This window comes from Microcaecilia unicolor, chromosome 2 (genome assembly GCF_901765095.1).
Source record: "Microcaecilia unicolor chromosome 2, aMicUni1.1, whole genome shotgun sequence".
In the NCBI taxonomy this organism is placed as follows: domain Eukaryota; kingdom Metazoa; phylum Chordata; class Amphibia; order Gymnophiona; family Siphonopidae; genus Microcaecilia; species Microcaecilia unicolor.
The window spans coordinates 370175478-370319656 of record NC_044032.1 but is presented as its reverse complement, the minus strand read 5'-3'; positions in this window follow the sequence as shown (position 1 = coordinate 370319656).

Below are 144179 nucleotides of genomic sequence, written 5' to 3'. Positions count from 1 at the left end.
GTGTGAGGGGAAAATCCCGGTCAAGGTAAGGGGTCTTTTGACCCGAAATTTTAATTTATTTATTTTTAAAATGTGTAAATTCGGATTTTTATTTTTAAAAAATCAGGGATTTGTTTAATTTAAATTCTGTTTTTGGTTTTGGGGTTAGGGAATTTTTTTGGATTTTTGTAGTACTTTAGTTTTTTAATTTTTGTTTTTTAAATAGGAGTTTTTGACAGGAGTAGGTTTTATAGGGTTAGGAAAGGGTTAATTTTTTTAATTCGACAGGGTAGGTCCGGGAGGGGAGTTGGAAAGTTTTGGGATAGTTTTTAATTGGATCTGGGAATTTTAGAGGGGTCTAGGATAGTTTGTTTGAAGGCGGACGTCAGAATTTGGGATTTTTAAAATTGGAAAACAGGGATGGATAGGGAATGGGGAGTTTAATTTTTGGGTCAAGTTTGAAGTGATTTGAGAAACTTTTAAGGTGATTTTGGTTAATTAGTATGATTTTCCATTAAAGTCTATAGGGTTTTATTTTTTTAAAATGGAGCTGTAGCAGCGCTGGCCAACATTCCGCAGGTCAGCTCAGCCAGCTTGGAATGTTTAAAAGGGATAGTGATTGGCTGAGCTGGTCTCGGAATGGCAAGCCAGCGCTGGTCTCCCTGGAAACGGTGGTTGAGGCAGTTGGTGAGAAGGTGTTGGTCAGTCAAGGAGAGAGGTGTGTGGTGTGTGAGGGGAGAGAGTGGAAGGTGTTTGAAGGGTAAAAGTGGAGGAATTTGAGAAATTTTGAAGGAAAGAATAATTAGAGAATAGTGTATTATTGAGGGGGTTATAGTGGTTTAGTGGGGAAGTTTGGTTAAAATTTATTAAGTTTAGGAAATAGGATTAATAGTAATTGGGTTTGTAAGGGGTGCGGGGTGTGAGTTATATAAGGGGGTATTAGTAGGGGTGCAATAGTTGATGAATTTTGGAATTTAAAATAGTTTTTTTTAGGAGTTAAGTGTTAAATTACTAAAGTGGCTAGAAAACAGTATAGAAGTATGAATGGAATGTAAAGTGGTATAAAGTACTGTGAATGAGTAGCGAAAGTGCCTAAGACCGGCCAACACTATTACACTAGTGTTAGTTAGGGAAAGAAAAAATAGTTAGAAAAGGAGAAGACTTGAGAGAAAGGGACAAACTATACTTATTTTAATTTTAATAATCAGAGGAACCACAGTGTAAAATCTTCCTAGCAGGCAGAATTTCTGCCGTTACCCAGAGCAGACAGGGTTTTCCCTCCATTTACTTTGTTTTTGAGGGGAGGTTTAGGAGGAAGAAGCCAGCCATGCATTTCAGAAAAACTACAAGGGCCCCGGCGCAAGAAAGATTTCACCGGCACGCTTGGAACCAAAGGAATTGATACACCGACAGCTAAGTGACTGAGATACTGGGACTGAGTATCAAGGGGAAAGTGGGTGCTACTTACCTTAAAGGGGAAAAAGGGGAAAAGAGAGAAGAGAAAAAAATCCAAATCAAATACTTACCTGTTCCTGAAGGGGGGGGTGGGGGGAGAAAAGAAGACGTTTCCTGCAAAACATAAAGGGGAACACAAAGTATCAAATTCCGGAGAAACATCTTTTGGGAGAGTACAAAGAATTGTTAACAGGGGAAAGGTTTAGTGAAAACAAAAACATTATACTTATCTGATTTCTGTTCTGATTCTGTGGTAAGAATACCTGAAAAGAGAAAAGAAGCACGTTTATATTTCCTTTTAGAAGAAACGGGTTATTTATGTACATAAATTGTGGGATCATTGTATAATTTTGTAAGTTGTCTTTAATTTACTTTGAGATTGAATTTAAAGAATTTAAAATAAATACCAATTTATTGCATTGAAACGAACCCTGTGGCTGATTGAGTTGTGTGGGAGCCCAATAGGGAGAATCCTAAATTTAGTTTCATTTTCCTCTTCCATTCTTAGAGAGTGGAAGACGAGGATAGTGATTCTAACAGATTTCTGGTAACTTATAGTGTGCTCGCATTCAGGCCCGACTACAAACACCTGACTTTGGGTGAGCACACAGTTACAACTGAGGTACCCATGCATGAAGGAAATCACATGCAAATGAGCTGCTCGTTGTTAGCTCATTTGCACACGATTTCCTTCCTAAGGAGGGGAAGCCAGTGCAGAGCAGCCAGGCAGAAAATCATTCCTTGTTCCCTTTGTAAAAGTAGTCTCCTATAATCACCTCCCCTTCAAAACTATGCTGACCACCAGAGGGAGATTCAGTTTCTTAGTTACAATGGAACTCTGATGTTCTGTCAAATGAACATGTAATGCCCTTGATGTTTTCCCAACATATAGTTTATTCTAGTGATGGATGTTCTGCCTGGAAACCATAGAACCAAAAGGGTTAAATTCACGATTGGAGTGGAGTCATTTTTTGTGATAGGCTGAGACACTTCGAGGCGTCCGACGTCATCACTAGAGAAGATTTATAAACGCCATCTTTGAAAACAATCAGTGTTGCCAGTTAACCGGGCTTGAGACGCCTATTGTTCATGTAAGAAGTGTGAATGGTTCCTAATGCAGTTTCGATGAATTGTGTGATTGCAGTTATATTTTTGATTTTTCCACAGCTATGCCATCTGTCTTCCCAAGTGGACCCTGAAGCAGCTAGAGCTTGCAGTCAGCAAAGCGAAACGCTGGCCAACGTCGGTCGAAGAAGAGGAAGCTGTGGCAACTATTAGGATGAAAGATCATTCAAGAAGCTAAGTACATTACTGAATATTGTTTCTGTGAATTGTGTATTAGTTGATAGACATGGAGCAGCAACCTATACCACGATACAGACATTAATGATTGAGGTTAAAGAGTTAGGACACATAAGAGAGGTTCATAGTACTTTACCTCTTGGTTTCTCCATTTTTTTAAAATTTTCACTTGAACCTTTGGGGTGTTTTTTTTTTGCCTATGATGAGGAATGGATCCTCTTAAGAACGAGTGATTGGTCACCAGGATCGATTGTTGCTTGTGAGGTCATTTTGATCCAGGCACCTTGAGTCTTTTTTCCCCCCCATAAATTTTCAACGCTTCCAATGTGGTTGCGTAGCCAACAACCATTCCGCTTTTTTACAAATAGCAGTGGGAGTTGATGAGTTGGCTATATGTTATTTTGCAGTAATATAATGCATGTTAAAGGACAAATAATGTGCATTATTGCTGCAACACACCTCAATAATTATCCTTCTAAATTAGTAGGACTTTTTAAAAATAAATGAATTATTTGGGCAAAGAGTAAAGTAGTTTATCAGCAGTTTAGTGTGAAACGGGTGACAAAAGAAAGAGTGGGTTCATGTATTATGACCTGGGGATGCAAGGCAGTTAGGTATGTGAACAGGCAAAATATTATTGATTCAGATTTGGAATTCTTAGAAATTTTCTCTGTTTTTTTTTTTTAATAATTTGGGTTCATTTAACTTATTCAATTTAATACAAATGTTATAATTCACATTAGAACTTTTTAACATGCAGAAGTGGACCAAATTGTGTTAATTCAAAGGTTAACATAAGTTAAATCAATTTTACATGCAACATTTTTTTACAGTGTGCTAACTAACAAGGGGTATTTTTACCAAGCTACAGTAAATAAACTCCTGTGGAGGCAACCGTGCCGCGGCCCCCTTTTACCACAGTGGATAAAAGACTTTTTTTAAGGAAATGGTCATGCAGTAAGTGAACCACTTGCATTTGTGGCCATTTCCTGGGAGAACCCTTTCCACCACCTATTTAGGATGCAATAAGGGCTCCCTCTCTAATCTGGTGCTTCCCGATTACCACTGAGTAAGTCCCAGGCGCTAACTACCCCCCCAAAAAAATTCTGATGTTCTTTAGTAAAAGGGCCCACATATGTGCTCTAATGATTGCATATCCCACAAGTATTCTAGATCTTAAAACATGGCTTTTCTCTTCAGTGTATTCTCCATGTACTCATCCTTTTCCTCTGCCTATGCTATGAGTCCTTTTGCCCTTCACTTGTGTGGCTAGGCACCTAGCTATGTCCCCCCCTTTCTGTAGTGTTGGGAAGAGCCTGTCCTCCATGCTATTCCAAGAGTGTGTTGTTGTCTCACAGAATCATTTTGCTACTATACCTGTGATAGTATACACATCACATAGAAATGCACATACACAAATTTGTGCACAAATAAGGGTAAATTATCCAAAGGTTGCCAAAAATTTGGTCCCAGAATGAATGTGGACTAAGTGAAATTCTATAGCAGCAATTCAGCATGGAATTGCCATTATAGAGTACTTTCATAAGTTCTGCGACTAACTTTAGGCGTGAGCACTTAGACCAGCCACATAGCCAATGTAAATACCCATGCCTAATTGTAGGCAGTTAGGTGTGTAACTGGTATTATTCTATAACCCATGCAAGTAAATCCTAGGCATGTCCATGACATGCTTATGCCCCTCCCAGATCCATGCCTTCTTCCAGTTGCATGCTATTGAAATTGTATGCCTAATTTATAGGTAATTAACTAAGGTCAGTTATGGGTCTAACTGCCATTGCCTGCCGCATTGAGCCTGCCATGAGTGGGAAAGAGCGGGGTACAAATGTAACAAAAATAAAATAAAAAATAAAATTAGCACCAATTAACATCAATAACTGGCAAAGCCAATTAGCATCTACATAAATAATTGTTAGTTGCATAAGAAGGGAGGAAAGAGCTAAGATGGCTGCTGAGGCTTGACGCATTGCGGGCTGCTTCTGCTCACCTCGAAGTATTTCTTTATTTTCTTATCTTTGTGAGATCGTAATAGCGAAACAGAGGGAGAAAGAGAAGAGAAGCTTTCCAACTCCCCTTTTGGTGAACTAGAAATCAATAACAAACTCACGCTGTTTCCCATCCATGAGGAAGTGAAACAGGAGATTTCCTTGCTGGACAGGGAGGAGGAGATCTCTCTGCTCTTGAGGAGGTTATATGTCTCAGCCCACCTTTCTGTACTCCACCACAGCTGGCAGCGATGAGCTCACCAGTGCTGGGTGGTGTTTCAGTCCAGGTAGAAGGGGCAAATAGGGACGCTGCAAGAGCAATTACCTGAGACACCCAGCAGGAGTCTTTGTTGACAAATGCAGCTCAGACACTACAGGGAGCTCTGGTTGCTAAAGGTTTATTGTAGATGAGCCAGGCTAGCACTGAAAGTAATTCACAGACCGACTTTCTTGGCATAGGCGCATTAAATCTACATCTCCACTGACACTGGAAATGATTTGTCAAGCGATTCTCCAATTGGATGTGAATGTGAGTAGGAATTTGAGACAAGTGGAGTCTAATCTGATCTTGTTGGTCACTAAAGTGTACACATTGGAAAAAGACATGTAACTGAAGTACGAAGAATTGATAGTGCTGAGAAAAACTTGAAAGCTATGCAGGAGGTGCAAAACAAGATAATTCAAGATTGTTTCTTGTTACATCAAAGATTTAAACAGATGGATAATAATATAAGGAAATTTAATTTATGATTTTTGAACTTCCCTAAGATGGTAGTGAAGCACCTAGACAGCCACTTAAAAAGTATATGATGGAAGTTCTGAAAATACCTGCAGAGATTTTTCCACCAGTTAGTAAAGTTTATTATCTACCATCTAAAGGGTGGGTTCCTGGTAGTCAGCATTTAGTAGTTTAATAGTTTAAAATACTTGATATTTCACCTTTCCTATGTAATCAAAGTAGTGTACTATAAAATAACAATACATATGGAAAGGAACACCATCAATAAAAAAGAAAGACATACTCATTCTAGAGCAATCACGTTCCATACATGCAACATCCATAGGGTAAAAATGCTAATACCTACTACTGCAAAACTCCAAGCTGTCCTCAAGTCAACCTAAAAGCTTTTTAAAAAGAAAATACATTTGTAATCCTACCCTAAATAATTTAGGTGAGGCCTCCATCCTTAACTCTATAGGGAGTTGATTCAATAAAATAGGGGCCTTCCAGAAAAAAGCACACTCACTTGCGACCATTAGATGTGCCTGTTTATTGCTTGGAACCCTGAGTAACTGCCCTGAACTCAATCTCAACTTCTTACTAAGAACATAAGATTAAACTATAGGCGTCAAATAAGAAGGAACACCTTCATATTAGTACCTTATGTATTATTGTCAAAACTTTATAATCTATCCATTATATTACTGGTAATAGGAGAGTCACATGGAGGGGCATTTTCAACACAACATCTAAATCAGAATTTGGACGTTTTACAAAACTTTCTGGGCATAACGCTGATGGCAGTCAGCAAAACACTGAGTGCTGCTGGCTCAATATCGACCCCTTCATTTCTAGACACACAGTCTTTGATGGCTAAAAATGTGCTTGCCTGGATATGTCTGACCTAGGCAAGTTAACTTAGGTCAATATTCAGCTGCAACATTAAGTGCATTTTAATTTCTGATCATGGTGGCATCTGGACTGCAGCTGGCACTGCATAACCATGCAGTGTGGTGAGCACCACTGCTATCTGGATAGCTAACTGGATAATGTTGGGACAGCGATTATTTTGACCTAACTTTGTCCCTTTAGTTAAACAAATATTGCTCTGAATATCACTGTGGCTCCGCCGTGACTCCTCCTGGCTCTGTCCGGATAGTGAAGAGGTGGCCTGGAAAGATTTGCAGCACAACCCTCTGGATAGTGCTGCTGAACATTCATGGCCAGCGCTATTTGTATAACTGTGACAGTTATCTGGATATTTCCTTCTGGAGTGGAGGAGAGGCCTAGTAGTTAGTTCAGTGGGCTTTGACCTGGGCACAATGGGTTTGATTCCCACTGCAGCTCCTCATGAGTCTGGGCAACTCACAAACCCAAGAAGACAGGAGGAGCCTCCACAGAAAGTCACATGGTGTTTGCTGATCAGTTAGCTGTTCTGTTGTTCTCTCTGTGGATTAACTTGCCAACATAAAGGAATTATTCAAGCCTATCAGCTTCTTCTCAGAGAAAGTTGATTGTGACCCCTGAGGCAGGTGCTTTGGCGCCGAAACATGGACCGTGTCGGGTCCTTGATATGAATATTCTGAATAAACTGGTTTTTGATATTATCTCCCTATTGGTTTGCGCATTTGTCAGCCTCTACTTTTGCTCTTTTGCTTCAACTCACAAACCCTCCATTAATCCAGTTACAAGATAAGTACCTGTATATAATATGTAAACAGCTTTGACTGTAACAACAGAAAGGTGGTGTATTAAGTCCCACCCCTTTCCCTTTCAATACTGATTTATCTGTTTTTATCCATGTGAATTGCATGTCAGCCTCTAAAAAAAAATCCGCTGCAATTTGTTCAGCACCCAGTCCTTTTAATTCAAGTCATTCATTTTTACCAATTTTATTTGACTGAATTTATTGTGACAGGATCAGTATTTGAATCATAGAAACTACCTGTGGTTTTCTTTTAGTCTCTGTGTGCTCTTGATTAATTGTTCACACTTCATGTGACATTAAAGCTTAATGAATGTCTCAGAAGTGCAATGACTGCTTTATTATTAAACACTATGGAGCTTATTTTCAAAGCATATGGACGTCTTGAAATGCCCAAATATATAAGCCACCAGCAAGAGTTAAAGTGGGATTTGCCCATGGTTTAAAGTCCACTGCACTAACCACTAGGCTGACTCTCTGCAGGGATATTTTTTGTGCGCCCATTCTTCTAAGAATACTGCTAGACAGATGTCCTTGTCCCTGCTTTTTGCCGTTCATATGTTGGACATTCCAGTTTGTAAAATTGGTGTTCATGCTGGACATCTTTAGCACACAGACGACCATCTGAAGTATTGTCAAACAGGAAATCCTGACTTATTTCCTGTTGGAAAATACATGTGAGATACAAACAGACATAGTTAGATTTCTATGTAATTATGCTTCAAGGGACACTGGCATAAATGCTTTTAATGCACACTAATTGTGTAATTCCCAGATACTGTGCTGGTTTCTTTTCATTTGTAATCCACTTGGAACTGTGAAGGTATTAGCGGAATATAAATATTGATGTTATGCTTATGCTATGGTAGATTACTAAACACAATGGCTTATTGAACTTACTAAATGAAAACCTTCAATCAAACTGAATTCAAATTACTCTACAACTCCTAGTCAACTTATTTATGTCCAATTTTTAAGTTTTTAATTAGTTAATTTATTTTTATAACTAGGAGGAAAAGACTTCAGAAGCTCAGCATATCTGGTTTCACTTCAAAATAACAAGACTGCTGTCTGAGCGGGCTTCCCGTGAGTCTAAAAAGTCTCCTTTCATTTTATATGTTGCTTCTGTTGCATGCGATTATAGGCAATTCAATTTCAAATTATTTCATTCCAAAACATTGAAAATGAAAGTTCAGTTGGAAAAGGCCACTTGCTTGTACTTCCAAATTGGTTCACTCAATAGAGCACTGACTGTTTCACTGCTGCTTCCTCAGGAGCAGCACCAGTAGGCTTCAATTGTTGTGCCCTTCCAATCTGTTTCTGCACTGTTCAAGTAAGCAGAAACAGATTGGAAGGGCACAACAACAGAAGGAACAGATAAAATAAAACGAGGTTTTTTAGACTCGTGGGGAAGCCTGCTCAGACAGTAGTCTGTTAGAGGAGTAAAATTGGCCCTGCTGCAGATAACTTGAGCTAAGCTTTACTATGTTTACTATGGTGCGCTATGGGCGCGTTAGCATTTTTAACGCATGTAAATGGTTTACGCACGTTAAAACGCTAACACGCCCATAGAAATGTATAGGTGCATTAGCATTTAACGTGCCTTAAATTTAAAGGTGTGTTAGAAATGCTAATGCACCTTAGTAAACATACCCCTTAGTTTGAAATGAAACCAGACATGCTGAGTTTCTGAAGTCTTTTCCTTATAATTTTTATAAAACATTAAAAATGAAAATTGGATATAAATAAGTCAACTAGGAGTTACAGAATAACTTGAATTCAGTTTGACTGAAAGTTTATGTTATGTCCATTTTGGATGTTATGAGCTGGATGCTTCTATTCTGATGTGGATGTCCTTTCTAAAATGCATATTATTTATTGAATGAGTAGATAAGTACATAAGTACATAAGTAGTGCCATACTGGGAAAGACCAAAGGTCCATCTAGCCCAGCATCCTGTCACCGACAGTGGCCAATCCAGGTCAAGGGCACCTGGCACGCTCCCCAAACGTAAAAACATTCCAGACAAGTTATACCTAAATAACAACTCTGGATTCCTCCTTGACAGACAAAAAAAAAAAAAATCTATGAACTGCTTTCTAATCAAACAATGAAACTGCTTACTCCCCGAAAGGAAAAAGCACCTAGAAAGAAATTTTAACATGAAATTTGCTAGTGGGGCCTGGATCCGTGATCTCAACACAAAGAAGTAACTGTGCTTCTTTTTTTCTTTACTGTTTCAAGAAATATCTGAACCTTACATCCCAGAAAAAGCTCATTCACATTCCCAAATTAAAGCTTCAACAGTGTTCCAATCAGGCTCCAGGGCAAATCCCATAACCATAGTGGATCTTTTCATTATCATCTACAGGGAGTTTTCAAGAAACCCTGTAAGGTCCAGTCTCTGACCGAGTCCCCACGGAATCTACACCAGTCAAGTCAAATGTCAGACATTGAACCAGTGCTGGAGGAGCTAAACCTTCAGCTAATATTATAAGCACCTCCTGAAAGTACTTTGTGATCGTGTCCACTAGCGTAATGAGAGGATGTAGAAAAATTAAGGGATCGATATTCATAGTGATTTAACTGTGCAGGAAAGGCTCCTGTCAAGTTAAATTGTGCTAGGCAGTCCAGGAGCCAATATTCAGCAGCATTTAACTGGAAAGTGCTGCTAAATATCAATTCTGTCCTACTCAGCAGTTACTGGCAGGGAAGTCAAGGGGAAGTCAGGGAGTATTCTTTAAAATTTCATCTCCCTTCTTCTGTTTATGCAATCTAAGTGCACCAATCCCTGCCTTCTAAGCCTTTGCAACATCATCTTTCCAGTGTCCTATAGCAAAAAGGCTGATGTCTGGAGTACTGAAATGCAAGAACTCATCCCAAGTGATTTCAGATTCTCAAGAGACAAATAAAAAGCAACTTTGCATTCTTAAGCAAAGCTCTATTCATGGATCTCTGCCTGAGAGCATCAGACATGGCATAATCCAAAAGTAGAGTAGTACCAATATTGCTTTGACGCATACTTGAACAGAGAGTATTTGGCAGGCTACTACCTCACTAAAAAACATCAAGGCAACAGACCATCTTCTAGTAGAACTATTTAAAGCACTTAACAAAACAAATAGGGCCTGTGCTGGGATCTGTCTTTAATGATATCATTGAATAACATGCATAATCAAACTCTTTTTATAAGGAGAAAAGTATGGTTATGGTTCATGGTTTATTAAACCTGAGATACCACAATTTGTGTTGCAAATAGCAAAATGGTTCAAATTACATTCAGAAAAGAAAACAATACAACTGGATAATAGGAAAGGAGATTTTCCCCCCGATATTCAAAACCATTTAACTGGCCAAGAACGGAACCTGGCCAGTTAAATGGTAGCCAGTTATCCAGTGATATAATCAGCAGGAGATAGTTGGCTGTCTCCACTGAATATCGCCAGTTAGGGGCTAGCCAAATATATAGCGCAAAGGGCCAGATTCTATATATATGGCGCCTACAAAATCGGTGCAGTAAACATTTCTGCCTAAGCTTATTCTATAAGCGGCATCTAGATTTAGGCGTAAAATATAGGATACGCTTAGTTGATATTCCAGCCCCTAAAACTATATGTGTCCTTTTACAACAATGAAAATGGCATAAATTCCTGCGTGTAGATTTACATGCACTGGGCCATATTCTATAATTACGTGCATAAATTTTGGAATGCCCTTGAAATGTCCATTTCCCTGCCCATAGCCACACCTTTTTTGACTGCACGCATTAGAATTTAGGAACAGTATGTTACAGAATATGTTCAGGGATTTGGGCATGAAAATTCTAATTATTCCCAATTAGTGCTCATTAATATTTGTTAAATTCTCTTAACAATGCTGATTAGCTTGATATACTAATTAAGTTACACACGTAGCTATGGAATGCGCTTGGATTTTGGCACAGATCTTTAGGCACGCTATATAGAATCTGGGGGAATATAACCAGCTATCTACCAATTTTCAGTGCATGTTTAGTGGCCAAATGTGACTGTGTACATAGCTAGTATATCTTTGACTGGTTCCAACTTAACCGGCAAATACTGAATATCAGCTCAGCCAGTTAAATTGGAACACTGAAAAATAACCAGGATATTCAATGCCAGTCACTAGAAACTGCCTGGCACTGACTAAAATGTATCTCCACCAACTGTGAGAGCTGAATATCAGCCTTTTTGAAAAGTAGAAACAAAGAAATAGACTGGCCTATCATCCCATGATATGCTGTCCACCATCCGCTGTGGAAGCTAAATTTCAGGAAAGAATAAAATTGTTTTAGGGGTCTTAAACTTTGAGAAACTGAATAAATTCATTGTTTCAGTCTTTACAGAAGAAGATGTAAGAAATATACCTATACCAGAAATGGGTTTCAAGGGTGTGATGTGGAGGAACTGAAAGAAATCTCGGTGAACCTGGAAGACGTATTGAGCCAAATCGACCAATTAAAGAGTAACTCACCTGGACCAGATGGCATGCATCCAAGGGTACTAAAAGAACTCAAACATGAAATTGCTGATATGCTGTTAGTAATCTGTAACCTGTCGTTAAAGTTGCCCATAGTACCTGAAGATTAGAAGGTGGCCAATGTGACACCGAATATTTTAAAAGGGTTCCAGGGGTGATCCGGTAAATCACAGACCAGTATGTCTGATGTTAATGCTGGGTAAACTAGTGGAAGCTGTTATAAAGAATAAAATTTTGAAACAAATAGAGAAACATGGTTTAATGGGATAGAGTCAGCATGGGTTAAGCTAAGGGAAAACGTGTCTCACCAATTTACTTCATTTCTTTGAAGGCGTGAATAAAAATGGATAAAGGTGAGCCCATTAAGGTAGTGTATCTAGATTTTTAGAAAGCTTTTAATAAAGTTCCTCATGAGAGACTCCTGAGAAAATTAAAGAGTCATGGGTTAGGAGGCAGTGTTCTGGTGTGGATTAGAATTGGTTATTGGACAGAAAACAGAGGGTAGGGTTAAATAGCCATTTCTCTTAATGAAGGAGAGTGAACAGTGGTGTTCTGCAGGGACCAGTACTGGGACTGGTGCCATTTAGCATATTTATAAATGATATGGAAATCGGAAGGGTGAGTGAGGTGATTAAATTTGCAGATGACACAAAACTATTCAAGATTGTTAAAACACGTGTTTTAACAATCTGGTCTGGTCTGGTATTCCAATAACCTTACGAAATTGGAAGACTGGGCATCCAAATGGAAGATGAAATTTAATGTGACAAATGCAAGGTGATGCACATTGGAAAGAATAAACCGAATCATAGTTACCTGATGCTAGGGTCCACCTTGGAAGTCAGCACTCAAGAAAAAGATCTAGGTGGTGTTGTAGATAATACACTGAACTCTTCTGCTCAGTGTGTGGCGTAAGCCAAAAAAGCAAACAAGATGCTAGGAATTATTAGGAAAGGGATGGTGAATAAGTATGAAAATGCTATAATGCCTCTGAATCGCTCAATGGTGTGACTGCAGCTTGAGTATTGTTTTCAGTTCTGGTCGCCATATCTCAAAAGAGATATAGCAGAATTAGAAAAGGTTCAAAGAAGAGTGATCAAAATGATAAAGGGGGTGGAACTCCTCTCATATGAGGAAAGGCTAAAGAGATTAGGGCTCTTTAGTTTGGAAAAGAGACAGCTGAGGGGAGATATAATTGAGGTCTACAAAATCCTGAGTGGTATAGAACCAGTAGAAGTAAATCAATATTTTACTCGTTCCAAAAATACAAATACTAGGGGACACTCGAAGAAGTTACGTGGAAATACTATTGGTATGAGCCAGCATGGCTACTCTTACGTTGTTATGTTTATCTTCAAAGATACACACTCAATGAACGCAGTTTCAATATACACAACTGCCAGAAAGCACAAAGAGTTTTAATGCCACTATTTACCACTGCCATTTTCATATATGGGTAATGATTAGCAGCGCTATAGTGACAAAATATTTTTCCCTCTGATGAAGCCTCGGTGAAACATATGCCTGTTGGGATTCTGTTAAGATATGTGTCACCGGTTATTTTAATGTGGTATTGCTGCTTTCAGATGAATCATGGCATGCAATAGACCTGTGCAATTAGTTGTTTCTAAGCAAGTTGTCTAAGTTTATTTTTTAAGAAAAAAATATGTAAAGACACTAAAGAGACAACGAAGTAAAACAGATCTTGTGCAATATCAGTTTTTTAAGGAGAGATCAGCGGCAAGTTGCTTAAAAAATAAAAAACAATCAAGACAGAAGAGTGTAACCAGCAGGAAATTAAATAAGCTGGTAGGAAGTTTCTTTCCTCCTGATATGCAGACAGTTGTGTATATTGAAACTGCATTCATTGAGTGTGTAACTTTCTCCACAATTTGAGTTTCAATTTGTGATATGGATTTTTTTATTGATATTTTTCTGCCCCATTTTTTTGTGAAGTGACCTTATGTTTAACTTCATAAACAAGAAATAATCTTTCCTTTGATCAGAGGCAAGCATTAGGGCAAATGTGTAATCAACAAAGTAACATTAGCTCCATGGCTGATGATGGTGTGGTAGTAGTTCAAACTAATGCTCAATAGGGTCCTTTTAGTAAGGTGTGCTGAAAAATGGCCTGCGGTAGTGTAGGCACGGGTTTTGGGCGTGTGCAGAATCATTTTTCAGCGCACCTGTAAAAAAGGGCCTTTTTAAAATTCTTGGTGCTGTGTTTATGGGAAAAAAAAACCCTAAATCCTTATGTGAAGAAGAGTCCCTATCCAAATGTAAGCTTTTTATTTTAATTAACTTTTTTGTTTGGTATTTGTGGAATGCGACTTGAGGACTAGATAATTGTTATATTTATTGTATTTATTTATTATGACATTTCTTCCCCGCATTTTCCCAAGAAAGTTCAGGTTCAATGTGGCTTACAAGAAGCATTACAAGACAATTAATATTAATACAAGAATAATTATATAAGAATTAATATGTACCTGATGCTTTATCTCCTTTAACCTTTTCTTAGTATGATTCTGCGTCTTTCCTATCAAGTATTGATTTTACCTTGTTTTTATTTATTTGTAAACCGCTTTGGTCTGTAATGCAATTAACCTATCCTAATGTTCAACATTTTTTGCAAGCGGGATTTGGAGTGGAAAATTGTACAAAGCCTCCATAATTTTTACTAATTTGCATATTTCAGAGTACTACATGTTCATGAAGAAATAAGCTTTTATAAGTTAATATATTAACCTCAAACTCATTTACAAAGCCTTTGGTTAATCAGTATCAGGCTTCTGGCTGACTATTTCCCTTGAACAATGAATGTTGCTTCATTGTAATTGATTCAAAACAAAAATAAAGCAGCAAAAATCTACCTCCCCTAGCTCTAACATATATTCCCTTTATTCTCACGACCGACTGGGGGGGAGGGACAGTAATCAACTTGGGCTACTGTTAACCTGGATTATTAGTAACTAGGGGCCCATGTTTACTAAGCCGTATTATAGGCGCGTTAACGTCTTTAATGTGCGTTGACCATGTACACGTGTTAACTGTGTACATGCTTACAATATTCCTATAGGCACCTTCACGGTTAGCGCGTGCGCTAAATGTAGGCACGTTAAAAACGCTAATGCTCCTTAGTAAACAGGGCCCTAGGTCTCTTTGCATAAAATGGGACTTGTACTAAAATAGCAAAAGAATGAATAGCATTAAATACGTTGAGTTATGGCAATAATAGATGTGACCTGTCAATTTAACATACTAATTGGCAATAACTTATGTTATTTGTCAATAGCACAGCTTTGAAACATACATTGGATAACAAGCTATGAAGCATGCAAATGCATACAAAATAACTAATTATTATGCAAAATGATTAATACAGCTTGCATTGAATCTTAGAAGCTACCTTTTTAGTAGAAAGTTAACAATGCTTCAAGTGGTATTGTTAACTTTCTTTCCTGGAAGCATCAGGACACTAAGGTCAGAACAACAGAAAGAAGTGCCTAATAGTGGTATATCAAGTTTTAAATAAATTGTAAACTGTAAATGATTAAAAAAAAGAAATATGTGGGCTGCCAATGTGAACCACAAATGCAGACAAAAAGATTTACTCCCCCCTCCCTCAAAAAAAAAAAAAATCTGGCCCCTGGGAAGCTGGAATTCAAAAAGGACTTGAAAAATAGATTTTCTTAAGTATAGACTATCCCTGTAAAAATCAAGTCAATATGTCATAATGACCACTCTATACAGAGCTTAAAAGCAAATTAGAACTAAGCAATTCTGAACCTGACAGGAAAACAGGCTAACAGCGTAAAAAGCATTTGAAATTTTGAAAACAGGAAGGGTTTAGCTTATGTAAAATAGTTTATCCTAATGTGCTACAAAGCTGTCAAAATGTGACTCATGAAAGCTGGCCACTGCTGTGCCTGAATAGCTATGCAGTGAAGTCAAAAGTGTCTAGATCACCAGTCCCTTAAATGGTTCTGCAGATATGAAGAAGTGCATTGCAGGTGACAGTGTGATCTGAACAGATCCTGCCTTGTAAAAATACTTTCAATCTTGCTTGTACTCTGCATTTAGAGGGTAATTTTGTACCAAGCTGTCTATGTTAATTGGGCAAAGACATCTATTTTTAGCATGTGGTATACAGACACATGTATCAATGTGTCTTTATAAAATACTATCAGAAAATTCTGCCAAAATTGTGCTTACATTGTAGGCATATACAGTGGAACCCCGATATAATGCGCCCTGGGATTGGTAGCATGGAATGTTGCTACTATTTGGGTTTCTGCCAGGTGCTTGTGGCCTGGATTGGCCATTGTTGGAAGCAGAATACTAGGCTAGAAGAACCATTAGTCTGACCCAGTATGGCTATTCTTATCCTGTTATGTTAACATGAATCCGCATATAATGCAATCATGTCTTTACAGTTCCTTTGTTGGCAGTGTCTAGCTACACTGGTGGGCCCACCCCCATGCCTGCATGAAAAACACTCCAGCTAATGTCTAGTTATGCCGGGTGGGCCAGGGACCACTCCTGGTATAAAAACAACTTCAGGTGAGCTCTGTCTACACGACTGAAGGCTCTTCACAGTGCTGGTGTAAAAACAACTTCAGGTGAGCTCTGTCTACACGACTGAAGGCTCTTCACAGTGCTGGTGTAAAAACAACTTCAGGTGAGCTCTGTCTACACAGATGAAAGCCGCTCCCATGGAGAAACCATCTCGAAAGCAGAAGTTTTTCACTACTCAAGAAAAGTTATCTGCACTCAATCAACTGAACTCTGTTTGTCCACTCCCAGTCTGTCACTGTGCCCTGTGCTGCTGCTGCTGCTGCTGCTGTGTGTTACAACTGTTTAATTTTGTTCAGAGTATGAGTGGTTTGTGCTTCTATTTGTGTCTTGAATGTTTGGTGCTGGAGATATATGTCTCTGCATTGTTTGTCGGTGGTGGGAGAGTGATGCTTTGGGAAGCTGGTGTGTTCATCCTATGCCTTTTTGAATTCCATCATCATTTGTGTCTCTACCACCTTCTTAATGGAAGATTTTCTGCATCTGTTCTGTTAAAGCAAGGGAGAGGAGGCGAAGACAGCACTCAAAGAACTTGGTACTCGACAGGTGGAAGGCTGGCACAGGTGCAGCTTACATTTCCATGGGAAGCCCACAGAAATTGTTTATATTCCCACGGGAACCCCGCAGAACTGCTTCCATCCCTGCGGGAACCCTTGGTTTTTGCAGGACCCGGCTGCAGGACAAGATAGAGTACAGGCACTGGTCAGCAGGAACACAAGGGACAGCAGTGGACCATGATACAAACTACTTTAATGCTATTTAAGTATTTATTATTTTTTAAAATGAAGCTATGGGAGTGTGGGCATATGTGCAGCTCAAAATATCCTAGAGACCACTGTTGCCTATAATCTGAGCAGTAGTCATCCAACAGAATCGCTGCCAGTGGAGGCTGGTGCTTCAATCATATGTTTTCAATCGCTAAGGACAGTCAGGTTCCCTGGAGTCCTGCTGAGCTTGCCTGTCCCTCATATTTTCTCCTTATCCCTATCCTGCCCATCTTGTTCAATAGGGCCAGAGCTGGGACCCCTCACACTTTACAAGACCATCTCCACATTGTACAGGGGGGGGGAGGGGTGGAGGCTCCTGCACTAATAGCTGACGCCATTTTCTCTATTGACCAATGTTCATGATAAATGGCAAGCCTCTCACTGATGTTGGCCACACAACTCCCCTGTCCTCTGGCCTGCTGAACACAGAGTAAAGTCTGGTCCCTCCTATGTCCAAGCTCACCTGCTGGTTAGTACTTGACTGGTTGCAATCGGGAGACAACAGACATGTGTATAACAGTTCCTTTCCCTCTCATGTATATATCCCCCATAGTTGTATAGAGTTGCTTGCCCTTCCCTGTCCTCCAGTGACTGCCATCACTGTAAATAAATATATAAATTTGTATACAGGAAGCAGCTGTTTGTGGGTCACTCATACACACTAAATCTCAGGATGACCATAACTGAGAAGTCTTCAGGTATATTCCTGGTGCATACAAGTTGTAGAGTACAGGAGTAGTCTAATGTTTAGTGCAGTGAACTTTGATCCTGGGGACCTGGGTTCAATTCCCACTGCAGCTCCTCGTGATCTTGGACAAGTCACTTAACCATCCATTGCCCCAGGTACAAAAACTTAGATTGTGAGCCCTCTAGGGACATAGAAAGTACCTGCATATAATGTGTACAGCACTGCATACATCTTGTAGCACTATAGAAATGATTAGATGTAGTAGTAGCAGCTTTTGATGAACAGGGTCACATGAAAGAACTAGGTGCTCTGTGGCTGCCTACTGTTGTGTTGGAGGTGCTTGGGCCTATCTTTGCTGAGGCAAAGCACTCGAAAATAAGGGATCTTGGAACTATTGAAGATTAAAGATCTCTGGAGAAAGAGGGAGTGATTATAGGAAGGATAGAGATAATGGCCAATGTGAGCAGATTCTCAAGAAGAAAGAAAGGGAGAAACATTTGGAGGTACAACCTACGTCTTCTTGACTCCCTCACCACCATTGCTGAGTCACTGGCTACCTATTGCTTATATATGTATGTTCCAGATTATGCAAACTATAAGTACAAAGGGAGCCACCTAAGAAGCCGATTTAGCTTTTTGAGGTGGTTTTTAAGACTTACATGTGTATGCCATTTACACATGTAAACTAGCTTTTTACACATCTAAATGGTACCTAAAATGACCTCCTTAGTGTAAGTTTTCCTTCTGAAAATGAGTGCAACTTACATATGTCTCACACAAGTCAAATGGCCAATATCTAAAATTCAACTGCAAAGTTTCTATTAGTGGGATGGCAACATACCACAGCAATTGCAAAGGTATCTGTAATTATAATTGAGGTCTGACTAACTTACGTAGTCACTGACATAAGGCATAATAGTGTTCAATATTATTTGCACTGTTTGATGTCTTTAGAATGAAGATTCTCAGTAGTATCACAGATTGTTATGTCTGTAATGATAAAATTGAAGCAATGCCTCTTTTTATTACCTTATAGAATTAAAGGTTTTTCAAATATGGCTGTTGTCGTGGTATATGTCTGACAGGTATGTAAAATTCAAGTGCTTTAGTGGAAGAATAGCCTAGTGGTTAGTGCAGTGGACTTTGATCCTGGGGAACTGAGTTCAATTTCCACTGCAGCTCCTTGTGACTCTAGGCAAGTCACTTAACTCTCCATTGCCCCTGGTACAAAATAAGTACCTGAATATATGTAAACCGCTTTGAATGTAGTTGCAAAAACCTCAGAAAGGCAGTATATCAAGTCCCATTTCCCTTTCCCTATTTGAGATTCTACATGGAATGTTGCTATTCCACTAGCAACATTCCATGTAAAAGCCTGCCCTTGCAGATCAGCAACGTGGCTGCGCAGGCTTCTGTTTCTGTGAGTCTGACGTCCTAAACGTACGTGCAGGATGACAGACTTACAGAAACAGAAGCCTGAGCGGCCGCATTGCTGATCTGCAAGGGCAGGCTTCTACATAGAATGTTGCTAGTGGAGGAGTAGCCTAGTGGTTAGTGCAGTGGACTTTGATCCTGGGGAACTGAGTTTGATTCCCACTGCAGCTCCTTGTGACTCTGGGCAAGTCACTTAACCCTCCGTTGCCCCTGGTACAAAATAAGTACCTGAATATATGTAAACCACTTTGAATCTAGTTGCAAAAACCTCAGTAAGGCAGTATATCAAGTCCTATTTCCCTTTCTTCTACAGCCAGTTGTGCACATGTCAGCAGAAGTCAGCTTTTGAATCACTAGCAGCATAACAGTAGAGTTCAATTACATTTCACAATTTCCATTTTTTTTCAGAGAGCAGATTCTCATATCAGATGTCCTCAAAATATTGCTGTATTTGTCATAAGAGTGCTGCAAGGCATCACTACAGCAAGGTGATAATGTCTCTTTGTCTAAAGATACTGTTGTTACTTCATTTGTGCTGTTGCTGAAGAGGTTATAGTGTCTTCCTCAGCTTCAGGATTTAGGCGCTAATAGAATGAGTTCTGCTGGAGGATTCAATTTCCTTCTACTAAATCAGTGCTTACCAAACGTTTTGTGGCTGTGACCCCATTATCAAGGGCCTAGAAAGCATGTAACCCCTCTGGAGGCCTACCTTGTCCTCCATGCTGCAGTTTCTGGCCTCCTGCAGCATCGCAGCCAATGATTCTATCAACCCCTGCTTTCCATGGAGCACACACAGGCATAATTATAGAGCAGGCTCGACAGGAAGTGTGAAGAGGAAATAAGGTTTTTGTGACCCCCATATTGGGTCACAGTCCACAGTTTAGGAAGCCCTGTACAAAATGCAATGGTAGCATCATTTGTTTAACGTAACCTTAAATGACACAGCAAGACTATACTGTGCACTGACTTGCGCTGTACAAAATGAGAATGGTTTCTGAACTAAAAATTGCTAATGCAAGACAAATGCTTAAAATTCAACCTATCATCTAATAAGATAAAGTAGCCCCAATTGGACTTGGAACAAAAATATTTCCACATGACGTTCAGGCTTATTTTCGAAAGAGAAGGGCGCCCATCGGGACACAAATCGGGAGATGGGCATCCTTCTCTCAGGATCGGCCAAATTAGCATAATCGAAAGCCAATTTTGGGCGTCACCAACTGCTTCCTATCACGGGGACAACCAAAGTTCCCGGGGGCGTGTCAGATGCATAGCGAAGGTGGGACTGGGGCTTGCCTAACAGATGGGCTCCCTCGAGCGATAATGGAAAAAAGAAGGGCGTCCCTGACGAGCACTTGACTGACTTTACTTGGTCCATTTTTTCTTACAACCAAGCCTCAAAAAGGTGCCCGAACTGACCAGATGACCACCTGACCACCGGAGGGAATCGGGGTTGACCTCCCCTGACTCCCTCAGTGGTGACATCTTTTTTTTCGATAATACGGTTTAGCCCGGCCAAATGCCAGAGTTCGCCGGGTTTGAGATTGCCGGTTTTGTTTTTCAGCGATAATGGAAAAAAATTCCGGCCATCTCAAACCCGGCGAAATCCAAGGCATTTGGTCATGGGAGGAGCCAGCATTTGTAGTGCACTGGTCCCCCTGACATGCCAGGACACCAACCGGGCACCCTAGGGGGCACTTCTAAATTTTTTTTTTTTAATACAGAAATAGCTCCCAGGTGCATAGTTCCCTTACTTTGGGTGCTGAGCCCCCCAAATCCCCCCCCCCCCAAACTCACTCCCCACAACTCTACACCATTACCATAGCCCTCATGGATGAAGGGGGCACCTACATGTGGGTAAAGTGGGTTTTGGGGGGGGTTGGATGGCTCAACACTTAGCACCACAAGTGTAACAGGTAGGGGGGGGGGGTGGACCTGGGTCTGCCTGCCTGAAGTGCACTGCACCCATTAAAAACTGCTCCAGGGACTTGCATACTGCTGTCAGGAAGCTGGGTATGACATTTGAGGCTGGCATACAGGCTGGTAAAAAAAGGTTTTCATTTTTATTTTTTTAGTGTGGGAGGGGGATGGTGACCACTGGGGGAGTATGGGGAGGGCATCCCCCATTCCCTCTGGTGGTCATCTGGTGAGTTGGGGCACCTTTTTGAAGCTTGGTCATGAAAATAAAAGGACCAAGTAAACCCGGTGAAATACTGATTAACGCCACTTTTTTTTCCATTATCCGCGAAAGCCGAACATTTGGTAGCCACGCCCATGCCCGCCCATGTCCCGCCTTCGCTACGCCGCCAATACGCCCCCTTGAACTTTCACTGGCGAGGCGACAGGAAAGCGGCGATGGTGTCAAAAAAGCCATTTTCGATTATACTGATTTTGCTGCTTTTGAGAGATCGCCGGCCATCTCCCGATTTATGTCAAAAGATCGCCGGCGATCACTTTCGAAAATAAGCCTGATAATGTCCATCTACAGTGGCAGCAGATGTGGGCAATCAGAGTGCAGCATCTTATCTCTCTCTCTACCCCCCCCCCCCCCACACTTCAACCTGCTTCTTTCACCACCACCACCACAGCCACACTCCCTCTGCAGGTGTCAGAAAGGCAATAAGATTCAACACCAACATGGAGCCTTAAAGTACAGACCCATTGTCAAGTGCTTCAATGTTCCATTCCATTCCATTCGGGGCTATTTTGTTGAGAGCCATTTTGTCTGGACTATTTTGACCAGATACCGTTGCCAATACTTGTAACATCTTATGAACCTCCGTGTTAGCAATAATTTTGAGAGATTGAGATCATACTCTACAAAGCCTGGCTTAGGATTGAGGTTCATTCCTGTCATGCCATGCACAAAATTAATCCATTTAGAGCAATTGACCCAAGTTAGCCTGAATATTTAGCTAATTTACTTGTTCCTTATTGTCCATGATGAACATTAAGATCATAATAAAACTGTTTAGTTCTTTCACCTCTTTTGTTTACAAGATAGAGTGGAGGAGCAGCCTAATAGTTAATGTAGTGGCCTGTGAACCAGGAGAATTGGGTTCAATTCCCACTGTAGCCCCTTGTGACTCTGGACAAGTCACTTAACCCTCCATTGCCCCAAGTACAAAATAAGGACCTGTATATAATATATAAACCATTTTGATTATAACCACATAAAGGCAGTATATCAAATCCCATCAACTTTCCAAGATTAAATTCTATTTATTAGGATTTATTTACCGCCATTTTGATGGAATTCACTCAACGCGGTGTACAGTAAGTACTTGTGGTTCTACATTTTATTATCTTGCATAAGCCTTATGGAACTCTATCCCATTATACCTTTGTTTAGAACCCAACCAACTGGCCTTTAAAAAAGGTTTAATAAACTTATTTCACTCTTGCTTCTCCAGGATCGGACAGCTTAGGCTATGTTGGTGTTATCTTTGTTGTTATTATGGACCAAAGGATCCAAGTGAAAAAGTGATCCAAGTATAATCAAGCCCATCAATCCTAGCTCAAGGATCCTGATTGATCCGTTCTCCTCTCATGGGAATCATGGGAGTGGAGTGGAGTGCAATCATGGGAGTGGAAAAGTGGCCTAGTGGTTAGGGTGGTGGACTTTGGCCTCGAGGAACTGAGTTCAATTCCCACTTCAAGCACAGGCAGCTCCTTGTGGCTCTGGGCAAGTCACTTAACCCTCCATTGCCCCAGGTACAAATAAGTACCTGAATACAATATGTAAGCCAAATTGAGCCTGCCATGAGTGAGAAAGCACAGGGTACAAATGTAACAAAAAAAACCCCACAAATATATATATATATATATCTCAGATGTCAGTTTAGTATCAGAAAAAAGAACAGGAATTAAATGATGCACTGGCTCAGCATGGTCTTTGTTTAGGCTACTGCTCTCCAAACTGGCTCTCAAAACTAGCACCTACTTTTAAGAGAAAATGCTTAAGGATTCAGGAATCATAGTTGTGCTGCATGTTATGGGGGTAGCATGTTTGTTGAGCTACCTGAATACCTTCTCTTTCCTTTCCCCCTGAGTACGAGGAGAAAAATATCAATGAATTGATATAGACTCATGGACCTGCTTCTGCTCTTGCTGTCATGTTAGCCACTTCTCTCAGGAACCTTTTAGCATGTAGACGTAACTACAGTGTACTCCTTTGAAGTTTCAGAAGGTTCAACAGGTCACCTGGAGGCAGAATCTACATAGTGACCTCCTCCTAGTATCAGATCTAACAGGTTTGTGCAGTTCTTCCCAGAATCAATAGCTCAGGCCTGGATAGGCCAAATTAGGCCAGCCGATAAACCACTATTAAAAAGAGGCTAAGAGAGAAGCTAAAAACAATTGCTTAAATTTCAGTCAAGAGACTGTCTCATTTGAATTTGACAAAACACACATTGCATTGGATTCAATGAAAATCTAGTTCTCCTTGTTGCTTTAGACCCTACTAATGCCCAGGAGAACTGTACAAAACTCTTGCAGAAAAATAGAAACTAATTAGACAAAAGAAAACATCTGTAAAAAAATATTTTGTATTTGATAATTGGTCCCAAAGTCATGGAAATAGTTTGTAATTCCCTCAAAGGCTAATTAATAAGGTAATGATAAATACAAAGTACAAACATTGTTATACCAGACTTTACTTTTCCTAAATTTTATGTTAAATATGTTTATCAATATTGGAGGTATTTTAACAGTCCACTTCATTGGAAAGCCTATGGTCACTCTTTACAAGCAAACCATGTGCTGACTTCATTGAGAAAGTTTACATACTTTTACTTTGAAAATTGTGTATGGCCTTTCGCATTTGCATAGTGTGGGTAGCAGTGAAAATAACATGCCTTAAGTCTGACACGTCAGTGAACACATGCTATTCTCTTATTCCAACAACTACTCAAATTGAACTCTCAATGAACACACACAATAGTTTTGCTCTTAACCAATTTAACGTTATTCTTATTCCATAAAGGGACCATTAGTTTGATGTAAAGAAACTTCCATGCAACACACAATCGCTATTTCCAGCAGTCTACCCTATGCACATTTGATCCCTAAAAAGGTTTTGAACACAAGTTTGAAAAAACAAGCACAGTCCTCACACTCAAAACATTTTAAAGTGCACACTCACTATCCAATTAAGAGCAAAGGTTTTGTTTCACTGATGGCTGTTTTCATGACAAAGGTACCTATGATGGTCATTTTAGAACTGCTATTTGTTGAACACCCATATTGTAGAATAGGGGTATTGGGAATATCTATGCTCCATCAACATCAACGTAAGAACATCCATGAAAGAAGCATGGCCAGGGTGTGATCAGGGTAGTGCCATGGGATGGATGTTAAAATGTGTTTGTGTTTAACCAGGGCTTTTTTTGAGGGGGTATTTGGGGGTACTGAGTACCGGCACCTTTTCCATTGTGTGCTGAAATTGGCCCATGGTCCCCAAGTTTTAATGAAAGAGCTCGGGTTCTACACACCAATTCTTTCTTGTCATAGATTCTGTGACTGGTTGCAGGGGTCCTGGCTATTGTGGGGTGAGTCCCTCAGTGATCACCTCATCCCTGACATTTGAGTACCGGCACCTTTTTTGCTAGAAGAAACACACTGTGTTTAACATGGTAGCATCCAGACCAAGAAATATAGACATTGGTGTCTACAGTAGACCTACTATAAAGAATGTCCAAAAACTGATGCAACCTGTCTTTTGGGAGTGTGCATGGTTGCTGACTTGAGGAAAGCAGAAATCAAGCTTGTGTCTGATTGTCATTATTGTCAGTCACATCACAAGCTTTTTTTGTCCTGCCCTCAGAAACCCATATCCCAGACCCAGTTAGCACCCACTCCATACCAATGTTCAGTCATCCACCAAATGCTTCCTTCCCACCCCTAATTCCCAAGTATAGGGCCACCATACCCCAGTATATGCCTATCCATTAGTCCTCCCATCCCATAGCTCCCCACTTACCCCTGCTCTCCGTCTCTCAGTATCCTTGTGTTCTTTGACTGTCTGTCCAACTGGCTGTGTTGCAGTGATACTGTGTGAGTGATGTTAGTGTTTTGGTTTCTCTGTTGTGGCCATATGTCAGGTGCATCTCCTGTATTTGTAGACTTTCATATACTTGGTGTGTTTTATACCAGTTCATGCAAAGAATGGTAACATTGGCAAATTTATTATCTGTCATGAGATCCTCTAAAAGAAATGTGTCGATGTAGTCAATGATTATGCTTATTAACCCTAGTGATGATGATAGGTTCAGAGTGGATTCACAATTACCATATAAAAACAGCACCATCTATATCTAACATTAATAATTATAAAATAAAAAGTGACAATAATCTCATCACAAAAATTTTGAAAATAAATGTGATTTCAGCTGTTTACGAAAGAAAGCATAGGATAAACATGATCTCACTTCTACTAGAAGTGCATTCCAAGGCTTTACCATTTGATGTTTAGTAGTTTTCTCCTGGAAATGTTTTAATTTAACACCTCTAAAAGTGGGAAATTGTAATAACAAATAGGTAAATGTTCCCTGATCACTAACATCTTCCAATAAAGTAATTGTGCCAAATCAAATGGACAACAGCCTTCTAAAATTTGGGGACATATGATCAAATTTAGCTTTGGGAAACATAATCCTAGCCACCGTATTCTGAAGCAACTATAATCTCTGCATTTGCTTTTGAGTAATTCCAGTATACAGAGAATTACAATAGTCCAATTGTGCTATGATATATCCTTTCTTTCCGAGCACTCTACCAAAACCCTCATCCACACCCTTGTCACCTCTCGTTTAGACTACTGCAATCTGCTTCTTGCTGGCCTCCCACTTAGTCACCTCTCCCCTCTCCAGTCGGTTCAAAACTCTGCTGCCCGTCTCATCTTCCGCCAGGGTCACTTTACTCATACTACCCCTCTCCTCAAGACCCTTCACTGGCTCCCTATCCGTTTTCGCATCCTGTTCAAACTTCTTCTACTAACCTATAAATGTATTCACTCTGCTGCTCCCCAGTATCTCTCCACACTCGTCCTTCCCTACACCCCTTCCCTTGCACTCCGCTCCATGGATAAATCCTTCTTATCTGTTCCCTTCTCCACTACTGCCAACTCCAGACTTCGCGCCTTCTGTCTCGCTGCACCCTACGACTGGAATAAACTTCCTGAGCCCCTATGTCTTGCCCCATCCTTGGCCACCTTTAAATCTAGACTGAAAGCCCACCTCTTTAACATTGCTTTTGACTCGTAACCACTTGTAACCACTCGCCTCCACCTACCCTCCTCTCTTCCTTCCCGTTCACATTAATTGATTTGATTTGCTTACTTTATTTATTTTTTGTCTATTAGATTGTAAGCTCTTTGAGCAGGGACTGTCTTTCTTCTATGTTTGTGCAGCGCCGCGTATGCCTTGTAGCGCTATAGAAATGCTAAATAGTAGTAGTAGTAGTAGTAGTAAAGCCATGCTGAGAATCATGGAGTAAATCTGAATTTTGCATATACTCTGATAATTGAGAACTTATCACAAATTCTACCAATTTGCAATTATAGTGTTCTATTATGTATTGTGTTGACATTGCTAGTATACCATGCCATACTTTGTATTGTTTTTGAATATTGTTACTGCTGTAATTGCCTATTGCTCATGTTTGATCTATTGTTACTCTAGACCGCCTTGAGTGAACTCCTTCAAAAAGGCGGTAAATAAATCATAATAAATAAATAAATTAATTAATTAAGAGCACAACTCTTTTGTGAGTTTGATGCACTGGAGCTTCATCCTGTTGAAAAATCACTCGGAAAAGTCTCGAATTTCAGAAGTTTTTGCTGCAGTAGGACATTTTTGGGTTATTCTTTCTGAATATATATATATATATATATATATATATATATATTCACAAGAGTTTGCTCAGTAATACAGCATAAATCTAGCACTCAAATATACTTGGTTTCTTTTAAGGATGCTACACTTGAGCTGCTGTTAAGTAGTTCCTTTGGGCAGCCATCAGTTACATTGGCTACATTTCCTGCAGTATTCTGTTCCCTTCACTTATTTTCTTCAATGTATGTACCTATCACTCATTTTAAATTAATGCATGACACAGCGACTACAGCATCAGTCATAAGTCTCAGTAGCAGTGATTCCTTGCTCTAGTTGTCAAAGATTTAACCACTTATCCTTTAGTAGTAGAAATGAGGTTTTAACCAATTAAAGTGGGTTTCCACTCTTAAATTTTATTTTATGGTGGCTTTGCTGTGCTTTTGAATTTTCATTAATTAATAACACTGATCTTTTAAACTCCAGATCCCCACTTTACCAGCCACCATTTCCATAGTAATCTTAGCCATCTTTTTATGCAAGTTATAGTATCCACATAGGGTTGCTTGAGTAAATAAGAAAATTACCTGAAGTAATATGACACTTTTTGGATGTTATAAGGCTTGGTTCATTAACAATCTATAATTGTACTAAATAGTTAAATTAAATGATTAATTGCCATCAAGTTGAGGCTGACTCCTGGTGACCATATAGCTTGATTTTCTACAGAACATCCTGTCTTTTATTTGTGTGTGAAGGTTTTTTAATGGGTAATTCATTGTTACTATGATTGTGTAAATCTATCTTACTACTACCACTACTACTTATCATTTCTATAGCAGTATGCAGCGTTGTACACTAAGTAAGTAAGAGACAGTCCCTGCTCAACAGAGCTGACAATCTAATCAAGATTCACAAGCAGGATAAATAAGGGATAAGGGAATTACTTAAGGTGGGAACAATAACTTCAATGCCTTCTTTTTCCTTTAAGCTTTCCTAGCATAATTGCTTTTCTAGGGACTCTGGCCATTATAAAATATGTTAATCCTAATAGGGGATATATATATATATATATATATATATATATATATATATATATATATATATATAATTGGAGGTACCTAAAACATTAACTACAAACAGTACTCCTATAAATTACAAAATCTTTATTAGTGAAAACAAACCAGTGCACTTTTAATGCACTGGTATGCTTTTAATGTACTGGTTTGTTTTCACTAATAAAGATTTTGTAATTTATAGAACAGGAGTACTGTTTGTAGTTAACATTATATAATATGGCCAAAATATTAGTCTAGTCTGTGTTTCAGTCTAGTCTGTGATCTTCTAGAGAGAATTCAGGTTTTACTTGGACAAGGACACAACTGTACAAATTCTTTACTGATCTCCAGCACAGCTCAAATGCCTCAATGCTCTTTTTGTCTTATATTTTTTCATGACATGCAGGACGTCAGACTCACAGAAACAGAAGCCTGCGCAGCCGCGTTGCTGATCTGCAAGGGCAGGCTTCTACATGGAATGTTGCTAGTGGAATAGCAACATTCCATGTAGAATCTCCAATAGTAGCAACATTCCATCTAGAATCTCCAATAGTAGCAACATTCCATGTAGATGAATGGGACTTGATATACTGCCTTTCTGAGGTTTTTGCAACTACATTCAAAGCAGTTTACATATATTCAGGTACTTATTTTGTACCAGGGGCAATGGAGGGTTAAGTGACTTGCCTAGAGTCAAAAGGAGCTGCAGTGGGAATCAAACTCAGTTCCTCAGGATCAAAGTCCACTGCACTAACCACTAGGCTACTCCTTCACTCTGGTAAAATGGCCCCCAAAATAAGTAAATTAAAAACAAAAGCATACTTGGTATTGCTAATAAGTCTCTGAGATGTATCAAAATAATTTTCATTCATAAATGGTATATTCCAAAGCAGAATTAGAATGTATTTTTTGTTTCTTGTAGACTTTGGGAAAAATGCCTAACAAAGCAAGCCTTTTAAGTGAAAATTGAACCAACCAAGCAATACTTAAAAGCAATGCTGTCAACTTTGAAAGTAACCCTGCATAGTTTAATAAATGGAAAGGTTTTTTTTTTTTTTTTTTAAATCAATGGAAAAAAAGAACACCCAGTAGGTGACCTTGATATGGTATAAAGTGTATCATTAGCAGCTTTAGAAATTGTATGCCGAGTACAGAGTCTTAAAACCAAATTGCTCTAGAGACAGTGACATATGATTCACCAGATACATAGCAATCTAGCTATGGATCAATGTCTTCTGCACTTTATAATTACAGACAATATGGGTAAAGTGAATAATAATTTTCACTGTTAGCACATTTAAGATGATTGCAATAGGGAAGGCTCTTTTTGTGATGAGAAGATGAACAGAAGTACAGTACAAGATAAGGTACTGTACTGTAATAAGCGTTCTCCCCATAACACAAATGCAAAACACCCTTTCAAAATTCCGGCTCATAGGGTTCATTTATTTCCACCTGGAAAGAAAATATTGTAACAAAACAATTTACTATTTATATCTGTTATAAATATGTACGCACTTTATTCAGTTTAAAAACAGCAATGTCTTCCTTAACTCAAGGTGAAAGAATACTTTGACGATCCTATGATATTTGCATTTTAAAGATTTCCACACATTGCATATCACTATTTGCACTGTTTCCATACATAGGCATCAGCAGTGAAAATTATTGGGGGTGCTAAATACAATAGAGATTACCCCATCCTGAACAGAAATAAAGGTGCTTACTCAATATTGAGTGGCATTTGTAATTCATAATTCTATCCATTGAAATCAGTGGTGAGGATCCCATAATGTGTCAGGATGAGGTTATCAGAAATCCATGAGCAGTTTACAATTTGCCTGCTATAACTAGGTAACTTGGTAGTGTTGGAGAAATTGTTACGTTACGTGGCATTTACAGAAATAAACTCTTCATTGATATGTTTATCTCAAGTGTGAGAAAACACAATGGCCTCAACTTTAATAGTGGCCCAGATACACCGAGGAGTTTATTTTCAAGCATGTCTCAAAATGCCCAAATGGATGCTCATGTGCTTGAAACATCCAAATCCTGATTTTGCTAAGGCAGAAAAAAGGGACATCCAACACTCCAGTATGTCCAAATAGTAAAGGGGGTGTATTGCAGGTGAGTTTTAGGTGGGACTAGGCAAGGCCTAAAATCAGGACATCCAACAGCAATTGCTAAACTGGAAGAAACATCCAAGCCTAAAAAGAAGGCTGTCCTAAGTTAGACCTCAGTTTCCTCCAGGGTAAAAAAGCTGCTCTGATGGAGCAGTTGATCACTGGAGGGATTAAGGCATGACACCTTCTAATCCCACAGTGGTTGCTGTTCCTCTCCCTCACCCCTGAAAGTGAAACTGAAAGGGGAGACCAGGCAATGTGACAGCTTCAGGTAATATGAGCATTCTTAAGAAAGCAACAAATAAGTCTGAGGAATAGCTTAGTGGTTAGTGTTTTTTTATTATGAGCCCTCCAGAAACAGAAAAATACCTACTTTCAGATCCACAGAGAGACACAGCTGGGCCCAGGGCAAGACTGCCCCCCACCAGGGCCACCATGGCACCGCCCCTCCCACTTGCCCCTTACACTCACCCCCCCCCCCCCCACACACACACACACATTCAGGCCACCAGCTCCCTTACCTTCTGCGTCTGAATGCTCCTGCCTAACGGCAGAAACAAGACGTTGTGTCGAGCCTTTACACCTCAATAAACATCTTTATTTTTATATATCCTTTCAGTCTTTGGAATCCTTGGTCGTCCTCCCACTTTTATTTTATTTCATTAGTAGATCAGCAATTTCAAGTTTGAGTTCTTCCAGTTTTCTGGGGTGTATACCATCTGGTCCTGGTGAGTTATCACTCTTTAACTTGTCAATTTGGCTCAGTATATCTTCCAGGTTCACTAAGATTTGTTTCAGTTGCTCCATATTGTCACTCTTGAAAATCAATTTTGGTACAGGATGATTTTGTACATCTTCTGTAAATATCAAAGTAAAGAATTCATTCAGTCTCTCCACTATGACCTTGTACTCCATCTGTGCCCCTTTTACTCCTTGATTATCTGTCAAGGTTCTGCTTCTGATATACCTGAAAAAGTTATTACTGTGCATTTTTGCCTCTGCAGTAAGCTTCCTTATTAATGTTTTGCATCGAACTTGCCAGTGCTTATGCTGCTTTTTATTTTTTTCATTTGGATCCTTTTTCCTTTTTTTGAAAGATGTTATTTTGGTTTTAATAGCCTCTTTCACCTCACCCTTTAACCATGAAGGTTGTCATTTGCTTTTCTTTCCACCTTTATTAATATGTGAAATGCATCTGTCTGGGCTTTCAAGATGGTATTTTAAACAACTTTTATGTCTGATTTGAAGCCCTAACCTTTGCGTCTACTCCTTTCAGCTTTTTTCAAAAAATCATTTTACTCATTTTATCACAGTTTATTTCCTTCGGGGCCCTCTTACAAAGCTACAGCAAAAAGTACGTCTTTCCATGCGCTAAGGTCACTTTTTGCCATGGAGATGGAGCCAAGGATCAGAGGAAGCAAATTTTACTGGACCTGACACGGCTCGTGTTTCGGCAAATGTCTTCATCAGGGGTTACATCAAAGCCAAGCTTTCTTTTTTAGTTTCACAAAAACAGTATTATAATATCAGTTTGAACAGGTTTGTATTCTCTGTTGCCTCTGTGGAAGCAATCATATTCTAGAATGCTGCGTAGAACTCTTATAGCGTGTAATTTCAAGGCGGCATGGACAGGGGCATTTCAGAGGGCATTCCAGGGGCATCCCCAGAATTTTTGAACATTGTTACAGAATAGACTTGATCGACAAGCGCAATTGCCAGTGCCTAAAGTTAGTTGTCGTCTATGCAGTTAGCGCTAGCTATATAGGAAGTGGATCCTTTATAGAATAGCGCTCAATGCTTAATTTTTTTTTAGATTTAATTCTTTATTAATTATTACTTTATAACATTCACAAAATGAACATAATAATCAGAAATCTCTGAAACTTGCTAATCAGGAAACTAAATACAAAAGAAACTGTATAATAAATTTAGACCACAACATTTGATCCAAGATCAGGAAAAAAGAAGAATACAAATAGAATTGTCTAAATAACAAAAATTATCCTAGAACAGAGGTTATACCAGCGATACAATCAGACAGGAGCGTTATTCTGGTCAGCTATCTCAATGGGGTTTCTCATACTTTCCTTAGAAATTACAAATTCTTGAAGTTTCTTGGGGTCCGTGAAAAGGTGATTATTATTTTCATAAGATATCAAGCATTTGCAAGGAAACTTAATGAAGAAAGTAGCCCCTAGGGCTATGACTCTTGGCTTAAATGCCAAGAGTTCTTTTGTCCTTGATTGAGTTTCCTTTGACAAATCTGGAAAAACATTTATCTTTGCCCCCATGAAATCTTCATTCATATGACGGAAATATAAACGCAAAAGGTTTATTTTGTCCAGTTCAAAGGCGAAGGAAACAAGTAAAGTAGCACGTTTTGATTCCACAGATGTCTCTAGAATATCAGTTACATTTAACAGTTCACTAGGTTCAGATGTTTTCAGTTTTCCTTTTATATAGTAAGTTTTTGCTACTGGTGGAAAATTTTCATTTGTGAAACCCAAAACCTCTACACAGTATTTCTTCAGCAGCTCCAATGGATAAATAAATGTTGATACTGGAAAATTCAAGAATCTTACATTATTTCTCCTAAGTTGGTTCTCAAGAGTTTCCATTTTTCTAGCAGTCACATTTTTCTCCTTAATTAAAGCTGTCATAACTTCTTTAGAAGATTTCATTTCAATCTCAATTTTTTCTATATCAGTCTTATGTCCTTCTACTTTGTTGGATAGTTGTTGAAAGTTATTTTTAAGCTCTAGAGTCTCTCCTCGAAGAGACTCCGATATTTTTAACAAAGATGAGTTGACCCCTTGTATCGCATCCCAGGGATTGTCCATAGTAACTTTAACAGGTCTTACCGGGCCGCAAACACTTCCGGAGACACTTCCTCTGAGTTGTGTAGGTGTCGAAGAAAACTTTGAATCTCCAGTAGATATCTCTCAAGGGAAGAATTCAGTGAAGGAGCCCCCTCCAATCGCCTGGCTGACTAAGCCCACTTCGGACGTCTCCAGACGATCGCCGACTACCACTCCACTGCTTCCGGGTTGCGGCGGGGTCATACCTTCGGAGGGAGAACTCAAAGTTACACCCTCTGCGCTGCTGTTCGCGGTTGCCCGCTCGATGGTCCCTGAGGTATTCGCTGGGATTCCCGACGTCCGGATTCCATATGCCTCCAAAGTGAGTTGGCGTGTGGTGGGGTTCCCAACCAGTCTCGAGGAGGCTGGAGCACTGGTTTTCCCCTCTCTCTTCCCCATGCTGTATGGGGACGCGCCAAACTACCAAATATCTCACTCGAGGTTCGGGAACTCTCTAGGCGTGCTTCTGTTCTACAGCGCCATCTTGGATCCCTCAATGCTTAATTTTTTTCAGTACCAGTTTTTCAGTGCTATTTATCGAATCTAGTCTCATATGTGCAAGGACACAAACATTGACCATAGGGTATGATGTTTTCCAAATATTGGCATTCTTTGCACTGATATTTAACCAACTGTTTTGAAATTTTGATATTAAACAGATCTGCTTCATGATTCATCAGCACCAGTGGCATAGCTACGTGGGGCCACGGGGGCCTGGGCCACCATAGATTTAGACCTGGACCCCCCTGCCGATGACCCTCTCGACCCCCCCCTCCCGCCGATGACCATCTCGACCCCCCTCCCGCCACTGACCCTCCCCCACCGCCGCCGTCATTGCCATGGGCTACCTTTGCTGGCGGGGGACCCCAATCCCTGCCAGCTGAGGTCTAGTGCCAAATATTTTTTTTCCTCTTTTGGTAATCTTTAGTATTTAATGTGATTCTAGTTGGTAACATTTTAACTTTAGTTGCTGAATTCTTTGAGAAATAGTAAATTTTGTATATGATATATTAAGGACTGGTATATTCATTTCATTGACTGGAGAACTATTGAAACTCATTTCTCTAGTCCTGTCAGGCTTGTTAACCTTGACTTGTTAAGTGAAGGGTTAAATCATTTCCAAGCAATGTTTGCATGCCCTTTGCTTAACAAAGCAAATCAAATGGAAAACAAAATCAACCATCCAGAACTATTCTCAAATGCATTTTATTTTGCAAATTAATGGAAAAGTACGCTCACATTTTCACTTTTAATAACTGTGCATGCAGAAAATAAATGTATTTATTTCTTTCAAGATATTCAGAGGTAGGTGGCTACTCACTGGGGTAGCAGGAGACGAGGCTCATTTTCAAAACACATAGACTTACACATTTGCATGGGTTATTCTGTAACTTTGTAAGTCTATGTACTTTGAAAATGAACACCTAATTGTCTAAGTTAAACTTTTAAATCAGATCACAGATGGTGATCCATTAAAATGAGCCTGATAAGGATTCTGGGCAATCTTTTGCATGGTGATTGAAGACTGCCATTTTATCTCTCAACATTAGACTTTAGGGGTAATATTTAAGAACAAAAACAGCAACAGCCTGGAGGTAAATCTGTTTGTATAATCTAAGGCAGTGCACCTCAACCCAGTCCTTGAAGCACACCTAGGCCCCAACACTCAAGAGTTGCTGATAAATACTGTGTGTGTTTCTGAACAGTGACCGATGTTCAAAGGAAATCGCATGCAAATGAGATGCACAGAAATTCTGCAATCAGCTCGGTAGGGAAAGTCGCCTAGCAAATGCACAGAACAGTAAGAGGCATATTTTCAAAGCACTTTGGGAGGCTAAGTTCCATAGGTTTCTATGGAACTTTGGGAGGCTAAGTGCTTTGAAAATGAGCCTGTTAGTCCATGTTCTGTGCATGTTCAAGAATCATTTTGTCCCGCTTCTGCACTCTCTCTTTTCCCCTACAGTGCTTTGATACTGGTTCCACCTTCCGCCTGCAGCTTACTTGCTTTCACTCAGGCTGCCCCCGATTGACTTTGCCAGCGCGCTTGGGAATCTCATCCTTGCTAAAGCCCCCCAGCTGACACCATTGCGGCCTTCCCCAGCCGATTGGCTGTCTGCTTTTGTTTCTCCGCTGCTCTCTGCTCTCAGACACTGTTTTGCTACTCCTGTTCCTATTCCAATGCTATTAAAAAATGCAAGCAGACTGCTTCTCCCAGAAGTCGCCCTCATGCAACGACAGCTCTAGACCTGCCAGAAAAGTTTGCACGTTAAAGGTAAGCGTGCCTTTCTGTGCAGTACTCAGAAATGTCTATGCATCGCATGGAATGTTCATTTTAGTACTAATAAGCTCATAGTACATTTGTATAGGATTATCAATAGCTACTGCGGTGAACGGTAAAAGCCATACAGAACCCCTTTGTGAATTAGATGCTGAATAACACGCATGCTAGACTGGCTACAACCAGTCTAACTCAAACGTTGCTAGCATGGTAAGCTTTGAGCACTGGGGCCCTAGTCCCATTAGGTTGTCAGGATATCCACAATGAATATGCATGAGATGCACTTCCTCCTTGGTATGTAAATCTATCTCATGCACATTCATACTGGATATCTTGAAAGAATGATTGGTCTAGGTGTGCCTCAGAGATTGGGTTGAGAAACACCGACCTAAGGGGACAATGATATCAGGGAAAACAAAAAAAAAACATAATAAATAAGCAAACCCTTATGTACTAACCTGTGAAAATGTTTGCAGATTAGTATTCATTTTTACAAAATTTTGTTAGAGGATGCAAATGGATTCTTGACTCATTTGTTTCCTGTAGCCATATTTCTCAAGACATTTTTAGTACCTTTTCATAACCAGGAACTTCACATAAACTCAGCATCATCAACATAAAACTGTGAACAGCAGAGGTTACAGTTTAAAAGGACCTCATGACCAGTGGCCCATGCTACTGCAAAGCTGCCAAGTTACCCAGTTCCAGGTGACTTTTCGGTCACTCCTGGTTTTGAACTCACATCCCAAAGCAGTATGGGATTTGTAGTGCCTGATCCTGCCTATTGAAATCAGTGTTGCAAGTTCCCTAATGCAGCAGGATAGAGTAGTCAGAAATACAGGACTGTCTTAAAAATCTCTAGCCTGGAACTGGGTAACTTGGCATTTCTGCTACTGCCCCTCCCCAGCTTCATCACAGTGTTTAAAATGAATTAAAAGATTCATCCTTAATCCATGAGAGGACCACCAAGCTCTGCTGATCTAGTTTCCTAACTCACTGTTTCCCTCCACCTCCCCCCTCCAGCCTCAACCCATAGTTAAAATGTTGGATGGAGGGGAGGGGAGGGGAGAGGAGGGTTGCTGGACATGGATGGATGGAGGGGAGGGCAGGGGAGAGGAGAGTTGCTGGACATAGGTGGATGGAGGGGAGAGGAGAGTTGCTGGACATGGGTGGATGAAGGGGAGGGGAGAGAAGGGTTGCTGGACATGGGTGGATGGAGGGGAGAGAGGAGGGTTGCTGGACATGGAAAACAAAAATGAGGATGTTATAATGCCTTTTTATCGCTCCATGGTGCGACTGCACCTCGAAAATTGTGTTCAATTCTGGTCGCCGCATCTCCAAAAAGATATAGTGGAATTAGAAATGGTGCAGAGAAAGACGACGAAAATGATAAAGGGGATGGGATGACTTCCCTATGAGGAAAGACTAAAGCGGCTAGGGCTCTTCAGCTTGGAGAAAAGGCGGCTGAGGGGAGATATGATAGAGGTCTACAAAATAATGAGTGGAGTTGAATGGGTAGATGTGAAGCGTCTGTTCACGCTTTCCAAAAATACTAGGACTAGGGGGCATGCAATGAAGCTACAATTTAGTAAATTTAAAACAAATCGGAGAAAATATTTCTTCATTCAATGTGTAATTAAACTCTGGAATTCGTTGCCGGAGAATGTGGTAAAGGCGGTTAGCTTAGCAGAGTTTTAAAAAGGTTTGAATGGCTTCCTAAAGGAAAAGTCCATAGGCCGTTATTAAATGGACTTGGGGAAAATCCACTATTTCTGGGATAAGCAGTATAAAATGTTTTGTACATTTTTGGGATCTTGCCGGGTATTTGTGACCTGAATTGGCAATTGTTGGAAACAGGATGCTGGGCTCGATGGACCTTTGGTCTTTTACAGTATGGCAATACTTATGCACTTATGTACAATCAAATGTTTGACAGGGCCATGGGGAAAGTACAGGTTCTTAGCAATGAAGTCAATCAGAGTACCAAACATGCAGATGTTGTTGAAGAGGTGACTGGTCTTTAATTCCTCAATCCAACCTTCATAAGGTGGGTTTCATATTATTTACCCATCAGTCAACTGGTTACAATTGGAATGGAGAAGACAAGAATGTCAACAAAAAATAGGCCTAGAACTGATGACTGATACTGAGATTGTGTTCCTGAGGAATTACGTCAGCATCATGAAGCCATTGTTAGCCATAATTAATATTCTGCAAGCTGAAAATGACATGTAATCCCCACGATAATTGGAATTCAGTCAAAATTACTGGGATTGGCTGATGATGTCAATATGGATATGACAATGAGGCCACTATCATAACTCTGACAAAAGGAATTGCTTCAAGGTTTGGTCAAATATTTCAAGATGATGACTACTATATTGCAACAATGCTTGTTCCAAAGTTCAAGTTGAGATATCTACCAGAACAAAAACGCTAGGAAAAGCTGCTCATTCATGCTGTAGCTGCAACAGAGACTGAAGTCAGAGCTAATGGCATGGTTGCACTTTCATTTGTGCAGGAGTTCCAGTCAGCCTTCAAGGCAATGATTGCTACTGTAAGTGTAGACTTCTTTGATTTTCTGTCCACTGCAAAGAACAACATTCCGGTGGCTGAATCTAGAACAGAGGAAGAGGTTGAGCATTACCTGCAATGCTCAGACACTTCCATAACAGTTTGTTTGCATTTGCAAAAGCGGCAAAAACTTTTATCAAGTTCATTGCTGCACTTCCCAACAGTGCAGTAGTAGAATGGTCATTGAGTTGCTCAGGACAAATGTTAGTGCCACCACAATGTTCTCTTAGTGATGATAACTTTGAGAAACTTTTTTTCTGTGGAATAAACTGAAGTGAAATATTGAGAATTCTGATAGACTTTAAACATAAAGCAGACTAATCAGGAAGTATTTAGTATTAGTTAGTAAGGAAGTGATTTGCTGAGAATTTATCAACTCTGTTTTTAAATATTAAACACATTTCTTCCTAAGTGTAATAGTTGTACAATTGATTTTAAGGCAAATTAAAATGCCATTTAAGTAATTAACTACTAGTTAAATACTTTTGCAGTAGTTGTCTCCTGTAGTTAAACTAGTATATGAGAAATGTAGTTAACCAGGTGGTTAAATTACTTTTTAGTAGAATAACTAAAGTTAAACTACTTTTTAAGTAGTTGGTGCCCAGCACTGCCTACATATCAGCATGCTACATGAAATTTGTCATAGATTTTGACAACACAGTACTGCTATGACATGCCCCTGTACTACCCCCTGCATTCATCTAGCCATTTTCAATGGGATATCCATGTTTAAAATATCAATAGTGTTTCTAAAATAACCTGCCTATTTGTAAAGCCTGTATTCATTTTATGTTTATAAATGAAGACTTTTTTGTTGAAATTTGTACTCAGCTGGCCTTTTGTTTATGAAGGTTTTACCACAGGCCCAAAAATCCTGGTGGCATGCAACACGCACACTTTTGCAAAGTCATTTTACAGTTTAGTACATACAGTCCCTTATGTAAAAATTACTGTGAGACTTTTACTTTAATGTACTAAAATGAAGAATTTTATATTAATGTTATGATTCTGCTAAACAGACAGAAGAATGACTGGAAGCCGCTCTGCTAACAGGCAGGGGAAATGCTGGAACTCGCTTCTCATTGGCCTGTCAGGGGTTGAGCTGACATCTGTAGCTGCAGACGTCAGAAGCCAAGATCTATTTAACCTCACCTCTCCCTACAACCTTTGCTTTAGCGTTTGATTCCTGTCATCTGAAGCCTGCTCCCCGTTCTCTCAGTCTGTGCTGTAGCACACTGTGTGTTTGTTGGAGTTTGCCTACTCTTCTTGTAGCTTATAGGTTCTGTGTTTGCTGGGTGTTCTCAGCGTGAGCTTGATTGTTTCACTCCCCTGCACCTGAGTTTGTTCCCTGCTTCGCTGGTGTAGTGTTGTCTATGGTAAGCGTGTCCATTGTATCATTCCAGTCTGGTTGTTTACGTTTCCCTTTCCTCTGTGTAACCCTTTATGTGCTGGGCTTAGTATTTGCCTGCTGTTGTCCTGCCTCTGTTGGCAGCCTCCTTGTCCTTGTATTGCTTCTGTTTGTTTGTTTAAGTCTTCCTTTGTTTGCCTTACCTTTGTCTGCCGTGTAAGCCTGCAGTTTGGTGTCTCAGTAGCAGCCTTTCCCTTTAGCTTGTTTTTTTCCCCTTTGTCTGCTGAGCCTGTCTCCTGATTATGGTGAGCATTGCTCCTTATCTGTTCTGTGTATGTTAAGGCAACTTTCTCTGTTAGCTTCCCTTTACCCTTGTGTATTGTGGGGCCAGCCTTGTGTATTCCTGTGTATGGATTCCCTCTACCCTTGAGCGCTGTGGCACAGCCTTGTGTATTCCTTTAAGCAGCTTCCTTTTACCCTTGTGTGTTGTGGGGCCAGCCTTGTGCATTCTTGTGTGTGGATTCCCTTTACCCTTGTGCGCTGTGTGGCACAGCCTTGTGTATTCCTATCAGTGGCTTTCCCTTACTTTCGAGTGCTGTACAGTACAGCATAGAGTATTCCTTTGAGGGGCTTCACATCCTTGTCTGCCATGTGGCACAGCCTTGTGTATTCCTATAGCAGTTTCTGTTGCCCTTTCCCTTGTGTCTCTATCTAGCTCTGTGTGCGTTGCTTGTGCTCCAGTCCCTTGGGGGACCCCTCATTGTTCTTTCTCCCTTCCCAGTGTATGACTTGGTTCCTGTTCGGCCATGAGGCCCACACGCTTGGACTCTGTACGAGTGAGTTTCCATTCGGCCGTGAGGCCCTCCTGAGTGGTCTATCTCCCTTTTTATGGTGGTGCTAGTTGTTTGTCCTGTGTGTGGGAGGCTTGGTGGCTGGAGTTGTGCATAGCACCTGTTTGGTCTACCCTAGGATTTGGCCAAGATCCTTCTTAGGCCTCGGTCTGGGCTCAAGGGCTCACGGACAGATTAACAATTAATAAAAGAAAACCACAATTCCATCTTAATTCATACCTTTTGCTGACAACTATGTCTTAACCTGCAAAAACAGTCATGATGCTTCACGTATCATTAACTTTTGGAAAGGAAAGGGGATGGTACTTTATGCACTGCCTTTCTGTAGTTACAATCAAAGTGGTACTTATTTATCTAGTTAAAACATTTCTAAACTGCCCTATCAATTGTCCTAGGTAGTGTACATCTGGAATGTACACAGTGAAAGACACAAAAACATAGCGGAATACACACCTACAACAAAGAATCAGTAAATAAACACATCTTCACCAAGAGTAATATTTTACGGCAATAAGTAAACGTCTCATTTAGACTGAAAAGCCTGAGCAAAAAGAAATGACTTTCTGTTTCCTAAACTGAAGGATTGAAGTTATCACATGTAAGCTCACAGACAAAGTATTTCAAATAACTGCACTCGCAATCTAAAACTTTGCTGAATGGTTAGCTTCAAGCCTAACTCACTTAAAGGATGGAATTTCCAATAAAGGTTTATTCAAAGCACATAGACTTTGAGATGACTGATATAATCTTAAAGATGAAGATGAAGCCAGGGGTGCATCATTGTTCAAGGCCTTAAAAATCAAGGTCAATACCTTGAACCTAATTCTCCAAAATACAGGAAGCAAGTGCAATTCCTTCAAAGCCAAACTAATGTAATCAAATTTCGACAATTCTGTGACAAGCCTAGCAGTAGCATTTTGCAGAAGCTGAAGAGATTTAATTATTGATTTAGAAAGGCCCAAGTACAATGAATGACAATAATCTAGCATCAGTAATACCAAAGCTTGCAAAACTGTCTGGAAATTCACCTCAGATAAGAATTTGCTTGAACGCCTTAATAATCTCAACCTGAAGAAGGCCTTCACTCCTAATTTGCAATTTGGAAGTTAAATTAGAGTCTAATAGAACCACAAGATACCTACACTGTGAAGTGAAAACTATCTAGCTATCTGTAAAGCTTACTGCATATGGCCATTGCCCAAGTTTTGATTGATTCGACAAAAACAATACCCGCATTTCCCCTAATTCAACCTCAGCCTATTGGTTCTAAACCAGGATCCTAACGTCTGCAAGCACATCATCAAAAAAGACAGAGTATCAGGGACAGAACATTCTACAGGGAAAAAAAAGTGAATATCATCAGCATAAAGTAAATATTGAACACCCAGACTAGAGAGAACATGACAGATGAGGACCAAATAGATATGAAATAGTATAGCTGAGAGAATGGACCCTTGCAACATACCCGTAATAGGAATCTAAGCTGAGTTGTCCCGCCTAAACAGATATGAAACTAATGGAACCACTCTAAAAACATACCCTGAATCCCCAATGAATATAACCTACTTAGTAAAATTTCATTGTGAATGGTATCAAAGGCTGTGGGAATATCCAAGAAAATCATAAAATATTCCTCACCTCGATCAAATCCAACATGTATCAAATCAAATACAGACACCAACAAAGTTTCAGTTGAATATTTAGATCTACAACCATATTGACATACATCAAACAAATCGTTCAGTTGAAGGAAATCATGCAATTGATCCAAAACAAGTTTTTCCAAAATTTTTGCCAAGAGCTTCAGCATTGAGATAGGACGATAATTCACAACTTGTTTTGGTCACGTGCACCACTCTTTAGCGAAGGACAAACAGAAGCCTTTTTCAAAGTCCTAGGGACAATCCCCTCAGACAGAGACCAGTAGTTAAAGGGAACAACAAGTCGGTACTGAAAGATTTAATAATTGCTGGGGAATAATTATCCAGGGAACAGCGTGAAGGATTGAACATACTCATCACAGACTTTACCTGCTCCTTAGAAATTGTAGAGAAGTCCAACCACTTATTCATCATGCTGCCAGACTGCTCAGAAAGCAAAATTAAATTATTCAAATAATTTAAAATATCCTCAACTTTCTTCTGAAAGAAATCAGCAGACTCCTGACATGAAATATCACACAAAGGTAACACAGAAGATACAGTAGTTATGTTCTTTCCTATCCTATATAATAATTTGTCCATCTGCGTCCCTGGCTGGCTGGCAGGCTGGGTTCGTAACCTTATGCAAATCAGCTTACGTCTGCTCGCCTCCAGCCTTCCCTTCCCTCTCAGTGTCCCGCTCTCACAGAAAGACAAAATGACATCAGAAGAGGGCGGGACACTGAGAGGGAAGGAAAGGGAAGGCTGGAGGTGATGCGAGCCGAGCATGCAGCTTTCACTGCCGCCGCTGCAATCTGAGGTAAAATGAAAGTTTTAAAGGCAGGGCGGCATGAAGGAAAAGAATGCTGTTGTGGGAGACGAGGGCGGGCAGGTGAGGGCTGCGGTTGAACTTGACCTTGGGTGCTTAAAAGGGGGGCAGGTGGGGATTGGGGCGAGTCACTGGACATGGATGGGATGGGAGGGGAGGGCAAAGGAGAATCCCTAGACATGGATGGGAGGGGAGGAAGGGGAGGGAGGAGAAATCGCTTAGACAAGAGTCACTGGACATGGAGGAGAGGGGAGGGCAGAGGAGAATCACTGGACATGGATTGGATGGGAGGGGAGGGAAGGGGAGGGTAGAGGAGAATCACTGGACATGGATTGGATGGGATGGGAGGGGAGAATCGCTGGACATAGAGGGGAGGGCAGGGGAGAGAGGAGAAATCACTTAGACAATAGCCTTCCTAGGGCCCATTTCATTTTTCGCGAAACAGGCTTTTTTGCTTGTTCTAAATAATTATTGAGAGGAAGATGATGCCCTAACAATAGCTTCTTCAAAGAAATGCATTTTTATCTTCAGCATCTCCTGCTGATAGGTAACCAAATGTATTTGATACTCTCTCAAATGGACAGAGCCTGGATATTTTCACCACTCGTGTCCTTTTCTTCAAAGCATTTGCTTTAAAGACCTCAACTTAACTATAAACCAAGAAACACTACATTTTTATACACATTTAATTTCATTTCATTTATTAACATTTATATACCACCCTTGTCCGAGAAGTGTACAAATTAAACATCCTATATAATAAAACTCACCCTCAACGTTCTGAGGACAGTGACGTCACTGTCACTTCCTTCCAGAACGGTTGGTAAGACCATGGTGGTGAAGCCACCGAAATCGCCCAGGCTAGGGGCCCTGCCCTCGCGTCAAGCGTCATGATGTCGAGGGCGGAGCAATGGCGTTCGGTGCGTCCAAGAGGCAGGTGCGGAATGCGGAGCAATGCCGTCAGAAAGACGAAGGAGTCCGTAGGTAGGTAGGTAGGGAGGGAGAAGGGAGCGACGAAGGGGTTGGTAGGGAGGGAGGGAGAAGGGGGGGTTGGGGAGGAAAACCTTGCTAGCGCCCATTTCATTTGCTCCTGAAACGGGCCTGTTTTCCTAGTACATAATAAAAATATTACATAACAAGACTCATCACTGTGCTGGATCCATCATCTGCCAAAGTCACTATTTAGCCTGCAGCAACAAATGTTGTCTCAGCAGTTTCTTTTCTTTTTTTCTTTTTTTTTGTATGAAGTCTTAATTAACCATCAAAACATAACAAAAGGCTCATTGAGCAAAGCTTACAGTGCATAGTTACTTTGAATATACATAAGTACATAAGCACTGCCACGCTGGGAAAAGACCAAAGGTCCATCAAGCCCAGCACTCTGTCTCCGACAGTGGCCAATCCAGGCCCCAAGAACCTGGCAAAAACCCCAAATTTAATAACGATCAATGGACTTTTCCTTCAGGAATCTGTCCAGACCCCCTTTAAACTCAGCAAGGCCAGCTGCCGTCACTACCTTCTCCGGCAATAAGTTCCAGAGTCTAACCACGCACTGAGTAAAGAAAAACTTTCTCTGATTTGTTTTAAACCTACCACATTCTAATTTCATCTTTGTTAGAAAGCGTAAACAAACGCTTCACATCTGTCCGCTCTACCCCACTCATTATTTTGTAGACCTCTATCATATCACCCCTCAGTCGCTTTTTCTCCAGGCTAAAGAGTCCTAGCCTTCTTAACCTCTCCTCATAAGGTAGTCGTCCCATCCCTTTTATCATTTTTGTCGCCCTTCTCTGCACCTTCTCCAATTCCTTTATATCTTTTTTGAGATGAGGCGACCAGAACTGAACACAATACTCCAGGTGCGGTCGCACCATGGAGCGATATAACGGTATTATAACATCCTCATGCTTGTTTTCCATCCCTTTTCTAATAATACTCAACATTCTGTTCGCCTTCTTAGCCGCCGCAGCACATTGAGCTAAAGATTTCAACGTCCTATCCACAAACAAGCAAAAGCACTTAATGCACCATTATCCCACAGTTTTAACATCCATGTAGTATCATCAATTAACTTCAAAACTTGTTTAAATTTTTACTGATTTATCCCCATCATCATAGCCTCCCCCCCCCCCCCCCCACAACCCTCCAATGTCTCAGCAGTTTCTTAAACAATCCCGAGTTCTTCTGAGCCCAAAGGGCTTTATGGAGTTTATTCCACTCTGTTGGACCTGCTACAGAAAAAAAAATTGCCTCCTAGACTTAAAGGGAGCAACTTGATCCAGACACTCTGTTTCCGATTAATGCTAACAACTGACAACATCAGAAGCAAAGTATCTAAATCATCTAACCTTGGTATCTAACTCTCTATGCACCTGGGCATTGGAGGGTTAGGTTACTTACTCAGATATGCAAAGAGCTACAGGGGGAATCAAATCCATTTCCCCTGGTTTTCAGGCTGCTACACTAACATTAGGCTACTCCTCTGGGACATCTGAAAACTGGCATTTAGGCATTCATATTGCAAAGATATCCAAATCCCAATTTTATAAAGTTGGGAAACAGACATCTAAAACTGCAATATGTCCTTATGGCAAGGGAACATAGTTTGAGCACGTTTGGGTTAGGACTAATGGGGGCCAAAATATAGATATCCAACTCTGATTTCAGACATGAAAAAAATATCTATGTCTAAAAAGGTAGACATCTGTATTTAGACCTTTTTCCTGGCATGTCCAGGTTACTACGAATAGTACTACTAATAATAATTTCTATAGCTTTACTAGATGTATGCAGTGCATCTACACTGAACATGTAGGAGACAGTCCCTGCTCCACAGAGCTTACAATCTAATCAAGACAGACAAACAGGATATATAATGGATAAAGGAATTCCTTAAGGTGGGAATGATAAAACAGACATGGGTACTGAACAAGTGACTAGGAGTTAGAAGTTAAAAGTAGCATAAAAATGTAGACTTTTAGCCTAGATTTCAATACGGCCATAGATGGTGCTTGACATACTGACTCAAGAAGTCTATTCCAGGCATATAATGCAACAAGATAAAAGGATCAGAGTCTGGAGTTGGCAGTGGAGGAGAAGGGTACAGATAAGAGAGATTAACCCGATGAGTGCAGTTCCTGGGGAGGACTGTAGGGAGAGATAAGAGTGGAGAGGTATTGAGGAACTGCAGAGTGAATGCATTTGAAAGACAATAAGAGGAATTTGAACTGTATGAGGAAAAGGATAGAGAGCCAATTAAGTGACTTGAGGAGAGGGCTAACATGAGCATAGACAGGTACTCAGCTTGAGCAGCTCTCTACTAGAAGGATTAAAGGAAGTCAACCTACTAATCCCCCAGTGGTTGATGCCTTCTACTGCCCAATGTTAAACTAGCAAGGGTTATCAGGCTATATGATAGCTTCAGGAACTTCTGGCATTCATAGTACTAAATGTTTTTTTTTATTTTTATCTTAATTTCTGCAAGCCTGAAGGCTATTGAAGTGAAATGCAATCAGGTATTGTAGGCATTTTCTATCCTATCATTAACAGCTGCAGCAAGATTTACATCAGGATCATTGGGTTATCAGTGCAGTGTTCTAGACATGCCTCTGTTTACAGAAAATTCTCATGTAAAGAAAATGTGTCCATCCAAGCATAGAGTACAAACTCAATTTCCACAGACCTCAGTTACAAATTTATTTCTCCTCCTTAAATAATTGGTTTGCCTAATTTCTCCCTTGCCGTCATAGAACTCATGAGTTGAAACTATCTTCCTTACCATGAATACAAATATCATCTGCAAGAAAATCTCAATAAAATGAGAAGAATCTCTAGTATAGAATGGCATTTCTGTAACCAAAAGTTTTAAAAATCAATCAAATGTAGAAAGGAATTCCAATACTTAATAATTATATCTGCTCACACCTTTTTTAGTTTCCTGTTCCTGGAAGGCTCACAATCTAAGTTGTGACCTGCTCAAAATGACAAGGAGCAGCAGTGGGATTAGAACAGGGCACCCCTACATATTTAAACCCATGGCTGGAGCCACTAGGCTACATCTCACGAACTCTTGTCAAGGTGTATGGTATAGGCACTCTTTTTAGAGCCAGTTTTCAAAAGGATGTATATGTTTGCCAGTGGCCAGTAAATATCTAAGTCCACTATCCATGGGTATTCATCCTCTCTATGGATAGTGGCAGGATGAAAATCTGTCTGAAAGCTCACCACTTTCCATAAATGGCAGAATGAGGGGGGCAAGCCAAAATTATCCATTTTCTGGTGATATTCAGCTGCTGTATGAATACTATGTATGTTATTTTAGGTCTTTTGAAAGGCAAGCCTAAACTAAATGGACAATGATGGCAGAAAAAAGAGATCAGGCCTGAAGTGGGAGCTGGGGTTGGTGGGTGGGACTTAAACTCTAAATACAGGCTTGCTTTAGCTGCTAGCTGGGCTCTAACCCAGTGGTTCTCGTGTTTGTCCTCGGGGACAACCAGATAGTTGGGTTTTCAGGATATCCCTAATGAATATGTATGAGACAGATTTGTATGCCTGCCACTTCCATTATATGCAAATTTCGCTCATACATATTCATTACAGATATCCTAAAAACCTGACAGACTGTTGGTCCCTCAGGACAGGTTTGAGAATTACTGTTCTAAACTGTTGTCATGGTAAACCCTAAAATGGCAACTTTAAATGGTAAAGTATAATCTAAAACAGTTTTTATGTCAAGCTCTATCAGAATTTAAATGCTAAAATATTCTTCGAACTGCCTTTGGTAAATTCGCAAAGCAACTCAAACCAAAGAAACTGGAAATAAATTCAGTATTTTTAAAAAATTTTATGACAGAGAGAGAGAATGTAATCTGATCAAGAATCTCAATATCATTATTTTTGTAAATTAGAATATCATAACTCTTCAATATGCAAATGGTGGAAATATGTGTTAAAACTTAAATAATGATAATTTAAAGGATTATTTGTTGAGAACCTGCTGATTGATATTTTAAACTATAAAGGGTTTGAATTTGCAGGAAAAGAAGTCAGATATGAGCATGAGACTCATTTACATTCTCCTTTCTCAATGTTAAGCATCACAGCTGTTCATGATTAAAGATGTACAAAAAATATCATGTCTAAAAATGAAAAGTCCACATTTTGTAATGTTCTGGAAATTTATTCTTGGCAAATATTACATTTCCTCCATTGAAGTTATCTCAGACTCATAAATGCAATATAGGCAGTGTAATTTCTTTAGAATCCATGACAATTTGCTACCATTCTCAGTATGCTCTATCTTTTTAAATGAGCATTTAAATTCAGTAACATAAGGCAATCAGAACTGAAATATTAAGTGCAGCATTTTAGAAAGGACATACTAATTAGAATTGAGACATCCGGGTCGGGACATCTCAAGTTCTGTTGGTATTTTAGTGCAGGATCTGCTGAATTAGTGGCCCTTTTACTAAGCTGCAGTAAAAAGTGGTCTAGGTTAGGGTGGATGCATGCTATTGGTGCATGCTGGGCCATTTTTTACCAAGGCTGGGAAAAAAAAGTTCTTTCAATGGTGCTGTAAATGGCCGTGTGCTAAAATTAAAAGTAGTGCATGGCTGTTTACTGTCTGAGCCCCTACCGCCACCCATTGACCTAGCAATAAGGGCTCACATGCTACTCGCAGCGCATGCCAATGCGGCCATAGCCGCCGAGGGGGGGCAGGGGGGACAAAATTCCCCAGGCCTGGGCCTCCAAGGGGGGCCCAGTGCCGCAGTCCCACCCGCCCTCCGTCGTCGACCGTCTGCCCCTGCATTGAAATTGCAGTCTCAACTCCATGAAAGCAACGCTGCAGGAAGCAGAACACCTCCCTTCGGGCCTCCTTCCCTCCCTGTGTCCCGCCCTCGTCTGACGTAACTTCCGCAAGGGCGGGACACAACGAGGGAAGGAGGGAAGAAGTGAGGCGTTCTGCTGCCTGCAGCGCTGCTTTCACAGAGGTGAAACTGCGATTTCAGTGCAGGGGGCCCGGCCCGGTGGTGGACGGAGGGGGAAGCGGCAGCAGTGACCTCAGGGGTTGGAGGGGGAGCAGTGGCTGTGGCGTCCTCAGGGGGGTGGGGGTGGGGGGTTGGAGGGGGCGGTGGTGACCTTGGGGGGGTGGAGGGGGAGCAGCAACGGCGGCGTCCTCGGGGATGGGTACCCAATGGCTGCATGGGCAGGGCCCCGGCCCAGTCTCTCGGAAGCCCTGAATGCGGCTGTGCTGATGACTACCTCCAGGAATGCCCCCACAATAGAAAATATTTAATTATTTTCTACCACGGAAACCAGCGTGTGACAACTTTGGAATTACCACAGGCAGTGGCGTACCAAGGGGGGGGGGCCTTGGTCACTAGAGGGCAAACTTTTCCTCTAGAAGAAATCGGAGAGTGAGATTCATTACATCTAAAGGGAAAACTTCTCCCTTGTCCTGGTTTTGGCACTACCGGACTGGGTCTCTTTCCCAACCCCTCACAAAGGTTTAATGCACAGACAAAGGTAAACTGCTGCAAAACCCGTTATAAAGTTCATGCAGTAGCCTGTTGCTCAGTGCTAATCATGCGTTACCTGTGTAATGAACTTCAGTAAAAAAAAGCCCCAGAGGGGTTAAAAAAGGCAAGATACTTTTATCCTGCAAACTATGGAAAACTGAGGTTGACAAAGAAGTTTTGCAAGCCCAAAATGTGTCACTTTGACTTCAATATGTTGGTTCGATAGAGATGTGCTTAGGGCCCTGTTTTTATTCCCTTGCATCTTGCTGTGTGACACATTCATTGACCTTATTGACACTGGTATTAACAAGAGCTCAAAATTCTGCTGCAAAACTGTATAATGACACTAAAATTGAGATATTGCCAACTGAACAGATGTACTTTGTTTCTTTAAAAATAAAACCTTTTTTTCTGTTCATATAGAATCACAAAGTGGGGCAGATGTGACAAACATAAAAGTACTGAAGATCTAAAAGGATTGCTAACACTGTAGCTTTTTGTTCTAAGTGTAAATGTATTATGGAAGACTCTAGAATCAGACCTACAATAGTTCAATATCGTCACTAGTTCTGAAAAGAATCATCTAGAACTTATTTTGACATGCATAGTTTTTTGTATAGAAAGGGATGTTTATTAATTTAAACAACAGATTTCCCAAGTTGAAAGTATATACATTTTTGTCAAAAGAAAATATAATCTAGTAAGTATAATTGCATAATATGCCCAGTAAACTTGCAGCTAAATGGGACATAAATCAATAAATAACTGAAAGTCTGCAGCCTCATACTTTATTGATTTGTGAGTTGTTTATCTCTGCTCCCTTCTGTATAACCTACAACAAAACAAAAAAAATTATTGTTTAATTATTTCTTTCAGTATGTGCAAAAGCTTATTTTAGATGTCAGGTTAAATCAAACATAAGTTCACATATCATAAGGACTGATTCACTATTGTCTTAGAAAATGTTATTTCCAGACCTTGGGTAAATGTTTAAGGGGTCCTTTTATTAAACCATGTAGGTGCCTACGCACGCCCAATGTGTGTCAATTTGGAGTTATCGCCCGTCCACTGCATGGCCCTTGCGGTAATTTCATTTTTAATGCATGTCCGTTATGCGCTCCAGAAAATAATTTTTATTTTCTGGCACGCAGCAAAAACTGGGTGGTAATCGTTATCCTACGCACGTTGACAATTACCAAATGGTTACCGCATGAGACCTTACTGCTAAGTCAATGGCTGGTGCTAAGGTCTCAGACCCAAAATGGATTAGCGTCAATTTTTATTTTGCCGTACGTCCATTTTTGGCAAAACTTTTTAAAATGTCTTTTTTTTACAGTTGCACTGAAAAAATGGATCTGCGCGTGCCCAAAACATGCGCCTACAGTAGCGCAGCCCATTTTTCGGCTCACCTTAGTAAAAGGGCTCCTTTGTGTTTAAGTTTATTATCACTTACTGGTAGTATGCCACCATTATTGCCAGGCAAATCAAAGCAATGCACAATACTATTGAGAAGAAACAGAAAAGGACAGAAGGGAAAAGGTCAACAATCAGTACCAGTGGCGTAGCCAGACCTGAGATTTTGGGTGGGCCCAGTGCTAATATGGGTGGGCATTATATATATATATAAATTTATTGTTGGGGAATTTTTGGGTGGGGATGGTCTCCTCATTGTCTTAGGCACCGGCACGTTTACCCCCCCCCCCCCCCCCATCCAGAAGCCCACTACCAGACCACAGCCATCATTTTGATTACAAAAAAGAATAATCAAAATGCTGGCAGGTCATGGTGGTGGGCTTCGGGGTGGGCTCTTCACTGCAGGGCAAAAGATTATGATGAAAAAATAAAGCATTTACAATTTTATGACCTGTCCTGCTGGCTGCTGCTGGGCTGGGCTGCTGGCAGCTGCTGCTGCTGCTTACCTTGGCAGTAAAGTTATGGATTGGAGAGTGGAGACACTGCTGGAGCCTGGAACTTGATTCTGGAATGATCTCTCCTCAAACTTCCTTCCCAAGCCAATTCCCATGTCCAGGTAGGGCCAGGCTGAGGCTCGCCTCGCACCTGCATGCGTGCACGTGCGCACGTCGTCCAGTCATTATGGAATGGATGATGGGAAACTACGCTGCGCTGCCTGCGCGGCCCTGTAAGCCAAGTGCATTCCCAAAGCCGAAGGTAGGCGCTGGCCCGGCGGACTGATGTCGGAGGCGGAGCCTGCCCTGGAGACCTGAGCGGGTGGCCGGCTGCCCGTGACAACGTGGTATGCTAGCGCTAGGCTGCCGCTGCTGCAAACTGCAGCAGTGTGCGCTTGGGTGGTGGTGGGACGGGGGCGGGCCTGAGTGAGCGAAATTGGGCTGGATTCTGGCCCGTCGGAGCCTGATCAGCTGAGCCACAGCGGGTGCGTGCGGGTGCCGTCCCCATCGTAGTGCCGTGCTGCTGCTGCTGTTGCAATTTGGGTGGGCGGGCCTGGGCCGAAATTGGGCGGGTCTGGGCCCACCCAGGCCCACCCGTAGCTACGCCCCTGATCAGTACAGAGAATAACAGAAGATACTGCAATAAGGAAAGGTATACAAGCAGTAGAGTTCTTCAAGAATCAGATTTCTATATGCAGTGATTCCAAGAATAGAACCACCTACATGCCTAAGCTAATATAGTAAGATGCGTTTTTAGAATTCTGAATCTAATGTAGGAAACTTCCAATTTTATTTCAATTATATATAACACATTCCACAATATTGCTGCTGTGATGGAAAAGGTGCTATCCCTAGTAGAATTCAGGTGTACCTGAAAGACAGATCGAATCTCTGGTCTGTGACCCTAAGAAGAGCACAACTATAAGGGATTTAGGGCTCCTTTCACTACCCAGGGGTGTAGCCAGACAGCAGATTTTGGGTGGACCTAGGCAAGAAGTGGGTGGGGACCAAGTGTTCTCCCTCCCCCACACACACCAAAAAAAATATCTCAGCTGGCGTGAAAATGCTTCCCTCCACCTTAGCAGTCTGCAGCAGGCATGCACTGAAAACGGAGCAAATGCAGGTGCCAATATTGTGGAGAGCAGCGTTTTTGTTACCATCGGGGAAGTCTTCAGCTTGCGGAGCTTGGGATCCCCAACAGCTACCACTAAACATGTGCTACTGTTGGGTGGGCCTGAGCCGTAACTAGGTGGGCCTCGGCCCACCCAGGCCCACCTGTGGCTACGCCACTGCGCTATACAGCAGCCTGGCAGTACTTCCAAACCCTAATGCACCATCATTTCCTGTGCAATAAAAATGTATTTATTTTGTAGGGCCAGAGTGTACCTGGCAGTAATGGGTGGCGGTAAGGGCTCCCCACGAAATGGCTGTGCAACAAGTGCCTTTCTTGCCACTCGGCCATTTCCTATAGGAAAGCGAGACTTCACTTTTACCCGCTGCGGTAAAAGGAGGTCTCGGTGCATGTGTAAAGCACGCATTGATGCCGGTGCCGACCACCTTTTGCCACAGCTTGGTAAAAGGGACCCTTAAGGAGTAAAAAGAGAGGCAATGTAGAATGGGTTGCCAGTGCATAAGGCCTTATGGGTTAAAGTCAAGATTTTGAACTGAATCCTGTATTGGGCCAGTAGCCAGTGGTGCTGAAGAAGAAGAAGGGAAGTGACATGATTGAATTTATGGTCAAGGCCGAGAAGCCACATAGCTGTGTTATGGATCATTTGGGGGCATTTGAGTAAGGTGCAGGTAACTCCTGGAAAGATAACATCATAATAGTCAAGATTCAATAAGAGCATATAGCATTGAAACTTTAGCAGCTTTGTCCACATAAGAGAGCCCAGAAACCATGTTTCACTGACTCAGCAACCTGTAAATCAAAGGAAAGCTGATAGTCAATAATCACTCTGAGGTATTTGAAAGAGTCAACCAGCATGATAGGGTTTCCATACAACAGAGGATCGACAGAGGGTCGCAGAGGTCTGCTGGTGGTCCATGAAGCAATAGTTTTTGATTGACTAAGGACCAGATGGTGGTCACAAAAGCAATCGGTCGCAGATTAGAGGCTGACATTATGCTGAGTTAGATCTAAATGGTTAGGATTCAGAGGAGTCAGTAATAGAATATGTTATTATGTCTATTGCTATCTCTAAATAACAGAAATAGAAGTGAATCAATGTTTTACTCATTCCAAAAGTACAAAGACCAGGGGACACTCAAGGAAGTTACATAGAAATACTTTTAAAACAAATAGGAGGAAATATTTTTTTCACTCAATGAATAGTTAAGCTGTGGAACTTTTTGCCAGAGGATGTAATAACAGCAGTTAGCATATCTGGGTTTTAAAACAGTTTACATAAGTTCCTGGAGGAAAAGTCCATAGTCTACTATTGAGACAGACATAGGGAAGCTGCTGCTTCCTCTGGGATAGGTAGCATGGAATGTTGCCACTATTTGGGTTTCTGCCAGGTACTTGTGACCTGGCTTGGCCACTGTTGGAAACAGAACACTGGGCTAGATGGACCAGTGGTGTGACCCAGTATGGCTATTCTTATGTTCTTACTAGTAAAAAAGGCCCGTTTCTGACACAAATGAAACGGGCGCTAGCAAGGTTTTCCTCAGAGTGTGTATGTTTGAGAGAGTGTATGTGAGAGTGACTGTGTGTGTGAGAGAGAGAGAGAGAGTGAATGTGTGTGTGTGTGTGTGTGTGTGTGTGTGTGTGTGTGTGAGAAAGAGAGAGAGAGAGTCTGGGTGCGACTGTGTTTGTGAGAGAGAGAGTGTGTGTGTGTGAGAATGAGAGTGTGTGCAAGTGCGTATGTGAGACACAGTGTGAGAGAGAGAGAGAGTGTGTTTCACACAGATACAGTGTGTGCGAGAGAGAGAGTGTGTGTGAGACACAGACTCTCTGTGAGACTGAGTGTATGAGACCAAGAGAGTGTGTGAGTGACTGTGTGACACATAGAGAGTGAATGTGATACAGTGTGAGACATAGAGTGTGTGAGAGACAGTGTATGAGAGTGAGAGAGAGAAAGTCATTGACTGTGAGAGAGAGAGTGTGTGTATGACAGAGATACCTCCCCCTCCTCTGGTGTCAGGCTCCCCTCCCTCCCTCTCTCTGGTGTCAGCCCCCCCCCCCCTCTCTCTCTGGTGTCTGAGCGTTACTGTGCAGGACGCTGAGCTCTGGCTGTGCTTCAAGGAACTGACCAATCCTATTTAATAGAATGCACCTCCAACATTCTGAAGCCAAGAAACCTCTTGTGGTTGGTCACTTCTGCTTGTGACGAACCCGGAAGTACGTGATGTCAATTCAGGAGATGGATACGGAGAGCAGGAATGCCTCAGCCATGCAGTCAGCTTCAGAATGTTGGAGGTGCGTTTTATTATATAGGATGTCAGATATCATCTCTCCAAAAATCATTGAGTAAGCTGGTTGGCATGCAGTTTAAATTCTTCATCAGTAGAACAAATATTTTAAATTATGAAACACTGACTCACAGGTAAACATTGTTTTAAATGGTATGGGTGGTGATTGATAAACCTCAAATAGTTGTTATGATCAGTCTCTTTGTGATACAAAGATGTGATTACTTTTCCATGTTCCTTTTTAATAATCAAATCTAAAAAAAAGAAATGGAAGATTGAATACAAGTCATGGTACATTTTAAGTTCTACTTCAACTTGTTCAACTTCTTCATCAAAATCTTGAATCTTATTGTGAGCCATGTATGTTGCTAGATCTTCTCTCTCTGAAGTCTCTAGTGTTCTGGCATTTGGTATCTGCAGTTGACTGTTGGCCGGAGTTTGACTGGAATTAGGGGTGAAGTGTGGCTGGTCAAGTGACTCTTGCGTAATCACAGTGTGTTTTGCTGGGCATAAATGCTCAACCTTTATAGCTCCAGAGTCTGTGTCTGAAATAAAGCATTTCCCTTGGTGTGCTTTTCTGGAGCAAGTGGAGTGGTAGTGCATCCATATACATACATAGGTGTGGATCATTGTGATGGCAGCTTGCCTTCATGGCATGCTTTGCCTTGGGTGTGCTTCTTTTGGGTGAAGTAGACTCTGGTGTAAAGGCATGTGCTTGCTCAGAATCTGATGACTCCTCTGAGTCAGACTATGAATATTTACTTTTGTGAGTCAGTATCTGAGTCTTCATATATTCTGCTGTTCACAGGGCAAACTCTTCTGCACTAATGTGACTGAGCTGATTCTCCCCACCATCCTGCTCGATGACTTGTGCAAGTACCCTAACTTGGGCCTCAAATACAGTTCCCTCTTTCTGTTGCTGGAGCAGTTTCAAAGTAATATCTAACTCTGCCCTTTTGCGTTCTGAGGTGGCAGCATTCTGCTCTTAATCTGAGTTTTTCCATTTCTACAGCTGCTTCTTGCTTGCTAAAAAGCATTCTGGATCTGGCAGCTTCTGATTCTAATTGCACTTTGAGAGCAATGGATCCTTTAGAGGACCTACTGGAATGACTTCTAGCACTGTATCTAGTACAGTAGGAGAATTCTGATTTATTATCTCCTGAAATGGCTGTGTTTGCCTCTGTACCCTTTCATTGTTTGTGAAACCATAGTCTAGCATGTTAGATCTAGGGCTTGCTGCCTGTCTGTTTGTTCCAAACTATCTGATGTATTTTTTCTACTTAGGAATTGACAGTATTCAAGTGATTTCTGTTGGTGCTGGTTATAGGCTGCTTGCAACTGGTCAGTATATAGTCCTTCAGTCCTGGTCATCTGCTCTGCTATTTTCAGCCAGAGTCTCTGTAAGAGAAGAAGGTAATTATGTGCTTCTGCCTGATAATTCTCCTTTGCTTTGTATGTAAGCATATGTGTCATAGAGTTTACAGACTCTATATCACTTTCCCTTATATGGGATCTCTTGGCCTCTGCATCCCCTTCACTGGTAAGACTGGCTTCTGGTGTGTGCCTAGTGTAACCTTTCACAATTACTTCACTCTCACACATAACAGACTGACATGTTTTTACTAGGAAAATAACACTTGTCTCTTTCCTTTGTCTAGAACACCTCTTTTTTTTCTTTGTAAACCTTGGCCTTTCCACTATATTATTTTAACCAGAAGCATCAGAAAAATGGGCAGGGTAGACAAGTGTAGCTTAATCTTTGCACACTGCACTGTCCTGGAGGGCACAGTCTGCAGTTAAAGTATCTTTTTGCAGGACAAGATGGGGGAAAGGAAAAACTGTCAAATCTGGTCTTCAGTATCTGCACAAATATTTTCCATACTTTGAATAACAGATCTATATTTCTTCTTTTAGTAATTCAAACACAGTCTCTAATGTACCATGTCAGGCAGTTTTACTCTAAAGAGGGTGTCAGCACATGTTATCTCTCAGATTGACACCACAAATATTTCAGTTGGTGGAATTTATGTCAGCAACTGTCCCTTGATCTGCTATAGAAAAAGTTGAGTCTTTGTAGAATTATTTCACCTGTTGTGTATTTGCAAGCCTTAGAAGGGCATAATCGAACGCAAACGCCTATCTCCATGGGCGTTTATCTCCGAGAATGGGTCCATGAAGGGGCGGGCCGAACTGTATTTTTGAAAAAATGGACGTTTTTGAGCTGGGCGTTTGTTTTTTTTAGCGATAATGGAAACTAAAAACGCCCAGCTCAAAAACGTCCTAATCCGAGCCATTTGATCGTTGGAGGGGCCACGATTCGTAGTATACTTGCCCCCCTGACATGCCAGGACACCAACTGGACACCCTAGAGGTCAGTGCGGTGGACTTCAGACAACGCTCCCACATGCATAGCTCCCTTACCACGGGTGCTGAGCACCCAACCTCCCTCCCCCAAAACCCACTACCCACAAATGTACAACACTACCATAGCTCTTAGGGGTGAAGGGGGCACCTACATGTGGGTACAGTGGGTTTTGGAGGCCTCCCATTTACCAGTACAAGTGTTACAGGTAGGGGGGATGGGCCTGGGTCCGCCTGCCTGAAGTGCACTGTGGTACCCACTAAAAGTGCTCCAGGGACCTGCATACAAGCAGGCCTCTAGGACTTGTTGCTGCTGTATAACATTGGCACACCAGTTGACACCTGAAGACTAATCTCTCCGAAAACGTCCTTTATTGGAATAACCGCGTTTACTCACAGTTAACTGCAGATCAGAGGTTGTGCCCCACTGGCAATGATTCTCCCTGGTACTGAGATTAGCAGTAGGTCAGAGCTGGCAGAATGCTGTACAATGCCTTCTTTCAGCCACATTCAAGGTAAGAACTAAGTTCTCTAACATGGCTAACACAGGAAAGGGAACTAAAACTGGCTTACAAAAATGGCCACTACCACATGGACTACAACAGGAAACACAACAGAGCACACTCTGGCTCAGTAGGCAGGGGGAAAAGCACCATGGGAGAAGAGCCTACCAACTACCAACATTGTGAGACTATAAAACAAGCTAATGAAATCACGGAGCCCAATACCCTACACCCACCACAATGCAATGCTGATGTGACCCTGTACTGCACCCGAGAGCCACATCTGACCCAGAGAAAGACTGTGACAGGATCGAACACATTCTGCTGTCATGGAGGTGGGTACGGCATTTGAGGCTGGCATACAGGCTGGAAAAAAAGTTTTTAAAGTGGGGTTTTTTTTGGTGGGAGGGGGTTAGTGACCACTGGGGGAGTCCGGGGAGGTCATCCCCGATTTCCTCCAGTGGTCATCTGGGCAGTTGGGGCACTTTTTTGGGACTTGTTCGTGAGAAAAAAGGGTCCAAAAAAGTGACCCAAAATCGTGGTTAAAACGCTTTTTTTTTTTTTTCGATTATCAGCTAAAGACGCCCATCTCTCCTCAGCTGATAACCACGCCCCAGTCCCGCCTCCACCACGCCTCCGACATGCCCCCATCAACTTTATTAGTTTCCGCGACGGAGTGCAGTTGGAAACGCCCAAAATCAGCTTTCGATTATACCGATTTGGGCGCCTTTGCGAGAAAAACGCTCATCTCCCAATTTGGGTCGAAATATAGGCGTTTTTCTTTTTCGATTATAAGTTGGTTAGTCACCAAAATCTTTTCAGTAGAATCTGCTGAGATACTACAAGATTTTTTACTGACCCTGAGATAAGCACTGTATTAAACAAAGCTTTTTACTGACTTCTTGTCAGTAAAATCCGCTGAATTATGCCAATGAATTTTACTGTTACTGTCCAGGTCAGTGTCCAGTGCTACTGTCCAGTCCAAACACTGGCCAGTGCTACTGACCATTTTGACCTCACAGTCAGTTAAATCTCCTCATCTTCCCCGAGTTGAAAACTTTACCATAGACTCTCAATTCTTCGTTATTGTAATTCTCCCAATATACAAAGAGAATCCAATCTACAATTCAACTGCCTATAAGAACTGTGCCTATTTGTCATGCCTCATCATGATTGGACTCCAGTGTCTTCTTCAAGAAAAAAGCAGATTAGCAAGCAATGGGTTCTTCACCTCACCAACTACTGTTCCCCAGGGGTTGAACTCCCAGGTGTGGGTAGCCGGGAGGACTGCATCTCCACAGAGGGCAGCTAGCTGTAAGTGATGGAGCAGTACAGTCATCCATCAATCTGGAACATAGCTGAAAACAAGGGTTCGGTATGGCAACAATCAGTTGTGATGGTTGGGTACAAGCAGGGTTCAGGTCCAGCAGCAATCCTCAAGAGTGGTCAGGTTCAAGCAGGGATCAGGGATGGAAGAAATCCTCAGTATGGTCAGGTTCAAGCAGGGTTCAGGTCCAGAAATCAGGCCAAAGTAATCCAGGGCGAAAGACTAGAAGGTGCAGGTCAGGGAAATCCATTGCCAAAGCAACCTTACAGTCTGAACAGAGATTTAAATGATGTAGGCATCTGGCATCACCTGAGCATGCTGGGCTGCCCCGCCAGAAGAGGTTGCTGCAGATGCGCATCCTTGAGATGCAGGGAAAGTGCTGGGTTAGATAGAACATGCCACAGGAGGTCCAGCTGCAACCCAGAAGTGGAGAGAGAGATACACAAATAACCCTAGATACAGAGACACAAGGTGTTCTGCTGCCCCGCGCCTGACAGACCCCCATGGTTGAAGGCAAGTTTATCGCGGACCACGGCTCAGAAGCAGAAATGCGCCAGCATGGTAGGGTAGCAACGTGACACTATTACAACATAGAATCCATAGCCAGCCACCTCAGATATAGGGAGAGGTCAGATCTCAGCTCTGCTGAGAGGCAAAACTGTAAACTCAAGCAGGTAGAACAAAGGGGAAATGCCTTTTACAGCAACCTAAGGAAAAAAAACCTTGAGGGAACCACAATGGAACCAAGAAAGGTCATCTCTCAGAAAAGCTGCTAACATATGGCATGCAAGGCCTCTCACACCCCCGGCACTAGAAAAATTTAAAAAATTTCCTAGCACCAGAAACAGTGTATGCCATAAGCCAGATCTATTGCCAGGCTCCTGAGCGAGCCTTTCTGGTAGGACCGATTTCCTGCGTGCAAACCTGGCAGTAGCCATACCACCAGGTAGTAAAAGAGCCACTTAATTTTCAAAAAATGAGTAACTTATCTGAATCCAGGTGAATTGTTCTTCCAACAATATGAAGGTGCTTGCTAAATGACTCCATGCTCTGTCTCAGGACAGTGTGATATTTCCATTAATTTCTTAAAGAATGTTTTTATTGATATATATTGGAAACCCAAGCTAACTTCCTATAAAATTCAGATCAAAGAGGCAGAGAAAAATTATTATTCTTATCTGGTTGGAGTTGCCTACCTGGATTTGAAGAAGCTATGTTAAACAATAAAACATTTTACTACTCTTTCTCCTGCTAGATCACCTAGTCAGGGAGCTCAAATGTCAGATGATGAACTTGTTTTTTTATTTCTAAAATAAGTATGAGGTGATTCATCAATCTTTTGATTTAGTACGTAATTTAAGGTATTGATTGGAAGGATGTAATATAATAACAGTGGACAGAGAATGGTCAACTTTAAGTTTAGTCTCTGACGATGATATACAGCTGTTTGTGAGAAAAAATACATACTGCCTTTTCATCTACATACTGCTCATCCTTTTTATTTCTTGATCTTCCTCAAAAAATATGAGTTGGATGGTTAATTTCATAAATTTAACGTTGGGCCTTTGACGATTTTCTTCCTCTGTGGCTGACATTGTATTAACTCCTATCCCTAAAGCAGATGGATTTTATTTGACACAAGCTGCCAGTTTTAGACTGATTGCTGATATACCTTTTCTCACAAAACTGATTGAATTTTTGGTTGGAGGTCAACTCTTCTGACCTCAACTCAGTGTTATGTACTGGGTCTATTCCAAGAATTAAACCTAGGGATGCTATTGCCAAGAAGAGACTCCAATCCTTAATCCAATTCTTCATAAAGGGGGTCCTTTACAAAGCTGTGCTAGCATTTTTAGCTCATGGCAAAAATCAGCTGGTGGTAAATGTTGAGATGCCCGTTATATTCCTATGAGTGTCTCAGCATTTATCACAAGCTGATTTTTACTGCGAGCTAAAAATGTGAGCGTGGCTTTGTAAGACCCCTTTAAGTCAGTTGATGACAAGGTAAAACAAATCAATCGTACAATTTTGTTGAGCCAGATTAAGGATCTCTACATAGAGTGAGTTCATGTCTATGATTAGCCCTCTTCTGGAACTCTTGGTGGCTGGAAAATATGAAATATTGAAACACAGCACACTAAACGTGATTGCAGCAACAGCTGCAACAGGTAAGAAAATCACTATGAATTACCATATTGAGAGGAAAAATCAAGCAGCAGTTCACTGTATCAGCATGGAGAGATCAATCCCACTACACGGTAGATCTGTGACCTAGTGTCAGGCTTTCAAGGCAGAAACTAGGTTCATGAGCCCTTGGGTTACTGCCGTGGAGCAGCAGTGGCAGGCAAAACCACCCCACACCAGAGACAAGGCAGAACTCTGACAGAAACAGCTAGACTTCACCTGCGCTTGACCGCCCTTCCCCAGGACTTGAGCCCCTGGGTGCAGGCGGCTGGCAGGACTTACTGGACAGGGCAGGCACTGGATACCAACTAGGCTGAACAGGGACTGAGGGTCAGAGGGGAAAGAAATATACATGGGCAGCAAGGCAGGAAACTGGGCTAGGACTCACAGACAGACAATACTACACAAAGCAGAAAATGGACAAGCTAAAGGACAGGAACTGAAGGCTGCCACGCAGCCACTGAAACAGGGTACAAATACTGACAGACAAGAGACAGGACTGAAAGCTGCAGAGCAGCCACTAAGCAAGACACACAGACAAACAGAAACTAGTCAAGGAATACAGACCAAAAACAAGACTAGGGAAATAAGCAAATAAACCTAAGCTAAACTACACACAGACTAACTTGAATCAGACAAGGAACTATAAAAGAAACCAGACTAGGCAGAAGTGCAACAAAGCACCAACAAGCTAGGGACCTTAGACGATGCAAAGGCAAACTCAGAAGGTTCCAGGTGGTTAATAAACCCATCAGCCCCTGAAGCTCAGCTGCAGGAATCATGAGGCAACTACGGGTGAGGCTAGCTGCCAAACTTCAAACCAAGTCTGGATGGCTGGAATATCTGGACCGGACCAGAAAGAAAGTCTTTAAAGTCTATGGCAGCCACTGGTTCTGGCCACCAGAGAGCGAGAGGAACACAAACCAAGACACAGGCAGAAAGCATACTGAAGCAGAGAGAGGCTTAACAGACACAGGTGCAGTGTAGTGGAGTAATTAGAGCCATGCTGGAAGCAGCCAGCACACAGAGACAGAACTAACTCATGAAGAACAGACAAAAGCCAGCTCAGAAGCTGACCGCCGGAAATAAGGTGAGTCTGAGAGGGGTCACGACCACAATCGTGACACCTAGGTACAGTTACCATCTCTCTCAGGGGCCCTTTTACTAAGCTGCAAGAAAAAGGGCCCAGCACTGATGGCGGGGGGGCATTTTTCCTGCACGCCAAGGCCCTTTTTAATGCAGCGGGTAAAAAGACCCCAGGTACACATGGCCATGCAGTAAGAGAACTCTTAACGCATGGCCATGTGACAGGGAGCCCTTACTGCCACCCACTGAGGTGGCGATAAGGGCTCCTGCGCTAACCCGGTAGTAACTGAGCAGTGAGCAGTGATGCCTGATGCATGGTTACCGCCATGCAAGCTATTTCCGGGGTTTTTCTGTTTGTTGGGCTGACTGTAGTCCCGAAAGAGTGAGCGGTAAGCCTGAGTTGGGCTTACTGCCAGTCTGTAAAAGGGCCCCTCAATTAGCTCAAGATAGAGGGGGAATTCAGCCCCTCCTAGTATGCCCAGAGGCAAAGTTCCAGGGCCCGATATAGAAAGGTTACTGAGCTTTAAACATTTGCTTTAGACTAGTAGTAGCCGGTCTAAAACAAAGGTTATTTAGTGAGTAATGCACAAAAGGGTTTTCTGTGGCTCTAATGTGTTCCATTAGCAGCTACTGAAAACCCTATGCAAATGCATTGCAAGGAGCTCATTGGTATTAAAATAAACATTCTGAACAATGAGTGGAGGAGTACTCTAAGAGGCAGATGCACTAAAGCTAAATGAGCCTTTAATGACTCTCCAACGAGGAAAATTTGATCCGTTGCATGCATCAAAGGGCTTTTACCGAGGAAGCCAGCAGCTAACGAAAACGGAATGGAGATGAGCAATTAGTGTGAAAACCCCATTGAAACGACATGCACTAACCTTTTCCGATTGCCTTTACGCAGGAAAAAGGCAGGAAAACTAACGAGAGGTCTGGACCACTCGTTAGGTCAGCTCTGTGGCAGGAAAAATCATTAAGAGAAAAAATAAACAAACTTTGAGCCAATCCCAGCGCATTAGCAGAGCTAAAAGCGCTGTGATTGGTCCAAAGGACGTCAGAAAAACAAAAATAAATAAAAATAAAAAAAGGATCGGGAGGGGGCAAGGGCGCTCATCAGGAGCGTCCTGTACGGACGGCCTTGCCCCCCCCCCCCCGCTGCTCGCCACTTTCCGCCGCTCCCCCCACCAGGAAAAAGCAAAATTCGAGCAGCCCCTGCCCCCCTCCCTTCCTCACTACTCTCTCACCTCAGCTCCGCCTCCCGACATCCTCCGTCCTGTGCCCCGCCCCCTTTTGGGGTCGTCGCCGCCATTCCCCTCTTCCATCGGGCCCCCCTCCCTCTTACCGGGCCCGTGCAGCGCCTCTCTCCTCTGTCCGAAGGCGCTGCACGGGCAAGAAGACAGCTGATGCCTGCCTTCGCCCAGCTTCGATGGCGCGTCTTTCTCCTGCTTTCTCCTGCTGGGCCCGCCCCTGTCTGACGTCAGTAACCTATGTAGGTTACTGACGTCAGACAGGGGCGGGCCCAGCAGGAGAAAGACGCGCCATCGAAGCTGGGCGAAGGCAGGCATCAGCTGTCTTCTTGCCCGTGCAGCGCCTTCGGACAGAGGAGAGAGGCGCTGCACGGGCCCGGTAAGAGGGAGGGGGGCCCGATGGAAGAGGGGAATGGCGGCGACGACCCCAAAAGGGGGCGGGGCACAGGACGGAGGATGTCGGGAGGCGGAGCTGAGGTGAGAGAGTAGTGAGGAAGGGAGGGGGACCGGGGCAGCTAGCATTTTGCTTTTTTCGGGGTGGGGGGAGCGGCGGAAAGTGGCGAGCAGCGGGGGGGGGGGGGCAAGGCCGTCCGTACAGGACACTCCTGATGAGCGCCCTTGCCCCCTCCCGACCCTTTTTTTTTATTTTTGTTTTGATTTGATTTGGGAGCCATGTGCTTGTGATTTGACTGTGTTTTGACTGTTTGTGGCATGCGCAGAGCAGCTAACATAACGCTTGGCTGCTCTGCGCATGATTTGGGGGCCGATTAACGATGTGTATTGTGATTCTTTGGTACATTGTACGTTTCAATACCGATCTCAGCATGTGTGACTTTTTTTTTTGGTGCATTTTTCGTTATTTTAAAATCGTTAGGGACTTTAACGATTTAGATTTTTTTACGTTTGGTTGCTGCATCTGCCTCTAAAGGTTAGTGCAGCGGGCTTTGAGCCTGGCAACCTGGTTTCAATTCTCACTGCAGTTCCTTATGAACTTGGGCAAGTCACTTAACCCTCCATTGCCCCAGGTACAAAAACTTAGATTGTGAGCCCCCTAGGGACAGAGAAAGTACCTGCATTTGATGTGTACAGCCCTGTATACATCTAGTAGCGCTACAGAAATGATTAGTAGTAGTAATGCACAGACCTGAATACCTAGCTTTATCATTCAAAACTTTTATGGCAGATCTGGACCTGTGGTTATGGGGAGCAGCCCGGGAAAGATCAGGCTGATGTCAGATACTAGTTAATTTTTAAAAATTACTAAAAACACACTTATTCCGTTTAGCATTTTATAACAGAGAATTATGGGTACATATTTTTAGCAGTTTCTGGAGGTTAATTTATTTTTTTGAAAATGGAATGTTTTTTTTTTTTTTATTTTGTTTGGGATTGCGTATTTTCCCGTTATTTGCATAGTTATATGTGAAATATTAATGATGAATAAACTAAAGTTTGAGCAGGGACTGTCTTTCTTCTATGTTTGTGCAGCGCTGCGTATGCCTTGTAGCGCTATAGAAATGCTAAATAGTAGTAGTAGTAGTAAAAGAAATTTAAACTAAAGAAATAAACAAAGCAATGTCTGCCCAGTTTTGTAAAAGCAATGATCCCATATTTACAGAACTACTAGGTAAAATGTGGTATGATATAAAAAAATGATGATATGAAAAAATTCAGAGGAAGCTTACCTCTTAGTTTTGGTTTTTTTTGTTACATTTTTACCCTGTGCTTTCCCACTCATGGCAGGCTCAATGCGGCTTACATAATGTATACAGGTGCTTATTTGTACCTGGGGCAATGGAGGGTTAAGTGACTTGCCCAGAGTCACAAGGAGCTGCCTGTGTCTGAAGTGGGAATTGAACTCCGTTCCTTAGGACCAAAGTCCACCACCCTAACCACTAGACCACTCCTCCACATATTACCTCTACTACTACTACTGAAATATTAGACATATGCAGTACTGTACAATGAACATGTAAGAGACAGTCCCTGCTCAATAGAGCTTAAGTCAGACAAACAGGATAAATAAGGGATAAGGGAATTACTTAAGGTGGGAATAATAAGACACGGGTACTGAACAAGTGACAAGGATTCAATATATTAAGACGTATGAACATATAATTATTTATTCATTATATTATTGATCCTATCTTCATACATCTTAATAAAGCCCCTTGTTTAATATATTTTTTAACAAAAATTTAAGAAATACTCAAATATGGCTTCTGGGCAGCATCTTTCCTGTCTAACATACATTAAAGTAAAAAAAAAAAACCAAAAAAACCAGTTAATGGAATTGAGTAATAATTTAGTGCTGCTTGATTAGAATTACCACTGCATTCATATTTGTATGTTTCTCTGCTTTTTTAAGGTTTTTAATAAATGCATTTTGTAGAGCCAAAACATGTTTGAAAACCACAACTGAGCATACGAGGCATTTTTTTCAGAGTGCTTCTTTGATGTGAAAGGTGGCAATATGCTGCTAAGAGGTAAACCTCCTTTGGATTTTTTCATATCATCACTTTTATTATCAAACCGCATTTCACCTAGTAGTTGTGTATATATTGCATTATTGCTTTTACAAAACTGGGTAGACATTGCTTTGTTTATTTCTTCGATTCAAATGTATTTCTCGCACATATCCCATTTTTTTCTTGATTTTCAAACCTGCTCCTAAAGGTCTCTTTTATACATCTAATAAAATGTGCTCTTTAGCCCAAACTCAATTTTTCAGAAAAACTGTACTTTCTTTTTTATTAACTAAGGGGATTGATATTCAAAGTGACTTAACCAGCCAAAAATGGTTCCTGGCCGGTTAAATCATCTGTTCGGGGCTATCCACTAATTTTCAGTGGCACTTAACTAGTTATCAACACTAAAAATTTGTGGTTAGCACCTAAGTGAAAAAAAAGTCAGTCCTATCTTTATGTGGAAATCCATAGCTGGTTAAGTTCTAAATATTGGACTTAACCAGCTACTGTATGTATTAGCCGGTTCCTCAAACCCAGATATTCAATGTCTAAGCCCGGATAGAATACTAGCATAGTAGGTAAAATGCGCACATATCATTTAGGTACAACCACTAACACCAGCCACAGAGGTGGTGTAAATGCTCATACCTAGATTACTAAAGAAAAAAAGCATGTAAATTATAGTATTGTATAATTTCTGTGCATAACTGTGCACCCATGCTTCATCTAGGCTCCATGTAAGATTAGTACCGCAGATTTAATGGGGTACTGCTTAATATGGTGAAGCCAGCACTGATAGTTATTAGGGAAAGGGTAGGAAGGGGTTATAAATAAGGGAAAAGTGAGGGTGAGAGTGAGGGGTAGGAAAATGTGGAGGGGCATTTTCGAATAGGGCCGGCCATCTCTAAGGGCACCCATCTCCGAGGACGACGCCGCGAAGGGGTGGGGCCAACCGTATTTTCGAATGAGATGGTCAGCCATCTTTCGTTTTGATTATATGGTTGGGGCTGGCCAAAAGTCAGAGATGGCCAGGTTTGAGATGGCCGGCCTCGGTTTTTGCCGATAATGGAAACTGAGGCTGGCCATCTCAAACCTGGCCAAATTCAAGGGAGGAGCCAGCATTTGTAGTGCACTGGTCCCTCTGACATGCCAGGACACCAACCGGGCACCCTAGGGGGCACTTCTAAAAATTAAATAAAAACATTAAAATAGTTCCCAGGTGCATAGTTCCCTTACCTTTGGTGCTGAGACCCCCAAATCCCCCCCAAAACCCACTCCCCACAACTCTACACCATAGCCCTTATGGGTGAAGGGAGGCACCTACATGTGGGTACAGTGGGGTTTTTTTTTGGGGGGGGGGGTTGGAAGGCTCCCATTTACCACCACAAGTGTAACAGGTAGGGGGGATGGGCCTGGGTCCACCTGCCTGAAGTGCACTGCACCCACTAAAAACTGCTCCAGGACCTGCATACTGCTGTCAGGGAGTTGGGTATGACATTTGAGGCTGGCAAAAAAGTTTTTAAAGTTGTTTTTTTTGAGGGTGGGAGGGGGTTAGTGACCAGGGGGGAGTCAGGGGAGGTCATCCCCAATTCCCTCCGGTGGTCACCTGGTCAGTTCGGGCACTTTTTTGGGACTTGGACCTGAAAAAAAAGTGACCAAGTAAAGTTGGCCAAATGCTCGTCAGGGCCAGCTTTCTTTTTTCCATTATCGGGCGAAGCCGGCCATCTCATACCATGCCCATGTCCTGCCCCCGTCCCACTTTCTGAACCCTGCTGACACACCCCCTTGAAGCTTGGCCGGCTCCTCGACGGACTGCAGTTGAGGCCTGCCAAAATCAGCTTTCAATTATGCCGATTTCACCGGCCTTGAGAGATGGCCGGCCATCTCCCGATTTGTGTCGGAAGATGGACGGCCTTCTCTTTCGAAAATAAGCTGGTTAGTGGGTAGTGGTGCAGGGAAAGGGTTGGGTGAAGTGAGGGAAGTAGAAGAACAATGCAGCCAATCATAATCGTTAAATGCTAGCTCTTGTGAGCAGGAATTTCTGTGGAGAAAAATTATTTTGGGTTAAGTGGTTAGGAAGAAGGGACAGTTTTCTCTTCCACCTACTTGTATTTAGTGATGGTTGTTGGGGATTAGTACTTGAGTAGTGGTGGTGGGGGTCGTTAATTTTCTTTCAGCTGGAGTAGTTCAGAACACATTCCCCCATTGAGGTTGACTGGAAGTTGGGGAAGATATTTCAGTAATTGCATTTGTGTTGGTGATGAATTGGGGCCCCTGTGCATCACCGTCATGGGCATAAGGGTGTAAATTATGCCCGGTCTGGCAGTACAATCCCAAAATAAGAAAGACATATCAGAAACCTAGAGAATTACACAATCCTGTAAAACCTGGAGGATCAATGGAAGATCCGTAGTCAATGCAGCACTGGAGTCCCTGATGAAGAATTTTGAAATAGGGATTTCTGTTGGATGTCTGGAATAGTTAGGGAAATAGTGACGAAATATGAGCTAAGATAAGTTCACTCCTTTCTGCTCTTGAATATTCTAGTGCTTCTTTGTTTAAGGTATGGACATTATTTATATTTTTTTGATCAGTGTTTTTCAGTCAACAGATTTTAGGGGTTTTTGTTTATACGGTTTCCTATTGAATTTTTCATAATCCTGGTTCAAAATAATAAAATTTAATATGTAAGATGAGCATTTGATATATAAAAAAAAAATAAATTAAGGGGTACAAAATTGGGAGTGTTAATGTTGTATAGAGTTTTTGGCTAAACTCACTGAAATTAATTTCAACTGTGGTTACAGCCTATACTGAATTATCCTTTGTTCCCTTGTTAAAAAGGTTTTACAGGATTGTGTAATTCTCTAGGTATCTGACATATATCTTTTTTATTTTAGGATTAACTGTTGTTGATTTTTGATTATTTCATTTGTCTGTCCCTTGGGGATTTTTTGTTGTTGGTCTGGCAGTACATCATTCCAGGTGGGGTGATCATATCCACATGGGGAAAATAGTCTCCACCATCTTGGTTAGTGCATCACCGTTTAACCAGATGACTTTTGGATTGGGTTTTGGGTTTGCATATATTCAAGTTTGTTAAGGATCTGAATTATGCAGTTATGTTATGCCATTTTTGTGGATGTATGAGCTTAAAATGTTAATAATTTGATTAAAGCTGTGGATTGTTATACCACACAGATAAGTGTTTAGAGTGTTCTTTTTAGTATAAATGAGAGGATGATATGCAAGTGCTTATGTTATGTATATGCACACTTTCAAACTGTGTGACATTGAATTTAAGCACAATTTTATAGAATAGTGTGTAGCTGTGATATCATTTACACAGGTATGTGCAATCATATGCGCAAATATTCCAGTATTCTGATCATTTGCATATGTTTCCAGTGCCTAAATATTGGTTCTTTTTCTATAGAATTAACAGCATACATATAAGGCACCCATACATTTAGCATGACACAATATCAGCCTTATTTTCGAAAGTGGGCGCCTAAATTGATATAATCGAAAGCCGATTTTGGGCGTCTTCAACTGCAATCTGTCGCGGGAACGAACAAAGTTGATGGGGGCGTGTCGGATGCATGGTGAAGGCGGGACTGGGGCGTGTTTATCGGCCGAGCAGAGATGAGTGCCCTTGGCCGATAATGGAAAAAAGAAAAGCGTTTTTAGCGAGAAGTTGGGTCACGTTTTCTGGACCCTTTTTTCTCAGGAACAAGCCCCCCAAAAGTGCCCCAACTGCCCAGATGACCACCGGAGAGAATCGGGGATGACCTCCCCTGACTCCCCCAGTGGTCACTAACCCCCTCCCACCAAAAAGAAAACTTTAAAAACTTTTTTTGCCAGCCTGTATGCCAGCCTCAAATGTCATACCCAGCTCCATCACAGCAGTATGCAGGTCCATAGAGCAGTTGTTAGTGGGTGCAGTGGACTTCACCCAGGTGGATCTAGGCCCATCCCCCCTACCTGTTACACTTGTGGTGGTAAATGGGAGCCCTCCAAACCGCCCCCAAAACCCACTGTACCCACATCTAGGTGCCCCCCTTCAGCCATAAGGGCTATGATAATGGTGTAGATTTGTGGGCAGTGGGTTTTGGGGGGGGGGGGATTTGAGGGGCTCAGCACCCAAAGGAAGGGAGCTATGGACTTGGGAGGTATTTTACTTTTTATTTTAAATTGTTACAAGTGCCCCTGTCCTGGCATGTGAGGGGGTCCAGTGCACTATGAATCCTGGCCCCTCCCACAACCCAATGCCTTGGACTTGTTCGTTTTTGAGCTGGGCGCCTTCGGTTTCCATTATCACTGAAAAACGAAACCACCCAGCTCAAATCCACACACATCCGATGCATTTGCCCGGCATAAACCGTATTATCAAAAAAAAGATGGGCGCCCATTTTTTTTCGAAAATACGGTCTGTCCTGCCCCTTTGTGTACCCGTTCTCGGACTTAGACGCCCATGGAGATGGGCGTTTGCGTTCGATTATGCCCCTGCACATAACTCCTGTTTCAATATTGAGCTCTAAGGTGTATGTTTACTAAGGTGTGTTAGCATTTTTTACGCATCTGTAAACTTAAGGCATGTTAAACGCTAACACGCCTATACATTTCTATGGGTGCGTTAGCGTGTAAACCATTTACACTCATTAAAAACGCTAACATACCCATAGCGCCGCTTAGTAAACATAAGTGTAAGTGTTTTGTTGAAATTATTTTACAATCCCTATTATAAAATTAGTTTCAATGCATATGTAATCATTCTGCTTAAATCTGCATTTTGCAAAACACTTAAATATAGCATCCAAGTATTTTTCTCTGTGATCTTGGAGTGCTCATTTAGTAAATTTATCTTCTAATATTATTTTGTGGTTACTGGCTGTACATTTGATATCTGCAAATACAGAAGGACTTTCTTGGCCTTGGAATCACTTATATCCGCTGACAAATCTATTTGCCCTAGAGAAGCAGGTGTGCTAGTTTAAAACGAAAATCCAAATGTACTAAATATATTACCTTTTTAAGCATTACTGGAGATTAATATCATATCAATGACCGACTCTCATTGTGCCTAAAGGTAGAATATTTCCTTAATCTCTTTTTTGCCTTATCAAGCAAAATGTGTCAAGAGCTATCATTAGTCTCTTGACAACCTACATTCTGCTGCTTTGAAATTAAATGTCAGACTAAAAGGAGTATATGCCTTTTTTTTCAGTGTTATATTGTTTGCTAGAAAGGAATTAATTTTCCTCTACCTCTCTGAAGAGAAATTCTACCAGTTTCTGGAATTACAAGGTTAATTTGACCAAAGTATAGTTTGCCAAGATTGGCAAGAAAAAGTTTCATATCAATGTTAAATACCTTAAATGCTTTTAATATCTCCATTAAATTAAATGAAACCTCTGCATTTTTTAATTACAAAAATGGTGTCTCATATTTGCTTGTCAAGTTTCCAGAACTGTTCTCCAGATGCTTCTGACATGTAAAATTACACAGAACCCTACACATGTCCGTGCTGTGTTGTCACCTCATTAGGGGCCTTTTTAATAAGCTGTACCAATGTGTTGACATGTGATAAATGATGAGTTTGATTTGTAATGATACAGGTAATCTTTACTTAAGTGTTACCAATATTGCTAATGTTTTGGCTCAAATGTGTAAGCAAAACCCACAGAGTAGGGATTAGACAATTGTCACCCAAAAAAAGAAGAAAAGTCCCAGCGAAATGTAGCAATTTCTGGATTTATTGAAGAGGAGTTCAGAAAAAAACTCAACATGGAGCCGTGTTTCGGCATATTATTGCCTGCCTCAGGAGTTATATAATCAGTAACTCCAATCTGCAGATGCTTCAGAATGGCAGAGCCTTCTTATATTAAGGTCAAAGAGAACTGTTATTGTAGCAAACCAAGGAACAAAGTTAATGAGAGCTTACTAAGTTCAGTTGCAAAAACTCATATCAGCATCTTGCAGAGCCAGTCAGGTCAAATGTGTGACATATTTTAATGAGCTGAATCACTGTTCATCATTTATCATGTATTTAAAATTTGATATACTTCAATTTTCTGGTGGGCTAGTCAAAGCAGCTTGCAATATTAAAATTGTCCAAATCATATAAAAGAAAATTAGAATCACATTTTAAAAAGAGGAAAGACACAAACAAACACAGTAAGAAATTAATATTCATTCCAGTTTCAAACCAGGAGTGTTAGTGTCTGTCTGTAATGCTTGAGTCAGCTCCCCAAAAGTCATCTGAAAAAGAGAGTGTTTAAAGCATTAGAAAACTTAGCACAGGACAATTCCAAGCATTAGCAAAGGCAAATTGTTCAAGAGAACAGGGGTCAAACAAAAAATGCAGAGTTATGGGTCAACTCCAAATGGGCTTGAGATGGAGATGGAAAAATCAGTGGTCATTCAGAGAATGAAGGGGCATGGCAGGAACATAAGGCATTGTCAAGGAAGCAAGATTTAAGAAAATGAGCACAAAATACAGAGATAACTGCTTGTTTCTACCAGCTTCCCATATCTAGTTTTAAATATCATGAAATAAAAATTGAACATCACTAAAAGCTGTTTTAGTGATGTTCAATTTTTATTTCTTTTTTTTTTTTATTGAATTTCTTTATTAAGTTTTCAAAATTTACAAGATAATACTTATAAATCGGAAATACAGCAAAGTAATTAGAGAAGTAGCATCATTCATCCATATCCAAAAAGGAAAAATGTTAATCTCCACAACTATTTTGCTTTCTCTAAAAAATAGGCAAAATAAACAAAAAAAAGAAAAGATAAATCGCTTTCTTAGACCACAATTATATAGGGAGAGGGGGACTTCTAGTTAAAGGAGAGACATAATAGTAATACATTAAAGTAAATGGCCTGGCTCGTATACCCCCAGCTTTTATATACTATTTCTTAATATTCATCAATCACTATCTGGACAGTTTCTTACTATCTATAAACGTTTTAAGCTGACCTGGTTCAAAAAAGATGTACTTATTTCCCAGGTATTTAATACAACATTTGCATGGATAAGCCAATACAAAGGAAGCTCCCAATGCTTTAACCTCCTCTCTGTAGACAAGAAATGCTTTTCTACGATCTTGTGTGGATCTAACCACATCTGGAAAGATCCAGATTTTATGACCACAAAATTCTTTATTTGAGTTCTTAAAGTAAAGTCTTAATAAGGCATTCATATCCTGCTCAAAAACGAATGATACCAAAAGAGTCCTTCACATTGATACTTCTGATATAGATTCCTCTAGTAATGCTGATAAATCTTGTAAATTCAGTTCAGGTGTCTGTATCTTTTCTGTTGGATTCGCCTTAGATTGTTTAGATTCAGGTAAATAATAAATGTTATTTATCGGCGGAATTGCAGCTTGAGGATAAGCCAAAACTTCCATCAAATATTTTTTCAAGAAATCAATCGGGGCGATTCCAGGTAAAACAGGAAAATTTAAAATCCGTAGATTCAGACGTCTATTATAGTTTTCAAGAGTTTCTAATTTTAAGGAAACCTTAATTTTATCTTTTATCAGAGTATCTGTTACTGCTTTCAGAGATGATATTTCAGATTTTTGATTAGACAAGTCTATTTTAACATCCTCATGAGCTAACGTTAAAGCATCTATTTTATTTACCAGCAAAGTCATATCCTGAGAAGTTTTTGTAGCCAGAGTCGTCAGTTGTTGAATGGCTGACCAAATGGATTGTAGAGTTACTGCTTGTGGAACCGCTTGTTCCATGGTTGTAACGTCTGCTTCCTGGGGCAGAGTACCTCCGTCTGAGGGCCTTCGGTTCCCGACTTCCGGTTCCTTCGGGTCCTCAATACTCGACCGCTGGATTGCAGGGCAAAGCGGTGGGTTAAAGTCCGGTGGGGATAGCGATGTCTCTACCCCTAATGGAGATGTCGCTCCTTCCACAAATCCAAATGCGGGGTCCCTCTCACCGGTTCTCGCTGGGGTGCTGGAGACATAACGCAGAAGCGTTTGCTGACCGGGGGCAGGTAATCGGGCTGACGGTGGTAAACCCTTTACCACCCCCTTCCTCTTAGTATGCGGCATATAGAGAGACGAAATAAGGTTGAACAAACAGAGTTTCAGCTCATGCTAACCGCGGAGCCTCCAGCTCGAGCCGCCATCTTGACTCCTCCCCCTACCTCCTTAGCCAGGAAGCTCTCTTCAATTTTTATTTCATGGTATTTAAATCTAGATATGGGAAGCTTTCAAATAAATTAAAAAGCTGTCAAATAAGTAAAATAGAAAATCTTTTGTCCTCCACCTTTGAAGGCACTTCCTAATGCTTATTGAACTGGCGTAGCTTTAAACTTTTTACAGTAGGACCACACATTTATTTTAATAATCTTTTGCTACTGCTTTAGCATACACACAGCACGCGCCGTGGAACGGTCCCTGGACCCTTCCTACCTTACCCCCTACAGCCAAGCCAGCCATTAAAGAAGAAAGAAGAACAGCTCATAGCTCACATCCATCAGCCTCACATAGCCAAGGCCAAGCGCCACCGACGAGGACCATGCACTGAAGAGGATCCTGGCCTGGGCCCCGTGCGCCCCCACATTGCTGCCTGCCTGCCTGCACTGCTTGAAGCCAGGAGCAGGAGGAGAAGAACGTTGTTGAGCCAGCTCACAACTGTGCTGCAGCTTCGGCTGAGCAGGACTTTCTCCTTCTCCTGGCTTCAAGCACTTCTGCAGGCAGCATAGTGTGGGGACGGGAGACGGGGAGTGTGCGGACACTGGCTCACAGCAGCAGGCGACGATGACCAGATGACCAACGATCCTGTTCCTGCGTGCAAGCAGGAAGTTGGTGGCACATGAGCATAGGCGGGAAGGTGAGACGCTGCCTTGCATGCACACCGCATTGGCGCCGTGTTTTTGAAAAAATGATTTAGGGGAGCGACCCCCCCCCCCCACCTAGCTACATCATTGGGGTCCCCGTTTTAACAACTGGCTTGCAAAATTTGGGGAAAGATAATAACCTGCTCTTGCGAGCCGGCTCCAGCACACCACTGAATATGCCTCTGTGTTATTAGTGAGTTATCACTTGTTCATGCTGATGTGTTAAATATTCTCAGATTTAGTTGACTCCTGACACAGGTGTTCTTGTTAAAACACGGCATGTTTTGAGGCTTTATCCTTATTTGTTGGACCAAAAGCAGCAGCCACCAGACCCAGGGGATGAAAATCCCTATCCCACTGCACACAGAGCTGACCAGGGAGCATATTAGCTAGGTGTTTGTGCCAAAGACTCATTCTGACAAATTTTCAGTAATTGTAAGTACACTATTTGTGTGCAGCACCTCTGTAGCATCCTCCCATCAACACTACCACCTCTTCTCTACCCAGCACAAACTTCCACCCCTCTCCCCAGCACATAATCCTTCCACTGCACACAACCCCTCTTTATCCCTTCCCCCAACACACACACCTCACTCCCTCTTCTAGGACACAATCCCCCCTCCCTACACACAGCATACCTCCACCCCCTCTCCCCAGCACACACCACCACAGCATGGCAATTAGGTGGCTCAAAGCCTTATATTATTGTCATTTCCCCATCCTCTATGTGAGCCATCTCTCCCACCACATTCCTGAGCTGCTGACAATTCTCCAGGGGGCATACAGGAGCAGACATTGTGTCAGAGTCCTATTATGTGGGGCTCCCATTGTCCTCACAGTCATCGGTCCATCTTGCTGCCTCTGGTGCACACTGAAGATCTGGCCACTTCATTAACCAGGTGGCTGATCTTCTTCTAGGCCCAGCTCCCAGCAAGACAGCACTGCCCCTGAGGAACCTGGCTTCATGGTTATCCCATTGGCCTGGGGTGCTCTGGGTCCCATCCTTGGGTGCTTGGTTGGCATTTGTGGGTCAGCAGCTGAGCTGGGTGCTGTGAAGCTTATATCGGTGGTGTAGCTACTGGAGTCACTTGTGGCTACTGTGGAGGTTCTTACTGCAGGACTGTTGACCTCAGTGCTTCCAATTGTGGGCTCAGACACTTGCTGTGTGGGCAGTCTGCTCACCAAGGCTGCCCTGTAATCCTGAATATCATGCTGGATCCCCAGAAGCTGCTGCTAGATATTCTGGTCTGCCTTATGGTTCTCCTTCTGCATGCTGTGAACCATCTGCCCATGTTACTGCTGTTCTTGGAACCCCTCCCATAACAGCTGTGGCTTCTGCTGCTGGTAGTCCACCAGATTCAAATGTTGCACCAGCAGTTTTTTGACCAGCTGCAGCACCTGCCACCTGTGGCCATTGGGTCCCCTATGGGGCTGGCTGTGGCTCTTCATCAACCTCCTGTGCCTATATTGGGCCATCTGCAAATGCCACAGGAGGGGTTACGGGTTCCTGCACTAATTATGCCTGCTCGTCATCCCCTGCAGGCATTTCCTGGATGGTGTCTTCAGCTTGCTCTTCCTCTCCCATGGTGCCCTCCTATAAGCATTCAATAGTCACAGATACACCCTCCTCCTCCATATATACCTATGCTGCCTTCTGGCTGCTGGTTCCTGGCTCTCCTTCAGACTTTGTGTCCTTGACTGCATAGGAAAAGTGGAGGAAATGTGCTTGTTGCATTAGCTAACCTGGCAATCTGCTGCAGCCTTCCTGAACATACTCCTCCACGTGCACCTCTAGACCACAGCTGATGAGGAATGGTATTGACACAAAGATGTATGCCTTTACATCCAACATTGAAAGGTATGGTGCACTGTGCACCTCATAGGTCAGGATGTCAGACAGCCACATAGCCAGGCGGGTACCTAAGGAAGGATTGTGGAAGTGGTGTGGAGGGCACAGTGAGAGGAACACAGAGGCATACAAACTAGTTGGTGATGGCTCTAGGTGGAAGTGGAGAAAGAACCTAAACATTACAGATACAGGGGCCTTCAACCCGATGAGATGAGTGGCCTCAGACTTGCCCACTAATCAGTACTCCTTGATGAACTAATGGGACATGGCTTCTGATAGCCTGCTTTTTCAGCATGTACACTGGTGTGCCTTCTCACCTCCCCCCCAACCTACCTGAGAACCTGTACTACATATGAAAGTGCTATCAATAAGGTCCCCCACACTGTTCCTGCTTGAGGAAGAGAGGGTGACATAGAGAGAACAGCAAGCACATATTTTTTGGGCCAAACTGGACTTCTCAGCTAGTGCTGAGGTGTTCTGGCTTCCCAAGCCATGGTTGCCTTCCTGGGGAAGGAGTCTGTGCATCATGAGCTCATCGGCAAAAACCTCACCCCCTCCCCCCAATTTTTTAAAAATGTAATTTCATTTTCATCACTTGTTTCACAATACTTGTAGCAAACAAATGGATTCCATTTGCTTGATAACTAATGTCCAATAGCACAGCAAGAAACAGCATTTAGCTTTCAACATGCTCTGTCTCCTACCTGATCCTAACGGGGACCTGCTTCAACAACACAGTCTTCTTCAGGGGAAACTATAGGTCATATGAGCTGCATAGAAAGAAAAATCAAGTAAATAAAGCAATAGTTTTAAATACATTTACCTCTCAACCCCTTCATAGCACATACTAGTCCTACTGTCAGAACTTTGTGTTTGCCGGCACCAATCCCTCGTAAAAAAATGGCACCAGTATTTCAAAAGGATGCCTATGATGAGTTCATTCAGTGATGTCAATTCAAAACCAATACACTTTATTGAAACAATCACAGAAACACTGTCCATTGGATCTTATCATTTTGTGGATTCTTCTTCTAGCAGTGGAAATGACAGTGGAGATGATTTTTTAGACACATGTCGGACCAGAGGAGGCAGAAGCAAAGGGACACAATGTAAGAGGAGGAAGGGGATTCCAAAGGACACAACCACAGACGTGGTCGTAGCGGAATTTCAACCAGTGGTAATGAATCTGTCAGCATCAGCATTAACAATGGATGACATCTTTTTAATTTCCAGAGGTCTATCATTTGTTCCAGCAGGTAGATTTGATGAGTTCAAATTCAGAGTGGACCTGGAGAGATTCATTCGGTCATTGCAGCTGAAGATATATTTTGGTGATAAAGAGACGGATTATGACAAATCATGAGTGGCTTGTAAATCAGTGTGGATGCCACCAATTCCTTTGGACCCTACAATCAAAACCTTTAAGGAATTAGTCCTCCGGGATGTTCAAGCAAAATTTTCTAGAGGTTGCTATCATTTTTTGGATAACTCAACTAAGAAGGAGCGACGTTCCTTAAAGAAACTTCAGACGGACACTTCCTTGGTAATTAAGAAGGTGGAAAAAGGGGGAGACTATATTGATGAAATCCAATCTCTATTGAGTGAGACCAATACCTCAGGTTGAAGGTTGATCCTACTGACAGGCTACAGAGTACTATTAAGGATTTAACTCAAAAATGATTGGACCAAGCTTCAGGTTTCTGAATCCACAGTTTCCAAAAGTTCCAGTGCGTTATGTTCTACCAAGGATACACAAAAGTCCTATTTTGTCTTCCAAGGGTTCGCTGTTGGAACCACTTTCCTCCTATGTTGACTGTTTTTTGAAACCTTTATTACCTGTAATACCTTCCTACATCAGGGACACTTCCCATTTTTTGAGAATCCTTTTGGAGGTTGATGAAAATCCTCATGATTCCATATTAATGGTGACTTTAGACATCAAGTCATACATTTTGATGAAGATTCTCATGATCCTGTTTCAATGGTGACTTTAGACATCAAGTCATTATTTACTTCAATACCACAGAACCAGGCTTTGGCCATTATTTGGGATGCTTTAGAGTCCAGGGCACATCAACATTAAGTGCCCACCAAATTTCTTTTTGATTTGGCCAGGCTAGCCCTTTGTGATTTTTTTTTCTTTTTGAGGATCAGTTATTTCTGCAGATTTTGGGAGTAGCAATGGGTGCAACATTTCCCCCCACCATTGCTAAACTTTTTAAGATAAAGTTTGAGAAGTATTGACTACCTGATTCTCCCTGCATGTCTTGGAGAATTTTGTTGTGTGGTTAAATCAACAGAATCCAGCATTTCAATTTACTTTTACTTGTTCTGAAGAACGTGTATGTTTTTGGATGTGGAGATCACACGGATTGGAGCCAAGTTTAATATTCGGGTGTATAAGAAACCCATGGATCACAATACTATGCTTTCTTTTGATAGTTGTCATCCCAGATGTTTTAAATGAAAGTTTGCCTTATTCACAATTTTTGCATTTTAAGCAGATATGCACTGATGAATCTAATTTCAAGAAGCAGGCACAAGAACGTTCTGCTGGTTTATAGCTAAGGGGTTATTCTAAACAAGTTTTGAGATCTACTTATACCAGAGCTAAATATAATCAACAAGAATGTTTGTTAGGTGACAGACATCATGATCCTGAAGACCAGAAAATGGATGTTTGTATTGTGAAATACACGAAGAGAGGGTAAGAGGTGGCCATAATTCTAAGGAACAACTGGGACATTGTGAAGTCGCATTCGGTTTTTGAAGACCATTCTTTACGTATTGCTTTCTCGAGGGGGCAAAACCTGAAAGAATTGCTAAGCCCAGCAGTGTTACCGCAGATGATACGGCATATGGATGAACTGAGGGACCACTTCAAGTGTGGCCAATGTCAAACATGTGCAATCACGAAGGAGTGTGTTTCCTTTCAGAATACAGTGGACGATAGGACTCGTATGTTAAAGAACTTCACAAATTGTAAATCTCATGGGGTCATCTATTTGTTCCGGTGTCCTTGCAATAAAATTTATATTGGAAAAACCAAGCGTAGTTTAAATGTCCACATGAATGAGCACATCACAACCTTTTGCATATGAGAATAGGGGCACCCTTGGTGGGACACAACAGAACATATCAACATCAATTCAAAGATTTTGAATGTCATGTAATAGATGAAATTTCTCTCAGTGTTAGAGGGGGTGATTGGGACAAGGCACTGTTGAGATGTGAACAATGCTGGATTTACCGTATGCAGTCTATGGAACCGGGGGGGGGGGGGGGGGGGTTAAATGATAAGATCCAATGGTCAGTGTTTCTGTTTTTGAATTGTATTGGTTTTGAATTGACATCATTGAATGATGTCATCATAACATAGTAACATGGTAGATGACGGCAGAAAAAGACCCGCATGATCTATCCAGTCTGCCCAACAAGATAAACTCATGTGTATACCTTACCTTGATTTGTACCTGTCTTTTTCAGGGCACAGTCCATATAAGTCTGGCCAGCACTATCCCCTCCTCCCAACCACCAGCCCCGCCTCCCACCACCAGCTCTGGCACAGACCGTATTAATCTGCCCACCACTATCTTCGCATCCCCACCACCACCCCCTTTTCCCCCCACCGGCTCCATCACCCAATTTCGGCGAAGCTTCTGAGGATCCATTCCTTCTGCACAGGATTCCTTTATGTATATCCCACGCATGTTTGAATTTTGTTACCGTTTTCTTCTCCATAGGCGTTCTTTTGAAATACCAGTGCCATTTTGTATGAGGGATTGGTGTTAGCAAACATGACGTTTTGACAGCAGGACGAGAATGTGCTATGAAGGGGTTGGGAGATAAATGTATTTAAACCTATTTCTTTATTTACTTGATGTTTCTTTCTATGCAGCTCATATGACCTATAGTTTCCTCTGAAGAAGCCTGTGTTGGTGAAATGTGTCCCCGTTGGGATCGGGTCGAGACAGAGTACATTGAAAGCTAAGTGCTGTTTCTTGCTATACTATTGGACATTAGTTATCAAGCAAATGGAATCCATTTGTTTGCTACAAGTATTGTGAAACAAGTGATGAAAATGAAATGAAATTTTAAAAAGTTTGGGGAGATTTTTGCCGATGATTGGTCTGAGTCAGTAGGCAGCTGTGGTACTCATGTCAGAATGATGGAGTGGAATGGACAATGTCAAACTTCCACAGCATAAGCCTATGTCTACTGAGGCTTTTTTTCTCCCATTTGGAAAAGTATGAATTAATTAAAAAATTGTGCACCATAATATTGAAGAAAAAAGAATTGAATGGTGTCACTGCTGAAGGAAAATATAGTAACTTTCTAGAAGCCAACAGGTTACAGGATCCAAGGTAACATGGCTTTACCAAAGGAAAATCCTGCTAAACGAATCTGATTGTCTTCTTTGACTAGGTGAGCAAAGAGCTGGATAAAGGACATGCGCTAGATGTAATCTACTTGGATTTCAACAAAGCCCTTGATACGGTCCCTCACAAAAGTCTCATAAATAAGCTGAGAGGGCTCAACTTGAGACCCAAAGTAGTGAACTGCATTGGAAACTGACAGGCAGCAGAGAGTGGTGGTAAATGGAATCCACTCTTAGGAAAGGAAGGTGAGCAGTGGAGTGCCTCAGGGGTTGGTGCTGGGGCCAATACTGTTTAAGATATTTTTGAGAGACAATGTTGAAGGGTGAGAAGGAAAAGTATGTCTTTTTGCTGATGACATGAAGGTAGCCAATAGAATGGATACCCCATAGGAGAAGAGATCTCCAAAAATTAGAAGAATGGTCAAAGGTCTGGCAGTTAAAATTTAATCTGAAAATCTCACAAAACATTCTCTCTGTAATACATGTGCAGATACACTGAATGAGGAGTACATCCAAACACTCCTAAAAAGTGGAGAAAAAAGGCCTCAGTAAAGCTATCCAGCAACCAGAGTTTTAAGACTTAGGCACGGCTTACCATCATGGATCTGAGGTGCAAAGAATAGCCTTTCAAAAGTCAAACAGAGTAACAAAACACATGTCCACATCCACAGGAAACTATAATTATAGTCACTGTACACAGGTTTAGGCAACTGGTTTTCCTGTAATACACCACTAAAAAGGCGTGAAAGGAAAGGGGGTGTTTGGTCCCCCCCCCCCCCCCCCCCCCACAGTTCCTTATAAAGCTCTGCAGGGAACCGGTCCTCTCCTTCTGCTTTTCCCACCTTCAAAACCTTAATGGCATCTATCATCTTGTGTACTTGATTCTCCCTATTCATCTATTGCTGCTCCTCCTCGGATATAGAAGGCAGCCCTACTTTATCTAAATAAGCATCTATGACCTGTGCAGTGGAGGAACTCTCTGCTGGGTATAAGGACTCATATAATCTACCAAACTCTGCCGCTATCTCCCTGTTAGTCATCACTGTTTTACCATTAGCCATGGTTAGTTGTTTTACCCATTTGGATGCCTTCTGTTTTTGTAATTGCCAGGCTAAAAGTTTGCCTGCCTTTTTACCCTGTTCCACAAATTTCTGCTTATTACAAGCCATAAGAAACTCCATATGTTAGGTTTCCAGCAAGTCTAAGGAGTGCTGATTTTCACACAGGTGCTTATAGATCCCTGAGTGCCTTTTTATTTTTGTGCAAGGCGTGCAAGAGCGGTATATCCCTCAGCAAGGAAGTCTTTTGTTGGGTCTTTTTCTTGTTTGAGGGGTCCTTTTACTAAGGTACGCTGAAAAATGGCTTGCTGTAGTGTAGGCACAGGTTTTGGGTGTGCACAGATCCATTGTTCAGGGCACCTGTAAAAAATACCTTTTTTTATTTTTGCCGAAAATGGACATGCGGCAAAATGAAAATTGCCATGCACCCATTTTGGATCTGAGACCTTACTGCCAGCAATTGACCTCGTGGTAAAGTTTCACACGGTAATGACCTACGCCTGTCAAATGCCACTTGGCATATCAGACATGCGCTAAAAATGAAATTACCATAAGAGCCACATGGTAGCTGGGCAGTAACTCCATTTTGGCGTGCGTTGGGTACATGTAGATGCTTACGCAGCTTAGTAAAAGGGCCCCTGAGTCTATCCACTCTTTATATAATCAGCCTCATACAAATGGTTTCCCTGCATCCCAAATGTATTTTAATGTCAGCTTGGCAATGTTGAATAGTGCTATGTAGGGGTTTTAGCTCCACAGTGTGAAAATAATGCTTTCTATAATTTGTTTTTAATAGGCTGTTCATTAATGTCATGAAGTCTTCTCTTTTATAGTGCTTGAAAGGTTAAATAACTCTTCCCTACTTAACCATGCAGAAGCACAGAGAGGCAGGCGGTCTGCAGATGCTCAAGCAGCAAACAGCAGATTGCAGGAATAAAGATTTTATTAAAACCAAAGCTCGAGGTGGCCACGTTTTGCCTTAGACGGACTACGTCAGGGGCATTCAAAACATTCTTTCCTCTATTAGTTTAAAATTCAGGCAGACAGTAACAGTAATGTCTCTCTAGAGCAGCACTTCTGATCTCTAGAAGGAGGGTGCTGTAACTGTCTGCCTGAATTTTAAACTAATAATGGAAAGAGCATTTTGATTCACCTGTACTTTGTCCGTGACGTAGGCGAAACATGGCCATGTTGGGCTTTGGTTTTAATAAAATCCTTATTCCAGCAAAATGTTGGCCTGCTGTTTTGCTTGCTCCCTATTTCACCATTCCACCACATTCACAATGTTATAAAATTCTATCATATCCTTTTCAGTTGTTGTTTCACAAAAACTATAAATGATCTAGAGATTGGAGTAACTAGTAAGGTAATTAAATTTGCTGACAACAAAGTTGTTAAATCACAAGAGTATTGTGAAAAATTACAAGAGAATTTTACGAGACTGTGAGACTGGGCATCTAAATAGCAGATGATATTTAATGTGATCAAGTGCAAAGTGATGCATGTGGGAAAGAGGAACCCGAACTATAGCTACATAATGCAAGGTTCCACATTAGGAGCCGCTGACCAGGAAAGAAATCTAGGTGTCATCGCTGTTGATATGTTGAAACCCTCTGCTCAGTGTGCAGTGGTGGCTAAGAAAGCAAATAGAATGTTAGGAAAGGAATGGAAAACAAAAATGAGGACATTATAATGCCTTTGTATCGCTCCATGATGCAACCACACCTTGAATACTGTGTGCAATTCTGGTCACCACATCTCAAAAAAGATATAGTGGAATTAAAAAAGGTACAGAGAAGGGTGATGAAAATGATAATGGGGATGGGATGCCTTCTCTATGCAGAAAAGCTAAAGCAGCTAAGGCTCTTCAGCTTAGAGAAAAGACGGCTGAGGGGAGATATGATAGAAGTCTATAAAATAATGAGTGGAGTGGAACGGGTGGACATGAATCGCTTTTTTACTCTTTCTAAAAATACTAGGACTAGGGGCCACACAATGAAGTTACAAAAGTAGTAAATTTAAAACAAGTTGGAGAAAATATTTCTTCACTCATCGTGTAATTAAACTCTGGAATTCATTGCCAGAGGATGTGGTAAAAGCTGGATTTTATAAAAAGGTTTGGATAACTTCTTAAAAGTAAAATCCATAAGCCATTATTAAGATTGACTTGGGGAAAATCTACTGTTTATTTCTTGGATAAGCAGCAAAAAATGTATTGTACTGTTTTGGGATCTTGTCAGGTACTTGTAACCTGGATTGGTCACTGATGGAAACAGGATGCTGAGGCTTGATGGACCTTCAGTCTGTCTGAGTATGGCAACGCTTATGTTCTTACGTTTCCACTCCTATTGGATAAATTATTAAGGTTTGTTATTTCAAATAAATATGGCTGGAGTGGACAATTGACTTATAGAGTAAAAAATGAATCTTCCAAAAATATTCATTGCATTTTTCATCTGTCACTGCATTGAATATCTGGAGCCCAATATTCAGCTGGAGGTGATCAGCATTTTGTTGACTGCTGCTGGCATTTAAACCCAGATATTGAACGCCAGGCTATGTCTTGGCTTTGACATTGACTATCTGGTCCAATATTCAGCACTTAACCAGCTTTGGGGTTACCACATAAGAATAGGACTAACTTTTATGCAGTCCTGTTTATGCAGTTAACCTGGTTGGTAAAGTGTTAAATGTCATCACTTTTCCAGCCAAGTGCCGACTCCACTCCCAGAATGCCCCCAAAATAGCTGGCTTGCAGTTCAGCGCTAATTGGTTATTTTCAGCAGCACTAACTGGTTAAGTGCTGCTGAAAATTAGTGGTTAGCCCCCGACAAGTGAAGTAACCAGCCAGAAGCCATTTCTAGCTGGTTAAAGTGCTTTGAATATCAATCTCTGGGTGTTTGGTGGTACCTGGAAGTTAGGTGGGTACAGTCAATATTCAGGGCCCCTTTTACTAAGCCACGTAGGGATAGCCGCTGAGAGGGGGGCAGGGGGGGACAAAATTCCCTGGGCCCGGGAAATCGTAGTCTCACCTCCATGAAAGCAGCGCTGCAGGCAGCAGAACGCATCCCTTTGGCCCTCCTTCCCTCCCTGTGTCCCGCCCTTGTCTGACCTAACTTCCGCAAGGGCGGGACACAAGGAGGGAAGGAGGGCCAAAGGGATGCGTTCTGCTGCTTGCGTTTTGCCGCATGTCCATTTTTGGCAAAAAATGTAAAAAGGCATTTTTTTGTAGGTGCACTGAAAACTAATTCTGCGCGCACCCAAAACATGCGTCTACACTACCGTGGGCCATTTTTCAGCGCACGTTAGTAAAAGGACCCCTAAATGAATTTCAACAGGTATACTATTCCATATCTTAGCTTCCTGAAATAAAAATGAACATTCCCATACTGTTTATCTTCTTTTTAAACGGAAAATCAAGCGATACATTTTTTACAAACTTCTCAAAGGATTCCTATTGGTCAGAAATGAAAGAAGTTCACTGACCAACTCAGAGTTCAGATCATAAAGCTTTTATATAGTAAGATGCCCTTTTAGTAAAGCCTGGTGAGCCAGCACTACCACGGGCTACCTCACGCAAGCTATAAAAATGTTCCAAGTGTTCAGCTAAGCCAATGCCAGTGAAAAATTGATGTAAGCAGAAGCATCTCAGGTGTGTATTATACTTAAATTCACACCATGCCAGTTGCTCTACTGTATAACTACACCAGCCTTTGGCAACAGAAGTGATGCATTGTGGCCAAGCATAATCATAGCCGTCCTCCCCAAACTTCACCAAGATGTCATTTGATGAATGTCTTAAAGTAAACTAAAATCTGTGTTCCACCAAAAATATCTGAAACACTGTAGATGACCATAACGTCAGAGCACTAAACATAGGCGTAGTTTGACTGTTTCATTTGGGGGGGCAAAGAATGGGCGGAGCATATTAGCATATCATTTGCATATATAAATATGCAAATGAATATGCTAATATGGAGGAAGGAAATGAAATTTACAGGCAAAATATCACAGATGCATATTTCAAAAAGCTGACACATTTCAATTAATAAATTATGAATAAAATACTTTTATTTACCTTTGTTGTCTGATCATTTAGTTTTTCTATTCGCTTTGATCTCAGTGTCTTCTGTTTTATGCAGTGTCTTCTTTCCAGTAGGCTTCCCTCTGCTCCCCACCCTCCCAGTCCCATCCATCTCTTGCTCCTTCCCTCTGCTCCCCAACCCTCCCAGTTCCATCCATCTTCTGTTCCTTCCCTCTGCTCACCATCCCTCCGTCCCATCCATCTTCTGCTCCTTCCCTCTGCTGTGCCTGACCTCTCCCAATCCCATCCATCTCCTGGTCCATCCCTCTGCTCCCCACCCCTCGCAGTCCCATTCATCTCCTGCTCCTTCCCTCTGCTTCCCACCCCACCCAGTCCCATCCATCTCCTGCTCCTTCCCTCTGCTTCCCACCCCTCCCAGTCCCATTCATCTCCTGCTCCTTCCCTCTGCTTCCCACCCCTCCCAGTCCCATCCCTCCCAGTCCCATCCATCTCTTGCTCCTTCCCTCTGCTTCCCACCCCTCCCAGTCCCATTCATCTCCTGCTCCTTCCCTCTGCTTCCCACCCCTCCCAGTCCCATTCATCTCCTGCTCCTTCCCTCTGCTTCCCACCCCTCCCAGTCCCATCCATCTCTTGCTCCTTCCCTCTGCTTCCCACCCCTCCCAGTCCCATTCATCTCCTGCTCCTTCCCTCTGCTTCCCACCCCTCCCAGTCCCATTCATCTCCTGCTCCTTCCCTCTGCTTCCCACCCCTCCCAGTCCCATCCATCTCTTGCTCCTTCCCTCTGCTTCCCACCCCTCCCAGTCCCATTCATCTCCTGCTCCTTCCCTCTGCTTCCCACCCCTCCCAGGCCCATTCATTTATTGCTCCTTCCCTCTGCTTCCCACCCCTCCCAGTCCCATCCATCTTCTACTGCCCCCCCCCCCCGCGAGGTCCAAGATCGTGACTCCGTTTACCCCCTCTCTTCCTCCCTCCCTCCCTCCGGCGCAGGCAACAGTCTTCAGCTTTTTCAGCGTTCCTGGCAGCGGTAGCGATGTACACGCTGCCTTCGGTCTGCCCCGGAAGCCTTCTCTTCAAGTTCCTGTTCCCACCTATGCGGGAACAGGAACTTGAAGAGAAGGCTTTGGGGCAGAGCCGAAGGCAGCGTGTACAACGCTACCGCTGCCAGGAACGCTGGAAGACTGCTGCCTGCGCCGGAGGGAGGGAGGAAGAGAGAGGGGTAGACGGACACGCTCCTCTCGGTCCGCTTGGCTTCCCTGCCCTCTCTGTCTGCGTCCCGCCCGAAAGGAAATGACGTCAGAGGAAGGCGGGACGCAGATAGAGAGGGCAGGGAAGCCAAGCGGACCGAGAGGAGCGCGTGCCTGCCTGCATGTGGTTTTTTTTTTTTTTTTAAACTAATGGCGCGGCGGCGCCTCGCGTCGTTTGGGGGGGCATTGCCCCCCCTCGCCCCCCCCAGTCTACGCCTATGGCACTAAACAAGATACTTAGCTTGAAGAGAACAACATTGGCTCCCAGGGCATTTGACCTACCACCAAGTTTTATCTCAAAGACTGTATCAAGAGCAGAAAACCCACTCTAGCCACCACACCTTCTTTTCAACACAAAACCTTTGCTTGCTTTGTAACTGCATGGTGCAAATTTAGGCACAATAAACATCTGAGACTCCTCCACTTACATTAATTCTTCACCAGGTATACACTTACACACACCGTACAGAACAGCGCTTAGTTTTGCTGTCATTTTCACACATAAGTGTACACTTATCCACATACTTGGGTGTGGAGGAGTAGCGGCTTTGATCCTGGTAACCTAGGTTCAATTCCCAGTACAGCTCCTTGTGATCTTGAGCAAGTCACTTAACCCTCCATCGCTCCAGATGCAAAGCGTAGGGGCCATTTTACTAAGCTGCGTAAGCATCTACAAGCGCCCAACGTGTACCAAAATAGAGTTACCACCCGGCTACTGTGTGGCTATTGTGGTCATTTCAATTTTGGCATACATGCATCTGAAAAATAATTTATATTTTCGGACGCGCGCCAAGTGGCATTTGATGCACGTAGGTCATTACCGACAGTTACCCCGTGAGACTTTACCACTAGGTCAATGGCTGGCGGTAAGGTCTCAGACCCAAAATAGATGCTTGCCAATTTTGATTTTGCTGCACATCCATTTTCGGCAAAAGTTTTAAAAAGGCCTTTTTCACAGGCACACTGAAAAATGGACCTGCGCATGCCCAAAACCCATACCTACACTACCGCAGGTCATTTTTCAGCGCACCTTAGTAAAAGGACCCCTTGCTGCATATAGGGCCTTATTCTATGAAGGCTATGCTCCTAAATTTTAAAATCCATGAGCATAATTTACACTCCTAAATGTATGCTCCTAAATTAGGAGCATACTCTATGTTTCAAAATACATTATGCTCCTAATTTAGGAGCGTAAATTATGCTTATAAATTAGGAGCATAAATTTAAGTGCATAACTTTTATTGAATAAGGCTAATAATGTGTATAGCACTGTGTATGTCTAGTAGTGCTATAGAAATTAGTAGTGGTAGTAGTAGTACAAATTAGGACATCCTGTGAAAGAATTGCACTTTAATAGTATAGTAGATCATCAATGCTAATATTCAGCAGCTTCATAAATGCCACTTAATATTAGCAGTTAGAGCTGGTCAGTGTGATTTCAATTTGCAGGAACTCCTGCCTGTTATGCTGTTTTGAGTATTAGGCCCTAAATTATTCAAAGGGTATTTTGAACAATTTTATAACAGTTGGCCTATGTGTGAAGGCCAAGTAGGCACCTATTTCCAGCCAAAGATATTGCAGCTGGAATGAATCCATGGATACAGGGGTATAGAGCCATGCATTTCTCCCCCCCCCCCCCCCCAATTAAAAATAATACCTTTGCTGGTGGGGATGTTAAACCCAGTGGTGTGCTGGAGCAGGCTCTCACAGGCTCTCGAGAGCCGTTTGTTAAGTTTTTAAGAATTTTGGGAGCCAGTTCTCCATGGCTACTTTAACAAATGGATCCCAAAATGTGGGCTTGGGCCCCTCCTGAATTCTCTTTTACTTTGCTGGCGAGAGAGAGCCCCCTGTTAACAATTTACCAACACACCCCTGGAACTTAAGCCCCACTAACTGAGGAGATTCACTAAGCATGCTAAGGTGTGTGCTGATGTTAGCAGCTGGAAGCACACCGCGGACTTCCTTATTCCTGAAGCAGCATGAGGAGGAAGAGGCAGCTTGGGCAGCAGATTTCTTTCTTTGGCATCCTCACAAGCCCTTGAACAGGTGCTACAGCTTTGGAGGGGGCCTGAGATCAAAGTAGAGGGCCCAGGCCACCAGGCCCTCCCCCCAATGGATACACCACTGCATGAATATGTTAATGTTTGCGCATACAGTATTTGTGTAGATTCTAAACTGTCAGGTCATTATTCAGCTGGGGAGGTCACATAAGTTGCTTTATTGTGGTATACTAGGTGTGGAGCTATTTGCTTAAGAGGAGGAAAGAGGCTTCAGATGTTCGGTCTACTTTTGTAAGATATACTTTGCTTGTGCCAGGCGGGCTTCTTAATCAGCCTTTAAAAACCTCCTACCTCCACTTTAACATTGTTTTTTTTTCTTTTTTTATAATGCTATACCGCTATTTAGTTATTACGTTTTTGTCATTAATTATATGCAACCATATCTATGTTTGTTTAGAAGATACATGGTTTACGGTTACTTAGCTTTGTTTTCTTTATTTTTGGCGTAGGTTTGCTCAACAGAGCGTCTCCATTTCGGTCCTTCCTCAGGAGTCAAAGAATTCCAGGATTTATCCTGCTGTAACAGCAAGCGAAGTTATCTATTCTTACTCTTTGTATTTCTCCAAGCGACTTTATGGCAAATGTTTGTGTTAATGGCGCCAATTCGTTTTAAAGGGACGCCTATGTCTATATGTAAAAAATCTCTGTCATAACATTACCCTTTTAAATGTATTATACAGTTACATTATTAAATATAAAAAAAACATTGTTAATCCCTAATTGTGAACAAGTTTGTTGTTTTTAGTCAATTGCAACTCACAAAATAGTTAACCTTTGGTGTAAATATAATGAAGGCCAGCAATTAAAAGAAGGAGCCACTTTAGATTCATTTGTAGTTTAACATTTTGATCCAAATGTGAAGCTGTAATGAAGCAAAACATCAGGCAATGATAATTTTCACTCCTAATGACTGTATTTGCAAGTCAATCCTTTGCCATGAAATCCAGATGGAATTACTAATCTGTTGTTTAAATGCTCTCAACCAAAATAAAAGGAAAATAATAATTATTTGCTTCAAGTTCGCTGGTAAGTTTTTCTAATCAAATAAATGCCTTGTAATTGCTGTTTCTTTGGATATTTACAGCAGTACAAAATGTCTTACAAATTAGCAGCTAAGATTTTTGTAAGGGATGGGCTGAATCCCATGCCCACAATGGAGGCAAAGCCAATAAATAGTTTTATGAAAACCTTTGACGTGATCTTTGTGTTTATTCATTCTGTAATATACAACCACTTAAAACAATGGAGTGCTGCAGTAATTTGCATATTTGATGATGCATGGAAATGCAGTTTATAAAAAATGAAAATTAATTAAAATAATCCACTTGATTAATTCATATAACTATGTCTTAGTCACAGAACAGAGATCATTCTATGAAGTCTTGCCGTTATGATAAAAATTGAGAAGGAGGTTTCAGTAGGTAAATTGGGGTCCAGCTGCAGAAAATTCCTCACTTGAAAATTGCCCCCACCCTCAGTAACAATAAATGGACAAGTGCACATACAGTATATTGGCTCTAGCTGCTGATGCTGTCCGTTTAATATAGGAACGTGTAAACATAAAAAAGGATGTAAACAGTTTATTGTTAACTGAATCAGTACTGCAAGAGCATTTTCCTCATATTTCTTTGGTCTTTCAGCTTAATCACAACTGCTCTCCCAAAAGCCACAGCCCCAAGTGATTACTCGATGAATCACATGGAGAAAGAGAAGATCCCATAAAATGGGACAGAAAGATACAGAAATATGTCCCATCGCTTTGGGTGCCACAGAGGGGCATTTTTGACCAGGGACACCCATCTCTAAGGGCGCCCATCTCTGAGGACGGCGCCACGAAGGGGTGGGGCAGACCGTATTTTCGAACGAGATGGGTGTCCATATTTCATTTCGATAATATTGTTGGGGGTGGCCAAATCTCAACATTTAGCTCAACATTAAAGATGGTTGACGAAGAAAAGGGGACGTGGCTAGGACGGGGGGTGGAGCAAGATGGCGGCGGTACCATCTGTTCGCATAGGTGACTAACTCAACGCTGCTGGAGTTTGAAATTCTCTTGGTGTTTTATTTTTTCTCCTCATTAAAGATTTTTCCTGGTTTCTTACCTTCATGATGCCGCACACCAAGAGAAAAGGGACCGTTAGACCGGCGGCCCAGTCGGTGCTAACATCAACGCCCGTCCAGCAGAAGCTTGATCAGTTTCTATTGCGACATTCCACTGCTCAGGTTGGAGGCCCTGCTGATATTACGGCGGTAGGAGACGCCGAAATCTTAGGGATAGACACTTCGTTGTCTCCTCCAACTATTTGCCCACCTTTGCAACCGGCGGCGATCGACTTCGGGGGTGAAACGCCGAGACCGGAAGTCGGAGTAGGCATTCTACCGTTGGGCCAGAAAGTCGGTTTGCCTACCGGGGCTTCCATGCCAACGGAGCCAGAGAGCTTCATAGCTACTCAGGAGAGTCCATTAACATCAACGGCCTCGAATGCAAAGGTCACGCTGGAGACGATATGGGAAGTGCTCCAGCGTTTAGATAATACGATGAGGATTTCAACAAATAAGATCGATTTCCTGACTGAAAAGGTACAAACTTTAAATATTGCATTTGCCACAATGAAAAATGAGGTCAATGAGCAAATAAGCCTTTTGAAAACTGACTCCACCAAATTGAAAGAAACAACTGTAAAATTGATTCAAGATAATACACAGATTCACAATAGACTTGAATATTTTGAAAATTTTAATCGAAGATTGAATCTCCGATTGTTAAACTTTCCCAGGACATCAGTATATTCACCTATGGATATTTTCAAAAGATTTTTGGTGGAAAATTTAAAGTTTGCATCGGATAATATTCCACCATTGAGTAAAATTTATTACTTACCAACAAATAGATCAAATGTTGAATTACAGACTCCGCAAGTTGATATAAGTGTATCAGAACTTTTGGAAACATCTTTGACATCTATAACTAATAGGCAAACCCTTTTGGTATCATTTGTGTTTCAACAAGACTTGGAGCTAGTGAGGAAACTGGCTCTAAGAAATTTACAAAACCCCTTTTATGGGGGGAAAATATGGGTTTTCCCGGACGTTACCAAAAATACACAAAAGCAAAGAAAGGAGTTTTTGACCTTACGACCAGCAGTTCTGTTATTGGGGGCTTCCTTCAATTTAAATTATCCGTGCAAATGCATTGTAAAATATATGGATATAAAATATGTTTTCTTTGTACCGGATCACTTAAAACAATTTATTGCACAAAAGAATATTATGAAAGATGTTTGAAACCAATTTGTATTTTCTTTAGGGAATGTATTGAAGATTATAGTGGTAATATCCGTTAAGCCTTACTTCATTACTATATATTCCTGTTTCTTTTCTCCCAAAGTTATCGGCATACTCCCCCCGTTATGGTGGTCTAAAACAAGATGCTTTTTTTCTCTTTCCTGTATAATTTCTGATTAAGAAAATTTCTTTGTAATCATATTAATCTGTTTTTCTTGCACAAGTATTATAGCTTGTAAATTTGATTAAAAAGATAAATAAAGAATAAAAAAAAAAAAAAGATGGTTGACGTAAATACTGAGATCGCCGGATTTAGAGATGGGCGCCCTCGGTTTTCGCCGATAATGGAAACCGATGGCACCCATCTCAAAAATGAACAAATCCAAGGCATTTGGTCATGGGAGGGGCCAGGATTCATAGTGCACTGGTCCCCCTCACATGCCAGGGCACCAACCGGGCACCCTAGGGGGCAATACAGTGGACTTCGCAAATTGGTCCCAGGTGCATAGCTCCCTTACCTTGTGTGCTGAGCCCCCCAAAATCCACTACCCACAAGTATACATTACTACCATAGCCCTAAGGGGTGAAGGGGGGCACCTACATGTGGGTACAGTGGGTTTGTGGTGGGTTTTGAAGGGCTCCCATTTTCCACCACAAGTGTAACAGGTAGGGGGGATGGGCTTGGGTCCATTTTTCTGAGTCCACTGCACCCACTAAAACTGCTCCAGGGACCTGTATTTTGCTGCGATGGACATGAGTATGACATCTGAGGCTGGCACAGAGGCTGGCAAAAAAAGTTTTTAAAGTTGTATTTTTGAGGGTGGGAGGGGGTTAGTGACCACTGGGGGAGTCAGGGGAGGTCATCCCCGATTCCCTCCAGTGGTCATCTGGTCAGTTCGGGCACTTTTTTGGGACTTGGACCTGAAAAAAAAGGGACCAAATAAAGTGGACCAAATTCTCGCCAGGGATGCCCTTCTTTTTTCCATTATCGGGTGAAGCCAGCCATCTCAAAGCACGCCCCCGTCCCGCCTTCGCTACCCTACTGAAACGCCCCCTTGAAGTTTGGCAGGCTGCCCGACGGAAAGCAGTTGTCGCCGGCCAAAATCAGCTTTTGATTATACCGATTTGGCCGGCTTTGGGAGATCGCCGGCCATCTCCCGATTTGTGTCGGAAGATGGCTGGCGATCTCCTTCAAAAATAAGCTGGACAGGCTTGATCAAAAAGAACTTCCAAGAGTACCTGGATAAGGGGTCCCTTTACAAAGGTGCGTTAGCATTTTTAGCACACGCTAAAAATAAGCATGCGCTAAACTTTAGACACACCCATAGATTTCTATGGGCATTTCTAGCATTTAGCACATGCTAATCATTAGCATGCACTAAAAACATTAGCACACCTTTGTGAAACACCCCCTAAATTTCCTCTTAGAAATTCCAGACAGGGCTCACATGCTAATTTTTGTTAATGGCCGCATGCTAATGGCAACATTAGCACATGTTATCAAATAAGGTTGAGGACCAAATGTACGGTATCAATCTGAAAGAGAAATATCCTCAAAATATCACTGGAAGTTACACATGTATCACATAGGTGGGAGAAAAAGACCTCAAAGACTTATAGACCTGTCAAACAGTTCATCAACCATTTAACTGTTCATCATCACAGGGAAGACAAGAAGATCTCAATGTGCAGATTTTATTGAAATAATGACAGCAGTATTGACATGGAACTATGTTTCGGCACATAAGCAAATGCCTTAGGAGTCTGGAGTGGTGATATGTGAGTGAAAAAAAAATAAAACTCTGTACAATATATATTCAATGCATAAGCATCCATGAGTGTCCATAAAGGATGCTGTAACAGCAGAGCTAAACACTACACAGCTGAGCCTCAGAAGAGCTTTTGACAATGCCAAAAGAGTTTAAGGAAGATAGTTGAAAGTATTGGCTAAAGCATTCAAATATCCTGGTAAATGAACACTGTCTTTGCGGAACAATGGTGCTTGTTCGCCAGGATATTTGAGTTCTTTAGCGACTACCTTCAACTACCCCAGATGCAGGTCTCCAACTGAAACACCATTCTACTTGTTGTGGGCATCGGTTGTTCTTTTGTTAGTTTCCCAGCACTGAGTGCGGTTTGCACACCTGAAAACTAAGTAGTCGCTCTCTTTGTTCAGAAATATTTTTCTTTTCAAATATTGTTGTTCAGTCTTGTAGCTATTGAAAGCCATGCTTGTGATTTATGAAAGATTTATGAAAGTTTTTTTAACATATAAAATTAAAATGAGGACATTGTGGGCAATCTCTGCTTCGCAGCAGAAGTTAGTTCCCACTTTAAACATTGGAACAAGATTCTGAAGCCTCTTGGTTCCTTGGGTCTTGGTGGAGACTGGGGAACCAAAGACCCTGACACTCTCAGTTATTTTATTCCACCTGCTGACCCTGCCCATTCAAACATTCTGGCCCCAGGCTAAACCAGGACCTATTTCTCTCTCTAAAGGTTCATGACCCACAGAAAATTCCAAGATCTCAAACCCAGCAGGAAGGGAATTTACCTAAGGTTTACATAACTTCATCAGGACTCTAAGCAAAATCTACAAACCAAATAGAAGTTGTAACTCTTATAACAAGGATTAGCTCGGTCACAGACTGGCCCATCTGGCCAACCTAAGGACAAGAAAACTCAGAGAAGACAGTTTTCAACATATCATTTATCTCCTTTATTTAAACAAATGTATATGGCTTGAAATAGATAAATACAAATATAATGTTGAGCTCATGTAGGTAAGCAACTTCCAACTGTGGCTGTGCAGTAGCATCCCTGTTGACGTATTTGAAAATTTTATTGCACAGAACTCTGTCAAGCCCCTAGGTGCCATCATTGAATAATGGTTGAAACTCGTATATCCAGAGCATGAGTATACTGCATTGAGTTGCAGGCTCACCAGAATCTTCCACATGGCAACATACAATACTTGTCACTGAGTCACTGGGCTGACACAAGCAAACATGTTTTGTAAAAAATTTTTTAAAAAAAGTGTAATTCATCCCTCAGGTTGTGAATCTGCTTTGGGTTCATGAGAGGAGTTCACTGATTCAAAAGTCAAATTAAATGCAGAATATCTCCAACTGGCAAATCCAGGGTCAAGTGCCAACAAATGAAATAACAATTATGCTCTTTGTATAAGCAGAATATGGAGCTCAGCTGAAACATGAAGGATGAAGATAATCTAAAAGTGAAGGCAATTCAGAGATAAGAGGTAGAGGGATCAAATCATCACTGGAAGTTTAATCTTTCTTCAAGGTTAGGTGTTGGGGGTGGGAGAGAGGAAAGGAGAATGGTTTGGGGCAGTGGTGTAGCCACAGTGGACTCAGTCCCACCCAAAATTGTGACCTTCTTGCTGTGGCTGGTGGGGATTCCCAAACCTTGCCAGCTGAAGATTTTCTCTCCTTGGGTAGCCCTCACTCTTCCAAATGTCAGCCAGCAGCACTTGCCTTGAGCTGATGCTGAGACCAGCCCTTCTGCACGTGCTCAGTTTTCACACATGCAAAAGCACTGAGCATGCATGGCCTGCTGGTAGCAGCATCAGTTTGAGGCAAGTGCTGCTGGCTGCTGTTTGGAAAAGTGCTGGCTGCTTGAGAAGGAGGAGGAAATTTTCAGCTGGCAGGGTTTAGGGATCCCCGCCAGCTCAAGTGTTTAATATTTGGGGTTTGTGAGCAGGGAGGGGTGGAGAGAGGAGCAAACCGGAGGGGGACAGAGGGGGGTGAATTCCATACCCACCCAAAATTGGCCATCAGGCTATGCCCTGGTTTGGCTGAAAGGTTCTCTTCTCCTTTAGATTAGGGAGATGAAAAGAGGAAGCTTTTGGACCAGAAGTGTTTCCTTCTTCAGATCCTGTTCAGGCTAAATGGGAGAATTTTTAAATGGGGCAACCCTCTTGATAACTATGAATAAAAACTTGTAGTGTTTCCAGTAAAGGATAGTTCTGATTAAGTTAAAAAAAAAAAAAAGCAGGAGGAAAATTTCAGTGTAAATGAAGAGCAAAAATGGCAACTCTGTTATGAAAGGAGAAAAGCCATATATGAGTCGTTTAAAAGACTAGATAAATATAAGGCATGCTTCAGTTGCAGTACTTAAACACCGTTATAGATGAACAACTTCAGGCCCTGACAGCTGCTGAAAGAATTCACCAACTAGTACTTCTTCAGGGTAAAACAATTTTTATAGATATTAGTATTAAAAAGAACTATCCTTTGAGCCTTTAATGCAGAACATATTTTAATCCCTATAGCTTTCATTTAAAATAAATATTATAGGATCTCTGAACTCTCTTTAGAGCTACTGTTGACAGCTTTAAAAAGTTATTTCCAGAGTGAATGTGCTAGATTGAGTTTAATGTGTTTACGGGTTATATGTCCAAATCCTTTTGTGACCTCATTACTTCAAAGAGTGAGTAGGCATATTTTAAAATGGCAGCTTTATAGAGCCACTGTGTTCTAAATGTAATGATAGTTTTAAGGACTGACCTGAGCATCAAGGACTCAGACTATCTTATTATCACTGAAGAACGCTATAATTTGATTTCTCTCCATAAATCTACTATACCTCAAGAAAGTCTTTTAAGTCTATTTTATACCTGGACCAAATGACAACATGCTCCAGTATATTTGTTGAAAGCCTGCAAGACATAACTGAAAATTCCTATACAATGAGTCCCAGGATGCATACTATGACAATTTAATAGCAAGTATTGCCAAAAGGAGACAAACTTTTTTTTCACATCAAATTGACACCATTTATTTGTGTCCCTTTGCCTGCTCAGTCTGGAATTGGTTCATTCCAGTGAGGGATCTGTGAAAATTTAGTGAAAATATTACTTACTGAATTAGAGGAATATAGATATTTGTATTTATTTATTTGTTACATTTATATCCCACATTTTCCCACCTATTTGTAGGCTCAATGTGGCTTACATAGTACCAGAGAGGCGTTACAGACTCCAGTGTAAACAAATACAAAGTGATGTTGTGGTAAGATAAAGAGGCACAGAAGAGAGGATTTTGCAGAGTACAAGCATACAATACACACAAAAAAGCAACACTGGGCCTTCAAGAGAGAGATAACAGCCGTCCTTTATTATTACAAAGACCCGACACGGGCCATGTTTCGGCGCACAAGCGTCTGCCTCAGGGGTCTGACATAAAAACACAAAGATAAAATTACAAAGCTAAAATTAAAAAAAACCTTTTAAATATACATATATACAACAAAATATTAAATCATAAAATCATAAAAACATTTTTATGATTTAATATTTTGTTGTATATATGTATATTTACAAGGTTTTTTTTAATTTTAATTTTATCTTTGTAATTTTATCTTTGTGTTTTTATGTCAGACCCCTGAGGCAGGCACTTGTGCGCCGAAACACGGCCCGTGTCGGGTCTTTGTAATAATAAAGGATGGCTGTTATCGCTCTCTTGAAGGTCCAGTGTTGCTTTTTTGTGTGTGTGGTAAGATAAAGTTCATGTGGCATAGCCACACTAGGGAATCGTACAACGGAAGAGTTGTGTTATGTCCATTACGTTCTTTAGTTTTGTTGTGTTGCAGAGATCAGGCATTTATGTATTCTCTATTTGGGAAAGAAAATTGTGATGATAATAAGATCCATGTGAAACCCAGTTTATAAATGCAAGTAGGGCTTTTTTTGAGGGGGTACTTGGGGGTACTGAGTACTGGCACCTTTTCTACTGTCTACTAAACTTGACCCATGGTTCTTGTATTTTAATGAAAGAGCTCAGGTTCTACATACAAATTCTGCCTTGCCTTAGATTCTATGACTGGTTACAGGGGTCCTGGCTATTGTGGGGTGAGTCCCTCAATGATCATTCCACCCCTGAAAGGTGGCCTGGCATTTGAGTACCGGCACCTTTTTTGCTAGACAAAATGCACTGAATGCAGGTTCCTATTTCCAAGTATATCCCCAGGGCCGTGCCGATGCGGTAAGCGAGGTAAGCGCCGCAGGGGGGCGCCCACCTCTGGAGGGCGCCGCCGCGGTGCTTACCCTCGCCCCGCGCCGCCGAGGACTTTAAATCTTTTACCTCGGTCGCAGCAGCGTCAATGAAAGCGCTGCCGACGTCTCCCTTCCCTTGCACTCATTGGTTCCCTCAGTGTCCCGCCTTCTTCTGACATCAGAAGAAGGCGGACACTGAGGGAACCAAGAGCGCGAAGGGAAGGGAGACGTTGGCAGCTCTCCGCTTTCACTGACGCTGCTGCGACCAGAAGTAAAAGATTTAAAGACCCCAGGGCGCGGAGGAAAGAGCAGAGAGGCATGGATGGGAGGGCAGAGAGACAGGCATGGATGGGAGGGCAGCAGCAGAGCCCAGGGAGAGGACAAATTGCTGAAAGGGGAGGCGAGAGAGGAGGATTGCTAGCTATGGAGGCAGCAGGGAAGGGCAGAGAGGGACAAGGATGGACATGGGGGCCCAGGGAGAGGACAATTTGCTGGAAATGGAGGGTAGGGGAGGATTGCTGGCTATGGATGGAGGAGGGAAGGGCAGAGAGGGACAAGGATGGACATGGATGGGAGGGCAGGGCCCAGGGAGAGGACAAATTGCTGGAAATGGAGGGGAGGGGAGAGAGGAGGATTGCTGGCTATTGATGCAGCAGGGAAGGGCAGAGAGGGACAAGGATGGACATGGGGGCCCAGGGAGAGGACAAATTGCTGGAAATGGAGGGGAGGGGAGGGGAGAGAGGAGGATTGCTGGCTATGGATGCAGCAGGGAAGGGCAGAGAGGGACAAGGATGGACATGGGGGCCCAGGGAGAGGACAATTTGCTGGAAATGGAGGGGAGGGGAGAGAGGAGGATTGCTGGCTATGGATGGAGGAGGGAAGGGCAGAGAAGGACAAGGATGGACATGGGGGCCCAGGGAGAGGACAATTTGCTGGAAATGGAGGGGAGGGGCGAGAGGAGGATTGCTGGCTATGGATGGAGGAGGGAAGGGCAGAGAGGGACAAGGATGGACATGGGGGCCCAGGGAGAGGACAAATTGCTGGAAATGGAGGGGAGGGGAGAGAGGAGGATTGCTGGCTATGGAAGCAGCAGGGAAGGGCAGAGAGGGACAAGGATGGACATGGATGGGAGGACAGGACCCAGGGAGAGAGAAGAAATTGCTGGAAATGGATATAGAGCAAGAAATGAAGAAGAAAGGAGAAAAGTAGGAAGCCCTGGAAATGGAGTTAAGAGGACAGATAGCAGCAGACTCAGATACTGGGCCAGCATGATCGGAAAAAGAAAGTCACCAGACAACAAAGGTAGAAAAAAATCATTTTATTTTCATTTTAGCATTTGGAATATGTCCACTTTGAGAATTTACATCTGCTATCTTATTTTGCAATGTATAGCAATTCGTTTCTAAGAATATTGCTGACAATTCCTGTCAGTGTGGCAAGTGGTGAGCGATCATTTTCACCGGGGAGGGGGGGGGGGGGCAACTGATAGTCTGCAGGGGGGCGCCAGAGACCCTTGGCACGGCCCTGTATATCCCATTACTGAAAGAGAATATTGGTGCAGTATTTCATTGGAGCCCCATGGTTGAGTGTGTGCTAAAGGTCTCTAGCTCAGAGAAGAGCTGGAAGAAAATACAATATATTGTCATATTGATAATATTGTAGATCAGCTGTCAAATCCTTCTCCCCTCCACTAATACTCCTTCACTACATACTATAACTACTTAGAAGGGGGGAATTATCAAGGTGCAGTAAAAGATTGCCTTTTATTACACTCTGATTTACCACTGGATTCAGAAACCTGTGGTATCTCAGTCCTGCGGGTTGCTGAATCCAATTTTTAGAGAATAATGCTGCTTGCGAACCACCTTGCAAGCAGCGTTATTCCAGCGGCCTGGGCACATGAAGTTGCAAAGATGTGGTCTGAAGCTCCAGGGCCGACAGAGCAGGGTCCTCCAAGCATGCTAAACATTTTTATTAAAAAGTGTAGAGGAAACTGACAAAAATACTTGAAAATTCCTGAAAATTTCATAAACAATTCTAGCCTCTAAATCAGTGATTCTTAGCATAGTCCTTGGTGTAAACCCAACACGTTTTTTTTCCAGGTTATTCACAATGAGTATGATAAAACACTGTGAGCAGTGACATTGACACAGAGGGGTTGCTTCTTCAACAATCAATATGTTATCACAAAGAAAATCTGAAATAAAAATAAAGAGAAAAAAATGAATATTAGATTTTTTGCTTTGGGGTTACTCATGGATTTCTGGTTTTGAGTACTGACGCAGTCACAGTGCCGAAACATGGCCATGTCAGACCAGATTGTCAGTATAGGCTTTGAATGTTTGACTTGTGCTTATGCTTCCACTTTTTGACCATCTTTACTCTTCAGTTCCATCCTGCAAATCTATCTCATGCATATATATTGTGGATTAAAACCTGACTGGCTGGCTGTGCCTTGAGGACTAGGTTGAGAACAGCTGCTCTACATATTTCTTCTCTTCACCTCTAAGGGGCCCTTTTACTAAGCTGTGTAGATTCCTAAGTGTGCCCAATGTGTGTAAATTTTGAGTTACCACCTGGCTACTACGTGGCCCTTGCAGTAATTTCATTTTTGATGCACGTCTGCTAGGTGCTGTCCCGTTCCGGGCCCTTACCTGGCGGTCCGCGGGCCGGAGCGAGAGGCTGGGGCGCCCGTGGGATGCGGGGCGGCGGGGGAAGGCTGCCACGGGGATCGCCGCGACTGCAGGCTGCTCCGAGGCCGGCGATCCAGAAGAGCAAGCGCCGGCCTCGGAGAAGGAGATCCGCCGGCCAAGATGGCGGCGCCGGCGTCGTCGTCCTCCTCACTACAGCGGGACCAGCGAGGAGGCTCCGCCCACTTGCGCCGGATTGGCGCATCCGCGTAGGAACTCGCCCATCGGACGGGAGGACCAATCCGGGCCCCCGCTGCCGGCCTGTGCGAAGAGGATTGGTTCCAGCGGTTCCCCAGCCAGGACGAGCGGGGGATTTAAACGGGAACACGGAAGGGGTCCAGTGCTTCCGTTTTGTTGTTTGAAGCCACCTTCCAAGCCTGTGTTTGTTCCTCGTGCCAGCTAGCCGTCCTGCTAGCTATTTCCAGTAAAGACTGTGTTTGTTCCTCGTGCCAGCTAGCCGTCCTGCTAGCTATTTCCAGTAAAGGCTGTGTTTGTTCCTCGTGTCAGCTAGCCGTCCTGCTAGCTATTTCCAGTGAAGACTGTGTTTGTTCCTCGTGTCAACTAGCCGTCCTGCTAGCTATTTCCAGTGAAGACTGTGTTTGTTCCTCGTGTCAGCTAGCCGTCCTGCTAGCTATTTCCAGTGAAGACTGTGTTTGTTCCTCATGTCAACTAGCCGTCCTGCTGGCTATTTCCAGTGATGACTGTGTTTGTTCCTCGTGCCAGCTAGCCATCCTGCTGGCTATTGCCAATAAAGACTGTGTCCGTTCCCCGTGCTCAGCTAGCCGCCCGGCTAAGCCACGCTCACCAAGGACTCTGTACCCACACCCAGCCAGGCCAGCCGTCACCCCGCGGTTCCAGCAGTCCTGCTGGCCGCCCGCAGCTGAGGGCTCAACCCTCGGTGAACGGCGGTCGCCGCGGGTGAAGATTCGGGGTGCTCGGTGATTTCCTGGCCCTAGTGGGGCTCGGGAAGACTCGAGAGCTCACCAATACCGGAGTGACATCAGAGCCACGACAGAAAACGGAAGCCATGAGCTCGCCGACGCAACCTGATCTACGGGACCTGGCCAAGGTTCTCCAGCAGCAACAGGAACAGCTCAATGCCCTGTCTGGGGCGCTCCAGAATGTATGTTCTCAGCTTTCCACGCTTCAGGTACAGAACCAGGCCGCTGCGGTCCAAGGGGTCGCAGCGGCTCCCCGTATGGGAGGGTTCCGCGTGGGACCTCGGTTCCCTGAACCAGCACGATACGATGGGACCCCGGGAGGTTGTCTGGGGTTCCTTAACCAGTGTAACCTGGCCTTCCGGATGCAACCGGAGGCCTTTGCTTCGGACCAAAGTAAGGTGGGCTACATTATGGGCCTTTGTGAAGGAAAAGCCCAGGACTGGGTGGCCCCCCTGAACGAACAACATGACCCCATTTTGGATGATTATAGCGAATTTCAGCGCCGGTTCCGGATGGTGTTCGACCTTCCGGGAAGACCTTCCTCCGTGGCATCGGAACTGCTCCGGATTCATCAGGGAGAAGGTACGGTGGCCGATTATGCCATCCGGTTCCGTACCTTAGCCACGGAGCTGCGTTGGAATCCGGAGTCCTTGATGGCCATTTTTATGGAGGGATTACAAGAACGAATCAAGGATGAATTGGCGGGACGGGAGATTCCCGGACAATTGGATGCCCTCATATCACTCTGTATACGGGTGGACACCCGATTCCAGGAGCGAGCCAGAGCCCGGGCGGAGCGGCAGAAGTGGGCACGAGGGACCTCCCGGACGAGCAAAGGGCCGTCCTCTCGCCAGGGGAACCGGGACACTACGGAGCCCGGGGAGGAGCCGATGGTGATGGGCCGGCAACGGTTGACTCCCGCCGAAAGACAGCAACGACAGTCAAACGGACTGTGCTTCTATTGTGGGAAGGCTGGGCATTTCCTCCGGACTTGTTCCATCCGGCCGGGAAATGCGCTCCCCAAGGCACCCTGAGGGGAGGGTTCTTGGGGCACTCCGCTCCCCTACCAGACACCCTGATCATCCTACCGGTGACCTTACGGTGGCAGGAGGCCACGGCTCAGACCCGAGCCCTGGTGGACTCGGGGTCAGGGGGCAATTTTATTGGGCTCGAACTGCTGCAGCAAATGGGCTGGCCCACGCTCCCCCGGAGGCCGATGCTGCGGATAACCTCCATCCAAGGAACTACCCTTCCCCAGCCGGTCACTGAGATTACTCCAATGTTGGGACTGCAAGTGGGGGAGAACCATCGGGAGGAAGCCGAATTCTTAGTATTATCCCGGACCATCCACCCTGTGGTTCTGGGACTGCCATGGTTACGATACCACAACCCGGTTATCGACTGGGCCGGGGGAAGAATTCAAGCGTGGGGTAATTCCTGTCAAGAGACCTGTTGTAAGGGTCGGGCTGGCAGCTGTCCGGCCTTAAATACGTTGCCCGAGGAGGGACCGGGTGAACTGGGCTCCTTGCCTATGGATTATAGAGACTTTGCAGATGTGTTTAATCCCAAGGAGGCGGAGGTACTACCGCCGCATAGGTCTTTTGACTGTGCTATCAATTTGAAGACGGATACGGTACCCCCACGGGGCCGACTGTACAAACTGTCCCGAGGAGAGTTCAAGGCAATGCGAGAATACATCCATGAGAACCTACGGAAAGGGTTCATTCAGCCGTCTACATCCCCAGCCGGGGCAGGGTTCTTTTTCGTTACCAAGAAGGATGGGTCGCTGAGACCTTGCATTGACTATCGGGGATTAAATGCCATCACCGTGAAGGATCGGTTCCCGCTGCCGCTCATTCCCGAGCTCTTGGACAGACTGCAAGGAGCTCAGATCTTCACTAAGTTAGATTTGCGGGGGGCCTACAATCTAGTACGAATCCGGTCCGGGGACGAATAGAAAACGGCTTTCAACACCCACGAGGGACATTTTGAATATCGGGTGATGCCGTTCGGTCTCTGCAATGCCCCTGCGGTGTTTCAACGCCTTATCAATTGTGTACTAGAGGATTTGCTAAATTCCACGGTGATTGTATATTTGGACGACATCCTAGTTTACTCTAAGGACCCCCTGGAGCATCCGGGCCATGTTCGTGCAGTGCTGCACCGCCTACGTCAAGCCCATCTATTTGCTAAGCTGAGTAAGTGCGCTTTCCATCAGCGATCCTTACCCTTTTTAGGGCATATCCTGCTTCCAGGGGGGTTACAGATGGAGCCAGACAAGCTCCAAGCCATTCGAGAGTGGCCTCAACCGAAGGGCCTGAAGGCCTTACAACGATTCCTGGGCTTCGCCAATTACTATCGCCAATTTATTCCCCAGTACTCCCGGTTGACAACCCCGTTGACGGCGCTCACCCACAAGAACGCGAGGGTCAGGGATTGGCCGCCAGAGGCGCAAGCGGCTTTTCATCTGGTAAAAGAGGCTTTTGAGTCCGCGTCCATTCTGTTGACCCCCGACCCTGAGAAACCTTTCATTGTAGAGGTGGACGCGTCCGCCCTAGGGGCCGGGGCGGTCATTTCTCAAATCAACCCCGAAGGCCGGCGCCAACCGTGCTCCTTCTTTTCACGTAAATTCTCCCCAGCCGAGCGGAATTATACGGTAGGGGATAGAGAACTCTTGGCTTTGAAACTAGCACTGCAGGAGTGGAGACACTTGCTGGAAGGAGCGGAACACCGGTTCACGGTCATCACTGATCATAAGAACCTCCTATACCTCCAAGAGGCTCAGCGGTTGAATCCCCGACAGGCTCGGTGGTCATTATTCTTTGCCAGGTTTCATTTTCAATTAGTGTTCCGGGCGGCCTCCCAGAATACCCCGGCCGATGCGCTCTCCCGGGCCTTCGAGGTACCAGAAGAGACTAAGGAGACTCATCCGATGTTAGACCCCGCTTGTCTCAGTGCGGCCACAGGGGAGGTTGCACTGATCCAGAAATTCGTGGCGGCCGCCGATCGGAAAGAGGTTCTGCAATGGGGGCACTCGTCTAGATGGGCCGGGCACTTCGGGTACCAAAAGACACTCCGATTCATCACACGACATTATCGATGGCCACAGATGAGACGAGACATCCTCCAGTTTGTTTCCTCGTGCCCGGTATGTGCCCGAACCAAGCCAGTAGGAGGACCCCCCGTGGGGTCTGGTCGGAGATATCCATGGACTTTATCACTGACTTACCTCGCTCCCAGGGTCATACCGTGATCTGGGTTGTGATAGATCGGTTCTCTAAAATGGCTCACTTTGTTCCATTCGCGAACCTCCCGTCGGCCGCCTCTCTAGCTCAAGCCTTCATTCACCACATTTTTCGACTACATGGACTACCCACTCGGATCATCAGTGACCGAGGACCCCAATTTACCTCCCGCTTCTGGAGAACTTTGTGCACGGCCTTGGGGGTGGAGAACCATTTTTCATCCGCTTACCATCCTCAAACCAACGGCATGGTTGAGAGGATTAATCAAACCTTGAAAGGATTCTTACGAGCTTTTGTCAACCAACGACAAGATAACTGGGTTTCTCTACTTCCCTGGGCCGAGTTCGCCTATAACCAAAGTGACCACTCGTCCTCAGGGCAGTCCCCGTTCTTCCTGGTATATGGACGACATCCTCGGCTTCCAGGGCCGTTCCCGGCTACCGCCATAACCCCGGCGGGGGACCAAGTCGTGGCCGACCTACAAAAGGTCTGGAAGATGGCTAGGGAACAATTACAGAAGACCGCGACCAAGGACAAGATCTTTGCTGACCGCCATCGGCGGCCCGCTCCCGTGCTCCAACCAGGACAGAAGGTATGGTTAAGCACGAAACATCTGAGATTCCGAGGTTCTTCCCGAAGATTGGGACCTCGATATGCGGGACCATATGCAATCCAAGAACGAATTGGGCCAGTAACGTATCGGTTGCGGTTACCCGGCAGCCTACGAGTGCATAACGCCTTCCATATCTCGTTATTGAAGCGGTTCCAGGGGTCCGGGTGGCACCCGCCCCCGGCCCAAGAAGAAGATCTCCAGGTGGCCCCGGACCCGGAGTACGAGGTAGGAGAAATTCTCGACTCAAAGTGGCGGCGGGGAAGACTGCATTATTTGTTATCATGGAAATCTTTTGGCCCCGAAGACAATTCCTGGGAACCCGTGGCTAATGTTCATGCCCCAGAATTGGTCAAAGCCTTCCACGCCCGATATCCGTCCAAACCCGGGCCCCGGGAGAAGGGGTCATCCGGGGAAGATACTGTCCCGTTCCGGGCCCTTACCTGGCGGTCCGCGGGCCGGAGCGAGAGGCTGGGGCGCCCGTGGGATGCGGGGCGGCGGGGGAAGGCTGCCACGGGGATCGCCGCGACTGCAGGCTGCTCCGAGGCCGGCGATCCAGAAGAGCAAGCGCCGGCCTCGGAGAAGGAGATCCGCCGGCCAAGATGGCGGCGCCGGCGTCGTCGTCCTCCTCGCTACAGCGGGACCAGCGAGGAGGCTCCGCCCACTTGCGCCGGATTGGCGCATCCGCGTAGGAACTCCGCCCATCGGACGGGAGGACCAATCCGGGCCCCCGCTGCCGGCCTGTGCGAAGAGGATTGGTTCCAGCGGTTCCCCAGCCAGGACGAGCGGGGGATTTAAACGGGAACACGGAAGGGGTCCAGTGCTTCCGTTTTGTTGTTTGAAGCCACCTTCCAAGCCTGTGTTTGTTCCTCGTGCCAGCTAGCCGTCCTGCTAGCTATTTCCAGTAAAGACTGTGTTTGTTCCTCGTGCCAGCTAGCCGTCCTGCTAGCTATTTCCAGTAAAGGCTGTGTTTGTTCCTCGTGTCAGCTAGCCGTCCTGCTAGCTATTTCCAGTGAAGACTGTGTTTGTTCCTCGTGTCAACTAGCCGTCCTGCTAGCTATTTCCAGTGAAGACTGTGTGTGTTCCTCGTGTCAACTAGCCGTCCTGCTAGCTATTTCCAGTGAAGACTGTGTTTGTTCCTCGTGTCAGCTAGCCGTCCTGCTAGCTATTTCCAGTGAAGACTGTGTTTGTTCCTCGTGTCAACTAGCCATCCTGCTGGCTATTTCCAGTGATGACTGTGTTTGTTCCTCGTGCCAGCTAGCCATCCTGCTGGCTATTGCCAATAAAGACTGTGTCCGTTCCCCGTGCTCAGCTAGCCGCCCGGCTAAGCCACGCTCACCAAGGACTCTGTACCCACACCCAGCCAGGCCAGCCATCACCCCGCGGTTCCAGCAGTCCTGCTGGCCGCCCGCAGCTGAGGGCTCAACCCTCGGTAAACGGCGGTCGCCGCGGGTGAAGATTCGGGGTGCTCGGTGATTTCCTGGCCCTAGTGGGGCTCGGGAAGACTCGAGAGCTCACCAATACCGGAGTGACATCAGAGCCGCGACAGGTGCGCTGGAAAATATTTTTATTTTCTGGTGCGCGGGCGGTAATCGTCATTCTATGCATGTAGACCATTACTGGCCGATTACCGTGTGAGACCTTATCGCTAGGTCAATGGCTGGTAGTAAGATCTCAGACCCAAAATGGATGTGTGGCAATTTTCATTTTGTCGCACATCCATTTTTGGCAAAAAGGTTTTAAAAAGTCATTTTATATAGGTGCGCTGAAAAATGATTCTGCGCGCCCCTGAGTTTCAGAGTGCCACTGTTGCATTTTCACCTCTCACTAATATATCTAAAAATAAGCTTTGCCCTCTGTTTTAACATGTTAGGCATTTTCTCCTTCCATTTCTATCTTCCTCCTTCTAACTGCTTTTTTTTTCTGAATTCTCTTACCAGTTTCTCCTTTCTGTGATCACTTGTAGTTTTATAAATGCTATTTTTCTCTTCTCTTTGCAATTTCTTCCTGTTTTCTTTTTTTCTTCTTCAATGGTTTAAATAATTGCAGTTTTTAACATACAGACCAGGAAATACAGTCTCTACCAAATTACAGAAATCAGATATGAGCAAATACATCCTTTATTCCAACAAAGAAAAAGAAAATGTAAAATCAAACATTGAAATACAATCCTTCTGAGATACGGCAATCAAGGATTGAGGGTGGACCTGCACAATAACACAGCTGGACAAAGGTATACAAATGAAACAAGTGCTTTATTAACAGAAACCTGAGGCCTGTTATGCCTCAGGGCCAGGAACAAAAGATGAAAAATCTCTTTAGTTCAGATAATAGTCTTAACCAGGGCCTGTGGCTAACAGGGCCCCTAACACTGTCTGTGGCTGTTGACTGCCACGCCCCAAACATAGCCTGTAAGTTCTTCTCTCTCTCTCTCTCTCTCTCTCTCTCTCTGTCTCTGAGTTTCCAGGTCTGGCTCCAACCAGACCTCAGAACAGGGCTTACAAGGTTTAGATCCAAAAGTTGGCTTACCTCAGTCAGGTCATGGTTGCTAGACATAGATTGTAAAGGCATATGCTGGGGCTTCAGTTCTTCCTTCCCTGGGACTCCTTAACCCCACTATGGCCCTGCCTTTTATACTTCCTAGTCTGACTCCACCCCTCCCATCTCACTTCCTCCCTGGGTGGTACTAGGTGGTTCTGATTATCTGAGGGACTATTCTTAATGGTGAGGGGCAGGGTTCCATATACCCCCTCACATGCCCTCTCCCTCAGCTCAACCCTACCTGGTTGAGTGCCTGCTGTATCCTGAGATAATAAATCAGCGATAGCATGGTCTCAGCTCACCTGATGTCTCACCTGATAGATAAAGGGCTGGAGGCTAAAGAAGCAGCACATGATACATGCATTTAAATATTTATTTTGAGCCATGCACTGCAGAGGCTGATGGTCGGTACTCAGCAGGAAGTGTCACCCAAATAAATAATATTGGAATATTTCCAGGGTTCACTTGATAGCTAGAACCTCCTTCTCAATCACTGCATAATTTTTCTCTTTTGTGAACAGCTTCTAGCTAGTGCATACCACCAGGTGCTCTTCCCCGTCCACTTCATGGGCCAGAATGCACCTAAGGCCAACCTCTGATGCATCAGTCTGCACGATGAAAGGCTTGTTGAAGTCTGGACTAAACAGCACTACCTCTGAGCAAATATCCCTCTTCAGGTTGTGGAAGGTTACATCCGTATCTTCCGTTCAGTGTATCATCATTCTGGAGCTTTCTTCTATAGAAGTTGGGTTAGTGGTTCTGCGTTCTCAGCGAAACCTGAAATAAACCAGTGGTAATAACCAATGAGGCGGAGGAAGGATCACACTTAATTCTTCATCTGGGGTATTGACACCTGGGTAATTGCCTCTACATTCTGGATGTGGGGTCTCACTTGTCCTTTCCTGATTGAGTACCCCAGATACTGGACTTCTTGTCCTCCCATAAAAGGCCTCATCAAATCTTGCTCCATCTCTGGGCATTGAGCTTGCTCCAACTGCGGCCACTGAGTCTTGCCCCATCTGCGGATGTTGGGCCTTGAACCGCTTCTGGTCATTGAACTTTGCTCCATTGCTGGATTTCAAGACTTACTCCAGCGCTGGGCATTGATCTTTACTTAGTCTGAGCCTTGCTCCATCTCTGGACATCGTCTTGCTCCAGCTTGCTCCAGCTTTGACACTAGCACAATGGGAGATGACCAGTTACTGGTTGACTCCTCAATAACACCCAGCTTCAGCATTCCAGTGATCTCCTTTACCATGGCCTGCTACCAGGTTTCTGGAATCCAATAGGATGATTACTGGACTACCACTTCCAGCTCAGTGAGAATATCATGAGTTGCAAGGTGGGTCTGGCCTGGCAGTCTGGAAAACAGATCTTGATTCTGATATATTAACTGATCTAGGTCAGCCTTCTGTGAGATGGAGAGCTGGTCGTCAAATGGAACTTGCAAAGGCCCAGCTTCTGTCAGGGCCTCTGGCCTAAATTTGTCTCTTTGGACCAGTTCTGCAGTCATGAGAACCTACTTCTTCAACATATTAACGTGGAAGGTCATCGCCTTGTCCCTCTTGTCTGGCTAGGCCACCTTATAATTGACAGGTCGTGTTTTTTCCACAACTTCATAAGAACATTGCCACCATAGGCGCCCGGTATAATAGGCTTAGGGAGGCTATCAAGCTCATTTTCAAAGCACTTAGCCTCCCAAAGTTCCATAGAAACCTATGGAACTTAGCCTCCCAAAGTGCTTTGAAAATATGCCTCATTGCCTCCCCAGCCACAACAGGATGGATCAGCTGTTTCTATAGAAATGCTAAATAGTATTAGGAGTAGTTCTCCTGCAGTCCTGCTGCTCTGTGGGGTTTAAATAGCAGCAGCAGTGAAAGCCATCTCTAGCCTTGTGTATAACCAGTTGTAATTTGATTATCTTACTGCTGGGAGAGCAGAGCAGGGGGTTTGGCTGGAGGTGTCCTGGGTTGCCAGGGAGATATTTAACTAGGATCATGAATTCCTGCACATGAGCAGTTCACACCAAAGAGACTTGCACTGACCCCTGAATTTTTAAAAGTGCTAAAAATAAGTTTTAAAAGTATTTGCATTAAATCTAATTGCAGAATTTAGGTGCTAGGAAGTGGGATTGGTATGCTATGTACTCAAATTTGCTCAAGCCAAATTAGTCCGTTTTTGGGAGGTTCTCATTTGCATATTTATGGGTAAAAATTGTTGGAAATGTTTACAGCCTTAATGTTAGGGCATGGCTCTGATCAAAAATGTGAACTTTGATCCAAAAACGAAGGGTTTAGCTAGTGTTTTGGGACTAAAAATTCCCATTAGAGTGTCTGTATGTTAAGCTGCATTCAAATAGAGCTCTCTGATTAGATGAGCAGCTCCTGTTAGACAACCTGCCTGGGAACAGAGAGGAAAGGAGAGAATCAATGGGTGGGTAGGTGTGGATGGCTGGAGGGGGGGCAGGGTAGAGGAGAGAATCAATGGGTGGGTGGGTGTGGATGGCTGGAGGGGGGGGCAGGGGAGCGAGGACAAGAAATGAAGAAGAAAGGCAGAAAGTAAAGAAATAAATGGAAAGGAAGCCCTGGAAATGGAGTTAAGAGGACAGATAGCAGCAGAATCGGATACTGGGCCAGCATGATCAGAAAAACAGTCACCAGACAACAAAGGTAGAAAAGATCATTTTATTTTCATTATAGTGTTTGGAATATGTCCACTTTGAGAATCAGGTGCTCAACATTAAATGTTTATATTTATTTATTTATTTACTTATGTATGGCATTTTATCCCACATTAAACATGAATTAGGATGTTTTGTGGCTCTGCATGAGAATTGTGATATTATGATCCTTGTTTCATATTGTTGCATAATAGTTTACTGTCTGAGGAGGGTACGAGGACTAAGACTCTATCCCCTGAATGGAAGGTTCTCTGTTCTGCTTTTCTAGGCTTGGGCTTGACCCACTTTAGCCTTCTACAGGCAGAGCTTGGATGCCTCACCAGCTTTCTTCAGCCTCTCCTACATGGTGACCACATATTCAGCCAGTTTCCTTCCTTGGCTGGGTTACTTTTCCCAAGTTGACCGAACCACATCCAGGATTCCTTTAGGTCTTCTTCCAAATAGTAGCTCAAATGGAGAGAATCCTGTTGAACTTTGGGGTACCTCCCAGATGGCAAATGGTACATACAGGAGTAAGTTATTGTGGCAGCATCTCCCTACTTTAACATACACTTCCGTACAGGATGCTTGGGATAGAGAATTGGGTCACCCTTTAAGGACCTTGACCAACCTTTCCTTGCTTAAAACCATCACAACCTTGGTTCACCAAGCAGAACTGCAGGAATGTCAATATTGAGTATTTCATTGGGCTTTCATGTCACAAACCATATCCTTTAGGGCAGGTTGTGCATCTCTCCTTGCTGCTTGAAGTGTGGGGAACATGAACACCAGTTTTTACATGGTTTATGGTTTTGCTGGAAGATAAAAGCTTTTTAGATGGCTCTTCTCACATACCTTCAATGTATTCTGGAACATCTCCTGGTTTTCTCCATGGCAAGTATCTTGTTTCATAGAGTTTTGCTTTTGGGATCTTGAGGGAGAGGGGAGAGTTCATTTTGGGGGAAAACCTATATACTGGAGAAGAAATGTATCCTAAATCATTGGTTGCAAGATGTGCCCCCTACGTTTTGTTACTGGCACAACAAATAACATGTTTTAATGGTCTGGGAATCTTGGACAGCTTGTCATCACCCTAAGAGGCAGAGAAGATTTCTCCGAGTTTGGAACCCTTATTTAGTGACAATTTCACTGACTGCTCATGGTCAAACTCTTAATACATTTTGGGTTTCCCTCAGAATTTCATAGTTATATGGTGGTGGTGGTGGGGGGGCAGTTTTGGGACTCCAGTGGGGAGGGGGGGACATGTCTTTGATAAGGGTCTAAGGTCATAAGAGTCCAGACCCTGGCCCATGTTTGATTGTCTTATGCAAGGATTTTGTGTATGGTATTTGTTTATATGCTTATAGGGAGAAGGGGGGGGGGGACTTTTTGTTGGTTGTTGGAACAGCTGCTGATGGTGGTGTGAATTTCCTTCCTATTTGTTTTATATTTGGCATTCTGTATCATGTTGATGCATATATTTGAATACTAATAACAAGATTCTTTAATAATAAACCTACTTTCTGCATTTGTATTTTGTTACTTAGTATGAAAGTACAGATTACTTTTAATGAGTTACAAGTAAAAATTATGGTCAAAAAATATAACTCGTTACGTGAAATTACTGCCAGTAGTACTTAAGTAATGTAATGAAATAACTGTACTTTGTTACTACCCATCCCTGGGCGTAACCTCTTATGCTCTGCCAGACTCCTCATCTTTGTTTTGATTTTCTGTTCTTATATTTATATACTTTCTTATTCCTCTACAAGGTGAGCCAAAGCTTTTAATATCATAGTTAGATTAAAAAAAATCAACCATTACATCATAATTAAATGCAAAATACAAGTAATTTAACAGTTCTTAATAGAGTCCTACCCATGCCCCATTCTTACTAGGGATGTCCTGGGGATCATCACACAACTACAAAATAACACCATCTTCCAACATCTTTACAGTACAGAGCATATAAAAATATAAATAAATATAATTCTGAAGAATCAGTGAATTTTAGTATTTGTTGTTTTTCTTTTTTCTGTTCAATTTGGCTTATTTCAAATGCTCAGAATTTTAGATAGATAGGCTATAAATAATTTAAAAAAAAATTAAAGATACAATATCCAAAATGCATAATAAAACACTTGGCAGAAATAATAAATATATTAAAACACATTAGTCCCCAATCCATCCCCTAATAACTAGAAGCAGGTCTCAAAACACTAATCCTGCTTTTCCGCTGGTTGAGGGAAGCTCATGCTAGTATGAGGCAGGTAGTATTGATGGGAAGTGTTACTGGCCAATTAAGACTCTTCAGGAGGTTTTGAAGGCTTCAACAATCCAACAGAACTCTGTGGTAGCAGGTTCTGGTGAATGTTCCCACTCTATCTCTGAAATGTATTCATGGTATGAACTTAGTGAAGAACTTTTTATTTTTAGATTGTTTTCTGTTCTCAGTTTGAGGAAGTTACTGCTTGAGTATTTTACTAAAGACAAATTCAAGCTAATTCAGAGCTAGCTCTTGAAGAATCTGGGCTTGGCAGTTTTGCAATTTAGCATTGTTCAGTAACAACCTTTGATATCTTTACAGCCTAGTGCCACATATGGTATAGGTATGATTTGTAGGGATGGCTTGTCATTTGCAATGATATAGGAAATATCAATGATATAAGTACAGCTTATGAAGAAACTCCAGACAGCCCAAAACACAGCTGCCAGGCTGATATTCAGCAAAACACGATTGGATAGCGCTAAACCTCTCAGATTAAAACTGCACTGGCTCCCAATCAAGGAACGCATTTCCTTTAAAATTTGCTCTTTAGTCCACAAGATTATCTATGGTGAAACCCCAGGATACATGGTTGACTTGATAGATCTTCCGACCAGAAACAGAACCAGAGCGTCACATACCTATTTGAACCTCCACTATCCCAAGCTGCATTGGACTCAGATACAAATCAACCTATGCATCCAATTTCTCCTACTTAGGTACACAAATGTGAAATGCACTACCAAAGAGTGTGAAAACAATCCATGACCATCTAAACTTCAGGCGATCATTAAAGACCTATCTGTTTGCCTCAACTCTGCAATGCATCAAAACCTTACATCGTATTGGACATTATATATTCCTTATTTCCTTGACCCTTATTGTACTTGTATAACCTTACCTTACCTGACCCTTACTTTATACTGTATTTGTTTAACATCTACCGTACCTGGCGATCGCCTTTACGGTATTATGGAAGCCACATTGAGCCTGCTAATGGGTGGGAAAATGCGGGATACAAATGTTACAAATAAATAAATAAATAACCCATGTTATTTCATGTTGTTGGAATTCTAAAACATGAACATTTATCCCATGTTGTCTTTGGAAAATAGTGTGCACTCTGTGATAAGGGTAGTGCCCATTCTAATCAAATAGTATACACTACCAGAACTGTGCAATGATTACTTGGGCACTTTGCTTCTTTTCCATCCCCATTGTTTGTTTTATTGACAATTTGACACCTGAAGCATCATTCCTGGGCAACATAATTCCTATGTATGCTAATTGATTGCTTGTAGCTATATGTTTAAGTTATTTATTTATTTTATTTATTGCATTTGTACCCCACATTATCCCACGTTTTTGCAGGCTCAATGTGGCTTACAGAGTGTTGTTATGATGCAGCCATTACATGATCTTAAATACAGTCGATAATAGGGTGAAGGTAGGTGTTGTGAGAGGTGTTCTTGATGCACCTGAGTAGTCTGAGGAATGATTTATTAAGGATCTCTTTAGTAGGCTTTGTTGAAGAGATATGTCTTCAAAGATTTGCGAAAGCTGGTTAGATTGTCCATATTTTTCAGGGCCATGGGTAATGCGTTCCAGATCTGTGTGCTTTTATACGCAAAAGTAATATATATATATATATATATATATATATATATATATATATATATATATATATATATTAATGTGGCTCTTTTTCTGTTACATTGTCTGAAAGGGAAATGGGAAAGAGCATCATGTATTTTACAATCATATGCTGGGTGAGAGGTTTTCTTTGTAAACGCAGGAGCTTGTCCATGCAATTGCATGCTGCTTCTGAAAATCCTGCTCTCTGCGGCATTTATTTATAAGGAAATAGTTTAGTTTCGCTGTGCATACTTCCAACTTCCAAACTGAACCTACCTAGTGTGCAAGCTTTTATTTTACTTATTTTAGTTGTTGTAAGTTGACATCCATCCAAACTTATGTGTAAGAGCAGGGAGCTCTAGCAGGATCTTGTTATAAGGGGAAGGAAAAGCATAGGCATGAAGAAGAGACTGGGATTTTTTGTTTCTTTTACAAGCCACAGCTTGACAAGCAGGCATAAGAGGCAGTCAGAGTACTTTCACGGAGACTTGTTTCTTTCTAGTTCTACTTCAGTCTGTCAGGCAGAGCCAGATATAGAAGACATAAGAAGATGGTGGCAGGCAGAGCACAAGTGGTATACTCAGTGGGAGTAAAGAAAGAGATCTACTGGAGCGGCCATTTGTTTCACTCAATGCATTTCAGTGACAAACTTCACAATAAGCTGGCAGTGTGACGTGTCTCTTTCTTTCTAGTTGGGCCTTAGGCAGTTCATACAGCACCCAGGAATGTGTGTATCTCACCAAAACACCGTTCAAGGAATATCAACACATTGCAGAATGTCTGCAGTGGAAAAAGCATGATAAGCCAAAGAAAACTAATTGACCATCTTCCCAGCACTTATATGAAGTGCCACTTACAAATGCAATATAGGCCCTGTTGCTTTCAGGGGAGGCTGGAAGTCTTTCAAGTCAGAGGAATGAAGCAGTAGTAGAGTGTTGTTAACCCACTTCCCCAGCCCCAAGTAGCACTTACAATGTAAGTCCTACCCTGGAAACAGATGCAGACTACAATAAAACAAATGGGATGGTGTGCTAATGCCCTGCTTCTTGCCAATAGGCAGGCTGCATTGAAATGTGTTAAATGGTATATAGATTAAATGATTGCTTTGGATGACCAGCCCCTTCAAGATTTGAAGAATGTGGGATTTAAGCTGCTGCTCTATCCATTCACTCCAAGTTACAAAGGTCCCAACAGGAGAAGATTTAGCCGGCATTCATGGCACTGCGTGGGCACTGGGCACCAGCAGCAGGCAGAGTGCTGCTGCAGCAGTCACACAAGCCCTGGCATCAAGTAACAGGCAGAGGGCACTGTGGCACTGGAAGACACAAATTTCTATGAACTTCTGCTACACATTTGTACTTTATTGAAAAAGGGTGGGCACTCTTTTAGAAGAGTGAATAGAGCTTCAAATGAGTGCACTCCTCCAAATAACATTGTCCTCTGATTTGATAATGAAGGTATGCAATACAAAACAAAATTATTAATGCCACAAACTACATTGGAAATGAAATGAATCAAAAATCTTTGGTCTGCCATTCCTAATGACTAACAGTGATTTATTGGGTATTGTACCTCAATCTGATCAGATCTCCACTATCCATTTGGGTGACTGAGTTCTGCAGCAAATCAATCTAAGGCTAATATCTCTAAAGACCATATGGTTATGGCGTAGGAGCCATCTCCCTGATCTTTACACACCACAGTCAGTGTTGAAGGCAAATGCTGACCACGGTCTTTAAATTTATGTCTGGCTATTCAATGCTGGACTGTACCATGATACTGGCAGTGCATATGTAGGTTTAAGACATCTGCTGGAAGTTATCTGGGTACCACCAATATTCAGTGCCAACACAGGAAAACTATTTGGACAGGTTAAGACAGCTCCACCTTGGCTCCACCCAGGACTGCCCTGACACTATCCGGATAGTGTTGGGATGGTCAGTAAAGCTCTTCAGTGGCATTGTCTGGATAATGCCTTTGAAAATCAGTGGCTGACCCTTGTGAATGACACTTTTGTCTGGGTAGAAGCCACTCCTACCCAGATAAATCTACTGAATATCAACCCCTATATATTTAGTGGACATTCCTATAAGTATTCTTTGCTGACATCAAAGTTAAAGATGTCTGAATTCATCTGGTTCTGGGCTCCTTTATTTGGTCTCGGGTCCACTTCTCAGAGGCAATAGGTTTTGTAGCACAATAATACAACACACAGGCGTGGCTTGCAAAAGGGTATTTTATTTAGAAATAGGCTTACAGTACTTAGGGCAAAAAGATAAGTATATCAGTGTCTTCCAGTCTCTCTGGTTTGGTGTGTGTTTATCAGTGAATGAGTGTCTGTCCTGTTGGGGTGAAGAGGGATGTGAGTGTGTGTATCCTATGTCTGAATGTGGGGATATATGAAGGTGTGGGGGTGTGTGTCTGAGTATATGTATATGCAGTGGCGTAGCAAGGGTGGCTGACACCCGGGGCGGGTCACCGCTGCGCACCCCCCCCCCCCCCCCCCCGGGTGCAGCACGGCACACCCCCCCTCGGCGCGCGCACCCCCTGGAGTGCATTATTACCACTGGTGCTCCACCCCGCCGAGTGCACGTCGTCGCTGGGAGCTGCGTCGGCTCCGTTGGTTCCATGCTGTCTCTGCCCCGGAACAGGAAGTAACCTGTTCCGGGCAGAGAGAGCAGGTAACCAGCGGCACCGACACCCCCCAGCGGCGTGCACCCGGGGTGGACCGCCCCCCTTCCTATGCCACTGTGTATATGTCTGTGTCTGTCTGTCTGTCTGTCTGTGTCCCTCTCTGGGTTTAAATATCTGAATTTCTTTTCCCAGCACCAGCCTGTGTACAATTTGGTCTATTTGGTTCTGATATCTCCTGATTACCAAAGAGGTGTGAGTTCCTTTGAAGGCCCAGTTTATGGAGACAGTGGTCTGGCTTCTACTGGTCTCCTGAGCCCTGGTTCTTAAGACATGTAAACTACATCCAAAAGGTAGGAGACATCCTGTCTACCTACGCTAACATCACCAGGGATCAGACCAGGGGAAAGTCAGGGCTTCTTGCAATATTTCCCAAAGGCCTTTAGTGAACTCTCTGCATAGACCTTGAATCTTCAGTTAGGCTAACTTTTAGGTTAGGCTCTGAACAGTACAATGTAATGCTGATAATTGTATTTTAATTTATGTTAATAAAGCTGTGGCTGTTTTTTGCCATTATTTAACTGTGCTGTGTTTATGATTGGGTGAGGAGCTGATGACAAAGCTCAGGTGTCTATATTATTGCAAAAAACAAATATTGAGATCACTCATGAAGTGTGATGGGGTCTTTTTGCTTATTTAGTGTGCGCTAACAATTAGCATGCCCTAACTGTTAAGAAACCCATTTTATACCTATGGACTTCGTAACATCTAATGTGTGATAATTGTTAGCATGCACTAAATTTATTAGTGCACCTTAGTAAAAGGACCCCAATGTCTATAGACTTGCAGTGAATTAATATTTTATTGTTTTGATTACCATGGTTTTATGCTTCAGTGTAGTGTTTATGTTGCAAAATATTCAGTGTACTCTGTTTCTCACTTTGAATTGTCTTTGGTACAGGGAATCTTGGGCAAGTTACCTAACCCTCCATTACCTCTGGTACAAAATTAGTCTATGAACCCTCCAGTGACAGGGAAATATCCAGTGTACCTCAATGTAATTCACCTTGAGCTACTGAAAAAAGTGTGAGCAAAATCCAACTAAATAAAATGCATTAGAGTGCAGCTTGATAAATACCTCCCTCTGTCTTTATTTTTTTTTAATTATTCAATCTTTATTGAGTAATTTGGGGCATACAAAAAACTATCTTTACATAAACAGTGTTACCTTTCTCCATATGAAGTGCTGATGTTCTGACCATCACTGTCTAAAATTTCAACTAAGCATCAGTCTACATCCTACAATCTGACTTGGGATTCAAAAGTGGACCTTTCACAAGGCTAAATTTAAGTAGCTGGTGTTCAAAATTTGACACTGGTGTATTTCTGGTATCAAGCTTTTTCTTCTGCCTTGGATACAATTCTTTTAGTTATATTGAACTTTTCATATTACCATAGTTATATGAAAGGTGAAGAAGAGAATAAGACGCAAAAAGGTGTTTTAGCTAATAAAATAAATTTGGAGTTTTATAGCACAGAGAAGGTGAGTTGGTATTTTATTTCATCTGTAGTAGAAATGTAGCCTCTTGCTAAGTGATTTATGGAGCTATCATTCTTTTAGGGCCCCAGGGGTATCCATTGCAGAGTCAATGAAAGTCAAAGTAAACTAGAAATGTACTTTCTATGTAATGAAATAGAGAACCCAATGTATCAAAATAAGTTAATCTAAATTTTAGGACAGTAAATAAAATAAGGTTATTAAAAGTTAAAAAAGAAAACATCTTTCCTAAGCAAAAGAAAGTAAAAATCTTAAGAACTATTGTTTTACAATCACACTGAAAATATATACCAAAGGTTATTAGTTTAGGCTGCTCACTAGTCTTATTTACTTTCTGCTGTTACTAGCCGTTGAGCCCGTAAAAACGGGCTGGTATAGAGGTTTTCCTCCCCCCCGCGGTCACCACCGCTCCCCTCACCCCCGCGAAGTCGCCACCGCTCCCCCCCCCTCGAAGTCGTCGCCGCCGCCGCCACCCCTCCACCTGGTCCGGGCCCTCTCTTCACTTCAGAACTTACAGATCCATTCGCCGAACGCAGCAACGCACATCAGCTGAGCTGCCCCTTCCTTCTCTGCCTGTGTGTGTCCTGCCCTCGCTGACGTTATGTCACAGGAGGGCGGGGCCACAGGCAAAGAAGGAAGGGCTCACTGCAGCTCAGCTGATGTGCGTTGCTGCGTTCGGCGAATGGATCTGTAAGTTCAGAAAGGAAGAGAGGGCCCGGGCCGGGTGGAGGGGTGGAGGGGTGGCGGCGGCGACTCCGAGTGGGGGGGGGAGCGGTAGCAACGTCGGCGGCGCAGTTTCCCTCTCTGTCCCGCCCCCCTCCGTCATCACGTATTGACGCGGGGGCGGGACAGAGAGGGAAGTCTCTACTGCGCATTTGCAGTGAGTACGGTCACTCGCCGTTTATATGTTTGATTGTAGATTGATAGCTTACACCTCCATTTGGCAATTTCATCAGTGCAAATAACTTGATTGAAATCAATCTCTACATAAACAATTTACACTAATAAAACATAAAGAAAAATAAGACTTGCTCAATTAAATTCATAACCATTTTAATTGTTCATTTTTCCAAATCTAAGCTCATGGTAAGTTACGTACAGGTACAGTAACTACTCCCCTGATCAAGAGAGTTTACAATCTAAGGGCTAGATATACTAATGTGCATTTATATTTAATGTGAGTCATCGCACATTAACTTGCATTAATATAATTTAATGTGTTATTTAACACAAGCCCTGCTATTCTTAATGGGTCCTACATTAAAAGCAAATTAACATGTGCTAATAAACCCAGCCTTAAACTTGTACTAGAGGCAAAGGAAGATATGGCATTCATTTTAGAAGTGCTATTCATGTTTTAAACATTGATATCCCAAGCTCTGTCTCAACTCAATTCATTGCAAAAAAAAAAAAAAAACTCTAAGAAGGAAACAGGGACAAAACAGCAATTTATAAACTTCATGCAAGAGATGTTGGCTAATAGTCAAGCAGAGCCAGCTCCATCTTTAAAGGAAAATGAAGAGTGTTGGTACCTACCCACCATCCGCAGAAACCAGGCCAGATTAAAATTGTATTCGATTCAAGTGCTCAGTTCCAAGGAATCTCACTCAATAATGTGTTTCTGTCTGGGCCTGACATGACCTATTCAAGAGTGAATGGAGGCAAATAGATTAGCTTTGAATTTGAACAAAACCGAGATAATGATTATGGAATGAAAGAGGGACAACAGACGGCCTCAGTCAGTGAAAGTGTGGGGTGTGGAAATGCTGATTAGGAATGAGATGAAATTATTGGGGGTGGTGTTGGATGCACATCTTACTATGGAATCTCAGATTACTCATGTCATTTGTACATCATTTGCTCAATTATCTTTGTTATATCGGCTGAAACCAATGCTGACTTTTTCTGATTTTTGCACTGTTGTGCATGGTGATATTGAGGATAGATAATTGTAACTCTTTGTACTTGGGGATACCAGTTTTGAAAATCAAAGCATTCAAGATAGTGTAGAATGCTGCAGTGAGGAGGGTTTTGGGGCTTTCACGATATGAGCATATCACTCCCAAGTGAACTTTGTGGACTGTTGTCCACTCCAGAGACTCAAACTTTATTTCACTCTCATTTCATCTCCTGCAAGACAGCGAGAAGAGGTCATAAGAGCGACAATCAGCCCATATCAGACAGGCCTCTGAGGAGAAACCAGACAAAGAGTGTCCCGAACTGGGAGAGTGATAAGATGGCGATCTGTAGTTCGTATGCCCAACGGCCTAGCTTTACGTAAATTTCCTCTCTGCAATTGCAGTTACCTTAACTAAGAGGAAGGGGACAACCGGCAGTCAGCCACCGATGGCCAGTGTTTTGTCCTCTGAGCAGCAAGTGCGGGACCGCTGCGCGACAAACTGCCCACAGATGAAAGGGTTAGCGAGTCCTTTGATTAGCGCCGGCGAAGGAGCGTCAACGCTCTTGGACCTTGAAAAAACAACTCCCATCGCTCCCGAATTATTCAACCAACATGTCCAAAGGAGTGGAGGAGTGAGTTAGAGACATATGCTGAAACGGAAGATGTTTACAGCAGAACCCGAATCGGCGGAACCTAAACACAAGAGAAATCAGCTTGGAGTTTTTGGCTCCCGTGGAGGTTACATTGAATATCATCTGGAAGGCGCTTCCAGACCTAACGGTGTCAGTAAATAATTTTGCTTCAGATATATTAGAGAGATACATGGACAATTTAACTGAATCCTTTGAGAGTGAAAAATTGATGTAACAAATGAAGTTCTACACGAGCAAGAAGTGGTTATGATCTTGAAAATTACAATAGACCAGAAACTTTGAATAATAACATGAATATTATTATAGATGATTAATATTGAGATTATTGTTTTTCCCAGAGTTCCGGGTATGACTCCTAAAGTTTTCCTCAGAAATATTTCCTCAATTATTACTTTAAAAGGAGTGAAGCCTGTGAAAACTGGGATTACTTTAATCAGTGGGATCTGAGTTAGAGACTTAAGTATATGTATTGTTAAATAACTTCTGGTTTTTAAAAGAGAAAGAATGTAATCAGATGTATTATTTCTAATTAATATTGGATGATAAGTATGTTTTCAATGAAATGAATTGACTATACACCATATTGGGCTTGAAGAAGCCAACCAGATGATCAATGTGGAATAATGAATTAGATGAGTAATATCTAGGGATAAACAGGTTAATACCACATTTTATTTTTCTGTTTACTGTTTAATTGATCTCCTTGTCTTGTTTCACTCTCCCTATTTAGTGGTCTAAGGAAGAGAATAGAATTGAAATAATTCCTATATATTACCTTCTCTGTATTTCTGGCAAGTTGTTTTATCTCTTGTAAAAATTTAAATGGTTATAAATAAAATAAAAAAAAAAAGCGACAATCAGCCTGAGTGAACTAGAAACTTGTTGAGCACAAACAGCCAGATTAGATGGACTTGCATGCTTAAAATATTTATTTATTTATTTATTTGTTACATTTGTACACCACAATTTCCCACTCATAGCAGGTTCAATGCGGCTTATATAATAAAAGGATTACAAAGCAAAGTGTAGAGAAAAACAGGTAAATCTTAGCAGATTAATGGGAATGCAGAATAATGGAGGTGTGTGGATAGGTAATATTATTATTAATAATAGTAATATTATTAAGAGCTAGTTTTAGGCTAGATAGAGATAATCAGAGAAAAGGTCAGGATAAGATAGGGAAAATTGGAGGAGGTGTGATATGAGTTATAGCTGTTGTTGCAGGATCAGGTGATGAATAGATGGGATAATAGGGTTAGGACGAGGCGTTTAGGTAAGCTTCCTTGAATAGATGGGTTTTCAGAGATTTTCTGAAGGGTAGGTAGTATTTGATAGAATGGATAGGTCTGGGTAGAGTGTTCCAGAGTTGACTACCTTTGAAGGAGAAGTTGGAATCAAATGAAGATTTGTACTTGAGACCTAGATTTTTTTGCTCACACCTTTTTCAGTAGTAGCTCAAGGTGAGTTACATTCAGGTACTCTGGATATTTCTCTGACCCAGGAAGGCTCACAATCTAAGTTTGTAGCTGAGGCAATGGAGGGTTAAGTGACTTGCCCAAGATCACAAGGAGCAGCAGTGGGATTTGAACTGGCCACCTCTGGATTGTAAGACCGGTGCTCTAACCACTAGGATACTCCTCCACTCCATTATTGGTAAAAGGGTTAATAGTGGTATCTACAGACACCAGATAGGGCGTGTTTTGGCCCCATTGTATGGGACAGCCATTGCTGTATGTATGATAATAGACTTCATGCCTGTACATTTGATTTGTGTAAAATGGACCAAGTTCCTGTATTTTTGTGGTCCTCAATATTTATAATTACCCGTGTTGCTCTCAATACTGGCAGCTTTTTGAGGATACCTACCCCTGGGCATGCTGGGAGAAGCAGGTTTCCCCTCCCTCTGAGTGATTTCTGAGGAGAAATTAGCGAAGAATATGTGAACAGGCTGTTAGAACGGTCCCTTAAGAATTAATTCATCCAGTATGTAAACAGAGTGCCAGAACACTTCACACTGAGGCAGCTCTTGGCTGTTTTGCATCCCTTTCCAAACATAGAAAGCCATAGTGATTTTTTTACCTGATGGTTGTTGCTGCTGATACTTTGAACTGCTGCTGATCCTGCTTCTGTAATTGCTGTCTGCTGGGCTGGTTTATGAGTACCTTATTATCAGTCATTGACAATTCTCTTCTCGGGGAGAGGATTATGTTATAGGTTCAGACTCATTCTGTATGGACAGAGTCCTAATCCAGATTAATTCCATTTACAAGTGTTCCTTTTGTTTATTCGTTTGTCATCAATTCTATTAAATGTGCATTTGGATGAAGGACTTGGAATCTCCCTTATTTGTTAGAAACTGTTTCAGAACAGCCACTAGCTTATATATCAGGATATACTTGGCAAGAAGACCTTGTAGAGGTCTGAATAAACATTTAGAAGTCCATATTGCATGGATGTCAAAATGTCAATTTTAGAAAGCCAGGATATGAACATCTGAAACTGCTGTATGTCCATATGGCAAAAGGATGATGTAGTCTTGGTGTGTTTGGAGTGGGACATTAATTGACTTAAAGCATGGACATTCAAGTCCCACTACAGCTCCTTATGACTCAGGTAAGTCACTTGGGGGGCCCTTTTACTAAGCCATGTAGGCACCTATGCGTGCCCACTGTGCGCCAATTTGGAACTAGGCAGTCTAGGCAGCATCAGGGCAACCTTGGATGGAGTTGGGATGGTCCTGAAAGCTATGCAAGCACTGATAATATTCAGTGTCAGTGTCTGTTTAGATAACTGGGCAAGTAGGACCTTATGAATATCAGTCCTAACTTGGCCCAGTTAGATATGCAGGTACAGCACTGAGTACTGGCTGTATTCAGATAAATTCAGGGTATTGCCACTCACCCAAATATTCAGTGTTAGTGCCTGCATATGGTCCAGCATTGAATACACATTTCTGTTTGGTCATGTTGGTGAGCATTTATAAAAATGTATAAATGCTCATCACTGCTTGCTGAATATTGGTCGGTAAGTTTGTATCTAGGGCAATGAAACCTAATTTACCTTGTTCTCAACCCACTGCTCTGATTACTGGACTATTCCTCTACTTCTTTTTTTAAAAAGGGTGTGAAACTCGTTGTTATAGCATAAAATTACTTAGCCCACTGAATTTAATTGAAATAAATTAAATGCATGATAAGACTCATTTTGTGTGTGAAAACAAATCAAACGGATGATTGATCCAAAAATGAACTAAAATGAACTAAACTAAAAATTAAGGCATATTCGGGGTTGCAAATTAGGTTTCCATTCTTTTCTCCCATGCTAATATTATGGATATCTATATGCTGAATATGGCTGCACCATCAGAGAAGAGGCATATAACTAGATCCAGTAAATTGACCTCACAATTTGGCGTCCAAAAACATCAGCACTAAGCATGATTCTATAAAGGTTGTGTGCACTTTATAGAATCACACTTTGCGCCTAATCCACTTCATCATTTTGGGTGTCAGTTATGCCTTGTTGGCGCTGAATTTAGGCGTGCTCAGGCCGTATTCTGTAAACCCACATATAACTTTTTAAAATGCCTCCAATGTGCCCTTGGTTGTACCCCCTTTTCAGATATAGGCTATAAAAGTTAGGCACCAAGTCTTATAGAATATCGCTCAGCCAGATGTGTGTGCAAATCCTAATTGGAGCAAATTAACTGCAGTAATTGGTTGTTAGCACCAAATTATTGCTAGTTAAGGGTTTGTTACTCATTTAAGTTGCACGCACATTTTGAGTATGTGCCCAAATTTCAGCACACAACTTTGGGCACCATATATAGAATCCAGGGGAAAATGTAAATTGGGTAGAGAGTAATGCATATTGAAATGAGACTGAAATCATTTGGACACGACACAGGCTGTATTTTGGCCAGGGCTTTTTTTGAGGGGGTACTTGGGGGTACTGAGTACTGGCACCTTTTCCGTTGTCTGTTAAAATTGACCCATGGACCCCAAGTTTTAATGAAAGAGCTCAGGCTCTACCCACCAATTCTGCCTTGTCATAGATTTTGTGACTGGTTGCAGGGGACCTGGCTATTGTGGGGTGGGTCCCTCAGAGATCACCCCACTCCTGAAGAGTGGCCTATCATTTGAGTACCGGCACCTTTTTTGGTAGAATAAACACACTGATTTTGGCCTAATGGCTGGCACCAGGGGTCCAAAATGTATCTTTATTGGATGGAGGGTGTTTTAATAATGATAGGCATCAGGGCCATGGTCAGCCTCCACTGCCCTCAATCAGTCCACTGAGAAGCAAATTGCACAGTTGCTCTTTTATGCTTTCTCCTTCAAGTCTCTTTGCTGTTTCTTTGTTCTTTTCTTCAGTTTTTTTTAGTGATGTCTGTAATGCACATACCAGTCTTTTGGGGCCACTGTTCCCTCCAACAATCATTCCTTGCACAATCTGAGATGTGACAGCTGTCTGCTATACCCCATGTTCCTACTTCCTGATCTGCTCACAGTGTTTGTCTCGCCATTCACCTAGGCCTTCTCAATACTCAATCTATACAAGGTAAACATGTAGTCTTGCACGATCAAATCCTCTGCCACTCATCGGACATAATTTGTTTAGTGGAGACTTGACTTGCAGATAGTGGTATCTCCTACCTTTCCCAATCTCTCCCCCCAGGACCCCAAATTTTAGTGAAAGAGCTCAGGCTCTACACACAAATTCTGCCTTGTCATAGGTTATGTAACTGGTTGCAGGGGTCTGGCTATTATGGGGTGGGTCCCTCAGTGATCACCCCACCCATGAAGGGTGACGTAGCATTTCAGTACCGGTCCCTTTTTGCTAGAAAAAATGCACTGCTACCAACAATCAAAGCCCAACTAACGGCTCACTTGCTTACCATGGCCTTTGACCCCTGCAGTGCCTCATGCTGTTGGCCCTTAGTGGTGTTCATTCTCTTTTTACTCTTCCTTCCCCCACCCCCTACATTTCTGAGAAGTTCTGAGAGAAAAGGACATTTCTCTGGGTAAGTAAACATTAATTTGCTCTGTGCTTTGGTAAATAGAATAGAGGAATTGTAGGTTATTGATAGAGACCGTTAGAATTTTAAAAAAAGATCAACTTTATTAATTAGTCTCCATACCCTATTCCTCATAATTTTAAAACTTGAACTTTCTACCACAGCATTAACAGATAGCCTGTATAAGGCACAGCAGTGCCTAGTTCAGTCTGAGAAAAAAAAGGGCAGCAAGTATTATTAACTAGTTTCCGTAGTGTACAGCCCTTTTTTCATAGTTTTAAACTGGAATTTTCTCTAGAAAGAAATTTATCAGCCAAAAATATTTTAAAAAGAGAGCAGCAGGGCTCAAACTTTGTCCTAAAAGAAAGTTATTTTCTGTTCTTTGGCTGCTGTACAGGTAGCACTCCTACTGATCTGAATTAGGGGTTAAGGTGTGAGGATGTTCAGAAAGCTTTGGTTATTAGACAGAAAACAGAAAGTAGGGCTAAATGGTCATTTTTCTCAATGGAGGAGGGTGAATAGTGGATTGCCACAGGGATCTGTACTGGGACTGGTGCTGTTTAACATATTTATAAATTATATCTGAAAATCAGAAAGACAAGTGAGGTGATTCAATTTTCAGGTGACACAAAACTATTCAGAATTGTCAAAAAGCATGCAGATTATGAAAAATTGCAGGAAGACCTTAGGAAACTGGAAGACTGGGCATCCAAGTAGCAGGTATCTGTGACCTGGATTGGCCACTGTTGGAAACAAGATGCTGGGCTCGATGGACCTTTGGTCTTTCCCAGTATGGCAATACTTATGTAATGTAGACAAATGTAAATTGATGTGCATTTGGAAGAATAATCAGAATGATAGTTATCTGATGCTAGAGTCCACTTTAGGAGTCAGCGCTCAAGGAAAAGGTGTCATTGTAGGCAATATGCTGACATTTTTTGCTCAATGTGTGGCAGCAGCCAAAAAAGCAAAAAGGAATTATTAGTAGAGAGATGCAAAAGAAGACCACAAATATTATAATGCCTCTGTATCTCTCCATTGTGTGACCTAACCTTGAGTATTATATTTAATTCTAGTTGCCATATCTCAAAAAAGAAATAGTGGAATAACAAAAGGTTGAAAGAGCCACCAAAATGATAAAGGGGATGGAAATCTCCCATATGAGGAAAGGTTAAAGAGGTTAGGGATCTTTAGCTTGGAAAAAAAGATGGCTGACGGGAGATATGATTGTGTTCTACAGAATCCTGCGTGGTGTGGAGTAGATGGAGGTGGATCGATTTTTCACTCATTCAAAAAGTACAAAGACCAGGGGACATTCAATGAAATTGCATGGAAATACTTTGAAAACAAATAGAAGGATATATTTTTTTTTTCACTCAAAGAATACTTAAGCTCTGGAATTGGTTGCCAGGGAATGTGGTAATGTTGGTTATCATATCTAAATCTAAGAAAAGGTTTGGACAAGTTCTTGGAGGAAAAGTTCATAGTCTGTTATTGAGACAGGCATGGGGAAGCTGTTGCTTGCCTTGGGATTAATAGCATGTAATGGTGCTACTAATTGAGTTTCTGCCAGGTACTTGTGACCTAGATTGGCCAATGCTGGAAGCAGGATACTGGTCTAGATGGACCATTGGTCTGACCAAGTGTGGCTACTCTTATGTTCTTATGTAGATGACCTATTCCTCTGATTCCTTCCTCCAACATTTACTCTCTTTTTCCTGTTTTATGGAGTTCTTTTCTGTTTCTATTGCTTATTATTGAGTTTACAAGGTAAACTGCTGATGGACTGTCGCGTGCTCGAGGACCTTGGCATACTGTCAGGCTTCTTCCCCGGGAGCACTGGGTTCGTGAGCCCGTGGGCCACTACCGTGGAACGGCAGTGGCAGGCAAGATCACCTCCAAGGTAGAGATGAGACAAAACTGGACCGGAACCCCGGACTGGAGTTCTACACCGGAATACACGGAACTGGAACGCACCGGACGGGTGCGCACTGGAGTGAAGCCCGCTGGACTGGAACACACTGGAGGGCCCCACAGGACTGGAACATACAGGAGTGAAACCCGCTGGACCGGAACACACTGGACCTAGGCTTCACCTACGCTTGACCACCTTTCCCCGAGGGTTGAGCCCTCAGGTTCTGGCAGCCGGTAGGACTTACAGGAAAACCCGGAATGGAACTTGCAAGCAGGAACAGCAGGAATGAAGATCCAGGAGTGCCCCCTGGCACCTAGGCGCAGGCAAGGCCGACAGGCAGGGACTGTCCGGGTTCTGGCAGTCGGCAGGTTTAAACACAATGACTAGTAAACTGTACCTAGGCTAATAGAAACGCTATACCCAGGCAAACCAGTCATACACAAGAAACATACACAGAGCACACTCAGGAGACTTGAAAGCTATACACCAGCTAACAACAAAGCTGTGCCCAAGCTAACAAGTCATGCACTGGAAACAAACACAGAGCACTAGCAAAGTTATACACAGGCTAACAAGCCACACGGTGCCTAAGCTGGCTAGTCTAAACAAACACAGAGCACTAGCAAAGCTATACACAGGCTAACAAGCCACACGGTGCCTAAGCTGGCTAGTCTAAACAAACACAGAGCACTAGCAAAGCTATACACAGGCTAACAAGCCACACGGTGCCTAAGCTGGCTAGTCTAAACAAACACAGAGAACTAGCAAAGCTATACACAGGCTAACAAGCCACACGGTGCCTAAGCTGGCTAGTCTAACACTAGGAACAAACACAGAGAACTAGCAAAGCTATACACAGGCTAACAAGCCCCACAGTGCCTAAGCTGGCTAGTCTAAACAAACACAGAGCACTAGCAAAGCTATACACAGGCTAACAAGCCACACGGTGCCTAAGCTATCTAGTCAAACATAGAAACTCACACAGAGCAAACACTGAAACAGTGTACAGAACACTCTATACACCAGGGCCCTAAATGAAATGCAAAGGCCAGGGCTGTAGTCTCTAAGTGATTAATAAAGCCCTTCCACACCAGAGGCACAGCTGCAGCAATCACCTTGCATCCAAACAGAGGCTTGACACACAGAGAAGTCAGCCCAGCGGGAGCCATCTTGGATACTGGCATAGAGGAGTCGGCGGCAGCCATCTTGGAAAAGGCATAGCCCACACAGGTGAGGTTCAGTAGGGCAATCAGCACACAGAGCCAGAGAGAAACTAAGACAGAGACAGACACAGAGACAAGCAGAAGCCAGCACAGCCACTGACTCCCAGAAACAGGGTAAGTCTGAGGGTGGTCACGGCCACAGACGTAACATGGACTTCCCTAAGGCAGTGTATCAAGCTTCTAATAAACTTGGACTTTGATATTCAGTTTAAAGCCTGTCACAGTTGCAGGTCACAGATATATGGTGGAAACAAGTACATTTTGAAGAAAAGAACAAACAGTCCAAACAGACACAAAGGAGAAAGCCTAGAAAGAGCAACTATGCAATTTGCCTCTCAGTGGACTAGGTGCAGGGGAAGCTGACCATGGCCCTGGTGCCTATCATATTGAAAATGACCCCCATCCGATAAAGATATATTTTTGATTTCTGATGCAGGCCATTAGGCCGAAACACAGCCCGCATCAGGTCCTGCATCATTTTAATAAATTATCAGTTTAAATGTTTGATCACACACCTCCTGGTTTGCACATTGCATCTTTTCTCCATTGTTGTTTCTGTGTTGGGCCATTTCTGTGGAAAATTTGTCTTCCTTCTTTAATCATGGCATTTTCAAAAACTTCAGCCCTCTGAATATAATTGTCTTTTAACATGGTAGGTGACCAATTTCAGTCACCAAATTTAACAAATGTCCTTGGGTCATGTTTCTAAATCTATAATTTAAGTGAATCAAGTCCTCGCTAAATAATTCAACTTGAAGAAAATGCAAATCAGAAAGGCTTCCTACAAAACAGGGGAAAAAAGAAAAAAGTTAAATCTCAATTGTTTTCCGTTTAGTACAGCAATCCCAATTAGAGAAAAATAGTCAGATGACAATATGGAGCTTTTGGCATTTGTGTAATAAAGTGTGGAGGGGATTCTTGATAACATACATTAAAGCAGAAAAATAAGTGGAGGGGAAATTGGTTAACTCTAAAGAAAATTGCACACTTTTCCATTATATGTGAGAATGCCATCACATAAATGCAATGAACCAGTTCCTCTTTAAGGGTAACAGTTATCTGTGTTCATCCATCCCTATACTTCTTTAAAGAAAGCCATGCCACTGTATTATAAAAAGAGCAGGTCTGGCTTTCTTAATATGCAATAATGCACTAAAACAATAATTGCAATTAAGAAATAATGACTGGCAGGGAAGGCCATTTCCTGATAGCTAATGACCTGTGAAAAGAACTGAAGGACTAAAGCAAAACTAAGGACACTTATTCCAGTAGGTCAATTGTGAACAGAAGATGTTCAACTAAGAGGTCATTTGTTGTTAGACACAAATACATTGCAAAAATGAGCTAGAATCTGAAGATGGCACAAATGTGTCTTGAGAGCTTTCGTGTTGGTCACAACATATAGAGATTCTGGGTTTCCTTCAGCAGAAATATAGCTACAACTACTACAACTTAACATTTCTAAAGCGCTACTAGGGTTAAGCAGCGCTGTACAATTTAACATAGAAGGACAGTCCCTGCTCAAAGAGCTTACAATCTAAAGGACATGTGAACAGTAAGTCTGATAGAGGTGGTCAAATTGGGGCAGTCTGGATTTCTTGAAAGAGTTAGGTGCCGAACGCAGCATTGAAGAGGTGGGCTTTAAGCAAAGACTTGAAGATGGGCAGGGAGGGGGCTACAAGAAAGCTGCCCTACTATATTCCTGCATCTGAAGCCACTAGGTACAAGATTTAGGAATGGAACAAAAATATCACAAAAGCTGAAAAGGTGCAAGAACTGTACATACAGAACAATGTATTTTCTTGAGATATATGATTTGCCATAAAAAGTTTTGAAAAACTCCTTCTTAAAATTGCTATGCATTGGAAAGGTGTGCAACACATCTGCAACTATGCTGCAAATCCTTTAGAGTGTGTAATTTAGAAAAGCAAAATGTTTGTTTTAAGTCAATGATCTATCCCCAGTAGGATGGACTCTTAGGGCCCCTTTTACTAAGCCGCATAAGCATCTACACATGCCCAACGTGCACCAAAATTGACTTACCGCCACCCAACTACCATGTGGTTCTTGTGGTAATTTCATTTTTGGCACACGCCCGATCCGCGCGTCTGAAAAATCATTTTTATTTTCTGGCGCCTGTAGGTCCTTACCGCCCAAATTCTTTACCTCTAGGTCTATGGCTGGAGGTAAGGTCAGAGACCCGAAATGGACGCGCAGCAATTTTGATTTTGCCGCGTATCCATTTTCAGGGAAAAAAGAGCCCTTTTTTACAGGCACACTGAAAATGGATTGGCGCGTGCCCAAAACCCGCGCCTACACTACTGCAAGCCATTTTTCAACGCGCCTTTGTAAAAGGACCCCTTAGTTGATAGGGCAATCCCATGTGTTCCATGGTGACCATGACAAAGGCATCTCCAGTGAGTCTCTTCCAATGAGATCAGTCCTGAGTAACAGCAGTAAAATCACCCATGCAGAAGTGTAGCCATCTTGCTTCAGCCTTGATTTGCCTATGTCAGGTCTTTGTTAGTGAATTTTTTACAACCTTCCAGCCAGGTGGTCAGTGCCATTGGAGTAACTGTCTTGGTAGTTCTGATGCCTCCATTCTGCAAATATAATCAAAACCATGTATGTTTTAGGTAAGCATTCAGTTATCTACACTGGTAGTTTAAAGTACATGTTTAAAACTTCTTTACATGGAGTGGGTCTTTGGAGCATTCTGCTGACTTTTTATTAGATTTTCAGCTTGGTCAACATCGGCAGTATGTGTGCTTTGGGGACTACTTTTATTGGGGCAGTTGTTCCGTCAAAACATGGCCCTGTGTCGGGTCATACACTAGTGTGCTGCTGAATAAAAGTTGCTTTTATTGATCCCTGGCTGTGAAGACATTTTGGTCCACCCCTACCTTAATATAGACATGCTTTATTTTATGCATTTTATTTTAATATAATTGTTTTGGGGGGGGGTACCGTCACTAGATTACAATATTGTTGTTGTGCTATATCATTTTGTATAACTGTAATATTACATAGCCTTGCAAATTTTATTTTTTGTTATGTGCTTTCAATAATATTAATGTTTGACATTATGCTCTTCTGGTTAACCATGCATTTCTTTTTCTTTACATTTTTGATGTCTTATATATTTCATTTTAGTTGTTGTAAAGTCCCTCTTGTACTTTAATGTACTTATTGTAGTATATATTTTTGATTGTTTATACTCCTGATGCAATCCTAATAGGCCAAAATACGGCCCATGTTGAGTCTTGGATGAACATTTCTACGTCATCTGGCTTCTGTTTTTGAGTCACCTTCCCTGTTCTTGTCAAGGTCATCCCTGAGACCAGAGGTGTGCAGCCATGATATTCTTCTTGCTGCAATTGCAATTGCTCCAAGTTGAGATGTAGTATCATAAAGATCATAAGTGTTGTTAATGAGATAAAAGGTCACTTCTTCCAAGGTAGACATAAAGGTTGTTAAGGATTCTGGAAGTGGTGAAATAATGTTCTCCAAGGTGGGAAAAAGTTTGGAGTGCAATATCTGAAGCTGATGTACAACTATTCTTGATGCAAACATTGTGCCTGCATATACTTTTCTGCCCACTGCATCGAGTGTCTTTCGCTCCTTAACTGGAAGGGGGACAGTAGGTTATATTTCATAGATTTTGATTTATTTATAACTACCTCAAACACCATTGAATGATGTGGAAATTGAGCTTTTTCATGTCCTGGAGAGGGCTAGAATCAAGGCACTTCGAGATAGGCTGTTGAGTATAGGGGTTTTGCCAGATCTTAGTTTATAGCCCCTGAAGAATTGAATGAAAGGGCAGTGCAATTAGTTCTGAAGGGGGGAGGTTTATACATTTTAGTATACTTTGGAAGTTTTTTTTGTTTATAGTGGTAGCCTCAGTAACTAAAGCTAATTCTTATAGGAGGTTTTGAATAAATTTATTGTAATTTACATCTTCAGGAGTGTGTGGTTTAGGAGGTTCTGGGTGATGTTCTGGTATAGAAGAAGTAGTTGGTTGACTGGTTTACTGGTAGCATCCCCCCCCCCCCCCACCACCTTCTCTACCCTTAACATGGTACCCGGTCAAAATAGCCCCGACATTAAAGCTCCAAACAAAAAAAGCTCCTGACATAATAGCCCCTGACATAACAGCCACTGTCAAAATGGCCTGCCCACAATATAGCCCTTGACAAATTTGTCCCCTGACAAAAGGGCCTGATGAGGCTGCCCAGAATATCAGAATATAGCACTGCATTTTTTTCTAGGGGGCTATTTTGTTAAGGGGGCTATTTTGTCAAGGGTTATTTTGTGGGAGGGGCCATTTTGTAAAGGGCTATTTTGTTAGAGGCTGATTTGTCAAGGGCCATTTTGTTACCAGGCTGTTTTGTCAGGGCTTTTTTGTTTCGGGCTATTTTGTCAGGGCTGTTATGTCAGAGTGCCCCTTAACACGTTTGGGTCACACTCTATCTCTGGTAGCCTCCTTCCGCTATCTTGGTGTTACTCTTGACTCACAGTTAACTTTCTCTCAACAAGCCTCTGGCGTATGTAAAACAGGTTTCTTCATTCTCCAACAACTTCGATCAGTTAGGAGATATTTTGACTTTCCACTTTTCATGTCTTGATTCTGTCACTCCTTATTACAAGACTCGACTACTTCAATATCATTTATCTAGGCTGTTCATGTACACCCCTTAAGAAACTTCAGACACTCCAAAATACTGCTATCAAATTACTTCATCATATGCAAAAATACAATCATGTTACTCCACTTTGTAAGAAATCCCATTGTCTTCCTGTTGAGCAAAGAATCATTTTTATTTATTTATTTATTTATTTATTGCATTTGTATCTCACATTTTCCCACCTATTTGCAGGCTCAATGTGGCTTACATAGCACCGTGCTGGCGATTGCCAGTTCCGGTATGACAAGTACATAGTACCATTATGGTAGAGATCATGTGTGATAGACACATTATGGAATAGGAAAGGAGATGAGTTGTGCTATGTCCATTTCGAGTGTTAGATTCGTTGTGTTGCAGGGTTTAAGGCATTTAAGTTGGATCATTCGGATATGGACTTTTCCTCTTGGAATTTGACCAAACCTTTTATTTTAAACACAGCTACATCCTATATAATAAAAAGCACCTCCAACATTCTGAAGCTAACTCTGTGGCACTGTGGCAGTGTAGGGTTCATAAGTCTGTAGTTCAGCATTTCATTGGCTCTCACTGTCAACGAAGAACCAATCAGACACTCACTCTTGCTTTCAAAGCTTATTGTATGGGTCATCCTTCTTACCTATCAAATCTTTCTATCCCTTACTCCCTAGAACATCTCCTCCAATCTCTAAATGATCACCGGTTATGTCTTCCTAGTCCCTGTTTTGCTCAATTGGAATCTACTAGACATAATATATAATATAATACCACAAAACATAACTCCTGAAACAAATGGCCCTTATGCAGCCAATGAGATACCAAGGGAGCCTCCATGCATTGTGTACGTATATTACTCAAGTACTGGACTATACGAGCTGTTTTTATCTACCCCTCTCTAGACCCCCGCAGGACCCTTCCCCACGGAGGTGTACAGAGGGTTTGCTCTTCTAAGATCTTGTTAATCACCCCCTCCCTGAATTCCAGTGACACCCCATTCCATGGTGTTATGTCATGGGGTTCTAAGGAGCGCCTCCGATCATGGAGGCGCAGGGGGGGTGACAGAAGGCGCAGTTCAAATCTAATTCCCATGACCACAGCTTTCTGTCTATCTGGATCTAAGTGAATCTTTGGCCATTTATGTTCCCACATGAAATCTATGTGAGTGAAAAAGAAAGAATCTTACTTGTGTGTGTAGTATTCTGTGAAACAGGTGGAGGAGAGAGAATAGATTGAAACAAAGACTGAAACAGTTTAGTGAAAGAAATAGTCATTTATTCTCACCCAAATCAGGTCTTCAATTTGGTACATTCATCGGACAGATTCTGGATTCAACCGGCCAGAGCTTCGCCTTTCAGAGATTCATTGGGGAAAATGTTCCAATGATAGCTCTGGTGCCGACTTCTTATATAGCATTTTCAGTACATACAAGTCAATTGGAGAGGGACTTTTTTCTCTAATCTTGCTTCATCTCTGAATCACACTTAACCGCAGATCAGGTGCCCACCTGCCCCTCCTCTCAAAGATTTCTTCATAGTGCCAATTTCAACACTTTTAAAACCTCTTTCCTAATACTGAGAGAGATCTGTGTCTTTATATCTTGTGATACTGGAAACCATTTTATAAAGACAAACTCCATTTTAAGAACCAAGCTTTTTACCATTTTTGTCATTAATTTCTACATCTTAAGTGTTACACTCAATTTGAAAGTTGTACCAGGTTTCAATAAGACTCACCAAGCAGTCCTGCTCTTGCAGGCTCTCTGCTATAAGGCCATCAGCTGGTTATCAGGCCTAGTTAGTGCTTTTCAGCTGGTTTAAGCTGTGTAGCTTGGCCCACTACCATTCCAGTGGATAGGTCTCAAGCTAGAACACATATTAACAGAGCCTTAATTTTGCATGTGGTCTGTACCTTTGCAATTTTAACATATTCCCCTGGGAATGCGAGACTGCTATTTCTTTCACCTGGAGGGCATACTGACAGTATACATGTTGATGGCACACCATAGTGGCCCCTTTCAGCCACTTCATCCTCAATATACTGTCCCTCCCTCACTCCTCTGAAACAAAGTCGCTCACCCAAGTTCATACCCCGAGAAGATAATGGAACGTCCTTGGACTGAGTTTATGCGCTCATCAGCAGTGTTGGAGGATTAACGGCTTGGTACAACATTGAATGGCTCCAGATATATGGAGGAGTATGAATTGAGGATTTTTGTGATACAACAGATTAAACTTACGCTGCTTGATTGAGCAGGTTTTGTTCCATTGAGGAGTTTGGATTGAAGATCTTTGTGATAAATAATATGTACATGGATAAACATTCAGCAATGGTACTGTGAGATGGATGATTTTCAAGATAAGTGCAGAGATTTTTGTACTCCATTAGTGGTTCCATGTGGAAAGGAAATTGATTTGTTGCTGTTTGAATGAGTAAGTTTGAATGAGTATGGGCATGTGATGTATGGTTGTGTGAACAGCAATGCCTGGCTATTTATAGACTTGTACTTATTTTGTGAAAAATAATTTTGATACAATAAAGATTTATGATTTGATATAGCTGTCATAATATAATTGTGTTATGCATGTAGTACAACTATTGTAGAATATTTGTTACCCCGATATTTAGAAAGTATATTCATTGGAGAAATTCTTAAAGGTCTACTAAGTTGCAGCCCTTGAGGACCAAGATTAGACATGCCTGCTGTAGACAATTTTCTGTTGATCAAGTTCAGTCTCCCATCAGACTGCGCCTCAATGCCCATTGACCATAATTCCAGTATTTATGTATTCTTTTCCTTTTATTGATGCTATTGACAGTATTTTGTTTCTATATTAGTGGATTTCTTTTATTGTTCAGCTCCATGCTTTTTTACTTAGAAATCTTTGATGCTGGTTGCTTCCTTCCATTGTTATTGCTTTTATTATATTATTATATTTATAAAAAGATCTGATATATATTATTTAACTTTAAAAAGAGCACTTTTGATGGAAGAAGTATGAAGCTATAAATTAAGTTGATCATCTATAATAACCTCAAAGTTTTTCTGAGAGGTAACTACCTGAATTTGTATCTCTGTTGCACTTCATTACCTACTTGTGAATCCTGTGCCTCCCTGTCAGATCCTAATTAGCCCCCATCCATGGGGTAGAGAGTCTTCTCTCCCAGTCTTCCCTCCTTATTGCAATAAGATATATTATGCAGCTCTATAAAAAAGACAGTTTTACTGATCCTGTGTTGAACAATGCATTTTATTTCCTCAAAATGTATGTGCTTTCTACACTGGCAAAAACCCAATTAGTAGCAACATTCCATGTTACCAATCCTGGAGCAAGCACCCCCCCCCCCCCCCCATTTCCATCTCAATAACAGACTGGGACTTTTCCTCCAGAAATTTGTCTAAACCTTTTTTAAAACCAGATATGCTAACCACTGTTACCACATTCTCTGGCAGCGAGTTCCAGAGCTTAACAATTCTTTGAGTGAAGAAATATTTCCTCCTATTTGTTTTAAAAGTATTTCCATGTGATTTCATTGAGTGTTCCCTGGTCTTTGTACTTTTTGAAAGGGTGAAAAATCAATTCACTTCTGCCTGTTCTACACCAGTCGAGATTTTATAGACCTCAATCAAGTCCCCCTTCATCCGTCTCTTTTCCAAGCTGAAGAACCCTGACCTCTTTAGCCTTTCCTCTTATGGGAGGAGTTCCATCCCCTTTATCACTTTGGTCGCATTTTTTTGAATCTTTTCTAATTCCACACAAATTGGAAGATGGACGTCCTTCTCACAGAGACATCCAAATTGGTATAATCGAAACCTCATTTTGGACGTCTCCAACTGCAGTCCTTCGCAAGGACGTCCACATTTCTAGGGGGCAGAGGTTTAGCGAAGGCAGGATTGGGCTTGCATAACACTCGGATGTCTTTGACCCATAATTGAAAAAAGCAAGGACGTCCCTGATGAACACTTGAACGTTTTCACCTGGACGTGTTTTTTTTACGAATAAGGGACAAAAAGGTGCCCTAAATGACCAGATAACCACCGGAGAGAATCGGGGATGACCTCCCGTTACTCCCTCAGTGGTCACTAACCCCCTCCCACCATCAAAAAACATCTTTACAAATATTTCATGCCAGCCTCTATGCCAGCCTCAGATGTCATACTCAGGTCCATGACAGCACATGAAGGTCTGAGGAGCAGTTTTAGTGGGTGCTGCAGTGCACTTCAGACAGGCAGACCCAGTCCCATACCCCCCACTACGTTACATTTGTGGAGGAAACAACGAGCTCTCCAAAACCCACCACAAACCCACTGTACCCGTATATAGGTGACCCCCTTCACCCATAAGGGCTATGGTAGTGCTGTACAGTTGTGGATAGTGGGTTTTTGGGGGCTCAGCACACAAGGTAAGGGAGCTATGTTCCTGGGAGCATTTTATGAAGTCCACTGCAGTGCCCCCTAGGGTGCCCAGTTGGTGTCCTGGCACGTCAGGGGGACCAGTGCACTACAAATGCTGGCTCCTCCCATGTCCAAATGGCTTGCATTTGGACGTTTTTGACATGGACATCTTTGGTTTTGAAAATCGCCGAAAGTCATAAATGTCCAAATCCAAGGACGTCCAAATCTAGGGACATCCAAATTTAAGGATTTGGAAGTCTCTGACGGTATTTTCAGAACGAAAGATGGACGTCCAGCTTTTTTCAAAAATACGGTTTTCCCCGCCCCTGGATTTTGACGTTTTGCAAAGATGTCCAAATCGCAACTTGGACGTCTCTTTCGAAAATGCCCCTCCACATCTTTTTTGAGATATAGCAACAAGAATTGAATGCAATACTCAAGGTGAGGTCACATCATGGAATGATACAGAGGTATTATAATATTCTTAGTCTTATTTTGCATTCATTTCCTAATAATTCCTAGCATCCTGTTTGCTTTTTTGGCCACCGCTGCACAATGGACAGATTTCAGCATATTGTTTATACTGACAACTAGATATTTTTCTTGCGTGCTGACTCCTAAGGTAGACCCTAGCATCAGGTAACTATGATTCAGATTATTTTTCCCAATGTGCATCACTTTGCATTTGTCCACATTACATTTCATCTGCAATTTGGATGTCCAGTTTTCTAGCTTCCTAAAGTCTTCCTGTAATTTTTCACAATCCACATGTTTTAAAAGTATATTGTAGTATAGCCACACTGTGTACTGTTTGATGTATGTGATATCTTCGACCCAAAAAACAAGGCAAACGATCTGCAAAATCCAATATGGAAAAAGAAGCCAGCAGATCAATATACCAAAAAACAACAAAGCAAACGATCTGCAAAATCCAATATGGAAAAAGAAGCCAGCAGATCAATATGTGATATCTTCGATGAATATATCCTTACTATATATGTCACCATAGTGCCTCTGCAAAACCTTTAAAAGGCTAGGTCAGCCAAAGGTTTGTTGCTTCTGCTGGTGTCGGTGTGATAATATATTGACTCGGGCTGTGAGGGTATGATTTGAGTATGCATGGCAGATTGTCTACTTCACCTGGTCTCTCACCTCTCAAACTCAGTACTTACCGATGGCTATAAATGGTGTGTCTGTCAGGACAGCTCTGTGGCATTGCTGTCTACAATTAGAAAAGTGTGGGCAAGCTTCAAATCCTTGAAAGCTTAAAATTGCAACATGGAAGTTGGCTGCCTACGACAGGCACAATGGACAGCAGATTACGTGAAAAACAAATGTGATAGTGTATCATGTAAATCTTTCAACTACTTAAAAAAAACTTATTGTACAATGAAATGGTATCTGGCCCATCACATTCATGGATCTAGATTGGGAGGGGCACAGTATGTGACCCCAGCTGCCTAATAGCATCAGTGAGAGCATGCAGATGTACCTTCAAGAGGGGTAACCAAAAGGCCCATGGCATGCTGCAAGTGACTGAAGCCCTGCTGCACATTATGTCTCAGGATTGAATATGTGTCAGGACTTTAGGGTGGCAGCATGCTTCTCAAGCTCCATGGTACCCATCTGATGCAGTGATTCTATTATGACCAGGGCCTGGATGACCAGCAGTTGTAGGGGGTCAGCTTGGTTTCCCATACCCTCCTCTTGATCCTCCTCATGCAGCTGCTGAAGTGGAGAGAGATCTTCTCATCCTCCTCTCATGCCTGCTCCAGAACAGGGACCCCTTCCTTCTCCTCCTTTCTTCCTCCTCCATCTTCTCTTCTCTCCCCTTTCTCAACATCTGGAGCTTTCCCTCTCCTCATAAGTACATAAGTATTGCCATACTGGGAAAGACCAAAGGTCCATCAAGCCCAGCATCCTGTTTCCAACAGTGGCCAATCTAGGTCACAATATACCTGGCAAGATCCCAAAAAAGTACAAAACATTTTATACTGCTTATCCTAGAAATAGTGGATTTTCCCCAAGCCCATTCAATAACGGTCTCTGGACTTTTCCTTTAGGAAGCCGTCCAAACCTTTTTAAAACTCCGCTAAGCTAACTGCCTTTACTACATTCTCTGGCAACAAATTCAAGAGTTTAATTACACACTGAGTGAAGAAAAAATTTCTCTCACGCATTTTAAATTTACTACATTTTAGCTTTATCGCATGCCCCCTAGTCCTAGTATTTTTGGAAAGCGTAAACAGACGCTTCACATCTACCCATTCAACTCCACTCATTATTTTATAGACCTCTATCATATCTCCCCTCAGCCCCCTTTTCTCCAAGCTGAAGAGCCCTAGCCGCTTTAGCCTTTCCTCATAGGGAAGTTGTCCCATCCCCTTTATCATTTTCATCGCCCTTCTCTGCACCTTTTCTAATTCCACTATCTTTTTTGAGATGCGGCGACCAGAATTGAACACAATGTTCGAGGTGCTGTCGTACCATGGAGCAATACAAAGGCATTATAACATCCTCATTTTTGTTTTCCATTCCTTTCCTAATAATACCTAACATTCTATCTTACTATCTTACCACTGAAGGACTAACAAATTAATTTTAGGGAATGTGGGTAAGAATAATTTGATGGGCTTACTAGTGATTGTTATTGTGCTGCAATTTTATAAGGTAGTGACAGGCCTACATAGAGATGTAGTCTGGGTATGCACACCATATAAAGAACATGAAGCTGGTTTAGTTGGACATGGGCACATGTATTCTGCTATTAGGATAAAGGTGTAGGGATGTTTTTGTAGAGTGCATCTTTAATGCAGCTGCTTCTTTGGGTACAGGGCCTATGCAATGACAGTTGAAGTCACCAACTGGTACAGTTGCGCATTTTATATGTTGCTATGGCTGTGGGCATACATCATGCTCAAGTATTGTCAAGTATTGATCTCTCTGCAGCTATGGTGAGAGGGACTTTTTATGGCTCCCTGTGAAGAAACGGGTAATTTTCAAAACTGCAGGCCAATCAGGGCCCAGAGCAGTCAAGTTTCAAATAAAAACTGGTTACATCACTACAGACACTTCCTATTATCTGTGTGCCAAATAAAGAAAGAGAAGTCAGTCATCTGTAACAGCTTTAAGCATAAACATACACCATCTTCTGGCCAAACATGAGAAATACACTTCAAACATAATGCAGGAAAATATCCAATACATTTTACGTGCTTAAAACACACTGGTAGTGATGATGTTGCTTCACTCCTAGCCAAGAAGCAAAGAGAGACAGATCTCTTTGCTGAGGCTCTGTGAACAGTTATATGTCCTGGCCTTCCCAGGTGCTGTTCACAGTATACAGATGTTTAGTTAGTGTTATAATTGATTTATATTTCAGTTACCTGTTATTGTATGCTAATTGCACATTTTTTTTGTTCATTGCTCCAGTGTAAGAATCAGCACATTTGTTTTTCTGCCTGTATGGAGTGATAAAGGATCCTGGTGGCTTGTGTGTTGGGTCTGTGAGTGCTTTCTGGGAACTGTGGGACCACTGGGAGTGTGGCTCCAGTAACCTAGAAATCACTAGGGATAATTGGAGAGCGGGAGACTTGCCCAGAGGCGGTTGTGACCCACTCAGTGGGAGGAGGGTGCTTGTGTAGAGAACAAGTGGCAGGTGCAGGCTGACCTGAGCTGTGCTGATGATAGACCCTCTAAGTGGCCGTAGGTTAACCCCAGGCAGGTGGCATGCATTCACAGGGAAACCAATAAAATTCTGGCAGTGCTCTGGTCATGCAAAAGTCATGCCTCACCAAATAGATTGGTGTATGAGAGATAGACATTTGATTGTAATGATGCAGCCACATCTGCTACTTACTCTGTGCACCTTCTAGACACTACCAATGTGACTGCGCTGCAGATTTCCACTGGGAACACCTTCCGCTGTAGAAAACAGAAAATTATTTTTACCACGGAAAACAGTGTGCGCCAACTTCAAAATTACCGCTGGGCGACCGCGCTGCCCCAGCGGTAGTGTCGATTTGGCATGTGCTACCCATGCATTAGCCTTACTGCGGGTTAGTAAAAGGGCCCCTTAGGGATTTTAATTTTTTTTTTAATTTGACTTAGAAAATTACAGTGCATAGAAGTGCTATCTGTATAGGAGTGTAGGATGAAAAATAAGTAATTAGGGCAATAATTATTCCCTGATAAAATTTATTACAAGGTTCCCGCTCAGTCTAGGGGAAATATTATTATAAAGGAACCTTGTGCTGGCAACCTGCCAGTGTTTTGTTCTTTGCCAAAGAACCAAAGCCACGTCACAGATGATAATTGTTATTATTTATTACAGGTAGAAAAACAGACACTCTCCAATAGCTTATATGCAATATAATATCTCTTACTGATATGCACACTAACAAAATATATTGTCTAACTACACTCTGATTATCCTGAGACTACGTACAGTAATGACAGTGCAAATGATATCCTAATAATCCTTATGAAAACTTATCACATCTTATGCAAAATACACATTAGCAGCTGTCCCTGACCAAGAGCTGACATAAACCAGTCCTACTTAGATAAAACCACTGCCTAACCCCAGACTTGGAAATATATCACTGTGATCTTACCACGCTGTCCTGATGACGGCTTCAGATAAGACCAGAGCAGAATCTCCCCAGATACTATCTCAGCTATCTGTGTCTTATGTAGTGCAGGTCTTTCTCAGCAAACGAGCAGGTTTCCGTCTCTCTGTTGGTATTCAGAGCCAATATCTCTGCCACAGGTATTTTCACCAGTTATGCAGGTCACAAGGTTGGTATCATACAGTCTCTAGCTCACCCCGAGCCTTGCTGGATTTCTCAGGTCCTTCACAGCAGGTACTCCTCCTCCGAGGGTCTCCGACGACTTTCTTTCTCACTCTCCCCGTGTTCTTCCAGACCTCTCTGTCGGGTGATAGCCTGGACCAATTCTCTTCACGTACAGTACAGTGTATGGGTAAGAAGAGTTCTTTGTTTTGTGACCTTGGAGATGGTAACTTCTGGTGCCGTGAGTATGACTCCCTTCCCAGCGTCTCAGAGATAGAAGGGGGATGGTTGGAACACAGAATGTCCTTGGCTTCAGAAAGCCTGTCAGTGATTTTCCAAAAGCTGAAGTTGGACCTTGCTGACATAGAGATTTGCAGCAGCCATCTTATTATACCAAGATGTCATAGGCTTGTATAGGCCAAGACCAGCTTAGGTTAGATCACAGGGAAATACCCCTACAGGAGCACTTAGTACACACACAGGGAGATAGTTTTTACTGATTGATTTATTTA